Source organism: Hydra vulgaris, chromosome 08 (assembly GCF_038396675.1).
Source record: "Hydra vulgaris chromosome 08, alternate assembly HydraT2T_AEP".
Classification (NCBI taxonomy): domain Eukaryota; kingdom Metazoa; phylum Cnidaria; class Hydrozoa; order Anthoathecata; family Hydridae; genus Hydra; species Hydra vulgaris.
This window is the reverse complement of record NC_088927.1, coordinates 24,735,589-24,879,767: the sequence shown is the minus strand read 5'-3', so window position 1 is coordinate 24,879,767 and position 144,179 is coordinate 24,735,589. Positions and strand designations below refer to the sequence as shown.

Here is a 144,179-nt window from a genome sequence, read left to right as displayed (position 1 = left end):
ATTTATCAGGAACAAGTTGGTGTCGTCGGCAAACATGATAGTCATTAAGTTTGTGGCTTTATTTAAGTCATTTATATGGATTAAGAACAAAAGTGGCCCCAAGATGGAACTTTGAGGAACACCTCAGGAAATATTTAGAAGATGCTTTGGTTATAGTTATTAATAAAAACAAATTGTTTGTTGTTTGATATGTAAATTTGAAGCCATTTTATAGTTATATAGTTTATTTGTAGTACTTTAGTTTTTCGAGCAGGATTTCATGGTCGACAGTATTGAAAGCATTCGACAGTCAATAAAAACACCTAATATAAATTAGGATCTTTGATAGTAATTTGAGATTTCTTGTACAAATAGGATGATTGCATGTTCAGTGGAATTATTTTTTTTGAAACCAAATTGATTATTATATAAAAGATTATTGGAAACAAGATAGTTGTATACTCTATTGTACATAATACGTTCTAAGATTTTAGAAATGATAGATATAGGGCGATAGTTACTGATATTGTAACAGTCCCGTTCTTTCAAATTTGGAATAACTTTTGCAAATTTTTCGAATTTATCAAAAAATAATTCTGACTATATTTCTTTGAGACAGTTGCAATCATCCATTGGTACTAAAAAATCATTTAAGACGACTGGGGTAAAGGGAACTTTATTAGCTAATTTAGGGTAAAGTATTTATTAAATTCGTCAGATATAGCTTTTGATTCATAAGTATATTTGTTTTTAACTATAACCAATAAATAATAAAAAAACAAATAATAAAATAAATTACTGGCAATCAAAAAACATGAAGCATGTTTTTTGATTGCCAGTAATTTATTTTATTACTTGCCAAGCGCACTTAGAGTTATTTTTAAATTTGTCTAATATTCTAGAGTAATAATTTTTTAAAGCGTTTACAAATTTTTTCGAACAAATATTTATAATCTTTGTATACTTTTTCATTTTCAGATGATTTTGTTTTAAGTTTAATGTTCATTTTATATGTAATGTTATAAGTTTTCTTAATTAATTTAAATAAAAAGAGTTCAGCTTTTAATTTTTCATAAACTATATCATTTTTATAGAAAATCTATATATTATCTAAAGCTTTTATGTACGTATCACCATTTGCAGTGGATAGTAATAACCTTTCTAAAGCAATTATTGATTCCATTGAATTTTCTGGGGACCGCTGATTTAATTGACTTTCTATAACATCAAGTACCTCGTAATACTGGGCTTGGTAATATTTCATCATGTCCAATTTGTAAATGTTCAAAGTATTATCATCAAAGCGAGAAGGAGTTAAACGTCGGCGAGGCTAGGAAGCATGAGGTGAATTGCAACTAAATTTTTTAACTACTTCGTTAGCACAAGGTTCAAAAAATAATTTAAAACGTGTTTCTGATCTCATAGATGATAAATGAATTTTTAATAACAGTGATAAAGCAGTTGATTAAGCATCTACTTCAGAAGTTTGCATATGTTGAGAGACTTGCTCTACAGTTGCAAACACATCATAAGCCAGGCAAAGCCCAAATTATAATTGAAATGATAATAATTTATCAAGTAAACCTTTTGCTTAAGTTCTGTTAGGATCATTTGATTCAGAAATTTCTTGAAGCTCTAAAACAATTACTTGAAAATTTGTTATAATATAATTTGGACTTCACGGTAAAACGAGTTGGACAAGGAGCACTTAAATTGATTTGCTTAATACCCTTGTCAAGTATACCACATTTAATGTTTTAAACTTTACCAGTCTCTTTGGAGCTAAACAAATGAAATTATACAACAGCTGGCAAAATTCCTGTCCCTCGTTCATACTTCTGACTTGTTTACATGCATCTTGAAGAACAAGGTTGAGCCGATGTGCGTTACAGTGTATAAAAATCGCTTTATTGACATCATCTTGAAATAGTTTAGCAAGACTACTTAGATGCGCTGACATTGAAGCGGCACCTTCGTAACTTTGCCCCCGCACCATTTTTTTGTGTAGCCCACATCTTAATAAAAGATCGCATATTGCATAAAAAAGCGACTTACTGTCGGTAGCATCAACTGCATAGAGACCAAGAAAATCCTCACATATTGTAAAATTTTCAGAAATTGATTGAACACATATAGACATTTACTCAATATCGAAAATGTCTCGAGTTTCATTGCATATATATAAAAAAAAAGTACATCTAAGTACATTTCTTTGAACATAATTTGCCATTAGTTTTATGATCTCATTGACAATATCATGAGACATGTACTTAATGTTTGAAAGCCAGCTCAATATAGGTGGATAATCTTCACTCCTCATTAAAAGTTGATTAAGATTGCCTTCAATTTCATCATTCCGTCGAATAGCGAAGCCTTGTTGAGTAACACATTTTAATTTAAAGATTAGACGAATTAAGCACTCGTAATGCTCGTCGCATTGCCTATCATGCACTTCACTTATCATTTGATGTATGGTTTTTGAACCTGCTGCATGTAGTGTAAATAATTTTTCCTGTGCCTCCTTATGAAATGATGATTGGTCGTGTTTTCTCAGTGTTTCTACAGCCTTTTTCCAATTGTCATAACCAATTGTCAAATTTTTTCGCCGCATTTTGAAAAGGATACCAGATTTTTCTTGAAAGCACCAATGCAAATATAGCAAAATATTTTCTTTTTTAAAAGACATAGATGAATCCAAGGGTAATCTATAATCCATTTTTCATTGAAAAATCAAATTTGTTTCCCATACATTTTTTGGTTGCTTCAATATCGGCAGGATTTCGGTTTTTTTGGCATTCCACTCACAGCAGGAACAAGCAGGAAAAGATTTTTCACTGTCGTTTCCTTCTTGAATAATTTCTTCCGTTGGTACAGTTGTACTTGAAGAATGCTTGTCATGTACAATGTAAGAAATCAGTGTCCATTGTTTTTTATGAGATGGTTCCGTCATGACTCTTCGCACTTGTAAGGAAATACTAGTTGTAAGATAAGGAATTGTCAATTATGTAAAATGTGCTTAAGTATAGATTTATATAAATTCACAACCGTTAAACGCTCCCTTGTGGATTGTAAAACATTGTTCAAAGCAAACACATTTTTGTTTTGTTTGTTTATTTCGCCGTTTAATAACTTTTACAATTTAAAAGTTTATAAATAAAAACACTGACGGAGCAAGTAGAAGACATTATTTTGTCTTATCACCGAGCCCCAATCGTACGTATTTACAATAACCGTATAATATACTTATACTCTACAAACTATTTATTGAAAATTATAAATGTAAAAATAAATAACAATTAGTTTAAGAAATACTTCAAGAACAATATTCATGTTAAGAGTAATAATCAAGAAAACAAGAAAAATTGAAAGAAAAGTAAAAAATAAAAACAAAAAATAAATTAATTAATTAATTAAAGAGCACGTATTCACAAGAGCCACACTATACACGTATATTATACTAAGTATTTATTGAAAAATATGAAAATAAAATATGTAACAGTTTGTAATAAAGTAATATTTAAATAAAGAACGAAAAATTAAAAATAAAAGAGTACTTAATTTACAAAAACCGTAATAACTCAGATTAGATTTTAACAATAACTTTTAAGATTAGAGGAAATACCATAACTGAATTAATGAAAAAAAAAAAAAAAGTTGATAAATTCCGAGGCATATTTTATATAATTGAATTAGGGTAGGGTGGGGCAAGATGACCCGTGGGGCAAGAAGTCTTTTTGCTTATGTGAGAGTATCATAGGACGGTAATGTTTTATCCCTCTATAATACTATTCATAAAGTTAAAACAAAATCGTGGAATAAAAAATGTTTTTAATATTGCTGGTAGGTGAGGTTTAAATCGGTTTATTACTTTTTGGAGTATTTTGTTAGTAAGTTGCTTCTAATTTTGAATGTTTATTGGATTGGCAATACTTATGCGATTAAGGTAAGAAATGTGTTGTTTTATAGAAATTTATCCCACAATAATATATAGTCAAGAAATTTTATAACTTAGCAATAAAATTAATTTTATTTGTATTAAACTTGCACTCACTACAGATGAGGCAAGATGTCCTCGGTTACGTGGGGTAAGATGCCCAATGCCCTCAAAGGGCTTCTTGCGTTGTGGTTTTACGGAATTTCTACCATTTTTAAAGTGTGTTTAGAACATAAAAACGTTTACTAATTTAGTTATTGACAATGTTTATATGTTGGTTTATATGTTGATAACTATTATACATATTTATAAATAGCTTTTTAAAATAGTTTTATATATTAAGTAAATGTTATAATGTATATGCTAAGTAAAATGAAGCTGTATCACATGCTATTGCTGCAATTCAATACATATTTGTAAAACTTTTACAGATATGCATTGCATTCAGCTGAATGAAGTTGTATTAATACAAATTCATATATTATTACATGCGCATAATACAATTTTTAATAAAAGGAGCTGTGTTTAGCATGCAACATCATATTAATAATTGCAACATCGTGTTATTGGTAATAATCTTGAGTAATTTTGTATGTACATGTAACTTTAGTAAGTTCTTATTTAACTCAAAGAGAGTTAATTTATAGATGTTATGTAATGTATAAAATAATAATGTATTGAATAATTATATAATACTGTGTATATGTTGGTATGTTTATATAATTAAAATTTTGAGGTTTAAATATTTCTTTAGATACATATTTAAATATTACAAATAATGGTGAGAAATTATGTGCGAAAAAAACAGAAAGGTGCAACAAATGATAGAATAAAGTCAGAATTAGATGTAATAAAGATGGGCTGCAGTCTAAAGAATGTTGCATCAGAATTTAGTATTAATAAAAAAACATTACAACGTCATCGAGATGGAAAAGTAAAAGTAGCTGGTGGTTTGTCTCTGGGTGGAAAATTTCCTGTTTTTAGTAAAGAATTTGAATTAAAGATTGTTACACAAGTTCAAATTATGGAAACAGCATTATTTGGCTTGACAACAATAGATGTGCGTCGCCTAGCATATGATTTTGCTAAGCAAATGGGAATCGATAATCCTTTTAATAAAGAATCAAAAATGGCAGGAGTGGATTGGCTGCGAGGATTCATGCCTCGCAATCCACAACTTTCTATTCGAACTCCACAAGCCACCAGTATAAGCAGAGCCATTGACTTCAATAAACCAAAAGTAAATCAGTTTTTTTCAGTATACAAGTCATTATTTGAGAAACATAAGTTTTCAGCCAAACAGCTCTGGAATATGGATGAAACTGGAATCACAATGTCCATAAGCCAGGAAAAATAATTGCAACGAAAGGCAAACGACAAGTTTCGAAAATAATTAGTGGAGAAAGAGGTGCTACTGTGACAGTTGTGTGTGCAATGAGTGCAAGTGGCACTTATGTCCCACCCTTATTTATATTTCCCCGTAAGCGAATGACTGATAGGCTGGCTGTTGGTGCACCTTCAGGCTCAATTGTTAGAGTTAGCTCCAGTAGATGAACTGATTCATCTTTATTCATTTAATGGTTAACACATTTTGTTGCTGTGACTCATGCATCTAAAACTAATGAGCAATTAATTGTACTTGATGGTCATCACAGTCACAAAACACTTGAGGCCATTAACTTTTGTTGTGACAATGGGATCCATCTCATAACTCTTCCACCTCATTGTACACATAAGATGCAACCTTTAGATCGTACATTTTTTAAACCATTGAAAGTTGGCTACAATACAGCAGCAAGCAACTGGATGTTATCACATTAGGGGCATAGAATTTCATTTTTTGACATGACAGGTATTTTTGCAACTGCCTACAACTTTACTGCAAACGTTGACAAAGCAATCAATGATTTTAGATGCTCTGGTTTGTACCCAATAAATGACCTTATTTTTAATGATGAAGCCTTTGAAGCAGCTTTGCTCACTAATGAAGCTGAGCCATTGAAAATCTGTCAGCAATCTAGTGAATTGCCTAATTTGTCTCTTGTTGCATCTATACAGTTGGCAAATGTCATGAGCACAACAACTACTGCTGCAAAATTGAAGGCTGTTGATGATGCAGTTTTGCCAATTGTTGATGAGTATCTTGGCCTTAATTCTCCCTTAAATATTTTGGAAAATATTTCTCTACGTCCCAAAATTCCTGTTTTAAGACAACGAAAGAGAAAGACAGAGTCAGCTGAAAACCTTACTTCTTCACCTTTCAAGAAGTGACTAGAAGAGCATGAAAACAATGTTAAAAAAAAGCAACAAGCAGTCATATTGCGTAAAGAAAAAGCTGCACTTAATAAGGTGATCAAGCAAAAAATGAAATCAATAAATTTGAAGACAAAAAAGGTGAAAAAGCCTGAAAAGCAGAAAGACCTAATGGCATAAAGAAACAAATGAAAAAGAAGAAAGATATGGTTTCTGCCTCTGAAATTTTTATCACTGATACAACTCTATGCACCATATGCTCTTGTCCATACAATGTGCCACCATTTGATGATTGGACACAATGTAGTAAATGTACATCTTGGTACCACTTTTCATGTGGTCCAGATGATTCAGACTTATGCTACTACTGTGAATCATAATCATGTATATGTTATTTGAACATTTATGTTAGTGATATAAATTAAAAAAAGTTATTTATCTTCAAGACAATTGCATAGAATAATTGCAGTGTTTATATTTCATTTATTTTAACAAAATGTAAAGAGTTTTAATAAAGAACTATTAATAGCTTTTATTTTAACTGATAGTTATTTTTAACAACTGTTTAAAAGGTTTGGGGCAAGATGCACTCTTTGGAGCATCTTGCCCCACGGCTGGGGCAAGATGTCTCCTTGCACAATTATTAGTTTTTTTAATTTTAAAGTTTATCACCAGTAATAAAGTAGTTATTTTATTATACCAATGTCTTCTCTTATAAATAGACTTTGATATTAAAAAGAAAAATTACAAGAAAATGTAAAAGTATTTGTTATATAGGCTAAAGTTTGTTAAGGGGGGCATCTTGCCCCACCCTACCCTATAGCTTAAAAGAAGCATTTAAAATCGGATATGTTAAAATCCATAAGTTATAACACCTGTTTCGATTCATTTTTAAACTGTTGTATGCTAACTTTTTTCGTATTTGCAATATTATGAAACTTTTTCCACAAATAAGGTCCACGATATTGAATTGAATATGTAATTTGTTTTGAATTATATTTAGGGACATATATAAATAGGGACATAAAGTTATTATTTCAAATACAAAAAACTAAGACCCCACATATATATCTCTATATATATATATATATAGATATATATATATATATATATATATACATATTTATATATATATATTTATATATATATATATATTTATATAAATATATATATATATTGATATGCTATTTATATTTATATATAAATATATATATATATATATATATATATATATATATATATATGACATTATATATATAAAATATATATATTTCGACATGCTGTTTCTCTTTCTGTAAGTTCATCAGGAAGATAATGATGCATCTACAGAAGTACTTTTTTAGGTTCATCATCATCTTCCTGATGAACTTACAGAAAGAGAAGCACATAAAACATATATAAATAAAACTTCAATTTCATAAAAAGAAGCAATAGCTTATATACAAGTGTTATTAATAAAATTATAAGTATATATATGTGTATACACTTGAGTATATACAAAAACATATACTTATAATTTTATCAACAACATCTTGTATATCAGCTATTGTTTTTTTTTTTATGAAATTGAAGTTTATTTATATATAAACACTATTTTTAAAATTTTTTGATTTTACAAACTTTGACGATTTCCAGGATATATTGGAACAATAAATGGAGCATATTCTATAACAAGTTCTGAGAGAGAAAATGCAGAATTGTATTGAAACAGAAAAGGATATTTTTCTTTGAACTGCCAAGTAATTATAGTTACTTTAAAAGAAATTTTGTCTGCTTGTATTCAATGGACTAGACTTGTTCAAGGATCTTGAGTTTTTACCAACTCAGCCAGTAAACAGGTTTTAAAAGCTTATCAGCTCATCCATGTTATAGAGGATAACGCCCCATATTATCAGCACAAGTGTGACAGTGGAATGTTGTTTTGGAATTCATTTTCAATATCCCTTTACCAATAAAACTAAATAACTTTATAGGAATTATTGTATTTTGCTTTGCTTTACAATATTGCCTTTCTACAAAATGATCATTGAGTATATGATGAATTGTAAAATTATAATGAGGAAAATGATTTCGAAGCATCTACGAGGTTTTGTTGGAGAAATTGAAACAGTGGCTCTGTTCTTTTTATAAATATTTAACTTATTAAAGAAAACAAAGATAATCGAAAAGTATCAACAAACAAAACCTTTTTTATTGATAAAGTTAATGGAGAACTCAATATGAAAAAAAAGGTATTATCTTATGAAATAAAAATAACAGAAAACAGAATTGCTCTAATAAGATCAGAAACCGAAATGCTCTAATAAGGTAATCCTTAAAATTATGTTTATAAAAATCGGTGTATTAATATATAAAATTGTTTGTAAATTTTTATTTTAATGTCATAATACTTTTGTTATTTTTTTGGCTTTTCTGGCCCTTCAAGTTTTCTGATAATATCAGAAGTATATAAAATAATACCTTGCTTCAAATATGAACTTCAGTGGCTCATTTGGTCATTTGGTATATAATAATATTGATATTGTAAAATGCTATATGTAAAGAGCAAAAAAGAAAGTTAAGTTTGTTTTGTTTTAATAGTTGAATCAAATGTTCATATAAACTTAAGGTTTTTTGAAACTTAAATAATTTCAATTCTAAAATTGCAACACCCCCAAAAAATATTAAAATAGAATTACATGATTTTGTGACAATATTTGCAAAATGTCGTCTCTTGTTAGGATATTAAAGTTTAGTTAGGCCAGTTTCACCAGTCTTCTTTTTCTCTCTTTTACTAAAATTCAAAAAATAAATAGGTTTATTTAGCTGAAATTAATTGTTTATATTATAAACTTAATAAATACAAAAAGTCTTTTTCTCTAATTCATATATTGAACCAAATGGCCACGCTCTTCCTGTCACTTCAATGATACAAGCTCAAACTGAGGAGCAATTTTTGCAAAGCATCCTTCTTTGACATAAGTATAAACATATAACTGTTCGGAGTTTGCTCCGTGTCTGGAGGTTAGCTATCTCAAAGACCATAAAATGCTGGATCCGCCCCGATATGATCAAAATCTATACAGATTTTGATCCTATCGTTCTACTGCCGATTAGGGATGGCTTTTTTACTTACTTTTTTTTTTACTTACACGAGTAAGTTTTTTTTTTTACTTACACGAGTAAGTTTTTTTTTTTACTTACACGAGTAAGTTTTTTTTTTTACTTACACGAGTAAGTTTTTTTTTTTACTTACACGAGTAAGTTTTTTTTTCAGAAGAAGAATTCATTAAAAGTAATTTACTTTTGCATGAAAAAAAAGTCACATGAAAAAGCTGTTTACGTTTACATTTAAAAGTTAATTACTTTTAAAATTACATTACATAATATAAAAGTTTCTCAAACTGTAATTTACTTTTACCTATAAATGTAACTAATTAAAAAAAAATTGTATTAAAAAAATAACTTGCATATGAAATTAAATTACATAAAAGTAATATGCTACCAAATGTAAATTAAATTTACAAATAAAATAATATTTTTTAAGTTGGAATTTTTTATTTTAAAAGTAATAACAAATCTTTATTAAAAATAAATTATATAACATTTAAATTACATAAGCTTACATTTTATATAATTTGTAAAGTAAATTATAAGTAATTTATATAAAGTAAGTAAATTTACTTATATTTTACAGTAACTTTGACAGTATCTTGTAAAAGTAATGCAAAAAAGTAAAACTTCAAGTCACTAACATTTAGTTTGCCGCAATATTTGGTTTGGGCGGTTTTAGGTATTTCTTCCCTGTAAAGTTTGAAAATATCAATTATAGGTTTTTGCCCATGATTAAAACCCTCTCTAGTACTTTTATATGTGCATGAAAAATTTAGAACTTTTCACGTAAATATCTTTATCTGCATGTAGTATCAGTGACCTAGCTACCGCAAGGCCAGTACAAGCAAAACTTACGGTCCCACAAGCAACTGAACCTAGAGCCGCAATGTTAAGGAGCCCTAAGATATATTTAAAGAGTTTTTTTTGTATTTTTTTAAGAAAATTTATTGTTCCAGAGAAACAGAAATAGAGCGCCTCGACCACGTATGTCTACTGACCAAAAATACTTTGCTACGCCACTGTGTAATATACCTATAAATCAAGCTGTAACGTAGAAACGATTGATAAGTTGATTAAGAAATAAAAACTGTGGTGATTGGAGCCTGGATATAAAAATATCCTAAAGCATTTACCATCCCTACCTCAAATGTGAAGACAACAAACTAGTAACTTTTATTTTTTATTTTCTTACACTAAATTTAAGTCGAAAGGTTTTAAAATACAAAATTCAAATGTTATGATTATATAAAGTTTACTCCGAAAAAGGTGGTTGTTTCAATATGTTTCTAAACATTCTAATGTTATATAAAGAAGAACATATTAAAGTTTGGCACTTAAGTATGTTTTACTTAACAAAAGTATATTTATTAACCAAAATCATCGGTTTTTCATAATTATATTAATAATAGCCCCGATGATTAAAAAAAGCAAGTTCCTTTTCTCAGTAATTGGTCAGTTTTACGTGAATAAAAACTTCAGCTGTGTTGGACAAAATTTTATTCACGTAAAGTTAAGCAATTTACTCAGTAATTAGCTTTACATAAATAAAACTTAAGGTGGTAGACTGCTAAAAAACATTGAAAAAAGTAGTTTTTCAAAAGTTGATTAGTTAAAAACTTTAACTATTGCTGTTTTTAAAAACATACATATTATTTTACAAAAAAACATAAAAAGGCCTAAAAAAACAGTTTAAACTTAGTAGGGTGATTTTGCTTCCCCTAGCAACGCTCATAGCAACGTCAAAATAAGGCAATTTTAACTAAATTTTACAAAATCTAAGCACTCAAACCAGCTACTTCTTTGTTTTTTGTTTTTCTATGTTTAAATGACATGGTGTGAAAGAACAACGTTGTTGAATTGGTTTATTACTATATATTAACTCGATAAAAGTGCATACTATCAACATGGGTTCTGCAGAAAGAAGAAATAAGTCTAACAGCAAAAAACGTAAATGTTATAGATTACTTGCGAATAAAATTCACTTGACTTCTGAATATACTACTTCAAGTTCAAATAATACATCAAACAATACATCTCTAACAAATACTTCTTCAAGCAAATCAGCATCTGCTGAAAAGTTAAATTTACCTACTTCTGATACTCCAAGTATTAGTCAAGATAGTAATCCTGAATGTTACATTATATTTAATTCTGATGTCTTGAGTTCAATTTTAAATCTTGTTGGTTCTTGTCCAAAATGCCAATCTTTAATAAAATTGAATAATGATTTATCAAGAAAGAAAGGATTTTCACATCAAATTGTTTTGTCTTGCACTGCAAAAAAATGTCAATGGCAAAATGAGTTTTTTACCTCAAAAAAAATTGAAAAAAACAGTGATAATGAAACACAAGGCATGAAATCGTTTGACATTAATATCAGAGTGTGTGTAGCTTTCAGAGAAATTGGAAAAGGTTATGCTGCAATGGAAAGTTTTTGTAACATAATAAACAGTCCACCACCAATGCAAAAAAAAAACATACAATAACATTGTCTATAAATTGCATTCGTCTTATATCAAAGTTGCCCAAGATTCAATGAAGCGAGCTGCTGCACAAGCACAACGTACAAGTGAGTCTACTATTGGTGACCCTGATATAAAAAATGTTACTGTAAGTGTTGATGGAACGTGGCAGCGACGTGGTTTTTCCTCGCTGAACGGTGTTGTTACAGCTATTAGTAATGGGAAGTGTGTTGACACTCAAACTCTCATAAAGGATTGTAAAAGTTGCCAATATTGGCAGAGAAACAAAGATATACCAGGATACAATGACTGGGTAGAACCACATATTTGCCCAATTAATCACAAAGGTAGTGCAGGTGCAATGGAAGCTATTGGGGCATTGCAAATATTTAAACGATCAACTGTTTTTAACAAACTGCGTTATACAAAATACTGTGGTGATGGTGACAGTAAGTCTTACCAAAATATAGAAAGTAATAATGTTTACCCAGGGTATAAAATTGAAAAAAGTGAATGTGTCAGTCATGTTCAAAAAAGAGTTGGGTCTCGTTTACGCTCTCTTAAAGTATTGTACAAGGGAAAAGTTTTAAAAGATGGTAAAAGACTTACTGGAAATAGAAGGATGACAGATAAAGTCATTAATACATTGCAAAACTATTATGGAATGAGTATACGACAAAACAAAGGGAATTTGTATGGCATGAAAAAATCCATAGCAGGACTAATTCATCACTGTTCTGAAAGCAGCAGCGATGAAGAACGCCATAAGTATTGTCCTCGTACTAGCGATTCGTGGTGTAAATATCAAAGGGACAAGATTAATCAAACTTTGACTTATAAAAACAGTATAAACATTCCAGAAGCTGTTTGTGAAATTATATAACCTATTTTTTCACACAAAGATCTTGGTGCAAACAAGTTATTAAAAAGATGTCTTGATGGAGAAACACAGAATGCAAATGAATCGCTCAATAATGTAATTTGGACAAAATGCCCAAAAAATGTGTACGTGGGTAGGTCAACACTTGAAATTAGTGTTGCATCTGCTGTCATACAGTTTAATGATGGTAAAACTGGTATGATAGATGTTCTTCACAGTTTAGGAATTTTACCAGGACATTTTACTAAAAATGGTTTTCAAAATAGTGATGTGCTACGTGAAAAGCTTATGGACATAAAATCATCTGAAAAGTTTAAAAAACAAAGAAAAAAGCTTAGAGCAACAAGGAAGGGGTTTGATGATAAGCACAATGATGAAGAAGGAACATTATATGAAAAGGGGGGGGGGGTTTAACCTGTTTTCAAGTGTTAATATATTTGTATTTTCAAAATATAAAGTTTTATTTGCATTTTTCTCTGTTGTAAAGTTTTTCATATTCTGGATAAGATTGCGGGAGCTGTATTTGTCCAATTGATGTGAAATTTTGTACAGATGTTCATTTTTATGAGCTTTATGTCCTGAGATAAAGAAATTTTGGATAAAAATTAAAATTAAATTTTTTGGGCTGTTTTGGGGTCAGGAATTTGGCCTAAATTTAGACGCATAGAAAAAGCTTATGGTGCATCGAAATTGAAAAAGATTCAAATTTTTGTTAATCTCAGGACATTTATCTACTTAAAAGGTACACAACTGTAAAATTTTGAGACTTGATATATTTTACTTTTTGAGATATCTTTTCCAAGAACTTTGCACTTTTTAGGCCTAAAAACACTTAAATTTGCCCAAAAATCAGAAAGAGGAAAAAAAAAAAAAATTTTTTTTTTTTTAATCCTATTTATCGTGTTTAAAATGAGAAAATCAATTGGAATAATGTCAGATTTTTAAATTTTTTTTTTAGCAGTCTACCACCTTAAATAAAATAGCTAAAATTTTTATCTACGTAAAGCTGACCAATTACTGAGTAAAAGCAATTGCTTTTTTTTTATTCCCTCGGCCCATTATTGATTACCATAAAGTCTTTAAACGTTTTTAATATGGCTTTTAACAACACATTAAAAGACCTCATTTGTACGTAACTAATAATAATACTATTAGTTAAAGGTGCTGTTGATTAAGTAATTCTAATCGGTTTGTTGATAAAAGGAATCGCCGCATTTTCAAATTATGAAACCTATTTACATTGCTTTTGAATTGGTATAATGCCACGCAATACTTGTATATAAATCAATTTGAAATTAAATCTTGTATTTGTTTTATTTATATTTTCATGGATAATATTTTTTTAAACCATTTTATTTATATGTTAAAAAAATAAATTTATTCAAAATTTCTGTTATTTATGCAATATTTTTTCTGTTTTAGTATGTTATTTTAGAAAAAGATTTATCTTTTTCTAAAATAACATATTAAAACAGGAGAATTTGGTATTTCAGCTACATATATATTAATTTTTTAGATATATTCTTAAAAAATACAAAACTGTAATTGTCAACTAAAATAAACTTATTAAACTCAAACTTCAGAAAAACACAATATCATCGATTTTTAATAACAAGTTTTTAATGGCTTTATTATGTACAGATTTTTAGGGGCTTGGCAATAAGACTATTTTTGTCTTCTTCTTGCCCCCGCAATTCGTATATTTTACAAAAGAAAGGTAATAATTTGTAACGGCAAATTGAGAAAAATTAAAAATTAAAAAAATTAAAAATCAAACATTACATTTAGAAATGTCTTTATGTAATTAAAAAAAAAAAATGTATGACGAAATTAAATTTGAAAAAATAATTAATTTGATAATTATCAAATTAATAATAATAAAAATAAGAATAATTTGAACAATATTATAATATTGTTTGAAAAATACAAATATCTTGTAGACTGAATGTCACTTATAAAAACTTAATTTTCATCGTTATTCTTCGACAAATTTTAAGTCAGCGTCATTTGATTACTTATTCACGAAAAAAGAGTTAAATTAACTTTCGCTCCGAACTTTTGAATGAGGAACAGAATTTGATTGTCAGACGAGCTTATAAATTAAATAAAGATAATATTTTAAATCCCCTAAATAATTGGGGAGGTTGCTCAAAATTTATATGGTCATAGTTTTTGAACACTAAGAGATTATTGCATGACATTAGAGACTTGTTAATGAACTTAAATTTAGTTTAAAATGTTATACAAATGTATATATAAATGTTATAAACTCATCGCTCTCACACTAATGGCATGAAAGGGAATTAACATTTTAGGGGTTTATTGTTAACAGACTCCGATTACCGCAATACTTTTGAAAAGTTTTACATAAACATGTATATAGAAATGTTTGGAGTTTGCTCCATGTCGTTACATAAAGTTAAATTCTCAAACAAACAAAAAAAAGGCTTGCTACGGGCCTGAAGCTGTATTCTCATCTCTCCGTTAAGCTTAACGGAGCGTTAGTCAAAAATTTCTATTAAATTACATTAATAAAAAATTTATTTAAAATTATAATTTCTTAAACATAAATGTTTTATTTTGGTATAAGTTTTATTTTAACGAATTTATATAAATTTTCGTCATTTCTTTACTTAAAAATATTGTAGTGAAATTTCAGACAAAAGCTCCGGTTAAGCTTAACGGAGAGATGAAAATACGGCCGCTGATTTTAAATGTTATTGAAATCTGGTTGTTTAAATATTGTGATTTGCACTTTTGTTAACTTTTTTACTTTAAATTTTTGAAAATTTAAAGTAAAAAAAGTAACAAAAATTTACTGAAAAAAAAAAGAACTTAAGGCCCCTATGAATTGCAAAGTTGTTTCCCGTTCCGCAAGCCTCATAATTAAAAATAAAACGATTTTGTCCATTATTTGTTTTTTGCAAATTTTTTCCATTTTTTAAAAACCTTAAAAAGTAAAAGTTGAGCAGAATGGCAAAATATGAAAATACTCTAGTGAATTGCTGCATACATGACTCCAACTATGGCGAAAAAATTGCGTGCTGGAAAATATTTTATGTAGACGATGAAGAATTAACTGTTCAAGGGTTGTATGATATGGTTTTAAGCTCTTCCATTGAAACTAATCTGCATTTATCCGACCATTTCTGGAAAAGTGCAAAGTTAGAATATCTTCCGAAAACCTCTACTCTGTGGATGGTTTCAGTAAGTCAATTTTAATAGGAATAAGCGAGTTTTCCAAAATTTCGATGAACCTTTCTTTGTTGAGTCTACCATCAAATAAATGAAAAACGCCAACTCCACAGGCACTCATACAGGCCCAAATGTCTATTGAACCACTGCCTTGTTTTGTTCGTTTCAAAATGCATGATTCATCGAACCGTTCGCTTGGAAGTCTACGCAACATTACGTGACCTTTTCTGTTGTCTACCTCAACGTTCATTTCATCAATAAAGACCACACGGCTCCACTGATCTGTTGACCGATTTTTATGTAGTTTGCACCACTCTTTCCTGGCAAATTTATGTTTTTTATTTAGGCGTGGTTTTTTTGCAGCTGGACGCCATAAATAATTTAAATTGTGGATGACCCTTCGCACAGTTCTAGGCCTTGCTTTTAGACCATTTGACAGTGTCCATTTCGTAGACAAGTCTGTAGATGATGCTTGTCTGTTTTCTTTCATTAATCTCACTAACGAGCGAACATCACGGTCATTTGAAATTTTATTGCGTCCAGTCCTATGACGAATATTAATTGACCGGGTCTCTTTGTATCGTTGAATTATGTTAATAATGCAAGAGTGAGACCTTCCGAGCTTTTCTGCTATTTGTCTGATGCTATAGCCTTCTTCTTTTAATACAAGAGCCGCGTATCTGTCTTTTTCTTCGATCTTTGCACGCATTTTTGCAATATTTTTATATCCTTATTGCAATTCAAAAAATAAATGTTTGTTTGATATCGAAACTCATGTTTCGACATTTTATTTATAGCCAACGTAATAAGCAATTAAGACAGTTAAAAAAAAAATGGATTATTATTTTTAATAAGTGCAAATTAAAGATTTGAAATTGGTCGTTAAATTTTGTCCAATTCATTTATAAGTACTCATCAGTTTTTTAATAAGTTAAACGCTATTTAATTAAAATTAGATTAAAAAAAATTATACCACTTCAATCCGTATGTTTTAATTAACAAGATATTAAAAAAAAAATTTAATATGTCAATTAGAATCTTCTTAATTTTAATTTAAAGATTAAGAAACCAACTAAAAAATGAGTGGTCTTTAATTTTTGGCCACCGCTGTATATATATATATATATATATATATATATATATATATATATATATATATATATATATATATATATATATATATATATATATATATATATATATATATATATAGAACCCTTAGATGTTGTCCGAAAGTTTTTTCGATATTTTGTTGACAAAAAGTAAAAATTAAAATGCAAGACCGGAATTTTTTTTTTTTAATAATGATAGACTGCCTGCCCCAACCAAACCCTCAGTCGATGTAGCAGCACTCCCTTGCGGGTCAGGCTATTTGTCAGTCGATGTAGCAGCACTCCCTTGCGAGTCAGGCTATGTATATATAAATATATAAAAGATAGACAAATATAATATATGTGAAAACTATTAAATGTAAACTATTAAAAATAATAGCACAAATAATAAAAAAGTATAACTTGCTTAACTTTTTCTCTATAGGTATAAAAGTGAAACAGCTTGTTGCTATATTTGGTCATTTTGTAAAATTTTACATAAACAAAACAAATTTAAATGAAAGTGAAAGCAATGTTACAAATGCAAATAAAAATGCTTTTGATGTGGTAGTTGAAGCTCAAAAAAATCTTTCAACAAGAGCGATTCCAGAACTCAAAAATCCACACAATAAAAAAGATAAGTTATTTAATTCATTAGTAAAATTTATCGAAAAGAGTGAATTTAAATGGACATTTTCAGAAATAAGTTCAAATATGGGTTTTAACACAATAAATATTTTAACAGATGTATTATGGTATATTGACGGGCATTATGAAAAGTTTGCTGAGCGATATTGTGGGATACCAAAAGTAATTTATCAATTTACTAATTATAACAAACCAGAAAGATATAAACATAGAAAGAGACAAGTATCATCACTCTCTGTAGATATTTTAAATTCACATTCTCAAAGATTGTTTGGTAATCTTCAATCTGGTTTTTGGAATCATCCAAAATGGAAACCTTTTAAGCAAGAAGTTGAGATGCTGGCTCAAGGGCTTCAAAAATACTGCAATGTTATAAAATCTAAAAGAAGCCAAGTTCTTATAAATCATCATACAAATGAACAAGTCTGATGTATAAGCAACTCGCTTAATATAATGTACATTCCAGCACGACACACACCATCTGAAGATATCACTGATCAGTCAAATATAATAAACAGTGGAGAAATTGATTGAATCTATTTATTAGAAGAATTAGTTCTTCTATCAAATGATCGTTGTCGAAGATATGAGTATACAGAAGAAGTAAAAAAAGGACTAAAAGTACCTACTATATTAGTAACTAATTCTCCAGGAAGTAACTTATGTAACCTACAGTGGATTTGTCATACATCTGCTATAGATATTAATTCTGCTCTTCATTCTAGCCAACCATTAATTGAAACAATTAAACTACAAATTCCCAAATATCACTCAAGAGCTATGCGAAAGGCTACTTTTGAAAAATATGGTCTGATTACTCCCTCTGTTAAGAAAAATATTTTAAGACATATGTACAAAGATCTAACTGGTGTTGTTTCAGCTGCTGACACATTATCCCAAGCTGAAGTTGATCATCAAGTAGATATATTTTTTGAACTTGAAGATCTTGATCCTGGTGCTTGTTCATGGAAAAACATTGTTTCAGGTTAGTGATCATGACGTCACACGGTTCATTATGATTCCATCTGTGTCACTGGTTGTTGATATACCAGAAAAAATATCTGAGTCTTGGTATGATGGCCAAGTAAATGTGGTGTATAAAGACAGTGCATTTGAGCCTTCTTCTCCTATTAGACATGCAGTTGAATTAGCAAATCTTATATCCGAGGCTTCTAAAATAAATTCGGTTTTGTTTATCTATTCTGATGGTGGTTCTGACCACAGAGTAACCTAGATGAGTGTTAATTTATCTATGATTTCCTTTTTTTTATATCTTGATCTTGACTATTTGTGTGCTGCTCGCACTGCTCCTTATCATTCATATAGAAATCCTGCTAAATGAGTAATGTCAATTTTGAATATGGGTCTTCAATCAGTTGGTGTTGCATGTGATAGAATGGTTGACAGTAGCGAAGAAACTATAAAAAGCTGTAATAGTGTTGCAAAAATAAGAATAATAGCAGAAAAGCATAATCTTTGCGAAGATATATTGGATTCAATAGAGCCTGTGAAAATACTTCTGAGTAAAATAACTGAAAGATTACAGTTGAAAGACAAGAAGTTTAATGTTATGCAGTCAGCTTCTAAAAAACTTCAAAATGAAGTGTGGAGTTGTTTGAATATATTAGATTCTGAGTTTAATCTAAGCTATAGTGAAAAAATTAGTCTGAATTATTTGACACCAATTTTAAAACAATTTTTAAGTCATTGTTGCCGTCAACGTCACTATTTCTTTGAAGTGAAAAAGTGCGGTAATCCAGAATGTGAAATTTGTGGCAGGTTGAGGCTGTCTTCTGAAGAATTCTCTAAAATCAAATTATTTCCAGACTCTATGATGAAAGATGATGGTCATTTCAAATCGTTTGAGGATATTCATGGGACAGAAACTTCTGAAAATGATAGACCTTCACTTAAGAAAGGTAAAAGCAGTTCTCTTCCTTTCTATGCCAGAGTACAACATGCCAAGAATAGTGGCATGATGCTGTGTTGTGATGAGTGTGGTATGTGGAGAATAATCTATGCTTCACGAAAACTTAAAACAGATGAGAGGCAACTGTTTGAATATGCTCTAGATGGTCAGTGTTTTCCTTGTGGTTCCTTACTGCAGGATGCTGAATTGCTGAAGGTTTGCAAGATGTGGTGTTTGTTCGATCAATGAATTGTGGTGAACCAGTTAAACCTTTGTACTACTCAGCTAACTATGTTGACATTTGTGTTTATTGTTCAGCAGACCTACCAATAGCAATACACAAAAAAGACTATTTTCCACAGTGTGACGAATGCTGTTCTCAACAAAATATTCCTCGCAGAACTACTAAGAAAAACTGATGTATTGCGAACGTGTTTTCTTTGAGCATTATTATATTACAGTATTAGTTATATAGACTGTAATCATATTTTGTAGAGAATATTATAATAATACTTTTATTTATTTGCTATTTTTATGTTGAGAAGAGCAAGGAAGACGTTTCAAATGTATGTTTTTTTTTTACAAGGTCTTAGAGATAAAAAGTTTTATTTTGTAATAAAACATTGTTTAAAGTTTGCACCACATAATTTTATTAAAATTTCATGCTAGAGGTCAATTGTAGTTATAGTTAAAGAAATTATGAAATGAAAATATTTTGTAAAATATTCAAGAAAATTCATAATTCAAAAGGATGTGGTGTAAGGTCAAGGCCAAGGACCTGATTTTTGAACTTAAGGCAAGGCCAAGGACTAAAAACTCTGAAAAAAGAACCAAAAAAATAAAAAAATACGCAGTAATAGTCCGAGCGACAAGCCCCGTCACGCCTTCATGGTGCATGTTATAATAAAATAAAAACAACCTTATTGTATACAAATAAGACTTGCAAATTTTTGCGAAGCGTATGCCACCAAGATCAATACGCATTACTTAGTCGACCTAGATTATTCTAAGTCGAGTACGTAACACGATCAAAACATCTATATATGCTCATCAGGTCTATTTGAATTCTTATTCTTTACTGCTAGTTATACCTAATGAGCTTTACTGTTTGTTATGCCTTACTCAACCTAGATTATTCTAGGTCGTAACGTAACACGATCAAAACATCTATATAGGCTCATCAGTCCTTATTAAACCAGGTTTATTATACTTATAGTATTATTTTTATAGGTATACTATTGCAAATGATCAAACATATTTACCTAAAAACGTTTAAGATTTATTTTTCTTACATGATGCATTTTTTAATGTATACGAGCCTCTCTTATAAGTTACGAGTCTCTCTTATAATAATAATATTACGAGTCTCTCTTATAAGCTAATTAGCTTTAGGCTGAAGCTTATCGCTATAAATCAATCTGCCGCAATACTGACTTCATACTGGTTCATTCAAAGCCTATTTGGCTATACATTTCTTAGGTATCTACATCATAATAAAACCGCGTTTTTAAAGTTTGATTGATAATTTTTGAACTAGCAAATATTTATCGAAAATTTATAATAAAAGTAAAGATATCCTAATATAAAGTGCTTGCTTGGACATTTAAAGGGTTTTATTGATGAAAAAAAAGAGCAGAATAATTAATATCTCTAACATCCGGCCCATTGTGCACTGGTCGGAAAATTAAGCCTAGAACCTAACAGTTTACATATCTATTAAAAATATGCCCGCCCGCGTACTTTACAGTCTTTTTTTAGGACGGGAAACAACTTTGCAATTCAAAGTGGCCTAATGTTATTTCATCTGTATGAATGCGTATTGATGTAAATAACATCAATACGCTTTTCTTCACAATCGACCATATAATTTTAAATTTGAAAGTGTGCTTTTTTGAACCATCTTACTAAATTCGCTATATTAAATAAATTAAAATAACCTGTTGTGGTTATGAAAAGTTTTTTTTTCAAGTTAGTTACTTTTACTTTTCTAACTTTATTTTTTTTTTTTTTTAATCAACCTAGATGTTATTTAAATCAGTTATCTAAAAGTTTTTTTTAAAAGACTTTCTGGTTCAATGTTCTTACTTTGGAAATGGCTCTGCATTTTACAATTTTATTATAAGTTTTGTATTTTGGCTTCTTTTATTCAGCGTGGTTGTTGTTAAAAGCCAATCTAACCAAAATGAAAGTTATTTCTGGAAATGACTAACTAGAATAATTGTTAGGTAATAGAATAATAAAGGAATAATTGTTGTCTGGAATAGGCTAATTGAAATTAGTTCATCCAGACAACAGTTTTATGAATAGCTATTAATAAATAAACAAAAAAAAAAAAAAAAAATTCATCGTGACAACCATTCTAACTTCTGTTAGAGTGGTTGTCACGACCAGGGCCGTCCCCAACGGGGGTGAAGGGTATCCCCCTCCCTCTCAAAGCTGTTATATATGCATTTGAGTAAGCGTATTTGTACATTTAATATTTCAGTTGGGAAGTTTTGAAGTATAGTTGGCAAATGTCAAATATCGAGGATCCCTTTTTGTGTATGTGTGTGTGTCTCTAGTTGGCAAAAAACACATACAACGCCCCCCCCCCCCCCCAAATAAGAGACCTCTTCGGGACAACCCTGACAACAACCACGCTGAATAAGAGAAGCAACAAGCAGCAGCATAGCTACAAATATGCCCGGCTCCTTTACGGTAAATTTTTATAAGGGCCACTAACCTATTTCCTCCCAACAAAAAAATTAATACTAAAACAAATAAATCAAAAAAATGCCTTTTTAAAGCATTTTTACAAAAAATCTTTCTTTCTAAAAAGTTATAAACTTCAACTTTAAAGAAAGACAAAATATTAGAGAAAAAAAATATGGGTACGGCCCCACTTGCCTAGGAAACAAATTTTACATGCATATTCATCGGGACCTCACAAATGTTGTCAAGATAAAGTAAAAAAAAAAAAAAAAAAAAAAATTCAAAAAAATGGAGTTCTCCGGTTGGCTCTGAAAACAATTTTAACATCTACGTTTATTAAACTTACATAATTGCTGGAAGTTTCAGAGCTCTAGATAGTCTGGAAGGTAGTGAAAAATTAACTTAACCGATAAACAACTTGTGAAGTTAAACGAACGTTTGAAAAAAAAATTGCAAATTTATTCTAAAGCACTATTTTAATTGAATAAGATTTTATTTTTCTAATCATCCTTGTGCGGGTTGGACACCAACGCAACAAAAAGTAGGTTATTAGGGTGCCCAGAACCTATAGTAGAAGATTGGCCAGCTTTCCTTTACCATCTTTTTTCAAGTAGTTTATATATGATAAAACGTAATAAAATATTTGATAAACATTCCTTTAATCATAGAAATTATATCACCACCAACACAGTCCACATATATCAAAGTATTACCTGAAGTATTACCCAGAAGCAAGGGCAGATTTAGACCATGTTTTAAGGGGATTGATTTTAAATGTTTTTTGATTTGGGGGATGCAGACGATCTAGTAAAGAGAGGGGGGATTTTCAGATTTAATGACTTGTAAGCAAGCAATCACACAATTTTGAACTTGCACTACATAATTTTATTAAAATTGTAATTTTATTTAGATATAACTATATAATTTCCGTTTTCAAACAACTTGCTGTGTTTAATATATAAACTTACAAAAATTAAAATTTTCAAAACTTTCTAAGGAGGGGAGGGGGTGACCACCCTTTTACCCAACCCACCCCTACCCCCCGTATGGATCTACCCTTGCCCAGAAGTGCTCTCAACAGGCAATGGATTTGAATACGCTACCTATCTCAAAATTTATCTTAAATCAACATGAAATGACTGTTCTTTGAGAAAGTAAATATTATGACATACATTTTACTTACTTAAAAAGTAAAGTATAAAATTTCAAAGAAAAAAAATTACTTTTATTTGTTATTGTAAATAGCTTTCAAATTACTTTTATGTGAGCTGTTTTTGCTATTTAATTACTTTTACGCGTAAAAGTTGTTGTAATAATGTAGTTTTATTTTACTTTGTAAAGTAAGCGTTATGTTTTTAATTATTATATTTACGTAAGTTTACTTCATAATTAACTTTTTTTACACATAAAAAGTAAATTACATTTTGATGTAAACTTTTTACATAATTATAACCAAAATTACTTTTCAAAGTTAATTACTTCACACAACTTACCATTAAAAGTGAGTTACATTTACAAGTAAAAGTAAAAATGCAAATAACATTTACTTGTTAAAAGTAATTTACTTTTTACGAGTAAAAGTTATTTATTTAAAAAACTTATCTTTAGAACTTAAGTAATTAGGCTTTACATGTTATGGAGTAAAACCGGGTCAAACCGCACACCGTATCATTCCGCACACTGATCAAAATTATCAGATAAAAACTAAAACTTCAACTCCATTTTTTTATTTTTTTATACAACTTTAGTCAAATTTTTTTATATATTTTGTATCGTTGCGAACAAATTAGCGCTTGAACCGAAACTAATATTAAAAGTAATTTTAGCACTATCTTGTTGGAAAATTAATTTTAATTCTGATCGTATAATTTTTATGCAGCTAGAACAAAAAGCTAAATAAAAAATCAAAAAAGTAAAAAAAACTCTTTTCTCTGATAAAACTGCACACCCAATTAATTGCTTAGTTTTTCGCAAGTGACAAAGCGCCTATATTTATCTAATTAACTTAGTGTTAATTTCGGTTTAATTAAAAACGAACTATAATGTTATTTGTTAATATAATCATCTCTTACTCATTAAAAACCAACTATAATATTATTTCTCAATATAATCATCGCTCACTCAATTCAATTTAACTCACTCACTTTAACATGTCAACTAAAAAAACAAAAGCATTCAAAAAAGCATTCAAAAAAGAAGATATACAAGCCACATTAACTGATATGAAAGAAAGTAAAACATCACTGAGCTGCATTTAAACATGACGTTCCATTCTCAACACTCAAAGATCGCAAAAATAACAATAACAAAGGCTTCCATGGCTCAGGTACAACAACGGTATTCTCAAATGAAATAGAAAGATTGATGGTGCATGCGTTCCAATTACTTGGTGACTGGGGTTATGATTTAACCCGAAATGAAATCCTAACACCCTGTAAATTAAATTTCGGACAAATTTTAATTGCATTTATTATGTAATTTATTTCATGAACGTAAAAAACCTTTATACTTATTTGAAAGAGGATTTTATAATCTAATTAAAATTAAGTTAAAAGTATTATTTAAATATTGAAAATAAAATGGTCAAAGTAAAGGACCTCGAAAAAAATCATGGAAATTTTTTTCCAAAATAATCGAGAAAAAGGTAAAGCGTTTGTTGCTAAGCAGTTTATAGAATGGGGTTTACCCAGATCAACTGCTTACAATAAAATCGTAAAATTGGAGAATGGATCTCTAAAAAGAAAAGTTGGAAGTGGTCGAATCGCTAAGGTAGCAACTAAAGAAAATATTCCAAAGATTGCTGCATTTTTTGAAAATAAGTCAGGGTGAACCCAAAAGAAAGTAGCTCAAGTTTTTAACTGTAGTCAAACTCGAACTTCCCAAGTATTAAAAACAATGACTAACATTCGAACTTTCAAAAAAAACAAATCGTCTAGATCGTAGCCATCAGCAGAAGAAAGCTATGCGTCCTAAATGTCGTAAGTTGTACGAAAGTTGTAAAAAACTTGGATTTTGTTATGGATGATGAAAGCTATTTTACCTTAAACAATAGCACATTAGCTGGTAATGATAGATTTTATGCCGCTAATCCTTCTCAATGTTCTGACCAAGTAAGATGTAATTTGCGCAAAAAGTACGAAGACAAGCTCTTAGTTTCTTGTTGCATCAGCCCCCGTGGAATAAGTCCTCTTTATATTCATCACAGTAAGCAGGCAATCAACCAGTACACTTATAAAGAGATACTAGAAAAAACTTTACTTTCTCTAGTATCAGAATATTATAAAAAAGACAATGAGTTTATCTTCTGGCCTGATCTAGCTCGATCACATTACGCAAAGTCGGTCATCGACTTTTTAAAATGGAAAAAAATCAAAGTTGTACTTAAAGATATAAACCTAGCTAACGTTCCAGAAGCAAGACCAATTGAAAACTTTTGGGGTGATTTAAAACGGCTAGTGTACGAGAATAATTGGAGAGCTTAGAATTTGGAAGAGCTTGAAGCAAGAATTAGATATTGTTATTCAAAGATGAATAAAGAAATTTTCCTTACTGAAATAAAACATCTTTCAAAAAAACTTTATAATATTGCTAAATATGGTATTTTAAATAATTATTTTAATATGTTTATAAACTACGTATACTAACATATTAACAGTTGAAATATTAAATAATAAAACTTATTAGTTCTTAAAATATTAATTTTAAATTTTGTCTAAAATTTTATTTATGAGGTGTTATGAGGTGTTAAACTTGTATATTGCTACCTAAAACGCTAAGAGCAATTGCACTTATTCAAAAATAGCAAGCCTGGTAAAGACAGGTTTTATGCCTTTATATAGAGATGGTCATAAGAAATTTCAAAAAGAAAAGCCGGAAGCAATATCAGAAACGTCGGAAGCAATATCAACAGACTGGCAAAACTTCTGGGTCGCATATTTGGAATTGCGATGAAACAGATTTTTTGGGTGATCAAGGCAAAGCAACCGCAATCACATAAACATTTAATCCACCTTTATCAACTTTAGCAGCCTCCGCAGCACCTACGACGTCTTACTCAGACACAGCTTTATTATCTTCAACAGCCGCCTACTCCAACTGCACACCGATTACCATCTTTCTCAACTACACCAGCTTCAAGTTTTGATAGGTATCAAGCATGTGTTGAGCATTGCAAAAACAGTATCGAGAAAGTGTTGAAGCAGTTTTTTCAAGCCAGAAACCAATCGCATGTTAAGAAATCGAAGCAGTGTAACATGTCAAAACTTGTCAGAAAATGTATTACCGATGAAAATGTGATCGAGTTCCTCAAACAAAAAGATGAAGAAAAAGAAACAAAAGAATCCATGAAAGTTGCTCAGCTTAACGCAAAGCGTAGACTCTCTATGCCAAGTACTCAAATGCAACCTTAGTGTAGAGACTCTCTATGCCAAGTACTCAAATGCCCGAGCAACCTTAGCTTAATGAAGAACAAGTATTAACAGCCAAACGATTAAAAGTTGCAAAATGTAAAAAGTGTAGAGTACAGTTACACACAGAAATGTTGCAATGCGAGAATTCGATTTGTCGGAAATGATTGTGCGAAGAAACATGTTTACCAAAGAAATTTGTAGCAGGAACAAAATTATTTTGTTGCAAAAAATATAAAAACTTAAATATAGTTTTTTAAATTAAATTAAATTATCAAAATAAAATTAAAAAATTCAATGTTTTCTCGAGAAAACATTGAATTTTTTAAAATTTATTTTGATAATTTAAAATAACTTATTTTTTATTATTTTTCTTTAACACAATTTATATTCAAAAAACTATATTTAATTTTTTATATTTTTTGCAACAAAATAATATTTAATGTTAAGAAAAAAAAGTTGTGCGGTTTTAGGCGACATTCTTAAAAAACCGCATATTTGAAATCTCAATTTTTAATCAGAATGTCGGTTTTAACAGAATGTCGCCTAAAACCGCACAATTTTTTTTCCCTTACATTTAATATTATTGATAATTTTATTATTATTTTTTTAACATATATTTGTATTATCTTATGTAGTTTTTTATTACCTATCTAATAAAAAATAAAAAAAAAAATGGAAAAAAAAAAGATGAAAAGTAAAAAAGTTATTTAATTTTTATTGAGAAGTGTGCGGTTTGACCCGGTTTTACTCTATAATTTATGTCAAAAAAAAAAACGAATTACTTTTAAATGTAAATATATTATATATTTTTATATGAGTTACGTAAAGTAATTTACGCTTAAAAGTAATTCGCGTTTTTACTTCAAATAAGTTAAAGTACCACCCTAGTAAAAACTGTGTTTTGCTTTAAAAAGACCCGACACATACAAAACTAAACACACTAGATGTTTAGTCGTAACGCTATTGTTTTTTCAAAGTTGCTGTTGTCTCAGAAGACTATCAAGAAAGGTTCATCTAAGCACATGTAGAGCATGTACTTACATGTATCTTTTTTGTTTTTTTCTCAAACATAAAGGATTCATGTAATACATTGTCTACATTATATATATAAATTGTTCTATTTTAATTTGATTTTTTTTTTTTTGAAGGAGGGGGGCGGGCAGGTAAATAACGTAATTTCATATGAGGGGTCTGAGGAAGTTTGACATGTTGCTGACAAGGGGAGAGGGGGGGGGGTAGATAAAAATCCCAAAAAAGTTGTTGACGTAATTCTTCTGACGGCTTCTATCAGTAAAATTGAAGTTGTCAAATACCTGAAACCCGGGAAAAGTTAAACTGCCTATTGTCCTCGGAACGCAGTCTAAATAAAAAAAACATGTGTTTTGTTAAAGCTTTCTTATCTAAAAAGTTTTTGCTTGAGCATTTTTTCAGTTGATTACTTTATTCAGTTTTGAATTTATTATGTTTATTATATTTCTTTTTTTACAGTTTTAATAGCTAAAAGCAACCCACGCTTCTTGTTAATAAAAATAAAACAGTAACTTACTGAGCAAGGAAATTTAAAGCACATTGTTTTACTTTAGAATCATATTACTTTAATTTTGATGCAATAATTATAAAGTAGAGAAATATTAGAAAAATTAATCAGTTTTTATTAAATAACAAATAAAATACTTTTTAATCTTCATAAATTTTTGACATCTTGCCAAACGCCAAAAATGCATGAAAATAAATCCACAAATACGTATGAAAAACCACTGTCTAGTCTAGGAATTTAGATATCTAGATGAACTAAACGTAACTAAAAAAGGACAGAAAAAATCAGAGAAATTGGATTAAATTTAGAAAAAATTAGGGATAAAAAAAAAAGTTAATGCGACAAACTGAAATGACCTATACCAGTTATATATCATTCAGACCTGATAAATTTTATAACTGAAGTAAATTGCAGAGAACAGGTAAAGGATCAGGGAATAATCAGGGAGTTGACCACAAGATATTGAAAGACATCCTGTACATCTTAAATTGTTTTTTTGTTTCAAAGCTACAAGATAAGATTAAGTTATCTTGTACGAGATATGATTTTTTTTGTGTAATAACATCTAAATATAAATAATCAAATGATCAGCATCAAATCTTGGTTAGTTACATCAGCTAACTACCTGTTTAGTTGAACTGGCTAATTACACTTTTAAAGGATAAATATTGCAAATCTGTTTTTGACAAATGTCAGTGGCCTCGGGTTCTTTTGTTCATGGGTAGTAAATATTTTTAAAGATTTGTAATCATACCATGTACAATTTCCATCAATTTGATCTTTTGGTATGTTTTTCAAAAATCTAAAGACAGTTTTAACATTCTGAAAATTTATTGAATCAATGTTTATTTTTTTTCAATTAATTTTTAAATCTTCAACACATAAAGAGCACAAAAGAGCACTGGAATATACTATGTGCATTAATAGTTTGTTATCATAATAACAGAGTGTTGGAAAACACAGCTTTTTAAAGGGATGTTATAAAGATGTGCCAATCATGTTCAAAGAAAGTTCAACTTGTTAGGATTTATAATAAAAGTGTAAATCACTCATAATGAATTGGTTTTCATGCTAAATTTTATTATGGAATTTTATTTGCTGTTTATTTTATAGGATTCCTGAATGAGTTTGCAGCAGGCTTTAACCTAGAAAAATCAGAAAATTTATATGCTTTCAAATAGTTTGGTTTTATTCATAGATAATTAAATTTAAATCTGTACTCTCAGGTGCTTAATATACAGAGGGGAAGGGAGATTTATCATTTTCTGAAAATTTTTCTACCCACACCAAACTTATTAAGCCCCTCCTCCCACCCTCCAATTATTATTATTTACTTGTTATTATCTAAGAAGCTGTATCTTAAAACTAAAAAACTTTCAGAGTAAACCAGCCTTGAAAAGTAGAAAATATAAAGTCAATGATGAAAATAAAAATTCCCAGCCACTGGTTTATTAGATCTTGATAAAAGTTCACACCCATTCTTTTATTTCCACCCACTTTGTATAAAGCACCTGAATGTATATGTATATCAATATATGTTTAAAGTTTTTGTCAGTTACTTGTAGCATAAGCATAACTATCAAAACATAGCAGATAAAAGCAACTGCAATGTAACATAACTAAAATGTACTTGTTTTATTATTTTTTTAGAATAAAAAAAGAATAATTTATGATTTAAAGCAATGCCACAGAAAACAATAGGGTATTTTACTTTTTATTTAATTAATTTTTTTTTTTTTTTCAATAATGCTTTGTTAAATGTTTTTTTATATACATGATTGCTGTTGGTATGAAAAAAAGTTAAAGACTAAAGCTCTAACCCATCAGTTGACAATTTGTTGTGACATCATTGTTGATCTGTTTTAGAGATTTTAGCAATACAGCAGTTCCAAATGGCATATTTTGAACCCTTTTTTAATAGAAAATTTAAGTTCAGATATCTCAGCAACTACTAGACATCCTAAAAATATTTTTGCTGTATTTTTTATATTAGAAATAGATACTTCAAAATTTCAATTTTTAAATTTACTACCAACCAGGTTTATTTTTAATTTTTAATTGGTTTTAATTTTAACACTTTTGGACTAAAGGCTATTTTCTGGGTATTTAATTTCTATAATTTTAAAGCAAATGTTACAAAATTAATTAGAAATGATGCCTACCACCTATATTTGCATAGAATATTATTTTTATTCTCTCTGTATTTTTATTAGGTTTATTAATATTATTATTCATTATAATATTAAAGAAATTTCACTATCTGAATGGATATTTTTTTTAATTTTCATTTAAACCTAACACTGCTTAAAAAAGGTTTGTAAATAAATATTAATTTTTTTTAAAGTTTAGGTGGATTACAAGGCTATCAAGTCTAAAATAATTAGTTTCATTAAATATTGATTTCAAAAATATTTAGGAAGAGCCTATTGTAAAAATATTTTATTTGTAATTTGTAAAAACGTTGTATAATATTATTAAATAATCAACTTATTTTAAAGTTTCCCAACAAAACTTAATGCAACTAGCGAAAACTCTTAACACTAAACAAAGGTTTAGACTAAAAAATGAAAAGATATCAATAAAATAATTACGCAAAAATCCATACATCCACACAAAACTCATTTGGAATTTTTTTTGTTTTGTTTTTTTAATACTTTAAAATAGGATGACTTGAAACAGGTGGGTGTTGCAGCATTACTGTATTTACTCATTTTCCTTTTTTTACAATTTCATGGTACATTTTAATTAATGAATAATTAGTCTACAATAAATAAGTATTAATAAGTTGTTTTAAAGAATAAAAAACACCACTTTAAAAAAGCTATAGTTATATACTTATCTAGTTCTTAATTTCCTATTTTTCTGATATTTCAGACTAGATTGGAGTGAAGAAAATATCATGATGAAAAATATCATGATGGCCATGAAAATATCAACAAAAATTCTGAGAAATACCATGATTACAGTAACAACACTTTTACTGCTGCTATGAATGATCATCAGCAAGGACTTTCTCTATGACAATGTGGAGAAAAGCATGTTATACCATTTAGTACTTTTTTGCCATATAGTGGTTCTACAGCTTTCACACAAGCATCAGAAAAATTGTTGTTCATATTGATACAAGTATGTGGTATCCATTACTTACATTTGAAATTTTTATGATAGCCATGCGAATTATAAATAAAGAAGGACAATATGTTCCATATTTAAAGAAAACCTGTTAGGAACAAAATAGGTTTTTAACATTTTGAAAATACACAAAGAGCAGCTGTCAGTGAGACAAACACAAAATATTAAAATTCCTCGTGCTCAAACAAATGCTGTTGAAATTATTAAGTCTTTTGATAATTTAGCAGAAAGCATGGTTGATATTTCGGCCCCCAATATTATTAACTATGCTAAAATTCATATGAAGTTAACTTACTTTTGAAGACAATATATTTTCCCATCTTAATCCAGATATCATTGCTATTTGCAAAGATCACAATATATGTTTTGTATTCTTGCCACCAAACAGCACCCATTTAACACAACCCCTTGATATTTGTTCCTTTTGACTATTGAAGTTGAAGTAGTGAAAATTCCTCTTAAATTGGAAAGAGCAAAACAAGTCATTCTCAACCCTACTAAAAGGTTCATTTACACCCCTTTTGAAGATTAAGGAAATTGGTATCAGACTTCAAGGTAGCTAGGACTTTTCATGTTTCTAAAATATTACTAGGTTCTGATAAAAAAGATTGTTGACGGTTCTATTCTTGATCAAATTTGTGCAACTCATTGTCCTGAAAATCTGCTCTTACTATGCAAAAAAGAGTTAATTTCCAAGTCAGTGACAAGTGAAGATATTTCTGTTAACTCATCAGCATGAATGCTACCTAAACAAGTATAAAAAGGAGAACTGTTGGATGAGGGAGGCAGTGATAAAGAAAATGAAACAGATGATGAGTGAAGAGTCTGCAGAAACAGATCTAGGTAAAGATGTCAATCAAAGCTTTCCAGAGATTGTCATCTGCAGAGACAAATGTAATATGTGAAAGTGCTACACCTGAAAAAAAAATACGAATCTGTCAAAATTGGCAACTGGGTATCTGTAAGATTTTCTGAAAGAAAGAGTTATAGGGGAGCAGTTGTGAAGCTCTATGTTGGAAATTGATAATGAGTGTGGCTTTTCTATCAAATTTCTGAAAAATTTCTTTTGGTAAAACATATATTTGCAAGCACTGACTTAAAGTTTTAAATAAACATCGGATATGAAACAATTTTTAAAGTACTTATCATACCCCTCATACCATTGTGCAAAATTTGAATGGATAATAGTTAACAAACTTGTAGATATTCAATAAAAGGTGGAAAAACTGTAAAGTTCCCCCATTTTACGGAACTCAATGATTTTTTTAATAAATACTCATTGTTTTTTTGTTTTTTTAAATACTTTTAAAAAATAAAATAAAAAGCTTTTGCTGTTTTAATATGTTTTCTGTTACAAAATTTACAAAAAAAAGCTCCTATTATATTGGAAATTTTATTGTATTTATTTTATTTGAAATTATATATAATATATCTCATTATATTTGAAATCTACATAACTAGAGAAATTTAAAACATGCATCAAATTTTATTGTTGGAGTAAGAAATAAAAAAAAAACTTTTCAAAACTTTTAAAAAAGTATAAAGTCTGGGAATACTCAAAGATAGGGTATTATTTTAGGTTCATAAGTTGTGCTATTCAATCCAAGTCTAAGCTTCTTAACTTCAAGGCCAAGAATTTCAACTGCTTTACCAGAGTTTCATCTTTATAACTAAAAAAGTTTAAATTGTGAAGTTAAGAATTTGAAGTCTTGGCTAAAGAACATGAATTTTGAAACCAAGAAAGTGAAAGCCAGGAATTTTAGATTTAAAGCCAAGTTTTTTAAATGCAAGGACAAGAGTTTCCATTCCAAGGGAATGAGTTTTAACTGAAATGCTACCTCCAAAATGCAAACCTCTGCAAACCACTGTGTAGCCTTTTTTTAGCAGTTTTGTTTTTCATTTTTATTTGATTGTTTAACATTGATTACAAATTTACATTGAAATTTTTTTCATATAATTGCTTTATTTTAAGATATTTTTTTATATTTATAATTTTCATATTATTGCTTCTTTTTTTAAACTGTTTTATGGGTTATTAATTAATTTATGATGCCGATATTTTAATTTTAATTTCTTTTTTTAGTTCTTTCTTTACAAAAAAACCTGAGCAAAAGAAGGAGAATGGGTAAGACTTTATAGAATTTTTAACATTTTATCATGTTTGTTTTAATTTAAAAATTACTAAATAAAGTTTTAACAACTTTATATAAATAGCCAATAAACAAAAAAATAGTTATTATAATTATTTAAATAATAAATAATGGCTGGTTAATAAGTGGAGGAATTGTTGTAGGATCTTTGAAGAAGTTAGTGTGGCTTACTCAATTAAATACTCACCTTAATCTGTTGCGATTAGGGAAGAATCGTCTTTTTGGATGCAATCTAATGCTTTTGAGGAAAAACTTTATTATATTCTCTATTGGAAGGTATTGAAATATGTTTCTTAGAGGATTTATAATCAGAATTAATTTGGAATTATATGAAGATTGAATTATTCATTAAAGAGGCTTATACATGAAGTAGATTATACAGAGAAAAGATTTTGTAGGTGATAAGTTGTTTTGGTAATAGGTTATAAAATTATTTGGTGAATTATGTTCTAATTTATATATTCTTTAAAATGGATAATATAAAATATTAGACATGTAACCACCCTAGCATATTGTATATACTAGAGTGGTTTGTAATAAGAGTTTTTTTTTTTAATGTTAGGCTACAGTCTACAAAATTTATTCAATATGAAATGATTATTTTAGATTTTATTTCATAAAAACTATGGTTTTTTTTTTTAACTAAAAATAAAAAAATTGTATTTTTACAAGTTTTTTAATATTTAATTTTTTTAAACATTTAAAAAAACAACAATATTATGTATGTATGTATGTATGTATGTATGTATGTATGTATGTATGTATGTATGTATGTATGTATGTATGTATGTATGTATGTATGTATGTGTGTATGTATGTATGTATGTACGTATGTATGCAGGGGTTGAAATAAATGTCAGATATTGGCGTCCCCCGGACTATATATGTATGTATGTATGTATGTATGTATGTATGTATGTATGTATTTTTGAAACCTGTTTGAAGGGCGCAACCAACCATTGTTCATTTTTACTGAAAAAATGAACTATGATTTCTTGCCCTCCTCTAGCAGGGCTCAAAAATGGTTCAAGAGGCAGCGATGTCTGACAGCTATTTCAACCCCTGTGTATGTATGCATGTATGATTGAGTTTCTACAGTATTATTTATGTATGGATTAAGCCTTGCAGTATTTTATATTGTAAATTATAAAAGTTATAACCATGTAAATTATCTTACCCTCCCAAAATGAGGGGGATGTAAATTTTGTATTTTTTTAGTTTTGATTTTTAAATTATTTATAATTTATGCATGAAGTTTTTTCTGATTTGTCTATTAGTTAATATGATTTTAAAAATTTATTTTCAACAAAAAACATTTTATTTTTGACTTATTAATATTTACTTTTTACTTGGATCCAAGCTAGAATTTATATTGCGAAAAAGAAACATAGTTTACTAGATTGACATCTAATATGATTTAAAAATATACCTGTAAAAAAAAATTGATCAGCTCAACAGGGTTGCAAAAAAACCGTTTTTTTTTTGAAAAAAACCAAAACCATCGGTTTTTTTAAAAAAACCAAAAAAACCATGGTTTTTTTAGTTAAAATTAGATTTTTATTAAATAATGCCATATTTAGTTATCCTTTTAAATTAAAAAAAAGCATAACGCATTTTATTTGAGTAAACTATATTCTTTATCAATATTACTGTAATATTTCATCAAAGTTATTCAAAATATCATTGTTTAGTGTTCTATATATAAATACAAGCTTTGCTGCTTTTTCCACCCCCAATTGGTTTCTTAACTTAGAATGAACAAGGCCAAAAGTTGAAAAAATTCTTTCAATTCCAGCACTAGAAGCTGGTGCATTTAATAAACCTTCAGTATTCATTATGTTACAATCCACAATTTTCAGAGATTTCCACCATTCTATTGGTGATATATTTTTTAAAACAGATTCACTATACAAATAGCTTTTATCGAATGGAGCAGATTTGGCTTTTAATTTGAATATTATTGGTAACAAATTCTTGAACTCTTTTCTGCAAAATTCATGGCAGCTTCATTTTCATTTTCAGAAAGATTATATCCAAAATATCTAGGATCTATTGTGTTTGCCAGGAATTGAGCATCACGGACAGTCTGAAGGTATTTAGATTCACTTTTTTTTTTTTCATTTGTTAAAAATGATAAACTGTTTATCAATACTTTAAAAATTTTAACAGTGTCACTTATTTTTATTTGATCTCTTTGCAACTTACCTAAAGCTACTGCAATTGGTTTTGATATTTTTAATGAATCTTCTGTGTTTTGCTTTATCTGTATATCACTTACTTTTTTACCAATCATGGGATCTAAGTCTTTATTTTTTTCAAACATTGTGAAAATGATGCTCCAGTTGTTGACATATTTTTCAAGTGAATCACATACAGAATTCCAGCGAGTTTCAGTAGGAAGTGGCAATTTTGTTCCTCCACTTAACTTATAAGTTGCTCCTGCTTGATGATTATTTGTGTAACATTTTATTATTTGTGTAACATGCTTGCTCACATTTTCAATATTAAGATCATTTGCTAAAAGATTTACCATATGAGCAGCACACTGATAAGTTATGATAATATCTTTTTCAGATGACAGTACTTGTCTCATTGATTTCATATTAGCTGCATTGTCAGTCACAAAGCTTTTTAATGTGCATCCAAATTTACATCTTACAGAATCTATTGCTTCCCTTGCTAATTGTGTAAGATATTCACCAGTATGTGAATGACCATAAGTGTTGATTGTTTCTACTAAGATGTTAATTTTATCTGTAATTACAGAGATACAAACTATAGGTTCATTATGTACATTACTCCAGCCATCTAAAGACATGGCTATAATTTTCCCATTCAATACATTACATTTCTTAATTTCTTCTGTGTAAACCCTATCTATTATTTCTTCTCCAATTTGAGTTCTATTAGGGAGAGTGTATCCTGGATGAAGAATATTGATAAATTTTTTAAATTCTTTGTGTTCAACTGTTCTGAAGCTAGAGTTTGTACTGTATATAAATCTACCAAGTTGCAGATCAAATAAATCTTTCTCTTTGAGGCTTGTTCGTGTGAAAAACTTATCAGTTTTCAAATATTTATCAGCTGATGTTGAATTGGGCTGAGACCTTTTCATTTGTTGTTGTAATGTTGATGGTGAGTTACCTTTAAAATGAAATTGCAGTTTATTGAATTATTCTAAGTTAATATGTCTATACGTGATAATTTAAATATATATGTTTACAATTTAGGGAAAGTTTAAAATTTAAAATGGCAATGCAGTAATTTAACTACCTTCAAGAAGTTGTTGATCTTCCATTGACTCCATAATTTCATGGAGTTGTGATTGCTTGCGCTTTTTTATATGTTCATGCATCCTTTGAATTTGATCTTCCATTTCTTTTCTACATGCATTACTCTACACCTGCTCTACACCCCTTTCTTTCTGCTCTACACCCCTTTCTTTCTGGAACAGTCACTCGTGTATATTTTAACCAAATCATATCACATTTGCGCCCAGTTTTTTGAGACATTTTTTGTGGTATCAATAAATTATGTTAGAACTACTTATAGTTTTGCTAAACATATATATATATATATATATATATATATATATATATATATATATATATATATATATATATATATATATATATATATATATATATATATATACACACACACACACACATATATATCGCTAAGTTTTCTTAACGATATATATATATATATTTATATATATATATATATATATATATATACACACACACACACACATATATATCGCTAAGTTTTCTTAACGATATATATATATATATTTATATATATATATATATATATATATATATATATATATATATATATATATATATATATTTATATATATATATATATACACACACATATATATATATACATATATATATCATTAAGAAATAATAATTGCTTCCTGATGAAATAAGTTCATCAAGAAGCAATTCTTCTTAATGAACCTATTGAAGGAGAAACAGCCTGTAGAAGAAAACAGATAAATAAGTGTTATTACTAATTTATTACTACTCTGTTCTAAAAGAACACTGAGAACTTCTATGAAAAAACAGAAACAAAAAACATGGATTTTAAAAAAATATCTATATTGAAGATTAGTTATATTTGTTAACATAACCATGTTTTAGTTTCCTGTTGTAAGTTCAAATCTTTTTAAGAAAACATTAATTTGGTTTAAACCAACATTTTTTTAATTGGTTTAAACCATGGTTTAAACCATTTGGTTAAAACCATGCAACCCTGCAGCTCAACAAGCTAAGGAAGATGAATTTGTTATGTCATTTAAACTTTTGTCTGATATTACTTACCACAATGCCACAATTTTACATGATCACCATGATGCCATGAGCTTAATTAATTTAAAGAGGAATAAGTTTTTTTTACTGACTAACATTTGATAATTTTTAAAGTTTTTAACCTTTAAAAATGTCTCATAAAAAAGAGTCGAAAAAACATGGAGACATAATTTAAGAGCTTGGAAGTAAAGTCAGCGTCCTTATCAAAATAAAGTGAGAAATTAAATAGTTATATGCCCAGAAAAAGTTAAGACTGATCTAGTTAATCTGGTCAAGTTCAATACCCATCAATTTTAAAATTTCTGAATTTAAAGGAAATTTAATCTACATACAATTCAGATAGATAATACAGAATTCAGATGTAACAGGGACACTATCCATGCACAGCATGGCACTGATATTTTACAGCTATTGATGGAATAAATCTTTTTTCTGCTAATCTTAAAAGTCTTTGCATAGAAGGCCTTCTACAAGGCAATAGCTACATAAGTGAGTTAAAATTTGCCAAAAGATTTTAGCAAGGCATCATTTATAGTTTTTACTCATTCAAGAGCCCCAAGACAGTTCTACTTGTCTTTGCTTAGAAAAGCAAATTCTTCAAAGCTGCAGGGTGTGAGTCAGACTGATCATGATAAACTTGATCCTAACTTGACAGATTTACTACTACATATTAGTGGAACAGCTTGCTGCACCATATTATAGAAATAAATTACTGGGTTGTATTACAGGAACAAATTACTCTAGATAAATTACTAAAACAAAGTTGCGACCAGAAACTAAATACATTTGAAATAAATTTTTTTTAATGAAAAATTTTTCAATTAAAAAAAGAATAACAGTTGTCTGTGTGTTTTTTCAAACTTTATATGCTGTTTGCTTAGTTCAGTCATTAACAATAATTTTAATTTTTGTGAAGTTTTTTAAAATTCTTTAATATTCACCTTGAGAACTTTTTTTTGAAACAACCTACTCTGTGTATTAAGAAATCTAAATGGGCTAAAAAAAGAAATAAAGTATAAAACTTATATCTAGAAATGTTAAAATGTTTCTACTCAAACTGATAGTTGTTTAGAAGTAATTCCAACATGGTAATGTTTTCCGTTTGTAATCATGATGCCTTGAACCCATCTGTTGCCCAATAGTTTAATCAGTTTGCATTAGTTTCTTTTGTTTAATGTTATGTTTAGTCTTCCATTTAGTTTTTTTTTTGCTGCATTTATTTTAATGTTGATTTTTTGTTATAGTAACCGGAATCTTGAATTAAGTTTGCAACTAGATGATTGATTTTTTAACAGCAATTGATAAAGAATGTCAACTAATTAGGAAAATATAAATATATAAATTATAGTAATTGTTTAGTAAATTATATAATATATATATATATAAATATATATTATAAATTATAATAACTAGTAAATAAAACTAGTAAACTTTATAAAACTATAAATTTCATGGCGCAGTTTTATATATTTTGCAAACATAGCAAACAAAAATTGTACACATAGAATAAAAATTTGTTTAATCAGAAAATGTTTCATGCACAAATTCGGAATAAATGTTTTCTAACCTTTTTTTGTTTGACATAAATTTGATTTTAAAATTGATTTATGATGAAAAAAATTAAGTTAGTTGATATGTTTTGATTGGTTAATTTGATGATGATATCAGTTTGGTGATAATAAAGTATGTTTGAGATTTAAAATTGGGCTGATTGATATGAAGGATTTTGAATTTGCATAAGTAAGTTTTTTTTTTAACATTTTCACTTCCAATAAGGCTGCAAGCAACCACTATTAGAGTTGAAAGTTACTGGAAGCGAAAAGATAAAATTTATAGAGCAAGATAACAATTAACAGACAACTTAAAAAAATTATATGAATCAGAAAAAACAAGATAAAGGGAGCGAATTCCAAAAAACTGATGTTCGAGGAAAAAAACTAGACAAATAAGAATTTTTGGAACTGTCACAGTAAAAGTTATTAAATTATTAAATGACATTATTAAATGACGAGGAACATGATAATGAATTTTAGTAGATCGCACAAGAGACACTAGCTCTTTAGAGCAGTACCCATTAAAGTATTTATAGAAAAGAGAAAGAAAAGAAACATTATTAGGATGTGATAATGGTTGGAAATTGGCTGCAAGAGTAGGTCCAACTATGTTTACAATGCGTTTTTGCACCTTGTCTAAAAAAGAAAGGACATCATTAGAAGATTCGCACCAGATATGGCAGCAGTATTCCATACAAGGATGGATTTGAGATTTATAGAGATAAAGAATAGAATCGGGAGTAAGAAAGTGGCAAGCATAATAAAAAGATGTAACCTTAGCAGATGCTGTTTTTTCATTAGATTTGATATATGGTTTCCAAAAAAGATTGGAAGTTAGAGTTCATCCTAGAAGATGAAGGGTAGATGACTCATTGAGTACATTACTGTTAATAAATATAGGAAGATCTACATTATTGCAATAACAATTAGATAAAAAAAAATTGAGTTTTATTTGAGTTAAAGTTGACCAGCCACTGAGAGCCCTATGTCGTAGCAGAAGTGAGATTCTTTTCAAGCTCAAATGCCCCCTCCAAGAAATCAAAGAATATTGGCTTCTCATCAAGGCAAGAATGAATGGTAATATCATCAGCGAACAATGCCACCTTAGATGTAAAAATTTCTGGAAGATTGTTAATGTAAAATAAAAAGTGGTATAGGGCCAAGGATAGAACCTTGAGGAACCCCTGAAGTTACAAGTTATAAAGAAGAGTGCTGCCATCGAGGAAATCTTTTATACTACGATTTATAAGGAATGATTCAATAATCTTAAAGATGTTACCTGATATACTGTAAGAAGAAAGGTTATGGAGAGGACCAGCATGCTAAACTTAATCAAAAGCTTTAGAAATATCGAGAACGGTAACCTTATCCTCTCCACATCTATCTAATGCATGATAAAAAGTTTCATTAAATGCATGTAAATATAGTTAAAACTTCTGTCCTTGGTCACACCTGTCCTTGGTGTCTTAAATATATTTTTTTAAAAGTGAAAGTGAAATTAAATTTTATTGAATTTTAGTTTTATTATTTTATAGCAAATTTTTTTTTGTTTTTAAATATATTTTTTATTTATAACTTTTATAATTATATTTTTAATGTTATTATTTTGAGAACTTCTGAAAGGCTTTATCTTGAAAAAGAAAAAAGCAGTGATGTTAAATGTAAAGAAGATGAACATGAAGATCAGAAAATAGATAATCCTTTGGTTTCTTTGGAAAAAGAAAATGAACATTCAAAATGTTTTTTGGATGCTTCAAAATCAATTAATAATGAAGAAATTCCAATAAAGCGAAAAACAGGTATTTGTTTGTATGTTTATATAATTTAAACAATAATATTAACAGCCTGCAAAATCTGAAGAATTTTAGGTCGGCACAAGAGTGCCATACTTAGGTGGCACTCTTGTGCCAATTAGTGGGCAAAATTTTGCTTTTTCATAGCTTTGCTCTGACATTTTAATTTTATTCTTTGCTTAACCTTAAAACAGTTGCCATGTATGAGAATGTAAAATATGGTTTAAAAAATTGTTTTTTTATATGAATGATGTTCCACCTACGAATGTTTCTTTTGCTAATTTAGTATAACCATTGTTTTTGTTGTAACAATATTTTAGGAGCTCTGTATCAGGGCTTGTGATGAAGAAAATCGCCAAGCGTGTTGTATCGCGCTCGTAAAATTAGAATATGTTTTTATCGAGCGTGATTATGTGCGCTCGAAATAATGTCGGCGAGCGCGATCATGAAAATTGCTGAAGGCGATGCTCATAAAAAGCTTTTTATTTTTTTATATCTTTTTTATTTGTTAATTAATTCTTTCGTCAAAAATTGTTTGAATTAGTATCAAACTCATGAAACTACTTCAACGAAGTAGATTTTTATACTTCCAAACTTCTTGTATATTGTCAGATCGCGATTTTATTTTTAACTATTAATGTTAAAAAAAATATATATCAAACAAAAACGCAACTTCTTATTGATTTAGTATTGAAGTATAATTTAGTGACTTAGTTTTGATTCGTTGTTTTGATATATGTATTTTAAAATGTTACGCTGTAAACTTAATTAACGGTTAATGGTTTTTATATTTCTTGATATTTTTTATTCAAATTAATTATTTAATTTTTTTCTAAAATTTCTTTTTTAAATTACGTTTTTTTTATCTTAAAAAAATAACACAAGAATAATTTGAAATAATAATAAATTAGAATAATAACTTTCCATTTAATAAATGTTGACTTTGTTTCCTTTTCGAATACGATTGCGAACATTCTAAACAACAGAATCGTTTTAAATTTGAGTTAAAATAAAAATAGTTAATAAAAAAACCTATACTATAAACAAAAACTAATTTTAAAAATTACTCTATTATTATTTATTTTTATTATAAACGATGTGTGGAATATTACAAACAATAAATCAAATAAATCTTACTTGATATTTTCACAAGATTAAAAATACTCTGCAGTTTCAATTTTCTTATAGTGGTTTTCTAATTTTCTATTCTTATTTTATTTGCGCATTTTCGTATTCACATTATGTTTCCACGTGCACATTCCATAATTGAAATTAGTGACTATTAACGACTTCAAACTGCTTATTCGTTACGTTAGTGCAAAAGAGAACGACGTAGTGCTTTTTATATTTTATATTAGTGCTTTGGTAATAAAATATCTTTAATAAAAAATCTTTTTTAAATATTTTATGAAAATAAAAAAATAATCCCGAACTATTGAACGAGCGTTATTTTATACGCTCGGTATAAGCTGAACGAGCGTTGTTTATCGCGCCTAGAACGTTTGAAAATACCGTTTACGATTGGCATAGAGGTATTTATAATACATTGTTTCCAGTTTAGGATGTCGAATGCTGGATCTTCTTGACTCAATGCATGGGTTTTGCTTGTGTCTCTGTTTTTATGACTAGGCAACTAATTCTATTATCTCCTAATGAGGGTACAGCTCTAAAACTCAGTTTTATGATTCTGAGTTTTTTGATTACAATTTCAAGTTTAAATTTGAAATTCAATTGAAACTTCAGTTACTTCCTCCCATTCTCCAGCCTTTTTTTCCCCATTTCTCATTGACATTTTTAATTATAAAAAATATTTTAAATCTAAAAAAATTCACTACATATAGATTTAACGTGAAATTTTTTTTTTTATTACAGTTTTAAATTATGTTTAAAAATCTTTTTTTTGGGTTGGGATCAGGGTTGGCAAAAGCTTTTGTTTTTTTTAAAAAAAAACAAATTATTTTCCCAACCCTGATCAGAATCGACCTACCATTGTACCTCTTACAACTACTTTAAAGCTAACTGGGACTCTTTCTGTGATTTTCTTTCTGATGACCCTTGGGTAGAAATCTTTTTTCTTCCTGCTGACAAATGTGCTTCTTACATAACTTCTTGGATTTAGGCTGGCATGGAATCTTTTATTCCCTCTTGGCAATTCCAAGTCAAGCCTCACTTTTTTCCATGGGTTTCCTCTAATCAGGCTGCTGCAATTTCCAGTCGTAACCATTACTTTCATATCTGTCAGCAAAACAGTTTTCCAGAAAAAAGATGTCTGTTTGCTACTGCTAGAGTCCATTGTTAAATAGTTTTTTCTAATGCCAAAGACCTCTATTCTCAGGCCACTAAATCTTGATTTTTTCTCAAAAATTAGGCTCTCGTGACTTCTGGAGAACTTCAACTAAATCTATAATAAAGGAAAATCTGTTATTCCACCTCTTTTGTATGGTTTAGATTTTGTCATCTTACCTAAAGACAAAACTGAATTGTTTACTTCTCATCAATAATCATTTCTTGACTCCACTAGTTGTGTTCTGCCTGATTTTGCCATCAAACAGGTTGATTCATTGCTTGATGTTGGTATCACTCCTTCTGTATCTAAAGTGATTTCTTGCTTAGACTCTACAGCTTGTGGTCCAGATAACATACTTGTTATTGTCTTGCAGAAGTGTTCTCCAGAGCTGTTGTCTATACTTTCAAAACTATTAAACAAGTGCTAATCAGAGTCTTGTTTTCCAGCCTGATGGAAAGCGACATCTGCTATCACTATTTTGAAAAATTCAGGGAAGCAATCTGACTTGTTTAATTACTGCCCCATTAGTCTTCTTACTATCATAAGCAAGGCTTTTGAGTTATTAATTAACAAGCACTTAATCTCTCATCATTAATCCAATAACTTTCTGATCAACAATAAGGATTTCAGTCTTCTCATTCTACTGCTGCTTTGTTTAAGGTAATAACCAATAGATTTTATTGTGCATTAGATTGATGTGGATAGGTTAAGCCTATCGCTCTTGACATTTTTAAAGCTTTTGATTAAGTTTGGCATGCTAGTTTTCTCCATAAATCTTCTTTTTACGATGTATCAGGGATCCTTCCTTACCAATTGTAGTATGGAAGTTGTCCTCAATGGATAGTAATCTTTCATATCATCAGGGCTTCCTTAAGGTTCTATCCTCGGCCCTATACTCTTTTTAATTCACATTAGCGATATTCCTGAAATTCTCACATCTTAAGTGGCATTGTTCACTGATGATTCTACCATTTATTCTGTTTCTTATTAAGACTAAATGGTATGATTCTACCATTTAGTCTTGATAAGAAGCCAACACTCTCTGATTGCTTGAAGGGGGCATTTGAGCTTGAAAAGGATCTCACTTCTGCTACAACATGGCGCTCTCAGTGGCTGGTTAACTTTAATTCAGATGGTGCTCTCAGTGGCTTTAACTCTAATAAAACTCAATTTTTTTTCTACTAATCGTTATCACAATAATCTAGATCTTATAAACAGTGTACTCAATGAGTCATCTACCCTTCATCTTCTAGGATGAACTCTTACTGCCAATCTTTTTTTGAAACCATATATCAAATCTATTTAAAAATTAGCATCTGCTGAAGTTACATCTCTTTATTATTATTGTCGCTTTCTTACTCCCAATTCTATTCTTTATCTCTATAAATCTCAAATCCATCCTTGTATGGAATAATGTTGCTATATCTGGGACGGGTTTTCGAATGATTTCCTTTCTCTTTTAGACAAGGTGCAAAAACACATTGTAAACATAGTTGGACCTGCTCTTGCAGCCAACCTCCAACCATTATCACATCCTCATAATGTTGCTTTTCTTTCTCTTTTTTATAAATACTATTAAATTTGTTTTTAAATTTAAAAAAATAAATTTAAGAGGTTTTCAATAAATTTACATTAGTATATTAAAACTTTGATATTGGTTAATTTTTTTTTTTTTTTTTTGATATTCAATAAAAAAAAGTATTTACCTGGAGCCATGGAGCCAACTTTCAAAAAAAAAATTTAAATATATAAAAAAGTAAATTCTTTTTTTGTCTATTATTGCTTGTAGTATATATAAAATCTATTATTATTTTTCATTTCAGCAAGAAAAACAGTAGTTGGTCCGAAGAAGCCAAATGAACAACTAAAGAATGATTTACAACCAATAGAATCTACTGATAAGTCATTTGAAAATTCAGTAAAATGTGATTCACCAAGTAAAGACTCTTTTGATGAGAATGAAAATCGTGAGATTTTCAATGAAAATGTAGAATATCATACAACCGCATCAACAAAGCGCAAAAATAATGAAGAATCTCCTGAGAAACCAATTGATGTAAAGTCATCAAGTTTTTTTGGTCAGTTGTTGTGAATTATGATTTTTTTTCTCAAAAAAAAAGGAAAACAAAATTAACTTAAAATTGTGTATGTTTATAAATTATTTTTCTGTTTTTATGTCTTTCTTTTTTCAGCCAAAAAGCCTCGTCTTGAGAAAAAAAATAAAAAAGCTACGGTGTCTTTAGAAGAAACGAAAGAAGATATATTAGAATCAAAATTAGATGTAGTGGAACAGCCTTCACTCTCTCTGTAATATTTTTGTGAATTATTAGAATTGTTTTCTTTAATTTTACACTGCAAAAAATTTTTAAATCATATTGGTTGTTTTTTTAACTCCAGTAAGAAACCTGATTCTGTAAAGAATGGCAAGAAAGATTGTATGAAGCCTGATTGTGTAAAACCTGACAAATTTAATCCTGCATCTTCTTCTTACCATCCTATGAAAAATGCTTGCTGGTGCAAAAATGAAAAGTATTTAAAAGTTTTTTTTACCTATAGAATTAGTTCAGATCCCATAAATAAAAAAAATGCTATGATATAGTAACAATAAAATATAAGTAAAATAATATATAGAAAATAGAAAATATAATATATCTTATACACAGTTTTTGATGATATGTACTAATAAGCAGGGATGTGGCTTCCCGAAAGGACTCTAGCTTTATGACTTTATTTTTTTATGGTCTCTGGTGTCCAGAAGCTCTAAACAAGTTGGTTGATTAATGATCTGCTATAAGAAAAAAGTTTATGATATTTAATGACTTGGAACTTATTGTTTTAAAGACCGGAGTCCTGTAGTCTTTGCCGCCATTATACCTAAAGACTCCGGGTTAAAAAAAGTCTTAATTTTTTCCCTATTAGTAGTCCATAAGCTTTTTTATATTTTTAAAGCTCCTGGATACCAAAAACTAGAAAGAAGTAATCTTTTTGTGACTTTCAAATCCGGAGTCCTTTTTGGATCTCCACATCCCTGCCAATAAGTATATTTAAGATTAAATAAAATTTAATCTAATATACTAATTAGAGCATATCAATTAAATCTTAATTTAAAATGTACTAACAATTTGTAAATTAAAAATACATCTTAATTTCTTTTTTTTAATGTAAACATCAATAGCACTGTACAACAAGTTTTAAATTTTAAAAAAATTATAAATGACAATACCTTTTTTATGCTAATAAGACTGCTTATTTCAAATCTAAAGTCACTTAACGTTTATCACCCCTCTACTTTTTTAAAAAAATTTTAACTTTCCATTAAATGACACGTCAGCATATATTTCATTATAATTCTGTGTATACACATCAATTGATTTATCTAACTTTTTGTTTTACATATTGCTTATTGTTCTTCTTTTTTTCAGACAGTATAACAAACCTCTGGTAATTTACAAATTACATTTTTAAAAAAAAAAGGTGCGATAAACAGACTTCAAATTTGAAATCAACACATTCCAATTAGTATTTAACAGATATTGGCTTTCAAGAATTTTTTTTGTATTGTACTGTGTAGTTTGTAAATCAAAAGTAAATTAAAATAAAAGTTTGTCAGCCATATGTATTTTTTTTTAAAGTTTTTTTAATTTTTGTTAATTTATAAAAATTTTTATTGTATTGTTGATTGTAAATATTTAAATTATATATCATCAATCAAAATTTTCTATAAATATTACTCAAAAAATAATTTAGCTAATAAGTCAGTTAAATTTGATAAAAAGTTTGAATTTGTCTTTCAGGTAAATATATCTCTAAAGGCTGAACCCATCTTTCAGTTAAATTTAGCACAAAAGTCCAAATTTATCTTAGTATATTCAGTTAAATTCAGCTATTAAAAAGTCTATTTCGCAGTTCCTTACTTGTTATTCAAACATTTAATGATTTAAAACAAAATAAAAAGAGTGTCAAATAGTATTGAATGAAACATCGTTTCATTTAATACTGTAATACAACAACATTCAAATAGACTGTGATCTTGTTACCTGGCAGCAATGTGATAACTCTACTATTACATATCTATGTGACAATAATTGCAATAGTCAAAACATATCTACAGATTTCTCATCAACAAAGAAAGTTTATGTCAACAAATTAGCAAGATATTTAAATAAAAGTTTTAAAGAAGATTACAAAATAGTGAATTTATTTTGCAAACTTATTATATAGATTAGTAACAAATCTATTTAGTGTGCTCCTTGGAGATTGTTAGAAGGTGCTGGATGGCAACAATGGATTGTTTTGATTGGAAAAATATAACAGTGTTTATCTCAGTTTAAAAATACATTACCATACCAACAGTAAACTTTCTTGCTATACCCACAGTTAGAAACAGTTATAAAGAAGCAATTTTTAGATGATTAAATATCAAGTGTGAACTATTAAATTCAGAAACTCTAAAGAGAAAAAAGTTGGGTTTTAGTGCTCAAATAAGTTGTTTGCATTATAGGAAAACTTGATAGCAGAACATTTGCATAGAAGAAAACTTGATAGCAGAACAACAGACAAGCATCTTTAAAAGGAAAAACTCAAATAATTGGAAATGTAAATAATAGTTATTTTTTAATGGCATGTGAATTACCAATTTAATCATTTTAGCTGTGCATATTGAAAAATGTGGCAATCCAGGAACGGGAGGGGTATAACATCAATCGTATTTGAAGAAATTTTTATAATGACCGAAAAAGTAAAACAAAATATATTTAAGGAAATAAAAGAAAAAAAAAAATTATTTGATTAGTGTTGACTCTACTCCTGAAGTATTACATACTGATCATCTCACTTTTATTGTCAGAAATTTTTGGAAAATCTAGGACATAAAGTGGAAAATATGGAAAAAGAAATAATACAATATTTAAATTAAAATAAAATTGAAATAAAAAATTTGAAATAATTGAAAAAAAAATAAATAAATAAAAAAAAGAGGCAATCCTATAATAACACTAAAATTATATTTTGATTTTATTCAGGAAGTGCAAATTGAGAATATCAATGAGCCTTCTATACCTAATGTGTAGCCCAATTGTTTGGGCTGCACATAAGGCATATAATTTGGCTGGAAAATTTCCTCCAGATTGTTGCAGAGATGCAGCATCCCTATTCAATTTTTTTACTTACTTTTCTTCCTCACCAAGTCGTTGGTTGTGTTAACTACTGCTTTAAATGGATGAACCATTAAAGATCTTTCTGATACAATGCATGTAAAGTTTTGTATGAAATCTGAGGGGTAATATCCAATGTTTTATAACAGATCAGAAGATGAAGTTTTTATTTTTTTTTATTTTATTGTTAATTCACCTCTTCAAGGCTGAGATGAGAACTACAGATGAGAAGGTTCCTTAATTGTGGTTATAACCCTTTCTCAACTCTATAACTCTGAAACACGAACCTTGACGAACAAGGCTGCTGCAAGAGAAACAAGTTGTATCTTTTTATGTTAAACTTTTATCTTTTTAAGTCAAGCAAAAAATGTTAATAATCATATAAATCATCTCCAATGTGCTTAACTAAAAATAATTTTTATAATTTTAGAACAGTTTAATGCTACTAATTTAAAGTTACAGTCAATTTAAAATTTACTTTGTTGATTGTTGTTTTACAATACAGATCATTAGTTGAATTTGTAAATTCTATGTCAAATACTATGAATCTAAAGACCTTTTCGTGAAAGAATTTAAAATGAAATGAGAAAGAAAAAGCAAAATATAGAGTTTTACAACTAACTTTATGTTATAATTTTATGCCTTAGTGAAGAACTGAAATAAAGGCTTTAAGCACGCAAGATCATTTCCAAAAACTTGTTTAACAAAATAACTAATAAAATTTTAAAAAATAATTTATAAGTTGTACAAGAAAGATTTAGATTTTGAAAAATACAGGGAATTTATAAGCTGTACAAGAAAGATGTTTATGGATGTTTTTTGGAAGAATGTGTTCGTTTTAGTTTAAATATGAAATTTAATTTAATTTTTGAAAATTATATATTAGAAATTAGAAAGTGTATTTTTTAATATAAATATAATTTTAATAATATTTTTGTGCACACACATCTGCCTTATGGAACAAAGTTGTTTTGTTGCTGAACAAAGTTGTTTTGTTGCTGAAACGGTTGAAAATATATTTAAATTCATATAATTAAATTAAATGTTGTAAAACATTGAAATCCTTTACCTTAATTATCAATAAAAATTTAACTTTAAAATTTGAAAAATGTATCATAGTAGATGATTTTGTTGACAAAAAATCAAGGAGAAAATTTTTATAGTGTCTTTTTGCTTCTTATTAAATCAACAAACAAAAAAATATATAATTAGTTAATACAATAAGTATTCTTATAACTTTTATTTTTTATAAATCAATTTTTGACCTTGTCAAAATGAGTGAAGGTCTCATTAGAAAAGTCATCCTAAATATGACAACAGTACTGTATGGAAAGACAAATATGAGATTTATAGAGATCAAAAATGGAGTAAGAAAATGGCAAGCAATATAAAGAGAGCCTTAGCATATGGTAACTTTGCAATCTATTGTATATATGGTTTTCATGAGTGGTCAGTAGTGATGAATAATTTGAGTAAAGGGTGTAGGAGACTCTAAGAGTGATGCCATTTATCAATATAAGAATAGCATTGCATTATGAGTAAACAATTGAATTTTGTTTGGGTTGAACTCCACCATCCGTTGCAAACTCTGTGCTGTCACAGAAGTTCACATTCAATTTAGTTGCTTAGCGATCAAAATGTGATAATTTTTTGTCAAGCCTAGAGTGTATAATTGTTTCATCAGTAAAAAGTATTATTTTAGAGGCAAGATTTTCAGGAAAGTCATAAATATAGATAACAAGCAGCACTGGTTCAAGGATAAAATCTTGTGGTTCCCCAGAAATTGCTAGAAGTGTAGGTAAGTATTGTCGATTCATGATAACTTAATGATGAATTTAGGAGAGTTTTAAAAAGCTGCAATTTGTGTGATGAATGACATCAACAGAAGGACCATCACAAAGTAAATTATAAAAAGATCATAGCATATTTGTTCTGACCATTTTAGCTGTTAAATGTTTTTAAAAGTAAATCAAAGTTAAAGATCAACGGAATCATACCTCAAACTATTACAAAGGAATTCAATTTTGAATGAAATGGTAGTTAAATTTTATTGCATATTTAAAGTTTATGTTTTTAAGAAGATCAGATAAAAAACTTTTTGTTATTTATCTAATTTTATTAGAAGCATTAGATAAATAACAAAAAGTTATTTATCTAATATTAGAAACATTAGATAATTAACAAAAAGTTATTTATCTAATGGTATTAGAAACATATAAATAAAAAAAATTTATTTATCTAATGTTTTTAAAAACATAAACTTTGAATATGTAATAAAATAATACAACTAATTAACAAAATTCTAATATTTTATTCAAAATGAAGTTCATTTGCAATAGTTTGAGGTATGATTCCATTAATCTTTAACTTTAAAAGTTAAAGATCAAAAGATTTATGTTAAAAGCAGTTAAAAAAAAAATGTTTTTTAACTGTTTATAGCTTTTGTTAGCCATTTTTATAATTTATCAAATGTCTTGTTAATTTTTAGGAAAAATGTTGAGGTGGGAAAAAAGTGTTTAATGTATAAAACTAATTTTTAGCAGTTGTAATGATAGTGGTGTTTGTGGTTTAGTTGTAAGTTGTGTAGGTTGTTTTTTTGTGCAATACTTGATACCTTTTTACCAATTTTTTTAGTGTTCCTTATGAAGCTTTAACAAGAACTTTTCAAGAAATAGAGGAAATATCAGCAAGGTATCAAGCATGTTTTACAATTTTTGTCTTTTAAATTTTATCTCAATTGTTTCAAATTTTTAATTTTAAATTATTAATATTTGTTTTATGATAATTATTTATATGTTTAATTAATATTATAATAATATTTATAATAAATATTTTAAAAAATATTTTAGATGATAATCATTTTTTTATTATGAAGACATTCAATTGTTTAATGTAGTTTAATTCTTATTTCTTTACATTCTCACAATTTTAACAATAAGTGTTAGAAAACTGTAAGGAAGGAGGCATGAATTTCCTGGTTGAATGCTCCTCTGCGGCACTCTGCGATAAAATCATTGGGTCTTCTTAGAGCAATTAATTAAAACTTGGAGCAATTAAAAAAAAAGAAAAAACTGTTATACATTAATAGCATATAACATATAAATATTTAAAAGTATTTTTCGAAAAAGAACAATCAAAAATTATAATATTTTTATTTATTTTCAGATTAAAAATTCAATCAGTCCTGTGCAATTTTTTTCGCTCCGTTATTGTCTTGACACCAAATGATTTGTTGCCTTGTGTTTATTTGTGTTTAAATAAAGTAAGTGTTTTATTATTTATTATAAAATGATTTTTAATTAAGTTTCTATATTCAAATTTTTATTTACAACAAATTTATATAAGTATTTTTGTACATTTATAAAATTTTGTTAAAGATTTGCTTATAAATTTTTTTTCAAAAGGATTTCAAAGTATATCTATATTCTAAAATATTCTTTAAATGCATAATTTATTTAATTTAATTTATGCAATATGTTCTTACCAAAATGATATTGAACCTTTCAAATCATCCAAAATGTTAATGAACCCTTCATATCATCCAAACTGTTATTGAACCCTTCATATTGCTTGTTATTGCTTTATATCATCCAAAATTGTATTAGTTATTAATTGGTTTCTTTTTATAACCAACTAATGAGTAATAGCACTTACTTCAGAGACTCCAATTGTGGGACAGATATTAGCACCCAATTAATAGTGCCAGCATTAACAAAATACTTCTTGTATGTACATATTAGCAGGGAAATAAAGTTTAAGAAATTTAGAATTAAATATTTAAGTTTTTATCTCTTTTTTTTTTTGTTTAAATGTTTCTTGTTTGAAAACTTTTTAATTTTATTTAAGACCTTTTGTTTGGATTTTGTGTTTATTGCTTTTATAGCATGTTTCATGTACATGTAGCATGGCTCATTGCTGTGCAATTAAATATTATGTTATTGTATTTTACCCTTCATTTTTCTCCTTTCAATAACCATTTTTTGTGATTGTTTATTTTTTTAACTCAACACTGGTTACACTCTTTTTTTCATTCATAGCCTAATTTATACATGATTAATTTTTTTTTGCAAATAGAATCAGGTAGGCACCAAATTTAGAAACTATGGAAATATTGTGGTTTTTTTTTGTGTCAATTTGTTGACATTTTTGTGGTTGAGATGTTTTGTAATGTTTAACAATGTCGAGAAGTTTTTGCGGAGAATATCCATTTTTTGTTAACAAGTTAATGCAAAAAATACGATAATACTTCAAATGGTTCCTAAATTAAGTCTTATTCTTAGACATAAGTTTTTCAAATTTGGCATAAAAGCAATTTTTTGTTTTGGAAGAACTTTACTTTAAATTTTATGTCAAAATAAGTCTAAGCTACCACTAAACAGTTACCCAGGAGTGAACCAACTTGAATGTACATGCGTTCTAACACTTGTTACTCTGACAATTAAAAAAATTTATTAATTAATGTTAATTAACTAGAATTAACTTAACTTTTAGTAATTATTAATGTTAACTGACTAATTAATGTTAATTAATTAATATTAATTATTTTTACATAATTAATGCAAAATTAAAGAAAATATTTTTTCAAGAAGTTTAAATGTGGTGACCCTACCAATTTATAAAACGGTCAAATTCTTTTTGTAAGTAAAACTAGGAAAAAGATAACAACAAAAATAACTTAATATTAGGGTGGTTCAAATAACAACATTTTTGAAAAATATCTGCAGTTCACACCTTAATGTGTTCTATATGATAAAATAACACTGAAATTAAAAGTTTTTTGAATAAAAATATTTTTAGGTATGTTTTAAAATCCTTGAATATTTAGTGGGTCCCTAATATTAATGTTTTTTTAAGTGTTTGTTAATTAAAGATTCAAAAACCTTGCTTTTGATAGGAAGGAGACTAATAGGACGGTAGTTAGACTAGTCAGATCGCTCTTAAGAGTTTTTGAAAATAGGGATAACAGATGCCGCTTTCCATCAGGCTGGAAAACAAGACTCTAATGAGTACTTGTTAAATATTTTTGAAAGTGTAGACGACAGCTCCAGAGAACACTTCTGCAAAACTATAACAGGTATGTTGTCTGGACCACAAGCTGTAGAAGAGTCTAAGCAGGAAATCATTTTAGATACAGAAGCTGGAGTGATACGAATGTCAAGCAATAGATCAACCTGTTTGTTGGCAATAACAGGTAGAACGCAACTAGTGGAATCAAGAAATGATATTGATGAAAAGTTTTTAGCTAACAATTCAGCTTTGTCTTTAGGTGAGGTGACAAAGTCTGAACCATACAGAGAGGTGGAATTAAAGATTTGCCCTTATTATTAATACCATTAAAGATTCTCTAGAAGTCACGAGAGCCTAATTTTTGAGATAAAATGTTTGTTAATAATGTTATTGTTAGTGTTATTATTGTTATTTGTTAATGTTTAGTGTTATTGTGCAATAAAGTGCAACTAGTTTAATCAAGAAATTTTCTAATTATTGAGATGAAAATTTATTGCCTAAGAATAGCGCTTTAGCATTAGTCAAAACCTTTTTACAATGGTTTCTAACATTAGTAAACAGATGTCTGTTTTCTAGAGAATCGTTTTGCTGATAGATATGGAAGTAGTGGTTTCGATTGGAAATTGCTGTGGGACAATGTGAGGAAAATCATGGAGAAGAGTAAGGCTTGACTTAGAATTGCCGAGAGGTAATAAAAGATTCCATGCTAGCATGAATCCAAGAAGTTGTGTAAGAAATACATTTGTCAGCATGAAGACACAAGATTTCTACCCAAGGGCCATCACAAAGAAAATCACAAAAAGAGTCCCCGTCAGCTTAAAGGTAGTTGTAAGAGGTATGATGATAGGGGTATTCTAATGATGAAGAAGAATGAGAATGAGTTTTAGAAAGAACAAACTGTGAACAGAAGCACCTAAGGGTGAATGTGAAGAAACTGAGCACTGACTAGGATCAGAAACAAGACATAAGTCAAGTAGAGAAGGTAAATGATTCGGATTGCCTGGAAAGCATATTGGAAAGTTGGCTATTTGAGTTAGAGATTAAGAAAGGCAAAAGTTGTGGGCCTCAACGCCTGCAGAGTCACTAACACAAGAGCCAAGCCATTCAGTGTGATGAGCATTAAATTTGATCAGAAGCAACATCAAAAAGAGTGCAGTCTTGAGCAATATAGAACAAAGAGAAAGGCAAAAGATTGAAGTGGCGCTGAACAAAAGCACATAAAAGAAAACGTAGTTAACTTTATTTTTATATTGAATTTCAAGAAATTATAAATAAAGTATCAAAAAATAATGAAAATTATCAAAAAATAACATAAAATTTGAAAAGAGGTCAATCAGAAATGAATTAAATTCAAAAGATAGCTGACTATTTTCTATAGATGCAGTTCACATTTTCAACAAAACTATCAAAAAAAAAGTTTTTATCACATTTTTAATACTCGATTGGACCTCCTTTGCGCTCAATTACTTGATAAATTTGTTTTGGCATACTTCCCACCAAGTTTTCCAGCACTTATGGCTCCATATCGTTCCAGCATTCTCATACCGCTACTTTTAGCTCTGCCGCTGAGTTGTATTGCTTCTGGTTAGCATAGATACGTCTTACAATGATTCCCCAGATGTTTTCAACAGGATTCAAATCTGGACTGCGAACAGGCCACCACATTTGCTCTATTTTTTTATCTTCAAACCAAGCTTTAGTCTCGTTACTAGTGTGAATGCTGGCGTTGTCTTGTTGAAAAACAAACTTTTTGCGTCGGTATTTGTTTTTAAATGGAATCAAAAATAATTTTAGCACATCAATGTATTCAGAATTTTTCATTTTGCAAGATGTAAATGCTAAATTTAACTTTCCTGTTGCACAAAACCCAAGCTAAACCATCAAAGATCCACCACCGAAATTCCTTATTGAAAAATAATTGGGTTCTCTCCTCAAATCATGTCAGTAGCCACTAAAACCATCAGGCCCATCAAGATTAAACTTTTTCTCGTCCGAAAAAATCACCTGGTATTGAAAACAAAATTATTCAGCTATTTAGACATCTTACGTATTCATGAGAATTTAAAATAAAATTTCTTACTTGTTCCCAATTGCGTGTAATGTTTTCGCAGGCGAATTCCATCCGTTTCTGTTTGTGAATGGGCTTCAAATTTGGTGCTTTATTCATTTTTGATTGTACAATGTGTGGGCTGTCTTTAAGAACTTTCCTAATTGTCTTCTTGCAAACATTTAAACCCAAATCTGACTTAATTGTTTTCAAACTTTTAATGAATTTAAAGCAAGTCGAACAATTCTGCGTTTTTCACGGCCTGAAACCTTAGATTTCTTTGGTTTCCTCTAGGGTTTCTTAAACGGGATCCCAGGGATAAAAGTGGCAGCGGGATTTCCCGGGATATCACTCTTATATCCCAGAACATTACTTTTTTTTAACTTTACATATGATAACTGTTTGAACTAATTCGACCAAAAATAAGAAAAATATTATTGCATTTAGTTGTGTTTTATGTGTTCATATCTTATATTAAAACCTAACACAACAAGAAATGTTATTGAAACTATCTTAAACTATCTAGTTCAAGGAATGCATTGCAATTTGCAATGCGATATTTTCTTTTTTCTCGTTATTATAAAATATAAGGAAAAAAAAAAAGATTTCCTGCGACGAAAACAGTAAGTTTGATTTTTAAACTTCTAAGTTATTGAAAAGTTAAACTTTTTCTGTATTGAATTATTGAAATATTTAAGAATTTTAGTATTTTAAAAAACGGCAAACAAAGACATATCAAGTCGTATGTAAGATAACATATATACATAAGAAATATTTGTAACTTTACCTTTAGTTGTTTTATGATTCAATTTAGTTATACATGTCAATTGTAAGTGGATCGAAAGCATGGCAGTATTTTTGCAAAGAAAAATCTGGGGAATCTGCAATTTGCAAAAAGTGCAATGTAAAGATAATGTGCAAAGGATTTTGGACAAGTGAGCTCCTTCGTCATTTAAAAAATGCACATAAAGATTTGGATTTAAATATGAAGCATCTACATGAAGATACTGGTTCGGAAATGAAAATTATACTAAAGAAAATCACATTGTTTGTTAAGCAGCAGACTATCAAGGAAATTGTGTCAAAGCTAGCAATGGTGGATGGCTTCTCAATAAATGCCATAGCAAAAAGTGAATTCATTAGAAAATCATTGTCTGAAAATGCATGCTATTACCAAATCCATCCCATGTTATGAGTATGATAAAAAAACAATATGATTTAGTCAAACAAGTTGTGGTTTCAGAGATAACAAAAGAAATATCTTACGGGTCGCGATTTTCTTAATTGTTAGATGAATACGTCTTTAAAAAATCGAAGTTATTTAAACATAAATTTACACTTATTAACAAAGTTTTGGAACCTGGGATTGACTCCGATAGCTGGATCACTTCCTGCAGAAGAAATTGTTGATCTGGTTGAAAATAAACTGTCAGATTTCGATTTATCAGTTAAAAAGCACATCGTAGCTAGTGTCACTGACGAAGCATTTGTAATGAAAAAATTTGGACGGCTAAGTGGTATTGAACATCAGCTGTGTTATGCCCACGGACTTTATTTGGCAGTATGTGATATTCTTTACAAAAAGTCAGACTCTTCAGCAAAATGTATTGAATTTGAATCTCAGTTGCAAGATTACGATGAAAATTTGAGTGATTACGATTAGTTTGATGATGTGTTTGACTGTAATGATTAGTCATACAGCTCAACAGGTGTTACGTTTATTGATGATTTACAAAATAGCGTAAATATAGCCTTAACAATCCAGAAGGTTCAAAAAGTAGTACTAATTTTCCGCAAATCACCTCTTAAAAATGACGTTTTACAAATCTACGTAAAATCCATGTTTCATAAAGTACTGAAGCTGATATTAGATATCAAAACAAGGTGGAATAGTCTTGTTGCAATGCTAGAAAGATTCCTTAAACTAAAAACATGCATACTAAAAGCAATGATCAATTTAAAAGAAGTTCTGAATATCTTCGAAGATGAATATGCAATTATGAATGCTATAACAATTTCTCGGCAACCGATAAAAGTTGGAATAGAAAGACTTGGTAGAAGTAATGCTACTCTACTTGACGCAGAAGGTGTAATATTTATCTTAGACGATTTGGCGGAGAAAAAAAAATTTGATAGCTAATAAACTGCTTCAATTTGTGCAGCAGAGAATTGAAGAACGCAGAAATGCCAGTTTAATTGGACTACTAAAATTTTTAAACAACCCAATTAGTTATAATCGGGAATCAACTCCAAACTACTCTTACCGTCAAACATGTATTATAAGCAGCAAAAAAAATTTATACCTGGTTGTACATAGAGTATGCTAGGACTAGTTCATCAAATAATGAAATAGTTGAAGTGGGTCATGATAATAAAAGCATGGTTTCTGACCCGTCAATACCTCAACCTGTTGCTCCAAATTTAATAGGCAAAAATATTTTGGCACTTGAACAAAAATTGGATGCAACTATTTGTAATGTCAAACAAGTAGAAAAAGCAGCTCTAGAAAACATTAGCAATTTAAAAAACCTCACAAAAGAAATCAAACTTTTTGAGACAACTGGAAAGTGTAGCGAAAGTTTAGAAAGAATATACTCCACATTAATGACCATCAAGCCGACATCAATTGAATCAGAAAGAGCTTTTTCTGCTGCGGGTCTATTTATGGGAAAAATTAATTTACGATTAAGTCACAAATCAAACCGCTTGTTATTATATTAAAAATTATGCCGGGGAATCTCGGCAAATCCCAGGATAAATAGTTTACACACCGGGAATCCTGGGATGCTAAATTTACAGGAAATGAGAAACCCTAGTTTCCTCTTGATTGTTGCATAATCTGTTGGATTTTTCAAGAAATTATGGATAATGTGATCTGATCTCTTCAATCTTCTAGCAATTTCACGATTTAGAACTTTTTCTTGATAATAAACCAATATTTGACCTTTTTCAATATCGGTAAGGATCTTTCTTTTCGGCATTTAGTTAAGTTCAACTTAATTTCGACTCACAAAATAAAAAATACTACAGAATATAAGAAATTTGCAACTAAACTTGTAAAAACTTTAGTGCGTCTATAGAAAATTGCTCGTCAAAACACGTAAAAACTTTAGTGCGTCTATAGAAAATTGCCATGTGATTAATAAAAATTTAATTATTTTAATACAATCAAGACAATTAATAATCAAATGCATAATGAATCATTGTTTTCTTACATATACTTATTCAAAAGTACCGTTAGAACAATTTTATTACCACTGTAACACTAAATCTGCTAAATTCTACATGCGTCTATAGGAAATGGTTGCAGTCTAGTCGGTGGATTCAAACCTAGTTTCCCAACAAATGAGTGAATTCTTATGACTGTAAATGCCCAGGCCAAGGGGCAATGTACGAATTGCATTTACGAATGTAAATGCCCAAGGCCTTTTAATTCATAAAGACTCTAATGTGACTATTGGAGTCTTTATGAATTAAAGGAAGGTAACCATTAACTCTAAGATCACAAAATGAGACAGCTGAACTCAAATTAGTCACAGAGAGCAAGTAGGTCTAGTGAACTTTGGAAGATATATGACTCAACAGAAGAAAAGTTACTTTAAAGACCACAAGTATTAGTGAATGATAGCTTTAGAGAACTTGGTGATGATGATGGTTTTTTGTGTTTTATAGTTTTTGGTACTTTAGTCATGTTTAAATTTGTTATTCTCTGATATTTGATAGAATCAGCCTCTCTGAGAGCTACAACAGAGTTAGGGAAACCTGACTACCAGCCGGCCTCGGAACCATAAAACTGAATTTTAGAGCTGTATCCATATTAGGAGATAATAGAATGAGTTGCCTAGTCATAAAAACAGAGACACAAGCAAAACCCATGCATTGAGTCAAGAAGATCTAGCATTCAACATCCTAAACTGGAAACAATGTATTATAAATACATCTGCCTCATAGATGAAGGAGTGCAAAGCTGGTCAACAGATAGAATCTGTTTATCCCTTAAATCTTTCCATAGGAGGCCTTCTACAAGTGTTGAAAAGTGTTGAAAAGCGACGCAAGAAATGTCACGCAATTTGCTCTCTATTTTAGAGATACTTATGCTAAGTGTTTACTCTGTAAATAAAGTTAATCTGCGCATTTAGGACATTAAACAGGCAATTTTATTTTTTAAAGTAGGAAGGTGTTTTCATTCAATTGAGATTTTTTCTTTCAAAATAGATAAATGGGTATACAAGATTTAATAAGCTCTAACCATACAAATAAAGTGCGCATATATATATATTTTTAAATGAATTATTATATTAACAATTTTTAAATGAATTATTTTTCTAACATTTATTCAAAAAACATTAAAGTAAAGAAATAAAGAAAAGATAAATAGCTGAATAATTGTAAAAATAAAGGTAGGTGTCCCCTAGATCCGTATTTGATGGGTCATAACATCTAGTATTACAATAATAGAGCAATAAATATTTAAATTTTGTTTAAATGAAAAACAACAATAATAGTACTTTAAGTTTTGTGCCATTTTTTGTTGATGAGGATCATCAGCTATTAAATCATAAAAAAACATTAGAAAAAACCGTTTTACCAACTTCTTTACAAATGAATTAAAAATTAGGGTAGAACAACTTCTGACGTAATTAAAGATGTAACTATTTAGTCTCCGGTATCAAAAGAGGACAGTAGAAATTTGTTGGAATGTCGGCACTTAGATAATATTTTGACACTTAAAAAGTTGAGTTGAAGCTTGTAAGCTTGAAAATATTTGTAAACAAGTACAATTATTAATATGAATAAAAAGTTTACCAAGGTTACTATGGTTTGCTTTCTATAAATGTGTACTCTTTTTAAATGTTTAATTTATGCTAATTTTTGTTGTTGTTTTTTTATTCAAATTCATATTTATTTATCAGTTTCCCAGTACTTATATTATCTTAATTTTAATAAACAAATACTTTTCTGGACATATCTGAGCATTGGTAATTTTTTTTTCATACTTTACTTTAAATGTAAAGTTTTAACCTGGTAAATATTTTAAATTGTAAGTTATAGTTTGTTATTTCAATTATAGTTTTGTAGTCAATTATAATTGATTTTAAACAAACAATAAATTTAAACTGAGAATTTTATAAAATAGAATGTAATAATGAAAAATAAATTTAAGTGTTATGATGTTTATAGTTAGCTCCAGCATATGAAGGTATGGAACTAGGAATCGGTGAAAATGTTTTGATGAAAGCTGTTTGTTCTTCAACAGGTGAAAAAAAAAATTTAATAATAAAAAGTAGAGTAAAATAATTAAAAATAAAGTCAGTTTCAAAAATTTAGTGGAAATTCTCTTTTTAATTTGATGGGTATTGTTATAATTTAAATTTATTATAGACCTGTTTTACATATCCATTATTATTTAGTATATTTATATATATATATATATATATATATATATATATATATATATATATATATATATATATATATATATATATATATATTTATATATATTTACAAAAATATGTGTTTGCTATTTTTATCTTAGGCAAAAATATGACTCAAATAAAAGCTGAGGTAGCAGAAAAAGGAGACCTTGGAATAGTTGCAGAGGTTTTATATATAATATATATATATATATATATATATATATATATATATATATATATATATATATATATTATTATTATTAACATTTAAAATAAATTTGAGAAGTGTATGATAAGTGTTTTTTATTGCTTTCTTCTTTTGTAACAAAGTATATTTACATTTAAAATATTACACCATGTTAGACCAAGTCATTTTAATTTATTTTTATTATGAAAATTATTTACAAATATTTTATTATTTTATGTTTTCTATATTTAATATTCATTTTTTTTAACTGACGATCAATTATCGATTGATTTACACTGAATTTAAAAACTACTTTTTTCTGACTGACCCCTTTTCAATTGTTGACAAATCTCGCTAATTTGACTTTCTTTTCTCTAGTCCAGGATGTTGGACGACCAGGGTGCTTTCTATCAGAAAAGGATTAAACATTTTCAAGTCTTTTTAGGTTATCATATATTGTACTTCAAGCAAATCCTTCCTTTACAAAATGATTTACAATTTCTTTTTTTTTATATTAAGTTTATTTACAAAAAACATTTTAAGTCGCTTTCGAAAGATTCTTGTTCAGCTGCATTTAACCTCACTTTAAATAATTGTATTTCAAATAATAAAGTGTATATTTTATAGAAAGTTTATGCCCACGCATAAAACCACAAAAATAAATTATTATGCTCAATAATTAAATTTAGGTTTGTCCAATTACTTCCGCATCACCTGTCAACTCATATATGATTACTCAAAAAAAATTTTTGCTTATGCAAATTTTTTAAATTTTTTTGTTAATTTTGCTTGTTTTTTCTTTTTTTATGGTATAGAGTTGTCGCTCTAATCAGCGTATGATGTTCACTCCCCCTTCATTAACAGTTAGTGGTGTCTTCAAAAAATTGAAAAATATAGCTGAAATGACAGGTCATTCGGTAAACTTAATTTTATACTTTATCTTTATTATAGATGTTGGTATATTATAGATGTTTGATTTATTGCTAGTATGTTTATATATGAGATATATTGATATATGAGATATATTAATATATGAGATATATGATATATTGATATATGATATATTGAAATATTGATATATGATATATTGATATATGATATATTAATATATTGATATATTGATATATGATATATTGATATATTGATATATTGATATATTGATATATTGATATATGATATAAGATATAAGATATATATATATATATATATATATATATATATATATATATATATATATATATATATATATATATATATATATATATATATATATATATATATATATATATATATATATATATGGAAATTAAAGATATATGAGATATAATTTTATATTTTGATTTTTTTTTTATTTTATTATATTTTTGTATTTTTTGTGGTATTTTTGTATTGAAAAAAACCTAGTTTAATATTTGGTGAGATGTTGAATTTACCTAGCACTGCATTTTTTAATAATAATTGTTTATTTAAGTTGAATCATTCAAAATTAGCATAACAGTTATGTTATTTAAGTTTAATCATTCAAAATAAGCATAACCGTTATGGTTAGACTCTCCCCATATTTCAGGCCAATAAAAAATTTCACCAATATTTTTCATTTGTAGAAAATGCTTGCCCAACCATAAACTCTATTGATTTATGTATTGTAACCCTGAAGATAGCTATTTCAGTCTAATGTTATCAGTAAGGTTTCTTGTGCAGCTAAATCCACATTTATTGATATTCCTCATTTTCTGGTTCATGACTTTTGATGAGTTTCTCATAATAACCCCAAAATACATCAATAATAACTTTTTCAAAAGTAATTTATACTATAATAATATATATCTTTGAATGAAAGCAATCCAAAATTACTTTTTTACTTTATCATGTACTCTATTTTTTGTGCTCATACTTTTTTGATGTTCAATCTTTTGTTGATGTTAATTTATTGTTTATTCTTTAGTCTATGGCAAAAAAAATTGAAATAATTCAACAGATGTTTGTAGCATGCAAAAACTCAGAAGCAAGATATTTAATTAGGTAAACCATTTGTCAACCATTACATAATATATAACCTGTCATATCAAAAAGTATGCATTAGCTAGATATCATTTATTTGATTCAGGTAATAATTATAAATTATATAAATAAAAGTGCGTAAACTCTTTAACAAGTCCTTAAATCTTGTATTCCTGTCCTCAGGAAAATGACATCTATGGTTCCAATTTTTTTTTAAAGTACATATAAATTAGTTATTCAATTTAATGAATATAGGTTTTTGATTTAAGCTTGCACTTAATAAAAAAAGAAGCTCAAGTGTTGAATTATTACCAAAAAACTTTCATCTCCTTATAAAATTTATAAAAGTTCTTATGTAGATTTTAAATTTAAAATTTAAGATTTTGTAAATTTAAATTTTATTATTTTCTAGCTTAGTTGTTTGTATTTTTTATTCGATTTTTTTTTATCTTTATCTTATCTTTTAATTTATCTTATCAACCTTATCAATTAATTTTAATTTTTAAGGTCATTAGGTGGTAAACTAAGAATTGGTCTTGCAGAACAGTCTGTGTTATCAGCTTTAGGACAAGCTGTTGTATTAACTCCTCCAGGTCAAGATTATCCTCCACAAATTATTGATGCAAGTACAATTTTGTCTTCAGAAAAACTGAAGGCTGAATGTGATGAGGCTTCATTGGCTATTAAAACAGCTTATTGTGAACTACCATCATATGATATAATTATACCTCAACTATTATTAAATGGTTGGAGAAAATTGCCACTAACATGCCACATAACACCAGGTTAGCATAAACTTGTGTTAACATTTTGGTTGTGGATGTAAGTGCATTTTTAAGCTTGATATTAAAATGTATATTTAGGAATACCATTAAAGCCTATGTTGGCACACCCTACAAAAGGAGTGAGTGAAGTTCTAAAGCGATTTGATGATGCAAAGTTCGTTTGTGAGTATAAATATGATGGAGAGCGAGCTCAAATTCATTTGCTTGACAATGGGGAAGTTAAAATATATAGCAGAAACCAAGAAAATAATACATCTAAATATCCAGATATTGTTGCACGGATACCTAAGGTTTTTTTGCTTAATTTTTTTCTTGTTTAGACGACATTCTAATTAAGCATGTTATTTTAACAATATGTGAACAAATGAGTTGTTTTTACATCAAAAAGTTTACAAAAAAAGTTTTAAAAACTTATGGTTTAATATTATTTAGTTAATTTTAATTTTTATTGTTTTAAATAGATATGCTAAACTATATGTTATTGTATAAATAATAAATTATAACAAATAATTTTTCATAACATTGTTTTAACTTTAGGTAATAAAAACACATGTGCAGTCTTGTATTATCGACACTGAGTCTGTAGCCTGGGATCAAGAGAATAAAAGAATTCTACCTTTTCAAGTGTTGACAACAAGAAAGCGAAAGGTTTACAACATTGTTTGGTTTTCTTAATATATACAATTTCATATAATCTACAATCTTTTAATTCCTTTGTTATTTGTTATCTTGCTTTATAAATTTCATCTTTTCTCTTCCAATAACTTTCAACTCTTATGATGGTTTCTTGCAGCCTTGTTAGAAGTAAAGATGTTTAAAAAAAAAAATTAAACAGATGTATACAGATATAAGCCAGACATGTCAAAACTAACATACGGTATGGTCAACCATTCCAGACTCCCTAAATTAAACACTCTTAAACCCTTTATTTGTAAATAATAAAACAAACCCTAATTATAACACCAACTCACAAAAAATGTATTTTGTGTATTTGTACATGAAAATTTTTTAATTTTTCATTGATTTTTAACTACAATTGATTAAAGCATTTTAACCTTTAAATTTAATTGATGGAAAGTTAACAAATAAAATTATATTTTTAATGCATAACAAATACTATCAAAAACAACAGATACTAATAAATATAACAGATAATAAAGATAAATTATTTTAAATCACCATTTGAAAAAATTATTTTTAAATTTAAAAACATTCTTGAGACAAGTTTTTTGACGACTGCTGACCATTATTCAGTAACTACTGAAATTTTTTTTAATCAATAAAAATAAATAAAATAATTTTATTCTGCAGTTTGAATTGTTTTTATTTATTTAATTATACTATGCTCATTTTGCTCATTTATCTTTTGCCCATTTATCCAAATATATGCTCATTTTGCTTTTACTGGAGTTTGACAACTTGCATCACAAATTATTATTAAAATTATTTAAAATATTTAAACAACTATAATATTATAAATTATATAATTATATATAATAAAAAAATATATATAAACTATATTATTATAAACTATATAATTGTATATAATAGTAAGTTTAAATAACTAAAAAACTATTTTACATTAACAAAGTAACCAAAAGATAATTATAACCAAAAAATTGATTTATATTAAAGTCAAAATATATAAAAACAAAAAACAAAGAAATGAATTAAGTTTTTTCTAAAGATATAGTTAATATTGTGAGATAATGTTAAAATCTTAATTCATTTTATTATTTAAAACTGATCATTAACAATTTTAATGCTGTTTTCCTTTAGTAAAAAGTTACAAAAATCTTAGCGTAGCAAAGTATATTTATGAAACTTATTTTTAGGAGAACAATTTATTTTCTCTTTTAAATAAGTTTTATAAATATACTTTATTAAATCGTTTTAAAATAATAATATTTTTTTTAAACTTTATGAAAATATTGACTCAAAATTTCTTGTACTTCCACTTATCAGTTTAAATCAATGTTTGTTGTTTTACCTTGATTGCCCAAACATTCTATTTACTTTAACATTAAATAACTTAAAAATAGTTCTATATAAAAGATATGGAGCCCTTGACATTCTACTTGATTTTTATGTAATAATAATAATTTAAATTCTATTAAATGAATAAAAAATTGAAAAATTGGAAAATATAAAAAATATAAAAAAAATAAAAGATATGCTAAGTTATATTGAAAAATACTGTTTAATTATTTTTTATTTTTTATTTTTTTAAATTGTTAACTTTTTAATTTGTCCCAATAAAAGAAAATTCACCTTCATAAAATCTTCAATTTATATTAAATAAATAGAAAGTTCAAAGAGTTAGTTTAAATTAGTGACTGCTTAGTATATTTTAAAACGTGTTTTATTATTATTAGATGGTCCTTTAAAATATTAATTTGAAAGTTTTTTTTTTACTTTAGAAGGTTACTTAAAAAAGAATTGTTGCATATATTACTTCTTTAGGTCTTTTAAAGAAAAAAACATAAACCATATACATATTTTTGCATATTTAGTTTTGCATGAAACATTTTAATGAAGTCCTACTGAGATTGCCTATTACAGAGAACTCCATACAACAATTTTTTTTATTTTCTATTATTGTCAATATATCAAGCCAGGATTATTGTTATTAATTGAGCTGCTCCTCCATTAAAGAACTTCCATAAGGCTGAAGTAGCAGTGTCATGTTAGGGGTCCATTTTAAACTTATATTTGAAATTTGAACCATGGTTTTTACCAGTGATAACATTCGATTTAAAAATTCTAAATACTAAAAAACTTTTAAATTTAGAACAATTTTTAAATCCCCCACAAAACATTGGAAGTTTAAATAACAGATTGTGCAAATTTTGCACAACATTTTTATCCACTAATTGTTATTGTTTCTTAGTGGTGTTCACACAATTTAGTTATTATTCATTAAGAAATAATTATACAAAATTTTATAAATTTACAATAAACATTATCAATATTTAATTTATATATTTATCAATATAATTTGATTATATTGATAAATTACAATTAATAACGTGACTGAAAGATTATTATTTTTGTTTGTTGAAAATTTGTTTTAATTAATTTCTTTGAGTAATATTACTTTTTTGATGCTTTTATACATCTTGAGGCAGTAAAGAGAGAACAAAGTTGTTCTCTCTTTACTGGATCAAAACACTTGTTTTTGATGTTTCCTATAGGCTTGATACCTCGCTCTGCAATATCATTGACACAAAAAAGATTGTATAAAGATTTTTTGCAACGATGAAGTTTTTAAATTTGTTACAATGGGATGTTTAGCCATTCTTGGGGTCTATTTAATTTTAACAGATGAAAAGCAGCCATGACTTTTTAGCAATGAAAGACAATAAAAAAGATTTTTCTTCATTACCAAATACCAAATGTGGAAACCTCTTTTAACATGTCCACTGAAAAAAAAAAAGAATAAGTTCTTAATAGTCCTCACAAAAAAACGTTTTTCTCTCCAAGCATTCCATTCTTTACTTCTAGTACTTGTTGAAATAAAAAACTGTTTTGGTCATGAGGCCAGTCCGACACTCTAGGTTTTTTTATATTCTTATTAAGGTTACAAAATTTTTACTTAAACCTTTTAAATAGCTGAACTCTTAGTGATTTGCTTGGACCACAAATAGCATTGGATGTTGCTTTTATAAAGAACTCTAAAATATGATGTATACATGCAAGTTGGAGTAGAGAATGACCAATTTAGTAGGTTTACCTACTAAAAGTCCAATACATGGAAGCCATTGCTGTTGTTTAATACAAGACGGAAGCTTTTAATATAAACACTGTTAGTAACTATACGCTTAGGTATAAAATTTGCTTTTTTTAAGAACTATTTTTTTCGCCTAAAGAGAATTAATAACATATGACTCAATGATTTCCTTAAATGCAATGTCACAATATTAAATGCAATGGTACAAAAGTATCAAGATTAGAATGTTTGAAAAGTATTGGAATATACTAACTAAACTGGTTTATGTTATGCAACATCTGTGGTGTTTTAAAACAAATCTATTGTTGGATAAGTACAACTAGTTGCAAATTAATAAAGTTTTGTAGAGCTATTCCTTAATGATTAACATTTAAATTTTGTGAACCCCACTAAGAAACAATAACAGTAAGTTGGATAAAAAATTGAGCAATACTTGTGTAATCCGTCAATTGAACTTCCAATATTTTGTGGGATCTAAAAATTGTCCTAAATTCAAGATTTCTGTTATTTAGCATTTTTAGATTAAATGTTATCACTGGTAAAGACCCCAGCTAAAATTTCACCCTAGTGTTGTGTGGTTTAATATATTGACTTTTTATGAATTAACTTTGAAACTTTATATATAATATAAATTTTAATATATTACTAATTTCCTCAAGGATGTAGAAGAAAATGACATTAAAGTTCAAGTTTGTGTACATGCGTTTGACTTGTTGTACCTAAATGGCGAGGTTGAAAATTTTAATTATTTATAATAACTTGTTTTTTAGATATTTTAAGAAAGTTTTTTATTCTTGTATTTGATTTGATTTTAGTCTTTAGTGGGTAAACCATTTAGTAAAAGAAGGGAATTGCTGATGTCTGCATTTAATCAAGTTGAAGGGGTATTTTTATATTTATCAACAAATAGAATATATAGATTTTGATTTGCTTATCTTTTTTATGATTTAAAATTTACTTTTTGGGCGATTCTCAAGGGATTTGTTTTTGCTACTGCAAAGATTTTAAGTGACACAGATGAAATTTCAGAATTTCTTGATGAATCTATACAAGGTTTGAAAATGTACTTATTTTTACTCAGATTTTTTTAGATTATTAGGCTGTATCTTCAGTAGCTAAGTGTTTCATCTAATAGAATGGTGTATGTATATCAGGGTGTTAGCCAGGAATATTTTTTTACTGTGTGTTTGCCATATTAGGAATATTTTTTGTTAATATTTCTATGAAATATTAGGAATTTTTATTGATAATTTTTATTTTTAATTATTTTTTATTGAAATTAGGTTGACTAACACCCTGTGTATATATATTTTTTAGTTCACCTCCCCAAGGCTATGAAGGCCACTACAGATGAGGAGGCTACTTGTGGTTATAACCCTCTCTCAACTCTATAACTCTGAAACACGAACTATAATGAATAAGGCTGCTGCGCGGAGAAACAAATTGAGCGCAGTACCTACTAGGGACGTGGTGGGAATCAGACTTGGAACCTCTCCTTTATGAAGCGAGCACTCTACCACTACACCACTAACACATTTTTTATTTAACTATTTTTTATGTTTATTTTTGCTCTATTAGATAATTTAAAAATATTTTGGTTAAAATGCTTTGATAAAAATCATAAGAATAATAAAAATGCTAAAGTGGGCAAAACTACATAAACAATGGACCATCAATGACTGTTAATGCGGACCGACGTGTCGAAGTTTTAAATCTTTGGTTTCAAAATAAGATTGTCTGGAAAAAAAAATTGTTGAATTTATGATAAATTGTTGAATTTATGATCATTGACTGTAAAACATGGTGGATTTAGTGTTGAACTGTTTTGGTTAGAATACCACAGGTGACTTTGTGAAAATTGAGGGAGTAATGACAAAAGTAGTTTAATTGTACACTTAGAAAATTATGCTACACCTTTGGAAAAATGGGTTAATGAGAAGCTGTTCATTTTTTATAAAAGAAAATGAGTTGCAGCTTAAATCTGAAACATATTTTTCAAAAAGTTGCTTAAGTTATTTGACTGAGTTCGAGAACGATCAAATATTAAATAAAATGATTTAGCCTCCTCAATCACAAGATCTCTCTGATATCAGATTTTTATGGGTGGCATTAAAAATAATGTCAAAACTAATACTAAATTATGCATAAGCTGTGGCAAAACTTATTAGTTAGTGGCATAAAATTGACTTTGACAAATTGGATAAGTTTTTACGTAGAATGCCAAGAATATGTTTGGCGGTTATTGTCGTTTAGAGTGATTCAAAGGCAAGTAAATTATAAATTAATCTAATTGAACTTTTATTAATTTTTTTGTAAACCTAATAAAAAGGAAAATAAAATATAATTTAGACTTTGCTTACAGTTTCTCTCCCAATAGTAAGTAAAACTATGATATCTTATTTCGAAAGGTACAACCATTCGAATAATTATGGACAGTAGTGTGTATATATATATATATATATATATATATATATATATATATATATATATATATATATATATATATATATATATATATATATATATATATATATATATATATATATTATATATATATATATATGTTATGTTATGTTAGTGTATTCTACAAATAGAGTGCTCAATGTTCTTAAAGAGCAGAGCAATAATAAATTAATAAAAACACTTATCTAATTTTTTTCTTCAACAAATTGTTTCTCCATCAGTAAGTTTATTAGGAATATATATATATATATATATATATATATATATATATATATATGCATATATATATATATATATATATATATATATATATATATATATATATATATATATATATATATATATATATATATATATATATATATATACATAGAAATATATACATAGTATATATATATATATATATATATATATATATATATATATATATATATATATATATATATATATATATATCTTTTTAAAATCATATTCTTGTTATACGATATTTATAATTGTTAAATTTGATTAAAACGGCTGCGTATAAACATTTTGTTTTAAATATATTTCGATGTAATTATATATTTATTTACACGTATAAATATATATTTCGATGTAATTATATATTTATTTACACGTGTAAATAAATATATAATTACATCGAAATATATTTAAAACAAAATGTTTATACGCAGCCGTTTTAATCAAATTTAACAAATATATATATATATATATATATATATATATATATATATATATATATATATATATATATATATATAGTATATATATATATATATATATATACACACAAATATATGTATATATGTATATATATATGTATATATGTATATATATATGTATATATATATATATATTTATATATAAATATATAAACACACATATATATATTCCTAATGAACCTACTGATGGAGGAACAATACATATATATATGTATATATATATATATATATATATATATATATATATATATATATGTATATATATATATATATATTATATATATATATATATATATATATATATATATACATATACACAAATATATGTATATATGTATATATATATGTATATATATATATATGTACATATATATATATATATATATATTTATATATAAATATATAAACACACATATATATATTCCTAATGAACCTACTGATGGAGGAACAATATATATATATATGTATATATATATATATATATATATATATATATATATATATATATATATATATGTATGTATATATATATATATATATATATATATATATATATATATATATATATATATATATATATATATATATATAACAGGGACAGATTTTACAAAAAAAATGGATACTTACAGGGAAATTAGCATTATCGGGGACATTTGTGTACTTGTTAATTTGCATGATTTAAATATAGTTGTATTTCCGTAGTTAATTGTTTTTGTAAATCGATAAAAAAAAAGAAATATAATATATAATAAATAAATAAAAAAAAACAATAAATATAAAAATCTATCTTTATAATAAAATAATAAATGTAAATAGTATAAATAAAATAAAAATAAAATTTAAGTTCAAAAAATTAAAGAAATATGATAAAAATAGTAGAAAAAAGTTTAAAAAAAATCATGTCCCCGTAAACACGGACTAGAAGTCCGTGTTTACGGGGATATATATATATATATATAAATATATATATATATATATGTGGAGTTTACATAAAAACAAAATGCAATATGAGCATTTATAGAGACAGTGTCTCAATAAAAATACTCATCTTGTGCAGATGTTAAATGCATCCGGCTACTGTCTTGTAGAAGGCCTCCTAGGCAAAGACTTAGGGGTAAACAGATTCTTTCTGTTGACCAGCCTCGCACCCCTTCTTCATCTATTAGGCTGGCGCAGATGTATTTTTAATACATTATTTCCAGTTTAGGATTTTGAATGCTGGATCTTCTTGACTCAATGCATGGGTTTTGCTTGTGTCTCTGTTTTTATGACTAGGCAACTCATTTTATTATCTCCTAATGAGGGTACAGCTCTAAAACTCAGTTTTATGGTTCTGAGGCCGGCTGGTAGTCAGGTTTCCCCAACTCTGTGGTAGCTCTCAGAGAGGCTGATTCCATCAACAGCTGAAAAATATCAAAGTATTAACAGTGCCATGTTGCGCATGGATGGTGTCCCTTTTTGTACTTTTGGTGTGCATTGCGGAGGCCACATTTGGAGCCCTTTGTTATGGCTTAGGGGTTATTAGTAGTAATGAGGCAATTGCTTGGGCTATTAAATGGTGTTCTCTTTAATTTACATTAATAATCTTCCAGATATTCTCACATTTGAGGTGGCATTGTTTGCTGATGATACTACTATTTATTCTTGTCATGATAAGAAACCAACACGCTCTGATTGCTTGAAGGGGGCATTTGAGTTTGAAAAGGATCTCACTTCTGCTGCAGCATAGGGCTCACAGTGGCTGGTGAACTTCAATGCTGATAAGACTCAATTTTTTCCAGTCAACCGTTATCCCAATAGTTTAGATCTTCTTATATTTATGAACGGTGATTTACTCGATCAGTCATCTACTCTTCATCTTCTAGGATTAACTCTTACTTCCAACCTTACTTGGAAACCATTTATCAAATCAGTTGCAAAATTAGCATCTGCTAAGGGTGCATCTCTTTATCGAGCTCGTCACTTTTTTACTTCGGATTATATTCTCTATATGTATAAATCTCAAATCCGGCCTTGTATGGAATACTGTTGCCATATCTGGGGCAGATCTTCTAATGATGCTCTTTCTCTTTTAGACAAGGTGCAAAAACGCATTGTAAACATAGTTGGACCTGCTCTTGCAGCCAACCTCCAACCATTATCACATTGTCGTAATGTTGCTTCTCTTTCTCTTCTACAAATACTATAATGGGCACTGCTCTAAAGCTAGCGTCTCTTGTGCCATCAACTAAAATTCATTTTCGTGTTACTCCTCATTCAATTAAGTCTCATCTTTTTTCTGTGACTGTTCCTAAGTGCTCCAAAAATGCTTATTTGTCTAGTTTTTTTCCTCGAACTTCAGCTCTTTGGAATTCGCTTCCTTTATCATGCTTTCCTGATTCATATAGTTTGCAATCCTTTAAGTCATCCATCAATCGTTATCTTGCTCTACAATCTTCATCTTTTCTCTATCAGTAACTTCCAACTTTAATTAGTGGCTGCTTGCAGCCTTGTTGGAAGCAAAGATGTTTTAAAAAAACGGTAACTAATAATAACAAATAACTATATTAAAACCGACTTTAAGAAGTTATTATTTAAATATAAACTAAAAAGTATTAATAAAGTGCACTTTTATACGCAAGTTATATTTTCTAATTAAATAATATATCTGTATGTGATATAAAGAGTTTATTTTCCAATGTATATATATATATATATATATATATATATATATATATATATATATATATATATATATATATATATATATATATATATATATATATATATATATATATATATACATATATACACACACACACACAGTGTGCGGCAGCGATTTGCAAACTAATTTTTGGCTAGATTTCTTGATGTAAATATCTATATATATATATATATATATATATATATATATATATATATATATATATATATATATATATATATATATATATATATATATTTATTTATATATATATATATATATCTATATATATATATATATATATATATATATATATATATATATATATATATATATATATATATATATATATATATATATATATATATATATATATATATAAATCTTCGAGTGGCCATCTCTTGCCATACGTACACAAGTGTAAATTTTAAAGGAAAACAGCAAGTCTGAATGAATGATCGCATTTTTACTCAACTTCCTCCTAGTATGAATGTTAGTGCGTTCACAGTTCAAAGATGCCTTGCTAAAGACTTTAATCTTCAATCGTACTGTGCTGCATTAAACCCACTTTTTTCTCAAAAAATTATTTGTAGTTAACTAAGAACACAAGTATTGGACCTAAAATATGATAGCATGTCTTGTTCTCAGATGAAGCGCAGGTTAGTTGTTAAACAAAACCCAGCTATTATGATTTGGGTTGCAACCATTGCCAATGGTTGTGATGCCATAAAATATTATTATACTTGTTGTTTTAATGACGCAAAAAATAAAAGCATTTCTAAAAGTTAGAAGAGCTCGCACAAAATACTAAGGCATTTTATATATATGTATATATATATATATATATATATATATATATATATATATATATATATATATATATATATATATATATATATATCTATGTATCTATGTATGTATGTATGTATGTATGTATGTATGTATCTATCTATCTATCTACATGATATTTATATATATATATATATATATATATATATATATATATATATATATATATATATACATAATATATATGTATATATATATATATATATATATATATATATACATACTATATACATTGTATATATATATATACATAATATATACATATGTATATATCTACATGATATATATATATATATTATATATATATATATACATATATATATACATAATATATATATATATGTATATATATATATTATATATATATAAATATATATACATGCTATATATATTGTATATATATATTTACATAATATATATATATATATATATTTATATATATATATATATATATAATATATATATGTATATATATATATATCTACATAAGTATATGTATATGCATGTATGTATGTGTGTATATATATATATATATATCTACATAAATATATATATATCTACATAAATATATGTATATATATATAAATATATATATATATACATATATATATATATATAATATATATATATATATATATATATATATATATATATATATATATGTATATATATACATATCTGTATGCATGTTTATATGTATATATATACATATATTTGTAAGTGTGTTTGTGTGTGTATATGTTTGTGTATATATTGTAAAGTTGTCAAGTGCAAATGATAAAACATCTGTCATAGGATGTTTTTTATGAAAAGTTCTTTAATTTTTTAATTTAATAAAGTTTAAAAACAAAAATAATTTTGGTTAACAAGATTTTGGAATCGGGTTTTATTATTTCTAAAAATTCTGCTGCGTGACATTCTATTTATTGACATTACTTTTTCCTTTTAATGGTTTTTTTTTTTTTTTGAATTTTCTTTTTTACTTTTTAGGTAATTGTGAAGGACTGATGTTGAAAACTTTAGATGTTGACGCTACTTATGAAATTGCAAAGCGATCCCATAATTGGTTAAAGGTAAGAACAAAAGGATGGTTCAATTTTTTGATAATATGGGTGAATATTTTTTTAATGGAAAAATCTAATTGACATAATTTTTAAATACTTTTTACATCTGAGAATGATGTTAATTGATTTTCATTGACATATCATATTATAATGTTGGCTACTGAATTGGAAAATCACAGGTTAAACAAATTGTATTTGCTGCAACAAGGAAACAATCTGATTATACATTTCAAAATAAGCATTTATTTTTAATGCTTATTTATATCATTATGAAACATATGAATGATCAGTTAAAGACTAATTCAAATGCGGTTGTTACAGATCAACCCTTAAAAAGTTCAGAAGGATTTGGAAATTAATACATATCTTTTTCTGGAACTTGATGATCTAGTACATGACTAAGTCTTTGCTATATCAATGCAGACATCACAAAATGTAGATACAACTCACAATGCAGACCATCATAGCATACCTAAAGGGAAAAAATCCATTACATTTTAGTTACAGTCATTCAAGTTGTGATAAGATAAAATGAATATGAATAATAGATAAAAATAAAGGTGTAAAAAATGTTGTTAGTTTATTATATATAAAATATATGTAGATATCTAAGTTTATTTTGTTGAAATTTGTCATTTCAACTATGTTAACAGGTGTAAGAAATATTGTTAGGTTATTATATATAAAATATATGTATATATCTGAATTTAATTTGAACACAGGTGTAAGAAATGTTGTTGGGTTGATATATACAAAAATAATTTCAAGTTCCTTCCAGTAACTCTACCCGATTCATTTAAAGACATTCAGTCTGAAGGGTTTTCTTTTTTTAAAAAGTGAAATACAACTGTTACAAATAGGATATATGAAAAATCTTTAAAAAGTTGGAGTATTTTTTAGGTTAGGGAGATGATAATGTTTTAAATGAAGTGGTATCTAAATGTTGTGTAATTTACAACAAAAGAAAAACTCCATTTTTTTATGCTAATAAATAAAAGTTTTTTTTACAGTTTTTATTATTTTCAACATTATTTAACAAATTCTAAATGACAGAACACTATTTAACAGAGCAAAAGGTTATACATGTATAAAAAATATAATCATAATAATACAAGTTATTTTTAAAAAAGGCATCAGTATTCACACTTCGTGTTTTAATTTCATGAAATTCAAGTTAAATCTTTTTGTATCTTATGTTTGCAACACACTACACACCTTTTCTGAGCAATATAAATATGGTTTGATTCATATATATTAATAAATATAATGATTTGTGTATAGAATTAACTTGCTTCTCTCCATATATATTAAATGAAAATCAATACGCGTGAAACTGAATTATTTGAAACAAAAGCTCAATAATTATGTCATATTAAATTTTGTGACGTTAAGTCATATAATTACTAATGAAGAAAAATGAAATATGAAGAGATACATGAAATTAAAATATTACAGCAGGTAGACCTAGGATTCGCTCAGAAAATTCTGAGCGGCGCTCAATTTGTTGCTCAGCAGTTTTTTATGAACGGACGCTTGCAAATCCGCTCAGAAAATTTCTTGAGCGAGCACTATGCTCATTCACTCACAAATCTGCTCATAAAAAAGTTTTAATATATTTCTTAATATTTATTTATTGGCAGCCCGTTCCCATTGCTTTAATTCTCAGTTGGTCACTTAGTAGGAAGGAGTAACACGAATACACGACAGTTATACAATTATTAATTAAATAATAACTAACATGACTGACAGTTGGACAATTGTGAACCAAATTGCATTAGTCAAAGGCCACTCTGAGCAGTGGGCACTGAGCAAGAAAATCACCTTTTCGCGGTCGATTGAGACTTTCCAATCTTTGTTGATAGAGTCTCAATCCCCAAAACTGAATGTTTGCTTGCCAACTGCAGACGAGGGCAGCGCAGTGTTGTACTGCCTAAAAAATTATGAAACATCCAAGTCTTAATCAGTTCATTTGATGTCACCAAGGTCTTTGCAAAGCTTGTCAAACTCATCCTTCTTGTTGACCAGGAAATCTCGGGCTTGTGATTCAAAGGGCAAAAGCAAAAATATCCTACAAGAATAAAATATCCTACGCTATGGATATATATACATATATAATATATATATATATATATATATATATATATATATATATATATATATATATATATATATATATATATATATATATATTTATATATATAAATATCGTACAATACTTAAATTTTTTTAAATAAGCATATATATTATTATAATAATCTTCTATATAATATATATAATCTATAATATAATTCTTACTGTTACCGTTTACTGTTTATTTATTGAATAAAGAAATAACAAAAATGCAAGTCAAAAGTTAAGCTTCGGTCTCTATTTTTTTTTTTTTAAGCAATAAAATATAAGCTCAATAAAAACAAAACTTTTAAAAAAACCATAAATAAAGCTAAAACAACAAAATGGAAACGATTTAAAATGGATGATCTTTTCTACACTTTAAATAAAAAGTATAAATATATATTTAGAATATATAATATATTTTTTCAATACTTCTAGATCTTATTATTTCTATTATAATTTCATTATACTATAAACTAATAAATAATCGAATTTTAAAAAGTTTATATATCTTCGCTTTATTGCCTGTTTGATTTTTTATAAATGACCGCGTTTTTTTCAGAACGCGCTCTTTGAAATTCAAAAAAAAATTTAAAGTAACTACTCTATAAAACAAAAGTGAAACAACGGTAAACGTTAACTGCAGTATTAATATTAAGAAGGTTCTCTGGCTGGTTAAAAACATGTGGTGTTTTCAATATGAAGTTAAGTATTTGACTGCAAGATGGTGCATTTCAATTTGGAGTGCAATATTTGACTGCTAGATTACGCAGAATGAGCGTAATTTTTGAGCATTAGCAAAAACGCGTTTGCTCGCGCTCACGCTTCGCTCATAAATATTTGAGCACCGCTCATGAGCGAGATCAATTTAAGCGGCGCTCATCCTAGGTCTGACAGCAGGGACATTTGCAAACCACTTTTAGGGTAATATTATAGCAGGGACATTTAAAAAGCACTTTTTGGGTAATATTATGGCAAGGACATATGGAAATCTCTTTTTGGGTAATATTGTTGCAGGGATGTTTAGAAACTATCTTTAGGGTAATGATAAGGTATTTAAAACCACTTTTTGAGTAATATTATGGTAAAGGCATTTGAAACCCACTTTTAGGGTAATAGTATGACTGTTAAAGTTTTAAATTTCTTGAAAAAATTAATTAAATTAAAAAAATTAAAACTTATTGAACGAGTACAACGTAGAGACCAACGAGAAGGGTTCAACGAAAGAGTAACGAGAAGTATCGTAGAGCAACGAGTTCCATGGTACTAAAAGCTACCTTTTAAGGAAAGAGCAAATGAGAAGAAAAGTGATTTAATTATCTTTTTTAAATGCATTAATATTCTTTACCGATTTAATATTATATCTTCGTTAAATATCTTTAACCTACCAACGGGACCAGCTGGAGGTGACCGTGAATATATCCATAATCAAAGATACATTTCTGAGAACACTAGATACTCAGTTAGAAGAAATTGAATGTCTACTGTTTTACTAATCGCGTCATTCCAATTTGGAACACTTTTTCGTTTGATGTCAAACAAATTAAATTAGTTTTGAACTTTAAAAAAATTTGATGAACTTTGTTGCGTGACATGAAATGTTGAACTGTAGTTTTTAAACTTGCTGAAAAAGTGGCTTACTACTCAGTAAGCATATGCTCATCGTAGCGTTAATATATATAAATAAACATATATATATATAAACATATATATATATATATATATATATATATATATATATATATATATATATATATATATATATATATATATATATATATTTGAGTGTAGACATCGTGTATAAGAGTGTATGTTATAATAATAAGAAAACATCAAACAATACGAATTCTCTTAATACAAATAATAATTTATTTTGAGAAATTTTCACTGGGTTATGGACGCCAGCATCATCAGCTCGTAAAATATTACAAAAATTTTTGAACGTTAAAAAAAGTTTAATAAATTTTTTAACTGGCGTCAGCAGTTGAATGGATTCTTTTTTATTCTTTACGTAAGAATATAAAAAACGGAGTCCAAAATTTAGTTTTGACAAAATGCCCATTATCGAGATTTATTCCGCCATTCGATGGGAAACATTGGTGCCTCTGTATTTCGAGTAATTCAAAATAAATTATTATTTGTATTAAGAGAATTCGTATTGTTTGGTATTTTCTTATTAGTATAAAATACACTCTTATACACGATGTCTACACTCAAATCATATATTACAGCTAAATACGGAGCTGATATCTACAAACAAACTGAACAGTTACAGTTATTAAAAAAGTCGGTAGCTAAATCCAAAAACCAGTATATATTTTTACAAAAGTGCGAAAAACACAAAATTATTCCAAAATGGTTACGTATCAACAGTCCTGTAAGTACAAAGTGAGCAATGGGTATTGTTTTTCGATTTCGATTCGAAATTTTGGTTTGTCTAAAAAACGATGCTAAAAAACGGTATTTTATCTTTATAAATGAAACAAAAAACCTTCAGGAAAATCTTAAGTCTACTCTTGATGTAAAAGCATGGCCTACTATATTACACTGCCGTGTATGTTACATTTTACAGGCCGATTCTAAGAGGCCTATTTACGCAACAAAATAATGACAGTGCAATATTAAAAAAACAATATATATATATATATATATATATATATATATATATATATATATATATATATATATATATATATATATATGCTAATGCTATTTTAGACAATATGTTATTATTAAAATATTAAAAAAACAATATATATATATATATATATATAATATATATATATATATATATATATATATATATATATATATATATATATATATGGTATTTATATTTTAGACAATATGTTATTATTAGTAAAGCTGAATATTATGGTTAACAAATGTGTTGCATTTGGTTGTAAAACTGGATACAACAGTTCTTTAGAAAATATATATAAGTTGCTTCATTTCATTTTACGTTGAAAAATTAATAGTTGCTAAATTATTGGATTCGTTTTGTAAACCGTAGTGATTGGGTGCCTTCACCAAATTCTGTCTTATGTGAAAAGCATTTTAATGAAAAGTACATTATTCGAGGTATAAAATGCAAGTTAAATTGGAACTTAAACCCTATTCCTGAAATTTTCTCAAGCGAATGCTTAAAACGGCCTTCCACACTACCCTCACCTATTGCTTTAAGAAGACCACCTAAAACTCGTATTTATCAAGAAGATGAACTTAGTTTTTTTTCTGAAAATGATAAAATAACTGAATGGAACAAATTAAACAGTAAACATTCACCAGAAGGTTTTCAATTTAAAAAACATCTCAATTGTGTTATTTATTACAATTTAATATTTGATCCTTTAACGCATTTTCCTTCTGTTCTTGAATCAATAAGAATTGATCATTGTTTATGTGTAGCATTTCAATACAAAGGAAATAATGCTCCACCTCCACCATGGTTAACTAAAGGTCATAATGCCAAGTTAACTAGTTTGAGTATGCTAGAAAATCTTGCATCGTACATAAAAAACATAGCTTCTTCTAATAGAAAAATACTTCTTGAAGAAATAAACAGTAGAATATACTATAAAGCAAAGGGTCAACCGCAATATTCTGCAGATATGATAAGACATGCTTTATTGTTAAGATATACATCTAAACAATCATATGAAATTTTACTTGAATCATTTCCTTTACCTTCAATTTCTTTATTAAATAAAATAAAACAAGGTGGAGTTGATGCAATAAAGGCTATTAAAACCCGTGAGAAGGGTTCAATACATGAAGATATAATACTAATTGTAGATGAATTTTATCTTCAGAAACTATGTGTCTATGTGGGTACAGATGACAATGGTATTCTGTACAAAGGAGTTATTGCATTTATGATTGTTGGTTTAAAGAAATCTATTCCTTATGTTATAAAAGCAGTACCCGAAGTTACCATTAGTGGTAAATGGCTTTCAGAGCAAATATCAGATTCTATTAGTTCTCTTTCTTTATTTTCTGGTTTTAAAATTCGTGGTATGATTGTCAGTAACAATACTGACAATCATCAAGCAAATGTAAATGCATTTAGTTTGCTTCATTCCAAATTTGGTAATCAGTCAAATTTATTTATTTATCATCCTGATAGTCCAAATGCTAAAATATACTTATTCTATGATAGTGTTCATATTGTTAAAAAATTTGTCTTTCCATCATTTACTTATAATATAAAAGATGATGTCTATAATTGTACAGCTGGTTATATAACTTGGGGAGATTTTCATCTTCTACATTCTAAAGATGAACAACTTCAAGGTAATTTGAAAAAAGCTCCCAAAATTACATATCAAAGTCTCCACCCTGGTAATAAAAAGCAAAATGTTTCTCCTGCACTTTCGATTTTCGATGAAACAAAAATTGCAAGTTTTAAAAGTTATTTTCCAGAACGAACTGACATTTATGGTTTTTTAATTATTTTTAAAAAATGGTGGACTGTTTCAAATTCAAAACAACAATTTAGTCCTAATAAACTTGGTAATGCAATTATTTTTGATGATGCCAAAACCACATTTTTTAGGCAACTAGCTGATTGGATTGAACTCTGGCAGAAATCTCCATTTTTCACTTTATCAAAACAAACATCATCTGCTCTTATCACAACCCTGCGTCCTCAAGCAATGCTTATAGACGAGCTTATCGACAAAGGATATTTGTATGTGCTTACTTCACGACTTCAAAGTGACCCTATAGAGCGTAGATTTTCTCAATATCAACAGATGAGTGGTGGAAGATTTAAACTCAAATGAGATTTCAGAATTAACTCTATCACCTGAAACAGAAGAAGTTGCAACAACAATAGCTGGTTACATAGCAAAGAAATTAATAAAAAGAAGCAAATGTAGCAATTGCAAGTCTATGCTTGCTACAGATGCAAGCAATATAAATATTTGTCAATATCTACAAATACTTTCACGAGGTGGTCTTACTGTGCCTTCACTTTGATTTCACATGTGGATGTTTTGCAATCTTAGATAATCTTTCAAATTTAATAACTAAACAAGGTGCTAATGTCAAAGATGTATCAAGCTTTGTTTTATCAAAGTACTTTCCGACAGTTTGTTTTACTTGCGATTTACACAAAGAATGGGGGTTTAAATTTGCTTCTAAAATTATAGTTAATGTTTTTTTTAACAATAAACAGAAGATAATCAATGCCACTGTACAAAAAGATGCTTTTAAAAGTAGACAGAGAGAAAAAAAATATTAAAAAAAACAAATATAAATAGATAGTAACATAAAAAATTGTAATTAAAAAAAAACACAAATTTTTACCTTTTTTTTTTTGTAAATTCCAGTGCTGTCAATTTAAATGTGTAATGTACAAATATATAAAAATATATATTATAGATACAAATATATATATATATATATATATATATATATATATATATATATATATATATATATATATATATATATATAATATACATAGATATATACGTTTATAAATACATAAATCACTAGCATGAAAGCACAAAATGCCAGTTTTTCGTAAATACTTTTTCATAATAATTCCTATTCGTAATATTATATTTATACTATCTATTTAGTCTAGATAAGATATAATTATATGTTTTCGCTATAGTTGCGCAGCCATCTTTTTTATAATAGGCCTCTTGGAATCGGCCTCTAAAATGTAACATACACGGCCATGGTAAAAGACTATGAAAAAGTTGAACAAGCCACTGAAAAAGCCCGCGAAATAATGTTTATAAGATCAAAAGAAAGATTGTTCAAAAAGTTTAACATTCTTCAAAACGAATTTAAAAATAAACAAAAAATTAAAAACGGTAAATTAACTACGCATACTAAGAATGCTGTTTTAAACCTATGCAGTACCGAAATTCCTAATAACCAAAACGATCTTCTTAATCTTGGTCCAAACTTTGTACCTTCTTTAAAACATATCCCTTATATGGATATTATCGCCACAACAGAGTCGTTTGCTTTAAGACTAAAATATAACAACAAAATTGAAAATGCGCAGGATTTGAGAAAAAATAATTTAAAAGAACTTAAAATGGGTAAAAAAATTAGCCAAAACTTAACAAGAGAGCAAAGAAAAGCTCTAAAGGAAATTAAGGAAAACAAACTTGTCGATATATATCCGTTTGATAAGGGTAATGGGTTTATGAGAATTGAACACGAAAAAGCTTTAGAAAGAATTTGCGATCAAATTGGTCAAACAAAGGTTTTAAGTGAAGATCCTACTTCAAGTTATGCTATAAAAATTAAAACCTATCTCTCACAACTTAACAAAAAACAAAGATTTTCAAAAACAGAATATGACAGTATATATCCAAGTAATCCAATCCCACCTCGTATGTATGGTCTAATTAAGGCTCACAAGCCTGAAAAAGCTTACCCTATGAGAACAGTTATATCAACTATCGGCACACCTAGTTATGGAATATCTAACTACTTAGTTAAAGCAATACAACCTATCTTAAATAAAAATAAAACACGTTTGAAAAATTCCTTTAATTTTATTAGCAAAGCAAACTCATGGAATGTTCACGAAAACAAAGTTCAAGTTTCATTCGATGTAATAAACCTGTATTTATCAATTCCACTTAAAGAAGCTACTTTAATTCTTATAGATCAGTTAAATAACGATGATTCCTACAGAAGTTCTACCAAGCTTACTATATCAGAAACAAAAACACTTATAGAGCTTTGTTTACATCGCTGCTATTTTTTGTGGAACAACGAGATCCATGAATTGGAGAATTCCGGTCCTTTTGGTTTTTCATTCATGGTTGTATTGGCAGAATCTTTTCTACAACATCACGAAGAAAACGCTTTCAAAATTGCAATGACATTAAATCCTCCTCTCGACTTAAAATCCTATCTAAGATATATGGCTATCGATGATAGCCATGCTAGATTTTCAAACATCCAAGAAGCAGAGAAATTCAAATAATCTTAAATAAACAACACCCTGCAATACAATACACAATTGAGACAGAAAGCCATAACAAAACTCTGAATTTCCTAGATATAACAATAATAAATAATAGCAAAGGTAAGTATGAGTTTAAAGTCTACAGAAAAGAAGCCATTACAAATATTCAAATAAAACCGCACTCGAATCATGACCCCAAAATTTTATGCGCAATATTCAAAGGTTATGTTCACAGGGCATACTCCATATGCAGTGTTACACATTTAAAAAACGAGATAAACTTTCTTATTCAAGTTTTTATTGAAAATGGGTAAACCGAAAACCAACTAAAAAGTATTGCAAATCAAATTAGGAAAAACGTTCCGTAAAGAACAATAGAATTTAATCCGAGAACAATGCTCTCCTAACAGTTTCATTACTGTGGATACCTTCACTATCACCAAAGTTAAGGAAAATATTTAGAAAATATTAGAGTAGTTTTTAAATCAAATCCTAATTTAGATATAGAGTAGTTTTTAAATCAAATCCTAATTTAAGAACAATACTAACATGTAAAAATAAACCTAGATTGCCCCAAAATAGCCGACCTGGAACATATTTAGTTGAATGCAATTGCTCAAAAAAATATGTAGGAGAAACAAAGTTACAAATTAGAACAAGAACTCAACAACACCAAAAATGTTTAAACGGTGGCAAACATTATCAATCAGCGATTGCCGCACATAGCAAGTTTTGCTCTGAAAAAATAAATTGGGAGAAAACTAAAACTCTTAGAGTTGAAATAAAAAAGTTCGACCGTAAAGTACGCGAAGCACTCGAAATACAGAGGCACCAATGTTTCCCATCGAATGGCGGAATAAATCTCGATAATGGGCAATTTGTCAAAACTAAATTTTGGACTCCGTTTTTTATATTCTTACGTAAAGAAAAAAGAAGCCATTCAACTGCTGACGCCAGTTAAAAAATTTATTAAACTGTTTTTTTAACGTTCAAAAAATTTTGTAATATTTTATGAGCTGATGATGCTGGTGTCCATAACCCAGTGAAAATTTCTCAAAATAAATTATTATTTGTATTAAGAGAATTCGTATTGTTTGATGATTTCTTATTAATATAGCATACACTCTTATACACGATGTCTACACTCAAATAAATATATATATATATATATATATATATATATATATATATATATATATATATATATATATATATATATATATATATATATTAAAATAAAAACCGTTATAAAAATACAAATTTGCGTTGCAACGAGATTAAACGTCAGTTTTCACGCCAAACGGGAGTTGACAGTAATTAAAAATGCTAGCGGTTCACAAATGAAAAAATTTATAAAACATACAACTCAAATATTCAAAGGCTTTATATTTCTACTCAATCTAACATAAAAATAGTGAATTATCTCAATATTACATTAAATCTTACCGACCGCAGCTTCAATCCTTACCATAAACGTGAAAGTTTTTAAACTATATCCATTCCAGCTCCAACCACCCACTAAGTATTTTAAAACGGCTGCCGAATATGGAGATTATCTCAAAGTTTGAGCTATATAAAATGTGTAACTCCCTCAATTATAAATTCTATAAGTTCATAATTTTTATGAGTTTGTATGAAATTTAAAATCTTTTGATGAATATAAATTTCGAGACTAGCGAAATTATTTTATCAGCTTGTTGCTCTTGCATTTAGGCAGTTGTGGCCTAAATTTTAGGGGTTTTTCGTTCGCAAAATATTTATGAAAATTGGTACACAAAAGTATTTTCTGTTTATAAAAAGAATTCCATTCAAAAAAGCTTGAAACGAATTTTGAAAGGTATAATTATTTTTATTCAACGACACACGCTTAAAAAAACTCAAAAAGCATGTTACGCTATTTTATTAAATGTCTTTTTAAACACGTGAGGTATTTAAAAAGAGCAAGTTTTTGAGCTCAAAATTTCGGACCTCAAAATTTTCAAATCCGTTAACAAACTTCATTATAAAAAATTTAGTTTTAAAATAAAAATAAAAGTTTGAATCTTTCGTATCAAAATATCCCCGATAAAATTTTTTTTTATTGCTTTTTAATTTAAATACGATTGGTTGCTGTAGAAAGAGTAGAAAGAAAAATCCTTCCTGATTCATTTTTGTATCCACCTCTAAGAATAAGGATTATGATTTGATGGGTTGTTTGTTGATTTATAATTTTTGATGCAAATTGCATTAACTTTATAAGTCTAGTTTAAACAGAGATAAGTGCCGAAGATGAAGCGCATGGAATTTGCATTTTGTTCAACTTGTTAAGCTCTTAAATTTAAAACAGCAAAAGAAAGCTTGTTTACGATTAATAACAAGCTGTTTCAATCGACTATTGTAAAAAGTAGAACAGGAAGTCCGCAATTTTTATGTTTGTATTGTGTAAACTTTTTGAAGTCGGCTTTTTTTTAGTTAAAGAGATTGTAGGAAGCCCTTTTTTTTTACTTATGTTTGTGTATATATATATATATATATATATATATATATATATATATATATATATATATATATATATATATATATATATATACACACCAACTCAAATGCAAAACAATTGAAAAAAGATTTTAAAAACTAGTTTTTAAAATCCAATTTTTAAAAATTATTGAAACGTCACGCTTTAGATTGTTAAAACGATTGAAAATATTTATTTTAGTAAATACAACAAACTATGTTAAACGTTTGTCTAAAAACTCTTAATAATTTGTGTTATCTTTAAGTTATTTACATGTTAATTTAATAACCTATAATTATACTATCAAAAACTCTTCGCATTTTGTTTCCAGTGTTTTGGAGTAATTGTCTGAATTAAAATTGCTGGTTCGTGATTGAAAGAGGTTTCCGCTTGCAGGTTTTTAAGATTGAATATAACTCAGCTATTTGCTATGTTTACCAAATATTTTGCCTAATGGAATGCATTTTGTTGTTTCTTTTTCTTTTTTTAGCGAAGTTTGTAATTCTTTGGTTACGACAGTTTTTTCTTTTTCTTTTGCGACGTTTATGTGATTTATAATAATTTCTTCGCAGCATTTATTGGCATTTCTTTCCGCGTATGATAATGGTGTGCTGCCTCCTTTAGTTTTAAGGTTATAATTTGCACCAGCATTTAATAATATTTTTAATGCTCCGGTATTGTTTGTTTCAACTGCAAAATGCAGAGCTGTTCTTCCGGTTATATCTTGTAAATTTAGATCCGCTCCATTTGCGGCTAGTAAAGTTACACATTCGTTATGACCCTGTTGAACGGCACGCATTAAAGGAGTAACATTTTGTGAGTTGGCTTGATCTAAGTTGACTTTGTGTTGTAATAAATGTTGTATGCATTCGCTATGACCATTTCCTGCTGCAAAAAGTAGCGCGTTTTGTTTACCGCGGTATTGTATATTTGGATCAGCATTGTTTTTAAGTAGAAACTCGACTACATTTGAGTGTCCGTCTTTTGAAGCTAAGATTAATGGAGTAGCGCCGAACTTTGTTTTTGCGTTTACGCTTTCAGGATCGTATTTAATAAGAATTTCTAAACATTCTAAATGACCTTGTCCAGCAGCAAAATGGGATGCGGTACAGCCTGTGGCGTTCCTGAGGTTCGTATTTGCCCCATGCTCTAATAAAATGATTAAGCATTCTTTTTGACCATGCCACGCTGCTTGCATTACAGGAGTGAAACCGTTTTCATCCGGTAGGTTCAATTGGTAATTATTGCTTGTTTCGAGCAATACTTGCACAATCATGTCCATGCCGTCACGAACGGCATCAAAAAAAGCGACCCCCTCATAATTTTCACTTAACTGTTCATCATCAACATTACGTGTTTTTATAATGAGATTATAATCGTCGATATCAGATACTTCATCTTTTTTTATATTTTTGCGGGGTTTTTTAAACGATATTTTTTTTTTAATTCGTGGTATTAGTTTCATAGATTTTTCTTCGATTAAATCTTCAAATACATCATCTGGCGGTTTAACCACTGAGACGCTTCTTTCTATAAGAATCTCGTTTCCGTCTTGCAAACGCTCATCAATGCAGTCTGCTAAACTTTTTCGATTGTTTCTTGTTGACTTTAATTCTGCTGGATGTTCAATTAACTCTTCTTCCATTTCGTTGCCAGTTTGATTTGCTTCTTTTTGCATGCTTTTATGTGATCCTAACAAGTGTATACTTTTACGTTGTGCGGTTTCAAGTATTTCTTCGTCTACCTTTAGTACGCAATCAGCGTCAATTCCGTCATTTAAAAGCTTTTCAACTGCTGCACGATCTCCTTTTGCTATCGCACGGTGTAGAGATTCAGAGTGAGGCTTGTATTCTTTTTCATTCTATAATTAAATAATGTATATTTTATACTTATCTATAAATATATGCGCGCGCGTGAGTATGTATGTTGTAACTATAAAACACGTTTTAAACCTTTTTCCAACAATATTTATTACGTAAATCACATAAGTCAATAAAAGTAAATGTATATGACAAAACGCAATAAGAAAACAATTTGCTGCTATTCATTGTTAAAGTGCTTTTATATAATTTGGCTTCCTGTAAATTTTAACATATTTGGCTTAAGTTAATATTTGCAATCCTTTGGTTTAATTTATGGTGTTTCTGTATCCTTTGATAATTGTAACTAAAAAACGGTTCCCAATATTTTCGTTATAAAGTTTAAATTTCTAGAAGGATATTTAGCTCTGAAATTTCTAATTTGCAAGCTCGTACTTCACAATGACGAGAAGCAGTTTAGTTTATTATAAGTATAAATGAACTCATACGACATTTTGTATGAGATTATATACTATCGACATTGAAGATTTTATGTCTAACGGGTTAGTAATCCATAGTAACTTTGATGTATGTAACATAGATGTATGTAAATGTAAGATAGTAACATAGATGTATTGTATGTAGATGATTTTATTGGTGGAGATGTATGTATTGATTTTATTGATGTAGATTTGATGTATTTATTAAGCAATAAGCAGAAAAGTTTATACAAATTTTACTGAAATTTATTTTAGTAAGTTTTACTAAAATGACATCTATCTTTACTACCCGTTTTCTACCGTTAATGTTGATTCTTTTCACCTCTATAAATATATTTGTGACATACAACTCTAAAGATCTTACCATTTGTGTGTCTTCTCTTCTTGTTCTTTTTTTTTTCCGGTTTGTTAAAAAGGATTCAAGTTCGCTTTGATGCGGACTGTTCAGAAAGTGTTTGGATAATATTTATTTATTAGAAAATTTTTTATTTGATTCTGCTATTGTCGTTTTAAATGTTACTTTTAATTGGTCGATAGCATATGACGTTTTATTTATAAACACAACAACGCTTTCATGTTTTTTGCTCACAGCATGCTACAAGAAAGAAAAACACGATTTTAATAATCTTCTTTTTAAATATGCTTATAAATATGAAATGTATGCAGACTATTTATAAATATACTTGTAAATATGATATGGATGTAAAATTTTTATAAATAAACTTATAATTGTGAAATCAATGCGCCGAGTAATTATAGGTATATATATATATATATATATATATATATATATATATATATATATATATATATATATATATATATATATATATATATATAAATGTTCACACACGCATGCACGCGCACAGATGTGAGCTTTTGAAAAAGTTATGTGGGTAATATTAGTGCCACGAATTCTGAAATGAAATATTTAATTTTAATGTCTAAAATATTTATTTTTTTTTAAACGGCAAAAATCGTGCGCGTTAAAGGTAATTCTATCATTGCAGTCTCATCTCCGCTATAAAACATAAGTTTATTATTTTAGCTTAAGAAAGACTATTTAGAGGGGGTTGGAGACACGCTTGATTTAGTTGTTATTGGTGGATATCATGGGACTGGTAAAAGAACAGGAAAGTATGGGGGTTACCTGCTGGCATGTTATGATGAAGATAACGAGGAATACCAAACAATATGCAAGGTAATATGTCGAATAATGTATATAAATATATATATATGTATATATAATATATATATATATATATATATATATATATATATATATATATATATATATATATATATATATATATATATATATATATATATATATTATATATATATATGTGTGTGTGTGTGTGTGTGTATATATATATATATATATATATATATATATATATATATATATATATATATATATATATATATATATATATATATATATATATATATATATTGATATTGATTTTATTAATATAAGGCTGGTACTGGCTTCACGGACGAGCAATTAGCGAAGCACTATGAGTTCTTCAAAAATCATGTCATTGAAAAACCGCGCTCGTATTACCGATTTGATGACGGCATGAAACCAGACCATTGGTTTGAACCAGTACAAGTAAACTTTTGTGATTAGTAGCCATTACCACTTTAGATCCTGGTAAAAATTTATTTTTTGTTTTGAAAAAATTGGATTCTTTTTGTTTAGGTTTGGGAAATACGTGCCGCTGATTTATCTATCTCTCCAATTTACAGAGCAGCTATTGGAATCGTACGTGGCTTTTAAATTTTTTTATATTTAATCACCACAAGTAGAAAAATGTATTATAGTTCATATTATAGTTTATATAGTAAATATATTATAGTTAAAATTATTATCATTGTTCCTATGATTGTTATTATTATTATCATTATTATAGTTTGTACCATTATTTTTAGTTACATTAGCATTTGTTTTTTTTATTTGTCTACAAAAAAAAAAAAATTATTTAGGTTGATCCTGATAAAGGAATATCGCTTCGTTTTCCGCGTTTTTTACGTGTGCGTGATGACAAAAAGCCTGAAGAAGCTACATTGTCGCAACAAGTAATTCCCTACTATTTTGCGACATTTTATTTGCTATTTCATACTAGTTATGTTGTTTTGTTGTTTTGCAAATCATCTTAATTGAAGTGCTTTTGTATTTAGGTAGCTGAATTTTATAATAATCAAGACCAGATTAAAAACGCTAGCGATTTTAAATCTAAATCCAAGATCGAAGAAGATTTTTACTAATTCATTACCATTAGAGAATCAATAACTTAGATCAGGGGTAAAAATGTTTTAGAAATAAGAGTTCAGGATTAAGATGATTTTGATGTAATTTTAATGGTGTCTCTACAAATCATTCCAGTTTTGGATTGTTCGAATAACAAGAATAAAATAGTTCAAATCAATATACATTCGCTGTTACGCTTTCCACGGTTGAGTTCCATTTTTTATAATCAATATTTATATGAGTTTGGTAAATGAAAACTTTAAGCTTTAAATAACTTGCTTGTTTCTTTTAATAGCACATTCTCAGTTATTAGGGTATATATATATATATATATATATATATATATATATATATATATATATATATATATATATATATATATATATATATATATATATATATATATATATATATATATATATATATCCTCTAATCTATAATGATTATTCTAATATAATGATTATTCTAATATATAATAGTATTCATTTAATATATTTAATACAAAAATATTAATGCTATAATACGGAATAATAAATTTATAGTATTATTAAATAATGTGTATTATAAGTTCGTCTGTGTGTGTTGGAGTGCTGGACTTAAGAAAAAAGATTTTTATTTAAAAGCGTCTGTTAAAATAAGAAAAAGAAATAAAATCTTATTCCCCTGACAACAAAACATTTTCTTTAAAATCTTGAACGTCTTTTCTTCTAAAAGTATGTTATGAATTTTTGTGTCAAATGAAAGTGGATATCAACAAACAAATAAAAGAATATCAGCTTTATGATATTTGGCAAAATTTTCTGACAAGTAGCAGCTTTAAGATTATTGGGTTTATGATTTCACGACTGCTTGTTTTGGCCAGAAAATTGGTAAGGAAGAAGGCGTAAACTTCCTAGTCAAATTGATGCCTGATGTTTTGAGTTAACTTGGAAGTACAGATTCAACATGGCTGCTCATACATAAAAAGATTGTTAAAATATGCACAGCTGATTCAAAGCACCACATAATTCTATAAGAATAATTATTCTTTTTTTATTACACTATTATTGTAATAATATACGAAAAAATATTTTGCTGAAAATCCGTTTGAAAAAACTTTTCAAACTTTGGTATTACTTTATTGGTATTTATAATTACCAAAATAAATCTTTCATAACTTAATATTATCATCGATGAGTCAAGATGCAAACGTTTTTGTAATGTAATTGTTTTTAAGTTTTGTCTCAAAATTATTTTTGTGTGCTTGTTTCATAAATTCATATCTTATTCATTATACATATAAAATTTGGGAATCCACGTTATAAATCTTTTATCCACGTTATAAATCCTTTCCCTTTTAGAAAGTAAAAGTTGCAAAATTAATATTTCAAATTAAAATTAATGCATTGTAAAACATTAAAAAAAAAATTTTCTACAAGAATCAATATTATAATTAAACGCCAAAAATCATTAAAAAAAAGTTATAATACTAACAGTAAAATTCAAAATCTAGGTTAAAAAAATATTGAATGCAAAAACTTTAATTTATAGAGGAAATGATAAAATATACTGAAGCTTCTCATGGCAATTTATCTGAAACCAAATAAAATTTTGAAATAGTCTAATAATATAAAGTAAATTATAATATGAATAATAAATAGTCTATTAACATGAACAATAACAAAGTTTAGATTATATAACAGTTATAAATAATAAAGTTTATGATTCTATTAGTTACTATATCATTGGCAGGTGTTGCAGTTAACTACAGCACTAAAAAACTAATATATTATGAGAACCAGTTCTATACACAATGTCTCAACTAAACTATCAAATAGCTATTTAATGTTCTTTTTACATGTATAATCTCTGTAGCTTTTTTACATCTTTTATACCTAGCATAGTTTGCATACAATTGAAGGGTTTCCTGTCCGCTTCGTCCCACTTATATCTTTTTACTTACCATTATTATTATGGTTGATGTGAAAACAGTAATTAAAATAGTTAATTGTAGTAGCATAACCCCTTTATTTCGCTTACTTTTTCATTTTTTTAATCGTATAATTTAGTAATAGTTCATGCTGTGCTGGACAAAGCCAGTGAGTGTGTTATCATGCACACTATGACAGCAGTTATGTTTAATTGCCGCTCAACCAGCAATCAAGAGCTCCTTTAAAACAATTAACTGATTTCGCTGTAACAATTTTAGTCGGAAGTAAATTCTATGCATTTGCAATTCCAATAAAAAAGAAATGTTCTCTTGAAGGGTGTTTAGCAAATTCTTTATGGTGTTTAAAATAATTCCCTCGCAAACAGTTATTACCAAGTGGAAAACATTTTCTACTGTTTATCTTTTCAATACCATGCATAAGTTTGTATAGTTCAATTAAATCTCCCCTTTTTCTTCTTTCGGTTAGCGTTGTCAAGCCTAAGGCAATGAGTCGATCTTCATAATTGAGACAACTAATTGATGAAACGAGTTTAGTTACTCTATGATTTTAGTTACGAGTTTAGTTACTCTATGACGAGTTTTTGATGTTTTATTTTAGTTACGAGTTTAGTTACTCTATGACGATTTAGTTACTCTATGAAACTGCACTACAGTCTCCTTTCATAAAAGGAGACTGTACCAGAACAGCAAGTTTAAGAAGTGGGCGAATAAACGTTAAATAGAGAGATCTCATAAGTTGACAGTCGAATCTTGCAAACGATTTCTTTATCCGTCCCAGCATTTGATTTGCTTTACTAATTGTCATGGTTACTTGATTTTTCCATTTTAGGTTTGTTGAAAAAATAACTCCAAGATCTCGTTCAGACTCAGAATCTTGAAGTTGTATACCATTAATAAAAAATGGATAGTTTTTATTGTTGGAGCCAAAATGCATTACAACGCACTTTTTTATGTTGAATTGAAATTTGTATTTATTATTAGTCCTAATATAATTGGCGCCCCTTTTTTGATCAAACTTATGTATTGACATTTCCGACGCCATTTTTTGATATCATTTCTGACTGTCACCATCCAATGATCAATTAACATTATCGTAGAATGTGATTTTTAAGGTGCTTGGTCACCAATACGTGGACGTCAAACTAGTAGATAATTAAATCTTTTTCTCAAAATAAGATTTAAAAAATATTTTATTTCGCGGACCATTTTTATGAAATAATATAGTTTTAAATGCTACTAATGATTCTTCTCAAGAATATAATTTTGATTTTTTTAAACGAAATATTAAAAAACTTATTTTTCAAACTGAAAACACACTAAGATATTTTTAAATTTTTGAAAATCTCAATTTCTTTTTTTTTTTTAATTAACGAGCACTTATATAACGAGTTTATTTTGTAATCAATTGTGTAATTAATTTTTTATTTTGTTTAAATTTAAATCTTAATGGATTTTATCTAAAAGCAGTTATTTAACGCGTTTTTTTGTTTGCGGTTCTTGTTGACAAGACCTGATGGGGTCTTCTTTGAATGTCTGGGTTCTTCACTTATTTGTTATTACTTTTTCTATTCTTTTTAACGAAATCTTCATTTGTAATTATTTCAATTTTTATATATATGTATATAAGTAAAAAATAAAAAAACTTTTTTAAACAAAAACTGAAAAAAAGCACATTTAAAAACGTTTATTTAACAATACCTTCTTTAAGAAAATTACATTTAAAAAAAATCGTTTTTTTTGAATCTCTATAAAATTTCATTTCTTCTTAGGTTTACCAACATAATATACTTTAAAAGAAATATATTTTTGGTAAATGAAGACATAGTTGTCTTCATTTACCAAACTCAATTTACCCAAGCCAAGATACCCAATTGCAATTGGTGTCTTGGTGCAGGTAATTATTGAATAATTAAGTTGCAAAAGTTCATCATTTGCTACAGGAGATACAAGATTTTACAACAAATATTTTGTTTATATAAAGAACAAAAACAAAAAACAATTCAAATAGCACAACCTACGAATCAAAAAACTTTATGATTGAATATTTTGCCTTAAAAATGGACATGACATCAGAAAAAAACTTTAAAAATGTGCTATGAATACCATTGTTCACAAAACAAAAATGGCGGAAGTTAATTTAACTAACCATAAAACTTGATAGCAAATAGTTTTGCAGATTTTTAACATTCATTTAATGTATGCATAAAATTTGATTGCAAAAAACTTACCTACAAATGTTTTAGGAATCGCACCGCCTTTTCAAATAAACTAGCAGTGTCAGAAGTACAGTAAAAAAAATTAAACGATAGTGCATTTTAATACTGGTTTTAGTGGATTACAAGATTTTTTAAACACCGGCAAAGGAATGATAATGGGTGTTGGACAATATAATGACTTTAAATTATGGCGAGGGAATGTTAAATGATAAAACCATTTTTCACCTTAAAACAACTTGTGAAGTGTTTTTCTTGTATTGTTAAAAAAACTTATACTGCTGGTTTAATTTCTTTAAATGTTTGTTTAAAATATACATTTTTTCCATTTTTAAAAGAATTGAAAAGTTCTTATTATTTTCCTATGTTTTTTTTTTGTATGTCCCATTTATCTCAATTACGCATAATTGAACTCAGTATCGCACGAGATAATATCTTTGAGAAATTATTCTACTGTTTTTTACGTACACGCACACGCTGATATATTTGTTAGTGCACAGTAGGGTTATGAATAAAATATTTGTTGCAAAATCTTGTATCTCCTGTAGCAAATTATGAACTTTTGCAACTTAATTATTCACTAATTACCTGCACCAAAACACCAATTGCAATTGGGTATCTTGGCTTGGGAAAATTGAGTTTGGTAAATGAAGATAACTATGTCTTCATTTACCAAAAATATATTTCTTTTAAAGTATATTATGTTGGTAAACCTAAAAAGAAATGAAATTTTATAGAGATTCAAAAAAAAACGATTTTTTTTAAATGTAATTTTCTTAAAGAAGGTATTGTTAAAAAAACGTTTTTAAATGTGCTTTTTTTCAGTTTTTGTTTAAAAAAGTTTTTTTTATTTTTTTTACAATGAATTTCAAAAAACTGAATTTTATTTAAAAGTTTTATTTTTTTTAAACTTTAGTTAAAACTTTTTGAGATCCAACTTGATATACTTTTAGAGATAAATATTTTTGGTAATATACAGCACCCATCGTCGTTGGGTGTTATGGTGCAGGAACTTTTTTTTGAAATTGAAAAATGATGAAGTTTGTAAGATAAAAAAACGGGTCATACAAAATAAATTAATTGTGGAATTAGGTTTGAGAATTGGTTTTCCAAGACAATTTGGTTTTGGTACTTTGAATGATGGCAACACTGCCAGACGAGGTTTTTAAAAGTCTGATTACGTTCATTTATTAATAGGCATAGATGAGGAGTTAATAGAACGCAAATATTTTAAGCATAACATTGTATGCAGCAGCGAAATTCAGACTAGTAGCACTTTAAAAAATCCGGAAATAAAACAAAAACAGAAATTTTTTTTTTATTGAAAACATTTTCATAATCTAGTAATGAATAATTCTAAATAATATAACCATTATCAGCTGCGATCGCAGCCTCAATTCGAGAACGAAACTTAGAACAGGTTTTACGGATATGATAAATCAAATGTTGGACCAGACCCGGATGATGAGATTTTCCAGGGCTTTAATATTTCAAGGTCGTTGCTTTCAAGACTTAGCCTGAACATATTCCCAAATAGAATAATCTAAGGGGTTCAAAAATGGACAGCTAGAAGGCTATATTTCTTTCGACCAATAAGAGAAACTTTCTGAGACCCGTGTCAAAACAAGTTTTGCTGTGTGACAGGATGCACCATCCTGCTTGAAAACAAAATTATCATTTCTCTTGAAGTTGCCACGTATCTAGGGAAGCACATAGGTATATAGGGAAGCACACAGGGATCAAGAACTTCTAAATAATAAATTTCTAATCTATTTCTAAAATATTATTTCGTCTAAATAATAATTTGCACCCATTCTGAAGTTGGTAAAAAAAACTAGAGGCATTTTGAGAACTGCCGTTGGAAACTACCGGCCAAACTTAGGGTTGGTTCTTTCTTTCTGCATTATCGTGCCTTTGATATAATAGGAATATTTTTACTTTTACGTAGGTATCTCGGAAATTTATTAGCTTTAACACCAACCCTATGATTTTGTTGTCTTAACATTCGGTCTAATTTTTGCTGCCGCATACAGTTTATTTTAGTTATGAGATAGATACAAAAAAACTCAGTAAATAATACACTAAAACAGCGAAGATTTATGAAAAATATAACCGGGTTTTAATGGCTGTATCTTTGCATAAGTTATTGCTTCATAGTTCTGAAATAAGTTCAAAATTCTTATAGCAAATCGGATTGTATTCGGAAGAAGCTCAAATAATAATAAAGTTAAAGAAACAATTCAGACTTCACCATTCAAGAAAAGATACATACAGCAAGATTGCATACAATCGAGGACCAACTTCACTATCTTTTTATTACAAGTATTAAAATTAAATATAAATATAATAATCTAAAATAACCAAGAAATAAAGCTAAAAAAGTTCAATTACAAGGGAGCACTTGTATCATATTTTTTTCTTCTCCCTCTTACCATTTTTGGTTATCTAACTTTTTACATCACCTTTTTTACATTTTAAGTTAATGAAGTTAAACATAATTTTAAGATACTGTGCAATGCGCAGTTGACCAGGATTAAATGAAGTAAAACTTTTCACTAATTGCACATACCCTTATTTTTCTTCCGTTCTGTGAGGAAAAGTTAGAGATTATTTGGGACTGGTAGCAAACTTGCTCTCTGTAGAATGGTTTTTTTTCCCTTTCTTTTTACTTTTTGTTTGATTTTAGGGCTTTAGCTAATTAGCCTCGTAGTATTCAAAATTCTTTAGCTAATTAGCCTCGCAGTACTAAAAAAAAAAGAAGCAAAAACAAAAGCATTAGCTTGTTTTTACAGTTCAAGATATTAACCAAATTTTATTAATAGCAATCTAGTAAATTTGAATCACTCTCTTTGGCAGAGCTTATGATATCTTCAAGGAATGACACGGGATCACTTTTGACAGTGTCATCTAGAACGTTTACGTCCATCAATAACAAATCTAAATCCAATCTTTTAATGAAGCTTACAAAGTTTTTTCTAGTACTCAAATCCATAGTTTTTAATAAAGTTTCAAACTCTTCCAATGATTTTACATTATAATCTAAAGATTCACTGAGATCTAATTTTTTGTCATTAATAAAAGGTCTCTGTAACAGCCTTAAACATTTCAAAGATTCGATTTGAACAGCATACTCAACATCACATAATGTTAATAAAATTATTAAGGTAAAATTGTTGTCTATAACAAAATCTAAAAAATCATTTATTGCAAATGCATTCTTCTCAATACGTGAAATGACTGATGTCCACAAAATAATGTTAAGCTTTCTGACTTCCCAGTCCAAATCGTTGGCACAATTTTGAAGAATTCTGAAAACGGATTCTTTAACTGACTTCATACAAGAATCACAAAGATTATTTGTAAATATATCACTGTATGCATTTGAGTGACTTATACAGCACAGAAGCATTTCTAAAACGCTCCGGCGTGTGAAAAAATCATCTTGACGAGCCGGACTAGTAAAGTCTTCTGCAAGCTGTTTCCACAAATGTTCCTAAACAAACACATATATCATAACTTTAAGGTATAATAACTTTTTTTTAATATATTAATTCATATTATATTCAAAATTTTTTTAAAACCAAAATGTTAAAATCGAAGTTAAAAGGTTAGAAAGGCCAAAATTACAAAACCAATTATAATTAGCTTTATACAAACAGATCATAAAAAAAATTTCAACCTAAGAAAATTTCGAATTTTTTCTGCCTATGATTATTTTAACATAAATTTTAACATAAATAAAAAAGATCTTGCAATATAATTGTTTATGAATAAAATTGTATAAATATATTAAAAATCAAATATAGTAAAGTTTCATTCAAAACAAATCAGGTAAAAACATCAAAAAAAGTATGTTGGTAAACTAATTTATTTTTAAAAAGAATTTTTAATGTATTTTGAGCAAAATATATATTTTTAAATTTTTTTTAACAGACACATGACATTGAGCGCACCATGTAATAAATTAACAGCACTTTTAAAAACTCTAAGTATATTTCAAGCTACGTCATCTTTACTTTTGTTTTTTACTATAAAAATGGTAATTCTGTTTAGTGACGTTTGCTCTTATACCAGCAACATTTTAAAAATAATAGATTGTAAAACATGATAATATTCTACAGCCTATTATTTTTAAAATTAAAAGAGAAGAAAAAGAGAAGAAAAAGTATAAAAATCACGAAAAGATGAAAAGAACAAAAAATGTTTAAAAATCAATGTTGACAGGATAAAGAGCAGTTTAAAAATATAAAAAACCTTTGACTATTTCTACAAAATAAATAAGTTTTCTTAAAGAAGTATATGGTCATTTGAATTCAGGTCAAATATGTAAACTAGGTTTTTATAAGATAGGAAAGCCTGGAGAAGAAAAAGTAAAATGCACTGAGCAATAGGTTACGTCATCATCATCGTGATCGCCATCAACAGCTACTAAATGCTACATATTACCTTAATGTTTTATTCCAAGTTGTTGAAAAAAAATAATGAAGCTCAAAAATAATGAAAACTCAGTTATACACTAAAATATACTTATATATAATATACGCATTTTTCGTTTTTTTAACGTCAGTTTCAGTATACAGTGTCCGACAAAAAAAAAGCTTAGGTAAACTCTCAAAAAATTACAACAAAAAAGAATGACAACCAAATAATCTTTACAATATATATATATTTTAATACTATTTCAGGAAGAAATAATTCATTTCGATAGTGTATCTTTAATATTCTAGAAATATCTCTGGGCAAACTACAACCACATGTTTACGTCATTTTATTATTTGTCAATTAGAGCTTGACATGTTGAATTCCGGACAAATTTTTGGCGAGTCGTGAAAAAAAAAATTTATTGTGAGCGAAAACGTAATCCTAAATTATTTTTCTTGCTTCAATTGTCGTTTTTTCTATCAAAGCACCCAAGTCGAACAATGCGCCAGACAAGATCCATTAGTAATGCAGCCAACAGTAAAGCACGATAAAAAAGTGAATGTATGGGGATGTTTTACTTCATCGGGTGTTGGTCGTTTGCATAAAATTCCTGGTATTATGGACAGTAAAATGTACAAACAAATCTTAATTCATCAACTGATACCTAGTGCAAATGAGCTCTTTAAAGATAAAAGTTGGGTCTTTCAGCAAGATAATGACCCGAAACATAAGGCAAACAATGTGAAAAATTATTTGAAGAACAAAAAATTAGTGGTTCTTTCTTGGCCAGCTCAAAGTCCTGATCTGAACCCTATCGAGAATCTCTGGAGTATATTGGATCATGGAATCAAGACAAGAGCTCCAAAAAATGAAGAAGAGTTGTTACAAATTCTTCAAAATTAATGGAAGAACATTTCTTGGGAACTCTTACAATCACTTGTTGAGAGTATGCTTTGTCGGTGCAAGGCAGTGATCAAAAGCCGTGGCTTCACCACAAAGTATTAGTTTGGTCTATTTCATTATTTCAATAAAAATTCTCAAATTTTTGTCATTTTTTTCTTGTTTTTTTTTCTATCTAAGAATCAATGCACCAAATAAAAAATTTTTGTTTATCTTTTTCTATATCAGTTGTAGAAATTGAGCTGAGTTCTCTTGCATGTCTCTCTAAGCTTTTTTTTTGTTGGACACTGTATGTATGTACTATAATATAGGTATACACCGAAACTCACGTTAAAAGGATTTTCATGTAAAACGATTTTATTTAAATTTTTGTAAAACCATTATATTTACTTACAAGTGGAAGAGAATTTTCTTGTTGAAACAAAATCCACATTGGTTCAAATAATACAACTTGAGTGACAAACTCAATAGTTTTGGATCTAATGTAACTCTCATTGTCATTCATTAAAGGCATAACTTTACACCAAAACAGATTAGTGACCAGAAATTCACGATGACATTTGTAACCTATTAATAAACAAATATACTTTAATGATTGCATCATAAAGAATAAATAGAACAATTGCTTAAAACTATTTACATACACACATAAATATACATACATACATACATACATACATACATACATACATACATACATACATACATATATATATATATATATATATATATATATATATATATATATATATATATATATATATATATATATATATATAGTATTAAAACTATAACTTTACCTTTGACTGCACCCTTTATCGCTTGGATTAAAACATCAAGTAATGAATCTTTCACTTCCCAACAAATATCCCAAAGCTTCATATTTAAAATTTCTGCCAAACAAATGTTGTTAGCTTTACAAGCTAAATTTATTAATGAAAAATTTGTATCACTTTCACTAATATAACGAGATAGCAACTCTAGTAGAGAACTGGTGACCTAAAAGACCAAGTAAATTTTTGATTATATTTTGTTCACTATAATTATTTATATTTTTTATATTTTCATTTTTCAATACTTAATGGCAGTTTTTTTTCTAATCTAGATATACTGAAAATCATAAAGAACTTTGAAACATTGAAAATCATAAAGAACTTTAACTAAACTTTGTAATAATGTTGATTTGAAAATTGATTTAAAACTTTTAAATCAATTTTCAAATTAACATTAATATAAATTTTTAATATATTAATAACTAATACATTCTTATATAAATGTCTCAAAAACAAACAAGCCTTACTTGGGGCACCTCTGCATGACTTTGTAAAGATATAACAATGCAACAAGCTAACTTTTCATTGACAACTATGTTCAGATCTACAGTAATATTAAAATTAAGTCATCCTTGCCATAAAAACAAATTTTCTAATCTGTAACAAAACATAACAACCAGAGCTTATGAGAATATAGTACAAATGTAAAACTTATGAACCTGTAGTGAACTTCTCAATATATGATTTCTCATATACAGTATATATAGATTCAAGCTAATTTATTTCCTTAAATAAAAATACAAAAACAAAACAAAACAAAAAACGACAATAACATCAGCAACAACAAATGGATCCATTTAAAAAATATTATACAACATGATGTTAAAAAAAGAGAGATAACTGATAATATGAATATTATTAGTAATTTCCTTTTAATTCTGTAGCAATGTAAACACTTCATAATTTATTTATTCATATGTAAATTCACCTACTTTGAAATTTCATTGATTTTATGTAGGCACAGCACAGTCTTGTAATTTTTTTATCATTGATAAGTGAAATGTAGTTATTGCTAATTTTTTCATCTAAACCACAACTTAATGAAATTTGAAGAACTTTAAATAAAAATATTTGCCAATCCATTAATAGAGTAGCAAACATGTGATCCATAGTTTGCTAAAAAAACATATCTTGTTTAAAAACATTTATATATATATATATATATATATATATATATATATACACATATATAAATATATATACATACACACATATATATACATACATACATACATACATACATACATACATACATACATACATACATATATATATATATATATATATATATATATATATACACATATATAAATATATATACATACACACATATATATACATACATACATACATACATACATACATACATACATACATACATACATATATATATATATATATATATATATATATATATATATATATATAAAAAACCCAGAAGAACATAAGTTTTTATCATTTTTTTTAAATCGCAATAATTATGACTAGAAAATTTTTTTATTTTTTGATAGTGTTTTTTATTTTTTATTGTTTCATAATATTTTTAATACATGCGAGGAGTGTTGCTACATTGACTATCTTATAGCCTGCTGCTACAAGGGAGTGCTGCTACATTGACTATCATATAACCTGCTGCTACAAGGAAATCCCGCTGCATTGACTGAGGGTTTGGTTTGGGCAAGTAATCTATAATTTTTTTTTAAAAACTTTATTAAAGTTTTTAAACTTTTTCTGGTCTGGTTTATTAGCATTTAAAGCAACCATTTCAGAAGAAACTTTCTGAATACCATGCATGACTACATATATATGTATATTTATGTGTATATATACAGTGTCTCAAAAAATTATCCGACCAAACACTTTTTTAAATATTTTTCCTAAAAAAAGTGCTGTATTTTCGTAAATTTAGACTTTTTTGGTAAACTCAAGATTAATAAAAATAAAAGAACATGTTTTTAAATAGATTTTCTTTATTTTAATGTAAAATATTAATCACAAAGTTTTCAGTCTTTAAATAAATGAACTTAGGTTGTTTTTTTATTGTCAAAAAAATATTCGACCAAACGCATTATTTGTTCCATAATAAATTATTATATAACAAAACAATTATTTTAATACTTTGTTGGGCCTCCCTTTGCTTGGATTACAGCTTCTAGACGTCTAGGCATTGATTCGACAAAAGATTTTGTTTCTTCTGATTGAATCTTTTCTCAGGCTTCTTCAATTGCCACTTTGAGGTTTTCTTTTTTGGAAAATGACCGATCTCCAATTTTTCGGTCTACAATTTCCCACAAATGTTCAATGGGATTAAGGTCTGGTGATTGTGCAGGCCATTCCAAGACCTCAACATTATTTTCAGCAAACCACTCCTTTGTTTTGGTGGCACAACGCTTGGGATCGTTATCTTGCTGAAATGTAAAATCAGATCCTAGCCGAAGTTTTCGAGCAGATGACTTCAAATTTTGCTTTAATATGTTTCTGTATTGAACCTGATCCATTATAGTATCAATAAATTGGAGTTTTCCAACACCCTTCCAAGCCATTGAACTCCATACCATCACGTTACCGCCACCATACTTCACAAATCCTCTCACACAGCTTAATTTGTAGGCTTCTCCGGCTTTTCTCCAAACTTTTTGGGCTCCATAAGATGACTTTAAGTTGAATTTCGATTCGTCGCTCCACAGGATCTTTTTCCAGAAACTTAACGGCATGCTTTTGAACTTCTTAGCAAACTCCAATCTTCTTTTCATGTGTTTCTTACTCAAATATGGTTTATTACGCACAAGCCGTCCTTGAAATCCCTGGTCTCGGATACGATTTCTGATTGTCTGATGGGATAATTTGATTCCATAATTCTCTTCAGCTTGCTCAGCCAGTTTTCGAGCAGAAATGAAGTGATTTTTCTTGACTTGTATAATTAAGTTTCTATCAAAACTTATGTTCTTCTGGGTTTTTTAAATTGTTTAATAGTTTAAATTAAATTAAATTTAAAAGACATTAAAATGTTGCTAAATTGTTGATCTTGCTTAAATGTAAAAAAAAGCATTGAAAGAGACTTTTTAAACTATAAAAGTCTCTTTCGACTGCTATGTAAGGATATATATATATGTGTATGGATATATATACTATGTAAGGATATATATACTATGTAAGGATATATATACTATGTAAGGATATATATACTATGTAAGGATATATATATATATATATATATATATATATATATATATATATATATATATATATATATATATATATATATATATACACACACACACACACATATATATATCTGTGGTCATTGGTCAATTTATGATAAGTACAAATATGATATTTTGCAGTAGAAGAGTGTGAAAATTTGATTTGTTGCCATAATGAAAAAAATTAAAATATTTTTCATAAAAATAAGTAATTCTTTTTTAAAACAACAACAATTATCATAGTTTGACCAAATGAAAGATCTGATGAAATATACTTATCTTGACCAATTTTGCACTTATCATAAATTGACCAATGGCCACAGATTTTTTTACTACTGTATATTGCGTAACTACACCACTACCGCATGCAGTAGTGTGGTGGTAGATTAATAGGTTAATAAATTTTTAGTAGTGGTAGATTAATTAGGTTATATAACCTATACTAGTAATTAGCATTAAAATTAATTTCCAAAAATAAGTAAAAATATAAATTCTAATAAATATAATTAATAATAATATAAATATAAATAAAATAAATATAAATAAAAAGTTTATTTTGTTTATTCAATAAGTATAAACTTAAGCTAATTGTCACATTTAATGTTTTTCAAAAAAACATTACAATTTATAAGCATAAAAACATATTACCAAAATTTCTTACTTTCTTGTCATTATCTTTTATTATTACCAAAATTTCTTACTTTCTTGTCATTATCTTTTATTATGGCATAAAGAATGATTCCAGATCATAAAGAATTGTTTTTAATACTTTAATTTACAATATGTTTTTTACAACAAATATTATTTATTTAAGAAATAAAAAAGGGACGCAAGGGGCAAGAGTCGCCCAGTTTTGAAGTTTTTTTTTAAACCATGCCAAAATATAAACCTGTAAAATAAAATTAAAAAGTTTTTTTAAGACATGTTTAACATTTTGTCTCTAGTATATAAACAGTGATTAACTTGCATGATTGAATATTCAATTTTGAAAGAAGCCCATTTAACTGAAACTTTACCAGAGCCAACTATATTCCAATATTCAAATAAGTCTTTGATTACAACTAAAATCTTTTTTTTTCCAACTTTTTTAGTTTCACTGTTAAACCATTTATTGGTTGAGTATTAGTAGAAGTACTATCAATAAGAACTTCAACACTTATATTCTTGTAAAACACTGAACATTTCACTAGCAAGACCTTATCCTGTAATATCATTAATAGAAATTGTCTTATTGCACAAACAATCTACAGCAGATTTTCTATCCTGATAAGTAAATGTGAAATGAGGAAATGTTTAGACTAAATACATTCTGTGAACCTTTCCTCCTGGTCAGTTTATTATTTTACTTGTTTCAGTTGTATGATCAAATTTATCATATATATATATATATATATATATATATATATATATATAATATATATATATATATATATATATATATATATATATATATATATATATATATATATATGTATATATATATATAAATTATGTTAGTGTATTCTACAAAGAGAGTGCTTAATGTTCTTAAAGAACAGAGCAATAATAAATTAGTAAAAACATTTATCTATTTTTTTCTTTCTTCTACAGTGTTTCTCCATCAGTAGGTTCATCAGGAAGAATCTTCCTGATGAACCTACTGATGGAGAAACACTATGTAGAAGAAAGAAAAATTAGATAAGTGTTTTTACTAATTTATATATATATATATATTATATATATATATTATATATTATATATATATATATATATATATATATATATATATATATATATATATATATATATATATATATATATATATATATATATATATATATTATATATATATATATGATTCTGGTTCATGATTCTGGTTGACCGAAACCTGGATCTTAGGTTTATATTTTTTGTCAGATCAGGTTATCCTGCTACTGGTAACATGTAACCCAGTACAATCTGCTTCATGTCCTGGTGCCTTGTAGGATACGCCTTTTTAGGCAAAGGCTAGGAGATGCCAACTCCGATTTAAAATACCCCCTGCCTTGGGGCTCTTGGTTGAGTAAAGGCTAGAGATGGTGTCTCGATAAAAATACTCATCTTGGGCAGATGTTAAATGCACCCAGCTACTGTCTTTTAGAAGGCCTCCTAGGCAAAGACTTAAGGGGTAAACAGATCTGTTGACCAGCCTCGCACCCCTTCTTCATTTATTAGGCTGGCGCAGATGTATTTTTAATACATTGTTTCCAGTTTAGGATGTTGAATGCTGGATCTTCTTGACTCAATGCATGGGTTTGCTTGTGTCACTGTTTTTATGACTAGGCAACTCATTCTATTATCTCCTTATGAGGGTACAGCTCTAAAACTCAGTTTTATGGTTCTGAGGCCAGCTGGTAGTCAGGTTTCCCGAACTCTGTGGTAGCTCTCAGAGAGGCTGATTCCATCAACAGCTGAAAAATATCAAAGTATTAACAGTGCCATGTTGCGCATGGATGGTGTCCCTGTTTGTACTTTTGGTGTGCATTGCGGAGGCCACATTTGGAGCCCTTTGTTACGGCTTAGGGTTTATTAGTAGTAATGAGGCAATTGCTTGGGCTATTAAACGGTGTTCTGAGTACTATCTATGCTTTGAGTCAAGTTCTTCAATCTAATTTAAAAATGAATAAAGTACCAAAAACTATAAAACACAAAAAACCATCATCATCACCAAGTTCTCTAAACCTATCATTCACTAATATTCGTGGTCTTCGAAGTAACTTTTCTTCTGTTGAGTCTTATCTCTTGCAAAGTTCACCAGACCTACTTGCTCTTTGTGAGACTAATTTGAGTTCGGCTGTCTCATCTTGTGATCTTAGTGTTGATGGTTATCTTCCTCTGATTCGTAAAGACTCCAATAGTCACATGCTTGGCCTGGGCATTTACATTCGTAAGAATTCACCTGTTTGTCGTGAAACTAGGTTTGAATCCACAGACTATTCTTTCATGTGCTTTCGTTTAGCACCACTTCACTCTATTGCCTTTCTCTTTGTTCTATATCGCTCTCCTTCATCTCAAGACTGCACTCTTTTTGATGTTATTTCTGATCATATTGACCAAGCCCTCTCTCTTTATCCATCAGCTAATATAGTTGTTGTCGGTGACTTTAATGCTCACCACTCTGAATGGCTTGGCTCTAGTGTCAGTGACTCTGCAGGCATTAAAGCCCACAACTTTTGCCTTTCTCAATCCCTAACTCAAATAGTCAACTTTCCAACTCGCTTTCCTGACAACCCTAATCATTTACCTTCTCTACTCGACTTATGTCTTGTTTCTGATCCTAGTCAGTGCTCAGTTTCTCCACATTCACCCTTAGGTGCTTCTGATCACAGTTTGATCTCTTTAAAACTAATATCTCATTCTTCTTCATCACCTGAATACCCCTATTATCGAACCTCTTACAACTACAGTAAAGCTGACTGAGATTCTTTCCGTGATTTTCTTCGTGATGGCCCTTGGGTAGAAATCTTTCAACTTCCTGTCGACAAATGTGCTTCTTACATAACTTCGTGGATTCAGGCTGGCATGGAATCTTTTATTCCCTCTCGACGATTCCAGGTCAAGCCTCACTCTCCTCCATGGTTTTTCTCACACTGTGCTGCTGCGATTGCCAATCGAAACCGTTACTTCCATATTTATCAGCAAAACAATTCTCCAGAAAACAGACGTCTGTTTATTACTGCTAGAAACAACTGTAAAAAGGTTTTGTTTAACGCCAAAACCCGCTATTCTCAGGTCATGAAATCTCGTATCTCATCTCAAAAATTAGGCTCTCGTGACTTCTGGAGAATCTTTAATAATATCAATAATAAGGGCAAATCTATAATTCCACCTCTCTTGTATGGTTCAGACTTTGTCACCTCACCTAAAGACAAAGCTGAATTGTTTGCTAAAAACTTTTCATCAATATCATCTCTTGATTCCACTAGTTGCGTTCTACCTGATATTGCCAACAAACAGGTTGATCCATTGCTTGACATTCATATCACTCCAGCATCTGTATCTAAAGTGATTTCCTGCCTAGACTCTTCTACAGCTTGCGGCCCAGACAACATACCTGTTATTGTCTTGCAGAAGTGTTCTCCGGAGCTGTCATCTATACTCTCAAAACTATTCAACAAGTGCTTATCAGAGTCTTGTTTTCCAGCCTGCTGGAAAGCCGCATCTGTTATCCCTATCTTCAAAAATTCTGGGGAGCGATCTGATTCGTCTAACTACCGTCCCATAAGCCTTCTTCCTATCATAAGCAAGGTTTTTGAATCTTTAATTAACAAACACTTAATTTCTCATCTTGAATCTAATAACTTACTTTCTGACCATCAATATGGATTTCGATCTTCTCGTTCTACAGCTGATTTGCTAACAGTAATAACTGACAGGTTTTATCGTGCATTAGATGAAGGTGGAGAGGTTAAGGCCATCGCTCTTGACATTTCAAAAGCGTTTGATAAAGTTTGGCATGCTGGTCTTCTTCATAAGCTTTCTTCTTATGGTGTATCCGGCAACACCTTTAAGATCATTGAATCCTTCCTTTCCAATCGTAGCATAAAAGTTGTCCTCGATGGACAACACTCTTCTTCTTATTCTGTAACTTCAGGGGTTCCTCAAGGTTCTATCCTTGGCCCTATACTCTTTTTAATTTACATTAATGATCTTCCAGATATTCTCACATCTAAGGTGGCATTGTTTGCTGATGATACTACCATTTATTCTTGTCGTGATAAGAAACCAACACCCTCTGATTGCTTGGAGGGGGCATTTGAGCTTGAAAAGGATCTCACTTCTGCTACAGCATGGGGCTCACAGTGGCTGGTGAACTTTAATTCAGATAAAACTCAATTTTTTTCAGCCAATCATTATCGCAATAATTTAGATCTTCCTATATTTATGGACGGTGATGTACTCGATGAGTCACCTACTCTTCACCTTCTAGGATTAACTCTTACTTCCAATCTTTCTTGGAAACCATATATCAAATCGGTTGCAAAATTAGCATCTGCTAAGGTTGCATCTCTTTATCGAGCTCGAGACTTTCTTACTTTGGATTCTATTCTCTATCTCTATAAATCTCAAATCCGGCCTTGTATGGAATACTGTTGCCATATCTGGGGCGGATCTTCTAATGATGCCCTTTCTCTTTTAGACAAGGTGCAAAAACGCATTGTAAACATAGTTGGACCTGCTCTTGCAGCCAACCTTCAACCATTATCACATCGTCGTAATGTTGCTTCTCTTTCTCTTTTCTACAAATACTATAATGGGCACTGCTCTAAAGAGCTAGCGTCTCTTGTGCCATCTACTAAAATTCATTCTCGTGTTACTCGTCATTCAATTAAGTGTCATCCTTTTTCTGTGACTGTTCCTAAGTGCTCCAAAAACGCTTATTCGTCTAGTTTTTTTCCTCGAACATCAGTTCTTTGGAATTCGCTTCCTTCATCTTGCTTTCCTGATTCATATAAATTGCAATCTTTTAAATCGTCCGTCAATCGTTATTTTGCTCTACAATCTTTATCTTTTCTTTTACAGTAACTTCCAACTTTAATTAGTGGCTGCTAGCAGCCTTGTTGGAAGTGAAAATGTTTAAAAAAAAATATATATATATATATATATATATATATATATATATATATATATATATATATATATATTATATATTATATATATATATATAGAGCCCTTAGATGTTGTCCTAAAGTTTTTTCCATATTTTGTTGACAAAAAGTAAAAATTAAAATGCAAGACCGGAATTATTTTTTTTTAATAATTGATAGACTGCCTGCCCCAACCAAACCCTCAGTCGATGTAGCAGCACTCCCTTGCGGGTCAGGCTAAAAGATAGATGTAGCAGCACTCCCTTGCGGGTCAGGCTATTTGTCAGTCGATGTATCAGCACTCCCTTGCGAGTCAGGCTATAAGATAGTCGATGTAGCAACACTTTGCGCATGATTTACAGTAAAAAAAAAATAAATAATAAAAACATTTTATTAAAAAAATTAAAAATAAAAATATTTTATTAAAAAAAATAAAAATAAAAACATTGTTTATATTGTTAAAAACATTCAGAATGTTTTTAAAAAACATTCTGGTCAATTAATTTTTCGTTTTTGTGGTTTTTTTAAAAAACGATTTATTTGTAATTAAATTAATGGTTTTTTATTTCGTCCAACACGCAAATGTTGGACGAAAGTCAAAAGTAACTAAAAGTGACGTATGTGTTGGCGTATGAATCACTTTTTTCCTTCCACTTTTCCCTAAGACAACAAACTATAGATCTATATATATATATATATTTATAGATATATGTATATATATGTATACATATATATATATATATATATATATATATATATATATATATATATATATATATATATATATATATAATATATAGAAAAATCTTTGCCCAACTAGCCATGCATGAAATTGATAATGTTTAATCAAATGTTATTGATAATGTTTCATCAAAGGCTAATTTATAGGCTAAAAGAAGATTTACAAAAGTAAAAAATTTACAAGGTATGTGAAGATAATTACAGAAAATATGCAAGATACTTACAAGGGGTATACTCATTTTCTCAATTACATTCATGAAGTCAATAGCAACAATAAGATATTTTTTCCATGCAGCCCCATTCACTAGCGGTTTATTATAATCATCATGAAATGGTGACAAAAAATTATTGTTCTCTTGAAAAATGTCAGCTAACATTACTCTGAGTAAAGTACTATTCCATGTTTCAGGAAAATAGCTGTAAATTAAAAAGAAAAACAAGTTTCACATAAGTTTTCACATTTTTTAAAAAGTAAAATATTAACAATAATCAAAAGCTATGAAATCAATGTGATAACTATGGTTTTAATAAATTGTTGGCATCACTTACAAAGAAAAATTACATTGAATAAGACTTGAGCAAAGAGCTGGCACATAGTGATTCAAGAAGTCATTAAATTTTATAGCTTTTACAAAACTAAGAAGTGTATCTTCTAATTTTTTTTCAGTTTTGAACAAATCATTCCAATAATCAGCTCCATGCCTAAAAGTTACAAAACATGTTTAAATATTTGAATAAATTATTGGCACCTCTATTAAAGTAGTTCTATTCAAAAAATACTTTATTTCAGAGCTGAGAAAAATATCTCTTTCAAGCTCAAGAATATAAGCTAACAATTTTTTTGAACCTGTTCCTGCATAATTAACATAACTGCTCCTGCATTATTAGAGAGCAAATGAAGCAGGTGAGTATTTGTTCGAGAATATTGTAAACAAACACAAACTCACTTGAAAACAAACTATACAAGCTTGATGGCCAAAAATGTAATGCAGCCAAGAACATGGAACTTTATACCATTGCAGTTGCTGAAAAAATTTGTTTTTGAGAATTCAACATTATTGAACGGATACCAGCTGTTTTAAAAAGAAAATTTTTACACTGGTGGTGGTGATGTTTATGTTTAAAAGACTATCAATTTATCTAATATCAAAGTAAAATAACAACATGCAACTTAGCAATAGAGTAGTTAAAAAATTATAGAAAATAATTGGTATTGATACTGATTGGGTGCATATATCAACCACAGAGTAGTAGCTTGGATGCCAATGCTTCATTCATCATGTATCATTGATAAGCAATTATTACTAGTCCCAGATTGTTCAAGTAAGCTAGCTTTGCAGTAGTTTTAAGTGAAGCCGCATCAGTTACATTGATGTGGACATTAGACAAGGAATAGCAATTACAGCCAACATCACCAAAGCATCACAAGGTAATAAACAAGCAGACAGAAGTCTGATTTCAAAATAATCTACTTATACAACTTGCAACCTTTCTTACATTTTAAGTCAATTGAAAAGAACCAAAAAATAACCATGATCTCATTTCTGATAAGGCAGACCCTATTTTTACATTTAAAATAGATGCATCTAATGGACATATACTGCAAAATCATGCTCATTTTATGCTTACATAAGATTGTCATTGCTAGATCTAGATGCAGATGTATCTAATAACTCGCCAAGACTCATTTGAGCAAAAACCGATTTTTTAAAAATTAATAAATTATTTTAATTTCCTAACTGAAGTAACTTTTTCCCTTGCATATCAACCTCCTATAAAATTTGATGTGTTTTCAGTATATACCAATGGCATTACCTTTATCAATAACCTATAATTATTCACTAAGTACTGGTGGAATGCTAGGCATATGAAGCCTCCATTTCAAAAAAAGTCTCCAGGTTTCTTACTTTGAATTACAGTCTTGTAATTCAAAGTAAGAAACCTGGTAAAGTAAGAAAATTGTCAATACCTAGAAAAGAAATGGAAGAAATTAACCTTATCAAGAAGTTATCATGCATCACTATTAAATTATAGATATCATCTCAAATAAACAACATAAATTCATGTTTAAAAAAGCATGAATGATTAACAATTGCAACTATTAAACTCAAAATTAACACAATCATCACAAAATAACTGTAACTTTTACATCTAAAAACCAGCCAAAGAAATTGTCATCTCAAATACACAACATGAATTCATGTTATAAAAAAGCATGAGCAACTAACAACTGCAACTTTTACACCCAAAATCAACACAACACAAAATCAATTGTAACTTTTGCACCCCAAAATTAGCAAAATAAATTTTTTGTGGGATTTTGTAAATTTTTGAACTGCTGTCAAGAGTATCAAATTACTTGAAATTTTGAAAAACAAATTTCATAAAATTTGAAGAACTTCGAAAGTAATTTTAATATCATTAACTGGTGTCATCAACCAAAATTCAAAGTGAGGTACTTAGTTTTAAAGATGCAGTGTCCCACTCTAAATACTTTTTATAACCTAATGTTAACCTGACATTTTAATGTCTGTCAATTTTAAATTTATGTCATTGTTAACAACCATATTCTTCAGCAAATACTCACCTGCTTCATTTTCTCTCTAGTTATGCAGCAGCAGGTTCAAAAATATCGTTAGCTTATATACTTGAGCTTGAAAGAGTTGTTTTTCTCAGCTTGGAAATAAAATGAAAATTACAAAAAAATGATTTAATAACTCTTTTTTTTTATTAACTCTTTTAACTCTATTATTAACTCTTTATTAACTCTATTTTCTTTTATTCTTCTTTTAACTTTAACTCTTTTTTATTTAATAATACTCACAAGTCTTTGTTTTTGTCATTTCAAATTCTAAAAATGCTAAATACTGCCATTGCAAATATATAAGGAGCAATTCGGCCTAAATATTACCTAGACCTCTATTCGCTACTTAAGTGTGTTTTAAAGCTCAAAGAATTTACATAACAAGGTCAGTGAAGTAAATAAGCCATTTTATTATTTGAGATAATATGTTCATTTATTGATTTGGTTTATACATATGTCTAGTAGATTTTTTTTTTTTTTCAGTTACAATATGCCACGGACATACATATAAGACCTACAAAATTTCCAGATCAACTCTTGGAAATTATGTATATGTTAAGACCAAAAATATGCGGAAATCATCATCAGCACAAATGGTCAAACTGCAATTTGTGCTGATAAAGAGCTTGCCAGTACTCAAAATGTTGTCACACTTGTCGATTTCAGATTTGCTTGGGTCTGGCTGAGATAAGACACTTCATCAAAAGTAGCCTTGAGAAACAAAAAAGAATTTTTCTGGCTTTCACCAACAACTTCCCTGGGCAAGATTAGGCCTAAGGATTCTTGAAAAGACACCACAATTTAATTACACATAGAGATGTTCAGAAAATTTTAAGAAACCATCCAACTCCATCCAAGTGAAGATCAGTTTATTTTTTTTCTAAAACCTGCTTACCCTGAATAAGTATATTTTCTTTTAAATGTAATGAACTATGATAAGACTAATTTCAGCAACAAACCTGGCTCCAGGAAAATGATTTACAGAAAGGCCACAAGGCATTCAGATAATATTATTAAGACTTTAATGCCTTTGCAATCCAATAGGAATTTTTGTATTTTATTGTATTTGTATTTTTAACTTTAATAGTTTTGTTTAAAGAGTCATAGATTTGTGATTTGAAACATCCTTTAATTTCATAAACATATATTGCAATGTTTCGTTATTTAAATTAGGTTTTTTTGTTAAGTGGCCTAATAACACCATTTTTAGATTTTTCAAAAATAATTTTCATAACTTTGGTTAAAGTTTTAAAAATACATTGCTGATTTTCACAATTGTTGTGCATCTTGTATGAGTAATTCTTGAATAAAATCTACAAATTTAAAGCATTTGTTTTGTTTTTTTGTATTTTATTTTGATAATCTAGTTTTATGATTTGCGACTTTAATTTCATAAACATGTATTACAATGTTTTGAATATATGCTTTGATTGATAACATTTATAAGACTAATACATAATGTTTAGTGGTTAATGAAATAAAAAGTTAAGAAAGGAAATATCATTATGTCTAATGATTATATTAAAAAAATATATATATATAAAATATAGTATTGACATGAACACTAATATTAAAAATACATAACTATTTAAATAAAATTACTTCTATATTAACCTACCTAGATAGTAATGAAAACAGGGAAATCAAACCTTCTAGTAAAAGAAAATGCTTCCCAGTAAGTATCAATTCTATGCTTGCTTTTATAATATTTAATTTGGAACACAACATTTGGGCAGAATGAATTTTTTTAATTTCAAATAATTTAATAATTGTATCTAGAACATACACCAGTTGTTCAGCTGATAGTGAATACTAAATAAAAAAATTTTGAACTAAATTATTTTTCTTATTTCAAATAAATTATATTACACAAAAAATAACAATAAAAATAATATTAAATGACAAAATTCTCAATTAGTATGAAGAATGCTATGATGCTTTATTTAATATATAAAAAGGAATCATATTCCTTTTTATATTTTAATTTTTTTATATATTAAATGCTTTTGAAATTTTGAATCATATACTCTTGAATCTCTTGAAAAAAGTAACATGTAATAAATGAAACTTGACTAAAAAAGAAACAACAACAATAACAAATAAAAATAACATTACATTTGCCATATATTCGACAAAATACACACATTGATTTTCATCTTGAAGATATTGAACAAGAAACAAGACAGCTGATTTTTTCACATAAAGATAAGAAGTGTTGAATGTACATAGAGTGATGTCAAGGTATTCTAAAGTAAATAAATAATTAAAAACTTTTCTTCATAATCATATTTTTCATAAAAACAAAAAATTCTCACTTTTTATTCTTTCATACCAACAACAATTTTTGGCAAGTGAGGCAAGGCATTTAAAAAAACTAAACTGAACAGTGGCATTAGAAAAAAGATTGTGTGTTTGCAAGCGAGTCAATAACATCAATATGATTTCATTAATTTCTTGAGAAAGATCATAACATCCAATATATCCCCCAACCCTAAAATAATTATATATTTAACTATATTAAAAAAAAATCTATTCTGCACAAGGATTTGTTTAAATATTGTATAGCTGCATGAAGAAATATTAAACTATGTGTACCATGTGCATAAATTATAAAATAATATATATGTATATATATAAAATAAGCTCATTTGACAAACTTCAATTTTTCCCATATAAGTATACTTTATGCCCAGATTGAAAAAAAGTTAAGAGAAATGACCAGAAAAAATTTCAAAACTTAAAAAAAAATCATTTTTAAAGTCACTGTGTTTCCCAATCAAAAGCCTCAGACCATGCATGCACACTCTGCTACATCTATGGCTGAATTAACAAATTATGCACACTAAGTGTATAAATCATTTAATGTACATATGCTACGCTGCACCTATGATTAAATCAATCTATGTATGTACACTCTGCTTCACCTATGGCTAAATTAATCAATGTGTAACTAAATAAGTTGACACTCACTGAGCCTATCCCTAAATAAATTGGTTGATAAAAACAAAAAAATAACAAATAATAAAAAGAATAGTTAAAAAAATAAAAAATAAAACAAATCAAACAAAAGATTATCTAACTGACAAGTTATTTAAAAATGCTTACATGCCTCAATGCAACAGAAAATGCTACAGGATGCTGCCAAATCTCATTACAAGTCAGATAATCAATGCAACATTCTACCAATGACTGATTACTTGATATCACTTCCATCCAGTTTAACAACCTTTCTATTGCTGTGTCATCAACAATCTTATCAGGATTATGTTTTAAAATCTCAAACACTATTGGAAGTTGCTGAAGGAATCCTGTGTAACCATGTTTTATTTGAACAAATCCATTGTAATTAAGTTTTGTGTCCATATTTAAGAATTTTTTCTATAAATTTGCTTTGCAGTTACAAATTTTGTAATATACATCAATGTTTAATATAAAACGATACTAAAAAAATACAAAATAATATATTTTTTCTATTTTGAAAACTATGTACAATCCAATATACACTATATCATAATTTATAAAAGTATGATACATTTATTATGTATTATTAAGACATTGACTTGCTTGCTTTTAATCTACACTGTTGCATGAAATTTTTTTAATCAAAATAGAATCATTTTCATGCTTTCTAATTTATAAACCTAATTTTTCTTTTAAGTTAGACAGCCACTTATTGTGGATTTATGAATATTATATTATAGATTAATTTACCTAACAGTTCTGAATACAATACTATAGGTTATTTTGCCTAAAAGTTCCGAATACTATACTAAATTAGTAAACGACTGAGGCCCTGGCCCCAGCTAAAAATGAAACTTTTTACAAATCCGGCCCCAAATATCAAGTATCAACCCCATCGCTTACTATACTAAATGTTAATTTGCTTAAGAGTTCTGAATACTCTACTATAGGTTAGTTTGCCTAACAGTGTAAACTAACAAAAAAGTAGAAACTTTTGCAGTCTAATACTCAAGTAAAGATGAAGGGTATAAATGTTTAAATAAGAAAGTTATATAAATACTTATGCAAACTTATCATGCAGGTTTGCTAGTCATTAGTCATATTTGCAGGTTTCCTAGTCATTAAAAAATTTTATTTTTATTTTTTAAAATTATTTCAGATTAAAAATCTCTAGAATCAAATGTATAAATATTAAATACACTCTCAAAGTATACTTAACACTCAAAGTAATAACTATATTCTTAAAGTATAAACATACTTTCAAAGTTTTGACTAAAGTTTCACACTACTAACCAGACTTATTTGTAACATGGTTATGTTATCATGCAAAATAATACTTTTTTATAGTTAAAACAAATGAAAATCATTACTTAAGAATTCTTTTTTATTGAAAAAATTAACAAATGAGACTTCTCGATGTAGTTAAGGCGATTTACAAATTATTTGGATTCTTGAATAATTTGAAATTAGCAGGATTTTATCAGCATATTATGTTCAAGCAAGAGCTTTAGATGTTATAAATTTTTTTGCTTAAGGTTTTTTTATTATTTAAAAACTTTTCTTCTTTTTATGTAATTTTTAAAACTTTTTTACGACTACTAATTGTGAATTTAAAGAACACCATTTTGGAGTCTTTAGATCAGTTTCGCTCATCGGTGTTAACATGAACTTAGTTAAAACCACTATAAATCCTAGTTCTAATCAGTTCTGACGTATAACAACTATATATAGTTGTCAAAATACAATATTTATATCAATTTTCACAAAAAATACTGAAATTCCAACCGAGAAAAAATACAAATTTGTATAAAACTATAAATACAAATTCAAACTTGCTTCAACTCTTCCATATCATTTTTAAATAAAAAAAAGGTATTACAGAAACCTATCCACGCCACACGGTGTGGAATCATGGATGCTAACCATAAATAATTTTATTAAATGACAAAATTTTAATTAAATTTTCAAGTTATAAGTATTAAAAGATATTTCACCTAAAAATTATTATAAAATAAGATTTTGATAATAAAAAATAAGATATGGTAAGTTGAGAAGATTTTATTTATTTAAAGTTACTCTGCAAACAAAAATAAATAAGTTTAAAAAAAGATATTTTTTAAATTTATTTATTTTATTTATAAAAGAAATTTAAGATAAGAAAAAAAATTTTAATAACTAAAAGAAATCAATTTAGTTGATAAACTTTTTTATTTTTAAATTAATTATGAATTTAAAAAGTAAAAAATTTAATACAAAAAAATAAATAACCATTTATACAAACAAAATATTTATATATTCAACTTTTTTCATTATAATTAAAAATAGATAAGATAAACAAGAATTAAAGTTTAAAACAACAAACATAATTTTAGAAGTCCTTTTTCACACAAAAAAGAATTTCATCTTGAATGACTTCATCTTGATGATATAAAATGCTCATTAAAAAATCATAAGTTTTACTTTAGCACTGAAAAAATTTATCATGTGACAAATTAAAATTTAAGGGTACTTTAAAAACTAATTAGAGAAAATTACAAAATATGTAACAAATAATATGGAATATATACACTCATACAAACATATATATATATATATATATATATATATATATATATATATATATATATATATATATATATATATATATATATATATATATATATATATATATTTGTGTGTGTCTATATATTATATTATATATAAAATATACAATAAATACATGCACATTAATAATACCTCAGCTCTACTAAAATTTAATAAAAATTATTTTAAATAAACTTTTTCTTTTTTATTTTAATCAGAGAGTTTTGAGTCTCTTTGTAGTAAATTTCTGAAAAAATCTGTGACAGAACTTATATCTACGTCATTTGGATTTTTAGAAAAAACACTTTCTGTTACACTGCCACACCCAGACGCCATATATATACTATTAAAGGTAACAATACTAAAATTTTCTGGAATACAAATGCTAAAGTATTGGACAAATGATTTAAACTGTTTATGTTTCAGGGTATAGAATAACAACCTGTAAAACAGTGATTTGTGTTTAAGTGAGTTGTTGTTGTTTTTCATTAATATATTTATAGCATCTTCAATTAAAGAGTACTTTAGAAATATATCACATGCTTTGTCATCATTTTCGGGAGACAACCGCAAAAGTAACAAACAATACACTTGAACTTGGTCAACCAACACATTACTACCACCATTTGAATCTGGTAGACAAATCATGGATAAAAATTTTGCAATGATTGGTTTCTAAAATAAAAAAACTTTTTGACGAAAAAATATTTTATACTGAAGAACTAGCTATGATAAACAAGAAAATTAAAAAAAAAATCAGTGGTAACAGATCAGTATGTTTGACTTATGTCAAATGTGTGTTTTACATTTGCCAAAGATGAGTTTTACACACAGGATATCCTGTGTGTAAAACTCATCTTTGGCAAATCTTTCTCCAAAATAGTACCTAAGATATCAGGTACTATTTTGGAGAAAGTGGTCAATGATAAAAGTAATAAAATAACAAAATAAACTAAGAAAATAAAAATTTTAATAGGAAAATGGAATTACAAAGTTTTTTTTATTTATGTTATGGTTGTGATGCAATCACCAATATATTGGTGATTGCATCACAATCCATCACATAAATAACAATCCATCACATAGTTTCTTTAAATTAAAACTGTATTAAATAAAAAGAAATAAAAATTAAAATAGTTCAAATTTTTCTTTTATGTATTTGTTAAGTACAGTTATACAATAAGAATTGAGAACAAATAATTAAAGCTTCTTAATTATTGCAAAAATTAAGAAACCTAAATTGTTTTATAAACAATGACAGCCTAATAAAGGTTTTCGATGATCTTACTTTTTTTGCTCTCATCAGGTGTTTATGAACACAAAATCTAGTTTCCTATATTCACCTTCAAGAAGTGAATGTAGATCAACTTGTCTACATTACTGTTTGCAGTTTAGTTCTTGTGTGGCTAACAATATTGTGTGGCTAACAATATTGTGTGGTGAATAACAATATTGTGTGGCAAACAATACCATACAAACATAAATGACCAATAAAAATCTCATAACTAAATAAATATGATCTTTTTTTACTGTGCGGCCATCATATGTTTTTTAAATGTTAACATCTACAAAGGTGTTAATATCTACAAAGGTGTTCTTTACATACAGAAAAGCCTAAAAAAGAAAATAACTAAAAGAGCTTACTTCCATATCAGGATGCTTGCTAAATATATCATTGAACAAAGAGGAAAGAATCATTGGGGATTCATCCCAAAGAGCAGTCCAAAAAATGTAAAAAATAGAGCTTTCCACCCTGAGAAAAAAACAAAAACAATTTAATAAAAAACTTGATTCAAAACATTTTAATTCGAAACAAAAATTTATTCTTAATAAAGTTAAACTCATAATAAACTCTTGGCTGATTGATTAAGTAAAAGCTTTATTCATCATTTTAAAAGCATATTTAAAAACACGTTTTTAAGTATACCTTAATAAATTATACCCTGATTTGAATACAAAGTATATATAGTATCTTATATTATTACCTAAAATATAAACTTTAGAATAAAGATACAGTGTAAAATTTAATTGTTTCTTTAATGTTTCCCATATTTTTTGATTATTATTCTGATTTTTAATACTTGTCAGAAACAGAGATTTAACCAATAGAAAACGTGCAGAAAAATTCATTACAAAAGGGGTTAGGGGGTCACTGTATAATTTTCAAAAATCAAAAAAATTATAAGAATGTCTAAATAACCAACAATTAGCACGCACAAAAATATAAAAACAAAAAATTATTGGAAATTTAAAAATCATTTTGTTACAAAACATTTCCTAATAAACTATTTTTAACTTCTTATTTAGGAGACAAATTTATTGCCATGGCAAAACTGTGTTCAACCAATAAGTTAAACTAACATAAACAAATATAATGACAAATATAACAATAGTGTAAAGGTTATTTATACAAATAACAGTACAATAAAAAAACAAAAACTTTTATTTACCTTATTAATGCCTTAAACAGCAAATCGAATAAATCATTACAATTTTCCAAAATATAAGAAAACTCAAATGTTTGCATAGTGCTTTGCATGGGTATCAAGCTGGTAAAAAGTTTTATAAATAACTTCTGGTTTAGTTCAAATAAAAAACATAAGCTCTTTTCTATTGAATTCTGTAGATCACAAGATGCCTCAAGTTCAGAGTTTGATAAAGTTAATAAGTTTTGAAATTCGTTACGAAAAATTGATTCATCATCAAGAAGTGTTTCACAAAAGTCATGAGTTAATAAGCTTGATTTTATTTTTTCTTCAAGCATCAAATATTCTTTGAACAAAATTGAATACTGTTTATCAATGATATCAAATTCCATAAGTTTTAGTAATTTGAAAAGCTTACAAACAACTTCTTTTTTGATAAGATAAGAAAAATCCCCATCACAAAATATAATCAGAAGTAATACAGGATCATTAATTTGATTAACCAAACATAAAATATCATTTGTGTTAAAGGAATTTATGTCATCTTTTGTCAACTCTTTAATTTTCATAGTTTCTTTTAAAGCTAGCTCTGTTGAGTGTTTTGAAAGATTCCAACTATCTAATATTTCAAATGCATAATGCAAAGGTGTTCTTGCATTTCGACTAATTCCTTTATAAATGTCAACTTTTCTTCGCAACAAGCAACCATCAATTATAGCAGTTTGCATAACATTTTGTGCAACAGGACTTTTAGTTTCTTGTTTGGTTTTTGCCTCTTTAAGTTGTTCTACTACAGATTTTGCATATAACACCCATATACCAGCATTATTCCAAATACCTATAGCTGGAAATTCACCTTTCCTGACCCATAACTTTGGTAAAGTACTAACATGTGACTCGGTTTTCCATAAAAAAAGTCCATACTTAGTGTCAAAAACATTAATTTTACCATCACTCATTAAAACCAGCAGTAGATGGTTAATTAAATATATACCAGTGACTTGTTGAGCAAATATTTCTGTTTCCGTTGTTTCTAAAGTGCATAAGTGTGAAGAAATAATCTCTAATTCTTTAACTGCAATAATACTAACTTGAAGATCGTGTTGCAACACTACTATCTCTTTTGTAATTGAATGAGATGCAACTGCAATGAACTTTATTTCAGACGAAGGTGAATCAATCCATAAGGAAATGCAACCTTTAATAATACTTTGATAATCAGTTGTAAACACTGGCAAGAACTTTGTATTAAAGGAATCTCCCCACATTCGAACCTAAACATTTTTGATTAATAATGTTGTTTAAATGATAAAACAATTTTGAGCTTAAAACAAAAATAAAATAAGAAGTTTGAAATTCTTGAAATTGTGTACATTTTAGTTTGATAGGCCCATTATTTAATGATATAAAAACACTTACAGCCATTTTACCTGATGAGCTGCACCAGAATAACATTAAACCAGGTAGAATGTAGGAAATAAAACAAAAATTGGACTGAGCTAGAAGATGAATGGACATAGGCAAACAGTTATATAGTATTTGTTGCGTACTTCTTACAGAAAAACTGTCAGTAAAATTAAATTCTGTTGAGTAGATACAACATTGAGATGCAGTGATCTTTTCGCACCAAACCAAAACTTTATTTTGGTTGTCATATGTATAAGACAACAATTGACTTCCTTTTTTTTTACATAACAAGATTGTGGTTTCCATCAGCCATTTATACGATGGACGTCTGAAAGTCCAAACAATAAGCTCACCAGATTTTGAAATAATAAAAACATACTCTAATAGATTGTTATCAACAAATACATCCAGAACACTGGTGATTTCTATAAATTAAACTTGTATTACATTTTTCGAATATTATTAACTTTAAGTTAATGAAAGTTAACACCAATAGTTAGTAAAAATTAACTAAAAAATTAATTCCAGGCTTGGACAGGAATGATGTGCAATTGCACACTGTCACTGAGCAGGCTTAAATTTTTTTCTTTACAACTTGACCACAACTGTTTTGATGTTTTAACAATTTAAAATGCAATTATAAAATCATAACGTTATGAATAACTTTTAACCGTTGAACTTTTTAAAAGTATTTATTTTATGCAAAGGCTTTAAATAAAATAAAAAATTATTTATAATGATTGTTTAAAATAAACCCATTTTGTGTAAACTAGTGTTATATTTAATTAGGCATTTTTAATTTTTTATTAGGCATGTATTTTTTATGATAAATTTAAACGTTTAAAATGTTTGGAAGTTTTCCATATCTTTCTTAAAATCTTTTTAAAGATCATTTTTTTAAGTTACTTAAAATTATGAATAATTTTAATTAAATCTTCCCACTGCAATGGAATAATTTATTTGCTTTTATTTATTTGTTTCTATTTTTACAAAGAATTGTTAAAAAGTTTTTTGTTTTTCATCTTGACCTGCTAATCAGAGCATGAAATGATTAAAAATTACAACCTTAAAAAGACGTTATTTTTTTAAATATTTTTTTTGTAACTGTTTGAAAAAAATGTTTATATATAGTTAAAAAAAAAAAATTATATAGTTAATATAGTTAAAATTATATAGTTAATATAGTTAAAATTAAATAGTTAAAAAAAAATTATATAGTTAATATAGTTATATAGTTAAAAAAAAAAAAATTATTTCTTTTTAATAACTTAATTTCATTTTTCCATCATTTAAATAAACTTTGTTCATTTATTAAACAATCATTAGAAGTAATTTGTAAAAGCGCTTTGAGCTTTAAAGTAACTAATTTCTAATGCAATTAAAAACATTACAAAAAGTAATTTTTGTTTCGAGTTTGAGTATATTGAGTTTTATTTTAAAGCTTATATTTTTTTTTTTGTGAAAGGAATTGTTTTCTATATTTTTTTAATTTTTCTATAATTTTTAATTTTTTTCCTAGTTTAAGTTTAGCTTAGCTTTTCTTTTTTCAGCACATTTTTGAAATATGTAAATCATCAACAGTCATGGTCAAGTTGTCAACAGAAAAAATCATTTGTGTGGTCAGCAATTACGTTGGCTCACACATCATTCCTGTCCAAGCCTAAAATTTCAATATCCATTGAATATCAAAAGTTTAAGGCTCTTAAATAAATAACTTATTATAAAGAACAACTTTTTATGGTACAGTGTAAACTTGTCATTGTAACAGATAAAAAGTTATACTGTGGGTTGAGCAAGACAATAAATCTTTTCCATAGACATTATTTGGTGCAACAACTGGAGTTTGATCAAATGCAATCAGCTGCAAATCTCCAACAAGAACTAAGACATGACTTTGTAAAACAAAAACATCTCGAACAACAGTGGAAGACTTTTCTTTTGATCCTAAAAATGATCATCTAAAAATTTGTAGATGATTTAATTATTTGCAAACATTGATATTTATAAAATTCATTTAAACAATTATTATACAATATATCTAAAAAAAATAATTAGGTAATATAATTTAATATATATCAAAAACATAAGAATTGATCAACAGTCAACAAACATTATTATAAATATTTTAAATATTTATATAAGTTTCCTTAAAATCATAAATGTGTCAAAAACATAATAAACAATCAATGGTCAACGAACACCAAAAGTGCTTTTTTAAATTAACAAATTCTGACAACCAAATTAAATTAAGAACAAAATTCCAGTCTTGTTTATCTTTAATAAAAAACCCACTGTTGGTCACGTAGGCTGAGCAAAAGTTATTATTAACAAATCAGATAAAAAAAGGTATAAAAAAATTATATTCTATTAATTAGCTAAATATTGTTTTTCAACAACATACAGTTGTTATATAAAAAAAAGATTGTTGCTTAAAAAATTATTATTCTAAAAATTTTATGTTTGAGCAACACAAATTCAATTTGTTAATCACTTGTTGCGTAATAAAAAAATGTCGGAAGTTGACAAATTTGCCAAAAGTAAAAAATGCTTAAAACATTGCCAATAATGTATATTTTTTTTCATTTATAAATAAATGAAGCGTCTATGATTTTTTTTATTTAGTAAAACATTTTGATACAAAATGTAAATAATTTTAAAAACCGAATTTTGAAAAACAACAAACTTTCGAAATAAATTGCAAATAGCGACCATATATTAGGATTAACAAAAGTTTCCATATTTCTATTTCACTTGCCCTGCATACATTGCATATACTTTTATATTTTACTTACTTGCACATTAATGATGTACCAATTACACATTTTTGGCCAATGCTGATACCAATGGACAAAAAAGGGTGATATCGATTAATTGGCTAAATAAAAAATATAAATATTTCAAGGCAGGTCAAGATTGAGATCATCATGATCACCCAGCTACTGTTAACATGTAATCAAGTATAACCTGGCTGATGTCTCACTGCCTTGTAACTCTGACTTTTTTTGTTTGTAGTTATTAAGGTGCTCCCAGAAATCCTTACATTTTTATCACAGAGCACCACAGAACAGCATTTAATTAAGAAGTTTATGCTTCCTTTCTTACCAATATTGCTTATTGGGCTAGTGCCGGCATCAAACCTTGGACCTCTAGGTTCTGAGCCAGAACTCTAACTACTGCGCCACTGCTGCTTAAAATACATCATGCCTTGTGGTTCTTGTTTGAGTTTAAACTAGAGATAGTGACTTGATAAAAATATTTCTGGCAAATGTTAACATCTGGCTATTGCATTGTAGAAAACTTTTTGGACAAAAAACTTTATGGGTAAGCAAAGAATTTTTGTAGTATAGTGTTGCCCTCATTTTCCATCAACAGGGTGGCATAGATTTAAACCTGTGTTACATTTTTTCCTGCCTTGGATGACGAATGCTTGATGATGATAAACTTCTCTCATGTGTTGTTTCTCATGTGTTGTTTCTCATTAATGATCTTTCCAATTATCTTGCCCCTGAAGTGGCTCTATTTTCTAAATGAGATAACCTTATACTTTGGTTAAAAAAGTTATGAGACAGGGTTTGAATTAACGCAAAAAAATCTAATCATGAAAAAAAAAAGTTCCATATTTGCGCAAAAACATGCCTATAGACCATACAATTCTATTATCTATAGATCAAACGAGTATGAAAAGCAAAAATTCATTAGATACCATATTTTTTATAATATATAGTTTCTTGATCTAGCGTATTATTAAAAATTTAAGTATAACTAATTTTTCATTCAAATGGTTTTCAAGTTGATGTTTTAATTTAATTTTATTATTCAAGTTGTTTTGCAATTAAAAGTGAAAGAAAAAAATTTGGTTTGATGAATCGAATTATATTTCCTAAAGGGATCGGAAACCTCCAAGACATGTTGTGTTCACATTAAAGAGAAGGATAGAAAAAAAATGTTTGGGCTAAATTTTTTTGATTAAAACAAAAGTAAGAGATTGATTATGTAAACAAACAAAAAAGTCAATGATGTCACGTACTAAAACTCTTAGGAATAAAACGCGCTTTAATAAATTATTAAGTCTGTAAATTGTGGCGTATATTATGCTGAATTTTTTACCTTCAACAAAATGGAGAAGGTGAACTTCAACTAAAATAAAAAAGTTAGTTTTTCTCAGTATGCATTTATTCTTTTATTTTAATCAAAAAAATTTTGCAAAAAAAACATTTCTTTTTTAACATTCTCTTTAATATGAACACAACATGTCTTGGAGATTTGGGATCCCTTTAAGTTTAAGTAATAAATTATTTTTTGAGAGAAAATATTTCCTTGAACAGAAGTAAAATAATTTATTTCTTTTAAATTAAATTTTTTATAACTTAATTTTTGGTTTAGCGCTTGCATTAATCTCTAGTTTAATGTTTGCAATGTTTCTACTTTTAAAACTATTTTCAAGAAACAAAAAATTATTAAGTATTCAAAATGTTTATGATTTATGTAAAACTTTCTTACTTGCTTGCATTATGTTCTAAATCAGATACTGTTACTGCAGCTAGATATACCTTTAACTTTCAGGAATGATCCTCGCTATGCCACAGGGTATTACAGATACCACTGCAATTTAAATGATAATTATTGAGCGTTAAAATTCTGTTATTTTTTTCTAGTTTTTTATTTATTTCAAATTTCAATCGCAAAATTATTTGAATACCTTTTGTTTGAATAGACTTCTTTTTAAAAAAAAATCCTAAAAATAAATTGCGTATTTATAGAAATTACTTATCACTTTCTTGATATTGCTTTAAATAAAATGAAAATATAAAAAATGGTATTACGCTTTTCATACTCTATTAAAGTTTTATTGTTAGAATAATTTTTAACTAGAAGCTTATATTATGTGTTAACAATATATAAGATATTCATAAACATTTGTATGGCTAACTTTTTGTAAATCTTTGACTATATTAAGTAAATTTAATAGTTGAGTAACTGTAAGTTACTGTAGTAAATTAACGGTTTGTTTTGATTTAGTTTATAGGTAAATTTACTGTGATGCATTTTATCCATTCAGTAAATGAAACTAAATATAACTTTAAAATATTATTGGCTTCCATACAGAGATTTAAAGTAATTTAAATTCAAAAGTGCTTTATGTTAAATAAAAATCTCTGTGCAAGAGGGCAAATCATCATACTTCTATTCAAAAGATAAACTTAGCATGGCATACTTTATAACCTGTAATAAAAAACTTAGACAAAAACATTACTTTTATGAATGGCTAAAAAAAAGGCTAAACTAGAAAAGAAAAAAAAACAAATCGCAAAAATATTTTTTAAGAAAAAAGTGTGAAAACACAATCGCTTAATTTGAGCCTTGTGAGATTTTAATTGCTTAGAAAAAGCAGCCAATATTGAATATAAACTCCTTTCAGCATGGTGCTCCCGTTTTCTTACTCATCATTCTATTATTTAGCTCAATAAATCTCTAATTCATCATTTTTTGGAATACTGTTGACATATTTGGGCTGGTTCTTCTAATTATACTCATTCTTCTTGGGTGTTAGAGCAGGTCAAACACATCGTAAATGTAGTATGACCTGCTCTAACACCCAAGATTGTGCTTCTGTCCCACTATCAAATGCTTTCTTTTTTTCTATTATATACAACTACTACAATGGTCATTGATCAAGTGATATACATCTTTCACACATCTCTTGTTCAATTCCAAAAAAAAAAAATTTATTCTAATACAAAATTCTTGTTCTACCTTAATCTCATGTGACTCATCGCTTAGCAAAGTTTCATCATTTTAGTGTAACTGTTCCACCATGCTCAAAAAACTTTTATAAACCTAGTTTTTTACCTCAAACAAAATATTTTAGAAGTCCTGTCTTCATGTTTTTTCACTCATGCAGTTGACATCTTATTGCAAGCCTTTACTTGTTATTTAACTATCTTTTTTATTTTTTTTGTTAACTACCAACTTACATAATATTGATTGTAGCCATTATGGTAGTGAATTTATTTTTTAAATATATTTAATTGTATAATTTTGTCTCTTAAATAAAAAGTATACTGATATTATATATAGAGAGAGTTTGGTTTATTTAACATATAACTATTTTCATAATGCAAGATTTAATTTAGAAAAAAAAAAGCAATTGGTTAGAAAATCAGTAAATCAATAAAAAAAAAAGTCGATTCCAATAACGATTGTGCACAAAATGCCCAACTAAGCTAACTGTGATACAAATGTCAATTAATCGGTACATCACTATTGCACATATTCCTATATTATTGTTAAGGAATTTAGTTAATATTACTAAATTGGTTAATTAAAAAAAGTCTAATGGTAATTAAACTGTGTAAGCTAATAATATGAGCAGTTTAATTAGCAGCTTACTGAAAAACTGAGTTTGGCATACTAAAAATACTTGTTTGGTAACACTAATATTATAACCTGTTTGTTTTTTGAAAAAAAAAGTTAAGCGTTGAATAAAAAATTGGAGTTAATAGTTTTTATATTTTAGAAAAACTTCTTAGATACCTATAACATTCTTTTCTTCTTTTCAAGTGTTTATAATCAATATTAATACAAAATCAATACGCCATGATGAATGATTAAAAGTATTGCCTAAATTGTCTTAAGTAAGTGGTGTAGTATTCTTCTCTTGCTGGACATCTGGCAACCCTATGCTTAAGGGACTTAAAAAACTTAAAAAAATCTACTTAACTAAAAATACTACTTAAAAAAAAATCAAAATCTAATGTATTTTATGGTGCCTGTAATTTTATCATTTAGCCTGCTTTCAGTTTCTACCTGAAGGATAATTAAAGATATGCCAAAGTTGTCTATCCTGTTAGAGAATCTATATCTTATAAAAAATGTGAAAAAATATGACATTTTGCTAAGTTAGGTAATTCCTTTAAACTAACATAAACTGAATTCACTGGATCTGCCTTTAAAACATATAACCCAACACTTACATGACTAGATTGTCCTATACATTAAATCATACTAGTTTCTTAGGTATTACAGCCTCTATTCTAGCTTTGGAAAATGAACATGTAAAATATTGAACTGAATATAATAAAAATAACAAATAAAATTTTATAAACAAATTTTGCTTTTTATAAACACTCTTACTATAGTACAGTCCAACATTAATAGTACAGTATAAATTAATATTTTGTACAAATATGAAAAAGTAATAACATTCAACTCTTTCCTAAATTTTTAATATAAAGTTTAACATATAACTTTATCATATTTAATACACAGTGTAAAAATAAGCAACTAAATACCACAGTGTAGCTACATACCACTTAAATATAGAACCACCTATGCACTCACCTTTTTGTGACAAAGAATCTCTTTTAAGAGGATTCATACAGTCAAATAATTGACACAGTTCTTCTGTACCATTAAGATTAAGCAAAACATCTTTAAGAGGTATTATATTGAACATAGTTTTACAAAAAAGCTATACAGAATGTCTATGAAAAAAAATTAAAAATATTTAAATGACTAAATATATTTATAAATTAAATAAATGTACATTGTTATAATTATATAATTAAATCAAACTTAAAAGGTAAAAAATTTTACAGATTTTCTAAGGAAATAAACAGACTACATATTTAAGTATGTTGAAAAAAAAAACACACTGATCTGAAAGCTGGTTGTGCTCTTTTATAAATATTAACAATAATTTTTTTATAAGCTTAGAAAAGACTTCCATATTTACAGACTAAAAAAATTATTGCAATAACTTGCTTTTAGTACTATTAGTAATATAAACAAACTGCCTAATATAAAACTAAGATGGAAATAAAATTCAAGACAAAAGCATGGATCTCTGATTACCTGAAATTTTCTGTTACATACAAAATGAACAAAAAAAAATCTGTTTTATAATAAGTACAAAAAATGTTAAAACACACTTCAATCAATAATTAAGGAAAGTAAAAAAAAAATTATAACAATATTTTTATAAAAAATCTTTAAAAAGGCTAACCTGGAAAAATACCTCTAAAAATTCATCTTTAAGTCAAATTTTTAAAAGTATCTTTAATAATTTAACTTCAAGTCTACTTCTCATGCTACACTAGCCATAGTTTTCAAAAACAACTATGATTTATATAATCTTATTGAAATTTGTAATGCTTTTAACAGTTATGTTGGTAAAGTTTTTCAATCAAAAACTTTTTTATCTAAGATTCAATTTACATATTACTAGTTGAATCCTTTTCTAAAGTTATCTTTACCAAGCATTTACCATAAAATCTTTATATTTTATTATATAACTTTACCAAAAAATCTTTATATATTATAAAAGTAAAACCGAACTAATTATTTTTAAAACCAGAATCAAAAAACCTGATTAATGACTTAAAACAAACGGGAAAAAAATTTTATTCTCGTTTTTATAAATTCAAATTTTGAGTTGATTTAATAATAAGTGTTTGAAAAACTACTTATTATTAAATCAAAACTACTTAGATCTTAAACCCAACCTCCACTCATCAAAAGACCTTTCTCAAGTAATTATTTGAAGCATCATTTAATTTTTAATTTTTAATTTAAGTCTGATTATTTATTTATAAATGTCTTTGTTAGCGTATTGTCCAACTACATGTAGTGAGACAATACACTGTATACAAAAGTGGTTCGGCAAAATTCGAAAATACTTAAATCATTGGAAATTTTAATTGGTTAACTTCATTAACCTTAATTATTGACCATTAACTTTTACCCTTTAGTTTTTTTTTTAAAGTTAAACAATTAACTAAATTAATTAAGTAATGAATGAGTAGTTTAAAAGCGTTATAAAAGCGACCAATAGTAAAAAGTAAAAATTCTGGCTCTAAAAGTAACAAACTAAAAGTAAAAATTATTGCTAAACCATAATACTCAAGCAAAAGTAAAAAAGTAAAAAAGTACAGTATGTAGGAGTCAGCGCCTTGGTCAGGCTGCCCTCGCTCCCCCCCCCCCCCGCACTTATTCCTTTCCATCTAACAACGTAAATATGTTTATCACAACAGACTGGCAGGTTTATAACAGTTTTTTTTCTAACGCGCAATAAGAGCTACCAAAGAGCATGCTGTTTAAAACATTTATCGGTCATTCTAGTGCAATTAGGCACTTTGAACACTTGTTAGGATATAAATAAACGTTCACAGGCTGCAAATGCTGATAAAGTTGTGTTCAGTTTAAGAAAGACGATCTTAAACAGTGGAGGACCATTAAGGTCATTGATTGATAAACTATTGCTACTAATGTATGTTGAAATTTAAATTTAAAAAAATCATCTTTATATTCAGACAAGGCTGCTTCATCTGCTGAATTTGTATCTGCGCTGTCACTGTTTTTATGCAAATGCTGCTGCCGAATCTTGTTCTCTTGGAATTCTTTTTTTGACTAATTCTTTTTTTGTTTGTTTTCTTTTATCCTAACTATCTTAAATTTTGATGAGACAGTTATTGCTGTTATTAATTCTGCATTCATGATGTACTGATTGAATCTACTATTTACGGCAGCATCCTTGCTCACCACCATTGGCTTTCATCACTCAATTAAGCTGTTGCGGAGTATTTTCTCTTTTGAGTTTATTATTGTTGGCAGCAGGTATGCCAGGTAGAACTTTGTTACATGCTGCAGGATATCTAACGATTGAGCAAGAGGCTTTAAAACAAAGACATAACAAATGCTATTTTAGCTCGTCGAAACTGTGGCAAATTGAACTTGTCGTAAACGCAATTCATCACATTGATTCCTTTATCAGTTATCATATTGTCCATGCGCTACCCAGATATGTAGATTAAACTCTACCTCTTCTGATTAGAATCAATAACATATACTCCAAATGTCCCATCTATATCTTTTGCATATTAATTACTTCGTTACAGCTAGTTCCTTAACGCTTGACATTTTGCAAACGTTGATTGACTAATTTTTTTAATGGGTGCATCATATTCAGCAGTCACAACATCATAATTACCCATTAAATTCATCGAGTTGTGCACTTTATGAACATCGCAAGAGCCGTCTTCAACTCCTGCTAATCCCCGGCAATTTTATTTCAATTGACCTCTAGCAGTGCCAAACATTGTGTTGTAATTCATATTTTAAATCACTTCATGTTTTAAAATTTTACGCACTAAAGAAATCTATAAACTTAGCGCTTTCTTTAAAAACCAATCAATGCAAAAAAGTCAGGTTTTTTTTACAATGAAATGATAATTATAACATAACACCCTATAAATAAAATTTCGGACAAATTTTAATTGCATTTATTATGTAATTTATTTCATGCACGCAAAAAGTTTGTTGCTAAGCAGTTTATGGAATACGGTTTACCCAGATCAACTGCTTACGATAAAATCGTAAAATTAGAGAATGGATCTCTAAAAAGAAAATTTGGTTGAATCGCTAAGGTAGCTACTAAAGATAATATTCCAAAGATTGCTGCATTTTTGAAAATAAGTCAGGGTGCTCCCAAAAGAAAGTAGCTCAAGTTTTTAACTGTAGTCAAACTCGAATTTCCCAAGTATTAAAAACAATGACTTTCATTCAAACTTTCAAAAAAACAAATCGTCTAGATTGTAGTCATCAGCAGAAGAAAGCTATGCGTCCTAAATGTCGTAAATTGTGCAAAAATTATATTAACTTGGATTTTGTTATGGATGATGAAAACTATTTTACCTTAAACAATAGTACATTAGTTGGTAATGATAGGTTTTATGCCGCTGATTCTTCTCAATTTTCTGACCAAGTAAGATACAATTTGCGCAAAAAGTACGAGGACAAACTCTTAGTTTCTTGTTGCATCAGCCCCCGTGGAATAAGCCCTCCTTATATTCATCACAGTAAGTAGGCAATCAACCAGTACACTTATAAAGAGATACTAGAAAAAACTTTACTTTCTCTAGTATCAGAATATTATAAAAAAGACAATGAGTTTATCTTCTGGCCTGATCTAGCTCGATCACATTACGCAAAGTCGGTCATCGACTTTTTAAAATTGAAAAAATCAAAGTTGTACCTAAAGATATAAACCCAGCTAACGTTCCAGAAGCAAGACCAATTGAAAACTTTTGGGGTGATTTAAAACGGCTAATGTACGAGAATAATTGGAGAGCCGAGAATATGGAAGAGCACGAAGCAAGAATTAGATATTGTTATTCAAAGATGAATAAAAAAATTTCCTTTCTCAAATAAAACATCTTTCAAAAAAACTTTATAATATTGCTAGATATGGTATTTTAAATAACTATTTTAATATATTTATAAACTACGTATACTAACATATTAACAGTTGAAATATTAAATGATAAAACTTATTAGTTCTTAAAATATTAATTTTTAAATTTTGTCCAAAATTTTATTTACGAGGTGTTATCTTTGAATTAAGATAACTTTTATTTAAAAAAATGGTCCTGAATGATAAAGTAACCCTTAAAAAAAAATTAATGATTTTAAAATGGCCTCAACTTTTTCGGTACCTTCCTGAAATTTGCCCCTAATGAGAGTGGATAAAGATGGCACTCAACATTGCTGATGAGAGAGCTGGTAGTACTCAAATTCTTATGCTGAAATTAGGTTTAGAAAGAATGTCACCAATGCACACAATCTCTATTTACTCTTCATCAACAGTTTCAGGTTCAAATGCATGTGCTGCATCTGGGTTATTAACTTACTCATTTGAATACAGGTTAAATGCTTTTAAAAATTTTAACTCATAATCAGTTGTAGTCATTCTAGTTTTATTTTGAACGCCAAATTCTGATTAGGTCTGTTCAAGGACAGCTGCTTATACGCTGTAGGTACAATTTTCTTTCAAGCGTCAACATGATAGTACTGCTGATTCTCTTTTTAAAGTTGACTCTTTAATCCATTGTATTGTAACACCAGAGTATGATTGATGATTAGCTGACCAAGAGTCAGCTGTATTTGCAGAAAAACGCGGTTGCTGTAACTGATTGATAACTTTCTGACGAATGGCGTGGTATTGTTTACCAATTCGTATCATGATTGTTTTATGACAGAGGAGTGTTTAGTTTGGTTTTGGTTTGCCAGAGCAGTAATCAATAATCTGAAACTGATATTCTCAGTAAAGCTAATTGACTGCACATCAGTTGTTGTATAATTAACAGATTCATCTAAATCTTCCTCATACGTATCTTTACAGTTTCTCTCACAAAGTTGACTGTTTGCTAAATTACAACTGGTTGAGGTAACTACTCTGATTATAAATTTTTAATTTTCGCATGAAACTAATGCAACGGAATTTTTTCAAAAATTAAAAAAAAGTTCCTTTACATTAGTTGGATAAGTTTTCTAAAGAAATTCAAATTATAAACATGTCGACAACGGCCTTGATACACCTTAACTATTTTAATCACTCTAACTACAAAATATACAATAAAATGATTAAGTGCACCTGTTACTTTTCTCATTTTTAATGTCTATAACTCCATTTTTAATCTACGCAATTGTCTTTTTACAATCATTCAACGGTTTCTTTTTCGACGGACGAATACTTAATTTATCTTTATTGCGTATGACAACGAAGACATTGAGATGACAGCTCATCAACCGGTAGACCAATAAAATTGGTTTTACTGATCCATTCATACCATGAATCCATTTTTCAATTATGTGAGAAAAAATGTGAGAAAATATTTTTTATAACATTTTAGGAAAATACCCGTTGCTAAGGAAACTGATTTTTTATATATGTGTAAAAACATAATTAAGCTACGTTTAGATAAGTATCCACTATATAAAAGTAAGTATCTAGTATGAAAGAACAATAAATTCAAAATAAAATTGTTATAAATTTTTTTAACTTTTAATTCTGTATACTTTTTTTTCTAAGGATCTATCTTAAAATTGTTCTTTATAAGTTTTTTGTGTACTTACCATCTTCAAGTATATTGTGGATCTTACTCCACAAGTAAAGTCCATAATATTGAATTGAGTATAAAGCTAAATTTCTTTTTTAAACTTTTCTTTATTCGAAAAAAAGGACAATTAATCATTCACAACTAATCACAAACTTGCAAATGACTTATTTACTGTCAACAAACTGAAAACAATATTACTTTCCCAGCGGACACAGAACGTATGCTGGACGTCGTAAGGACGTCCTTCGGACTTGTAACATCCAGACGTCATATAGACATCTCAGGGACATCTGTTCCCGCTGGGTTGGGTAACTTTTGCAGGTTATCCAACCCAGATTACCCAATTGTCTCACATTTACAATATTCAAATAGGGTATTACTTTGAATAACAAAACATCAATTGGTTATATTACAGTTTAAAATCATAGTGATAAAACTCAAAACATGGACATTCAGGAGGCTGAATTTCCATGTTTTGTGTTTTCGAGAAAATTGAGTTTTAGATTTTAGTAAAAACTTTTTGTACCAGAAAGTTCTACTGCTTATTTATAAATTTTCAAACTTTTTTTTTTAAATTCCAGATTTAGTGGACGCACTGGTTAAAAAATATTAAATAAAAAAACATAAATGTGAACAAAATGTGCTGTATGTTCATGGACATATAGCCTCTTAGTTCTCAGATAAATGGTCAAACACACTAAATCTTCTAACAAATCAGCAAGATGTATGTTTGTAGTGATGCTGTTTTTAAGTATACCGAGTTTTGCATCCATTTAGAACAAACATGACATCTATTTAAAACAACCATGAAGTTCATTTAAAACAATCATACATTCATTTAAAACATTGTTACAGTCAATTAAAACAATCGTCATTTTCAATTAAAACATTTAACGCATGCACAATCTAAACATTCTAAAAGTAAGGTTTTTTTTATACCTTTATTTATTAAACATTATTTAAATTAATTTTTATTAACATTACATTCATTTATTTTAATTTAATGGAGTTTATTTTAATTTTTAATGGATTCAAAACCGGGTAAGGGTAACAACATCAGTTTTTGCCATGTCAAATAACATCTGTCCAACAACATCTGTAAATATAATGAGGTATAAAAAAATCTGTCCAACTACATCTGAAATTTCATTGGTGTCTAATAACATCGGTGCAAAAATTAATTGAATATTACAGATGTAGTTACATCTTTTAAATTATCAAAGTGTAATAACATCTGTGCAACTACACCTGTGGATTCTACAGATGTAGTTACATCTTTTAAATTATCAAAGTCTGTGCAACTACATCCGTACATTTTAAGATGAAGTTATTTTTAAGATGAATTAACTAATAATTTATTATTTTAACCAGATGTAGTTACTTAAAGGATTTTTTTCAGATGTAACTACATCTGGAAAAAAATATTAACTAATAATGCATTATTTTAAACAGAAGTAGTTACATATAGAAATTTTTTTAGATGTAAGACCATCTGGAGGAAATTCTTCCAGTTGTTATTGGACTTTGAGAAAAATTACCAGATGTAGTTACATCTTTCTAAAGATGTTGTTAGGGGTTGTTGAACTTTCAGATGTTATTGGACAGATATTGTTAAAATAAAAGAAAAATGCTGATGATCATGGACAAAAGTTTACAGATGATCTTGGACTACTTCACAGATGTTGCTGGACAGATGTAGCAATCTTTTACCGCAAAACCCAGTATATGTGTGTACGCCTTACTTAAAAAATACACTGAAAAATGTTTCTATAAAAAAAGAGTAGGTGAATGGTGTCACAGCAAATATATGAGAAACAAGATATGAAAGAAAAAGAAGATAAATTGTCAAAGAGTGGGATACGAACCACAGCCTTTCCAGTTTCGGAGAGAGTGCCTTATCCAAGGAAGCTAAACGTACGTTTACTGATTGCTACAATAATATATAGCGCGCTTTGCATCCATTTAAGTTAAAATAAATTTCATTAAATTAAAATGAATGAATATAATATAAATAAAAATAAATTTAAATAATAATTAATAAATGAATATATAAATAAATAAAACCTTTTTTTTTGAATAATCTAGAATGTTTTGATTGCGCATGCGTTAAATGTTAATTGAAAATCACAATTGTTTTAATTGATTGTCACGATGTAGCTCAGTAAAATTAGCAAAAAAAGTCATGTTACTCAGAAAAAATTAGGAGAAGGCTAAATTGTTGGAAATGTTAGCACGCCCTCCTCATTAATATTGGATAAAATTGCCCAAATTCCGACTGGAGCTTTGTTTAAAATCCAAAATAACGTTCAAGATGGAGTCTAAAACAGTGTTAATAAACATCCTAAATTTAGGCTGTTTATTAACACTGTTTAATTAATTGGGAGGCAACTGCCGTCTGCTGCGGAAGAAAAGTGGAGGCGAGAAGATTAATCTTCTCGCCTCCACTTTTCTTCCGCAGCAGACGGCAGTTGCCTCCCAATTAACTTTTAGCGGCAAAATGTTCTTTATCCCGCCTCCTGTGGCTTCCGCCTTTCTATTGGCGGCCGCAATCAGAGTTTGTTTTTGGAGGCAAAATGTTTTGGAGGCCAACGCCAATAGAGAGGCGAAAACCAAAAAAATAAATATATAATTTTGTCAGGTTATTTTTCTAGGACTATCGAATATATTAGTCATATCCAAAACAAGTTTTAAAAAATAGAATTTTTGTTTACATACTTTAAGTAAAAAAATCAAAAATTGTCGGTTTTTGATGAATGTTTGATATTTTGTCGCCTTTACGGCACGCCTAAACTTTAATTTTTGGAGCATAACATTTAATTATTAGTCATTATATGGAATGGAAAAATTATATTTAATGGAAAAAAATTTGAAAAATACAACGTCTTTTAATATTATTAAAAATAATAAAATTAATTTATTCTGATGTCGGTTTGAATTGAACTTTTTCAATAATCCAAACTTTTACATAAAAATTTTTATTTTTATTTTTTTTAGAACATTTTAACTGCCATATTTTTTCAATAACTTTTACATTATCCAGTTATTAAAAATAAGTATTTAACGTTATGGTGAATGATAGAATAGATTAAAATTTTAGCATGTCAACTTGTTCTGAAAAACTTTGACCAAAATCAGTCAATTAAATTACTTACTATAATTTCTTTTTTTTTTTGTCAAAAAGATTTATTTGCCAATCGCATAAAAGTAAAGTTTCCAACTTTTAACTTTTGTTTTGAATAATAAAACTACTAATTTATTCTACTTAATTTATTAGTTTAAAAAAAAAAATTAGAATTTTTTTAAATATTCAAAACTTTTGCAAGCAATTATATAAAATAAAACATGATGTCAAATATTTAACATTTGTTTCTAGGTAATATTTATTTGCTGGTTAACTTAAAAGCGAACGTGCAATTATTTTTTATTACATCCGCCGACGGGAGGCAAATATTTCCGCTTCCAATTCGGCAGCCGCAGCCAGTTAGGAGACAGAAGCCATCGGAGATGACCTCGAAATGATTCTGCCTCCACAATTTTTTCTGGAGGCGGCTACCAATGGCTTCGGCCTCCCTAATGGCATTGGCCTCCAAAAGATTTTCCCTCTAAAAAATAACTTTGGCTGCGGCCCCCAATAGAAGGGTGGAAGCTACTGGAGGCGGAAGAAAGAACTTTTGCGCTAAAAATTGATTGGGAGGCCGCCTCCAACAGCTTAATCCTCCCTAAAAAGTTGGCCTTTCGGTAGAAAGTTACTGGGCTGCCGCGCGACATTATTAACTCTGGTCCAAAATGATATTCGTAATATCTCAGCTTGTAGATGATTTAGAAATATGATTCTTGCATCTAGTATTATGTTTTTGAAGTCAAAAAATTCATTTCCGATATTTTTTATTTTTGAACTCAACAGCTAAAAGATGGCAGCCAAAAAGATATTAAAGTTAATACACTTTACGCATGCGCTTGTTAATACATTTACAATGTTGTGAGTGTCAGCTCATATTCATTTGAGATTAGAAACTATTTATTATATAGTTATGTTATATTTGTTATATATCGAAATTAAGGTAAAAGATTTAATGTAGCAATTTTTAACTGTTTAACGAGTAAAGTTTGTTCTCTGATGAATTCTACTTTTCTAAACTGAAATCTAAAATTTAAGTTAATTTATAAATAATCATATTAATTGCAATATTGAAGAACTTATTCTTGTTTTCCTGTGACACTAAAGAAACTACTTTTTGCTCAACTAATTTTATTTCTTACCAACTGAGTGTAAATCTAAAAAATTAATTAAACGTTAACTATATTATAACGTTTATTCCCTTGCGGCTTAGAACGCGAGGTTCACACGTAAATAAAGTCATGTTACAACATAAACCGCTAATTACTCTCTAGCGGTTAGGCGAGGTTTACAACACAATTTATACTGGTGCCAATCTTTATAAGAATAATTATTGAATTTAGCTGACCTAAAAATTTTTTTTTAGGTCACTAAAATAAAATTTTTTCAATTCAAAAGATCAAAATCCAGGAGAGGTTGACAATGCAATTTTCAAGCAAAAATAAAACTGTAAAACTTGATATATGTTTTAGTATGATTTAACATTAAACAATTTGAATTTTACGTACGTTAGATATTTGCATACACTTTCGTTCACGTTTTCTTATAAAACAATTTCTTATATAAGCTGCTACAACTCTTTCTCGCCATTACCTCGGTTGCAATGGTTGCCAAAAGTTCTGTGTCAAACAGGCTCGAAAGGACACTACTACTACTACAACTACTACTACTACTACTACTACTACTACTACTACTACTACTACTACTACTACTACTACTACTACTACTACTACTACTACTACTACTACTACTACTACTACTACTACTACTACTACTACTACTACTACTAATACTACTACTACTACTACTACTACTACTACTACTACTACTACTACTACTATTAAATTAGCGTACTAGTAAACTAGCGTATATTTAGATAAGAGAAAAAAGGAGCATAACTATTGAAACTATAATTTTTTTGGAGCACTTATGTAAAAGATATGTATAAACACAAGTATAAACCAAAAAAAGAAATAAAGTTCTATTTTTAAAACAAAGTTTTTAAAGTTCTGCATAACCAATATTATGACCAGAAAATAACTTTTTCAATAAAAAAACTAATTTTTTTTAATTTGATGTCTTCTTCTGTAGTTTCTCCGGTCGTTTCTGGATTTAGAAAAAACCAGCAATTTTTGTTGTCATCATTTGTATTGCCATAACTAGGCTTCGTTTTGTCTACAATAAATCATTTTTTTTAACTTTTGCTTGATTTCTTTCAAACGTTGATTGACACTACATTTATCCTCATCTGGCACTTTTTATGTAAAAACGGTAGCGTAGGTGTGGCAAGCAAAGCAAAGTTTTATGCATACAAGGTAGACAAACCCAAACCGTAATTTTCTTTTTTATCAACCATGACTTTTAACTCCCCATTTATCATTTTAGGAGTAGGGCTACAAAGATAACATTTTTGTGTAGAAAACAAATTTTTGTGAGTCAGCTAAAGCATTGCATTATTTTCCGTCTGTCAACGTAAGTAAAAAGTTGTGTTTCACAATAAATTTAAATTCACTAACAATACAAAGTGATGGAAAAAATTCAAGTATTTCTATCTTACACCTTTACTTTGTAAGTTTGTATTTTTAATATTGGCTTGATAGTTTAATTTCAGTTTGAAATAAAATGTTCTGGTTGATAATACAACTTTTTGGATTAAATAAATTATGAAAGTTATGTATGTAAATTATGTAATTATGAAAATTATGTAAAAAGGTATGAAAATTAATCATGTCCTGCTTTGAGTGACCACTTTTTCGTTTATAAAAGGGCTAATAGATTTAAAATTTACATATTAAACTTATCGCTACTGAAATGTCTTATCGCTACTGAAATGCCTGCCACCACAAATCGCATTAATAAATTTTCTTCATTCTATTGTTCATGTACTTTTTCTATTAATAGTGACCACATTTCTTTAACCTGACAGACAATGTATTGTGTAAACAGCGGTAGGTAATTCACTGGTACTCCGCAGTTGCATTAAGTCTACAACCCTACGTCTTTTGGTTTTTAAAAACAAATCATTTAAGTCTTTTTGAGCCAATCTTGAGTCCGACTCACTTCAGATGTCGTTGAAGCACAGAACCCGCACAAACTTGTTTTAAAATTTAAATTATTGTCCTCTAATAAACTTTTAATTTTATTTAAAAAAAAATAAATAAAAATTAAACTGCTTACCCAGGAAGCTAAATTTGTAACCACTGAACACCTTAGGTGTGACCACTGAACACCTTAGGGTTGTGGTTACACTATATCAAAAAAATTAGCCTGGATATAAGTGGATAAAATTAGTTTTATGCTTTAATAATAAAGAGCAAAAAAGAACTGCAATTTTTACATATGTTTTTAAAATCTCAAATGGCACCACTTAAACCACTTATTTTTTCAAAGTAACTCCAAAGAAAAATACTAAAGTAAAATACATCAAATAATAATTACCAAATGATTTTCGTTCTTAAAATTTTGTTAAATAGTATAAGCACTGAATTTGTAGCTAAAATGTTTTCGAAACTGAAATTTTATTTTAACGTCACTTTTATTGTTTATGACTCATTACTCTGGAATTTTTTCATAATAAACACCTTAAGTTGTTACTAATTAGGGATTGTTAATGTGAAAACATCATCAATCAGTCGGTTTCTTGAACTGACTTTGGTCTACCCAGCTTGTATTAGGCAATTCGCTGCGAGCTGTTCAAACTTTGGTAACTGTTCCCTATACTTAAATCAGTATAAAATATTTTTTTAAATAATTTTCTTCGTTTTAAGGTAAAAATAATTTTACTTTATGCCACTTTTTTTAAAAGTTAAAGTAAATTTAGGCAAATTCTTAACTATGGTATTGAAATATGTTCTTTTATTTTAAATGCGGGAAAAAAAAGGCTTGTTACTACAAAAATTTGCCAAAGTCAGGGCACTCCTAACAAATACTAATCTTTCTCAACAAGAAAATGCCATGAGGTAGTATTTCGCAGTTTTCTGTACAAAATGTAAGAAAAAATGGTGTACAAAATTCTGTACAAAATGTAAAAAAAAATTAGAAAATTAGGGTTTTCTAATTTTTTTTTTGCTTAAAAAGAGAGTTGGTAAACGTGAAAAAAAGATAATTCTAAGACCTAGTGGTAAAGAAATACTAACCAAGATTATCCTAAAAAATAGAATAGTTTAGTTTAACCAAAAAATAGTTTGGTCCAGGTGAAAAAATGGCTTTCATGTCATGATGTCATACAAAAAACTCAATCATAATATACTTATCAGAATGTTCCATTTCTGTATTAGCCAGGTAACTGAATCCTATAGAAAATATTTGGGCGCAAAATTACAAAAGTTGTAGTTATTTTTAACGGCAAATTTATAAAGTATTACAAAAATGGTGTGTTTTAATAGAAAAGATTATTCACCAATGCCTTAATAAACGATTGCAGACAATGTCAGAAAAATGCATCAAAAGTATGTCAAAAAGGGTTCTGCCTGTTGTAGAGTCGAAATCGAAAATTATCAAACATTAATCTTGAATATATTTGTAGTGTTTTTTAAATTTACATTTTTAAAATATAATAACTGTAGAAATTTTAAAAAAGCCATTTTTCTAAATAGAAATCTCTGTTCTGTGGAGATTTTGATTGGAAAAGCTGTTAATAACAAATTATAAAAGAATAAGTCAAGGCACTCATTAAAGCAAAATCGTGATAAAAACATTAATTGATTATTATATGGAAGTAAATTATTAATAATAATGGAAATAAATTATTACATGGAAGAAATACGATATATTTTAAGTATGATTTGTATTTGCTTCAAATGATGAACATTCTCAAGATTAAATTGAT

General features: G+C 27.8%; 4 protein-coding genes across 6 annotated transcripts; 1 reads left to right on the top strand and 3 right to left on the bottom strand.

Moving 5' to 3' along the window:
• The first annotated feature begins 29,714 nt into the window (after positions 1-29,714).
• LOC100206246 (DNA ligase 1) lies at positions 29,715-91,802 on the top strand. Of its 2 annotated transcripts, XM_065803300.1 has the most exons (25): positions 29,730-29,783; positions 33,297-33,338; positions 33,507-33,639; positions 40,850-41,037; positions 45,142-45,396; positions 45,511-45,625; positions 45,716-45,847; positions 51,106-51,162; positions 51,637-51,733; positions 60,707-60,782; positions 61,062-61,126; positions 61,945-62,046; positions 63,075-63,151; positions 63,638-63,915; positions 63,994-64,205; positions 64,453-64,563; positions 68,305-68,376; positions 68,461-68,529; positions 68,623-68,698; positions 75,353-75,435; positions 90,323-90,475; positions 90,755-90,889; positions 90,980-91,042; positions 91,264-91,356; positions 91,459-91,802. In XM_065803300.1, the coding sequence occupies exons 2-25, from the start codon at positions 33,335-33,337 to the stop codon at positions 91,543-91,545; spliced, it is 2,733 nt and encodes a 910-aa protein (XP_065659372.1). In that variant the 5' UTR covers positions 29,730-29,783; positions 33,297-33,334; the 3' UTR covers positions 91,546-91,802. The 2 variants fall into 2 exon arrangements, with proteins under 2 accessions (XP_065659373.1, XP_065659372.1); XM_065803301.1 differs by lacking the exon at positions 33,507-33,639 and having other exon boundaries at positions 29,715-29,783.
• On the bottom strand, positions 87,191-89,773 carry LOC124817821 (ankyrin repeat domain-containing protein 29). The gene is made up of 2 exons (XM_065803299.1): positions 89,639-89,773; positions 87,191-88,836 (listed from the first exon to the last, which is right to left on the bottom strand). The coding sequence occupies exons 1-2, from the start codon at positions 89,639-89,641 to the stop codon at positions 87,397-87,399; spliced, it is 1,443 nt and encodes a 480-aa protein (XP_065659371.1). The 5' UTR covers positions 89,642-89,773; the 3' UTR covers positions 87,191-87,396.
• A 6,636-nt stretch (positions 91,803-98,438) lies between the features above and the next one.
• Positions 98,439-117,404, bottom strand: LOC101238609 (uncharacterized). Of its 2 annotated transcripts, none has more exons than XM_065803297.1 (11): positions 117,070-117,404; positions 116,276-116,451; positions 116,076-116,206; positions 115,579-115,772; positions 111,926-112,078; positions 111,601-111,793; positions 102,759-102,942; positions 102,294-102,370; positions 101,794-101,992; positions 101,388-101,560; positions 98,439-99,164 (listed from the first exon to the last, which is right to left on the bottom strand). In XM_065803297.1, the coding sequence occupies exons 1-11, from the start codon at positions 117,321-117,323 to the stop codon at positions 98,487-98,489; spliced, it is 2,412 nt and encodes an 803-aa protein (XP_065659369.1). In that variant the 5' UTR covers positions 117,324-117,404; the 3' UTR covers positions 98,439-98,486. The 2 variants fall into 2 exon arrangements, with proteins under 2 accessions (XP_065659369.1, XP_065659370.1); XM_065803298.1 differs by having other exon boundaries at positions 117,066-117,403.
• A 2,295-nt stretch (positions 117,405-119,699) lies between these two features.
• Positions 119,700-130,843, bottom strand: LOC101239109 (uncharacterized). Its single transcript, XM_065803296.1, has 6 exons — positions 130,679-130,843; positions 125,120-125,281; positions 123,350-123,762; positions 121,955-123,204; positions 121,149-121,257; positions 119,700-120,179 (listed from the first exon to the last, which is right to left on the bottom strand). Exons 1-6 carry the CDS (start codon positions 130,791-130,793, stop codon positions 119,715-119,717), a joined length of 2,514 nt encoding a protein of 837 aa, XP_065659368.1. The 5' UTR covers positions 130,794-130,843; the 3' UTR covers positions 119,700-119,714.
• Positions 130,844-144,179: the final 13,336 nt, after the last annotated feature.

What these genes read in the sequence shown, in the direction of transcription:
- LOC100206246 (XM_065803300.1), top strand. An exon ending in ATTATATTCTCTATTGGAAG is followed by an intron (nt 33,640 to 40,849) that starts GTATTGAAATAT and finishes TATTATTTTGAG; the next exon opens with AACTTCTGAAAGGCTTTATC. An exon ending in TGTTGTACCTAAATGGCGAG is followed by an intron (nt 68,377 to 68,460) that starts GTTGAAAATTTT and finishes ATTTGATTTTAG; the next exon opens with TCTTTAGTGGGTAAACCATT.
- LOC101238609 (XM_065803297.1), bottom strand. Translation starts at nt 117,323, where the DNA reads ATGGACACAAAACTTAATTACAATGGATTTGTTCAAATAAAACATGGT. An exon ending in GTCATGCAGAGGTGCCCCAA is followed by an intron (nt 101,993 to 102,293) that starts GTAAGGCTTGTT and finishes TTGGTCTTTTAG; the next exon opens with GTCACCAGTTCTCTACTAGA. An exon ending in GATAAAGGGTGCAGTCAAAG is followed by an intron (nt 101,561 to 101,793) that starts GTAAAGTTATAG and finishes GTTTATTAATAG; the next exon opens with GTTACAAATGTCATCGTGAA.
- LOC101239109 (XM_065803296.1), bottom strand. Translation starts at nt 130,793, where the DNA reads ATGTTCAATATAATACCTCTTAAAGATGTTTTGCTTAATCTTAATGGT. An exon ending in ATTGTCTTGCTCAACCCACA is followed by an intron (nt 123,763 to 125,119) that starts GTATAACTTTTT and finishes TTTAATTTATAG; the next exon opens with AAATCACCAGTGTTCTGGAT. An exon ending in GCTCATCAGGTAAAATGGCT is followed by an intron (nt 123,205 to 123,349) that starts GTAAGTGTTTTT and finishes AAAAATGTTTAG; the next exon opens with GTTCGAATGTGGGGAGATTC.